The sequence below is a fragment of the Pristiophorus japonicus genome, unplaced genomic scaffold (assembly GCF_044704955.1).
Source record: "Pristiophorus japonicus isolate sPriJap1 unplaced genomic scaffold, sPriJap1.hap1 HAP1_SCAFFOLD_973, whole genome shotgun sequence".
Lineage (NCBI taxonomy): Eukaryota > Metazoa > Chordata > Chondrichthyes > Pristiophoridae > Pristiophorus > Pristiophorus japonicus.
In genome coordinates, this window is record NW_027254902.1 from 1 (window position 1) to 140129 (window position 140129).

The window sequence follows — 140129 nt, forward strand, 5'->3', positions numbered from 1 at the left end:
GGGCTTGACAGAGCCAGGTATTGGTCCAGTGGCAAGGATTACCCAAGACGACTGGTGACCAGCTCTGCTGCACGGACCTAGCGCACACATATCGCAGTGTGGGCTGGCCCGTGCTGCCCCTGGGCCCTCGCCTCTCCTGGGCCCCGAACTCGCGCCTCTCCTGGGCCCCGATCACGTCGCTCCACGATCTCTCACCACTCCTTCGCCCCAACCTCGCCGCTCCTGCTGTACCTGCCCATGCTCCAATCACCGACCTGGGTTATGGTGACGTCCAATCCAGTCGTCCTCTTCACTGCCGTCGCCCTCCTGTACCAGCTTGCACTGCTCCCTGGATTCATTTATTGAGCTTCTGTCAGGGTTGAAATGCAATAACATGGGCCTTGATGGTCTCCTGCCACCTAATAACTCGGCCTTCTGTCTATTGTGATGGAGTGTCACTGGGCTAAAGTATTGTGAAAAGGCAGATTCCTCAAGATCGGTGGTCCCATGCAGACCTTTGTCACCAGACTCAGCTTAATCATGAAGACCTCAGTTTGATGGGGACTCTCCGGGTTTAAAAAATGACCGTTCTACTTACTTACTTGCTCTTTTTGGAATGCTCTTGATCTCGGTATCTAGAAACACCTGAACATGGCGCAGTGACCTATCGTCCTCAAACTGAGTTCAGCTGCCAGCAACTTTCTGGCGGGGTCTTACTTGTAATTTCTTTTGTACTGGGCCCCGCCCTGATTCACCAGAATGATACCGGGGTAAAAGGGCTAAATTATGAGGATAAGTTGCATAAACTGGGCTTGTAGTACCTTGAGTTCAGAAGATTAAGGGGTGATCTGATCTGATCGAGAATATTAAAAGGATTTGATGGGGTAGATAGAGGGACATTAATTCCTCTGGTGCGGAATAAAGACTGAGGGGACATAATCTTAAAATTAGAGCCAGGCCAATCAGGACTGAAATCAGCAAGCATTTTTTCACATAAAGGGGAGAGGAAACCTGGGATTCTCTGCCCCAAAAGGCTGTCGATGCTGGAGGATAATTGGCTCTTTAAAGGCCGAGATGGATAGGTTGTTGTTTGGGAAGTGTATCAAGGGACATGGAGCTAAGGCAGGTGAATGGAGTGGAGGTACAGATCAGCCCTGATCTAATCGAATGACGGAGCAGGCTTGTGGGGTTGAATGTCTTATTCCTGTTCCTATGTTTCAATGGTTCTATTTCAATGGCCTCAAACATGACTCATCCTTCATTAGATCTATGCTATGGATCGCCATTGATGAAGTACAAGTGGGATGAAGCGTACAGACATGCACGTGTCTAGCATGAGTTGGGCATGGCTGCCATCTGTAAACGGGTTGGAACTACTGCCAGATTTCTGTGTGCTTAAGAACTCTTCAAGCTTATATTGATTAGATTAAATATTGAATTTTGTGATAATTGAAGAATGAATGCTGCTAACCAATATCACTAATCTTCTTTATATCAGGTGCCCTATGCCTTGCACAGAATTCAGGTCTGGTCCCAATGTCTGGGCAAGGATTGCACAACTGGAGAGACGTGCATTCCATGTTACAACCACAGGCCCCTCTGCCACTTCTCTCATTTTAACCCAGACATTCCTCCCTCCGAGGAAACAAGAGAACTCCAACCTTGGTTTCTCAAAGGCTTCAAATACTATCCCACACTCTGTATGAAGGACAGGTCTTTCTGATTGTCTTCCTAAAGCCCTTGAGATGCCACCAGGTTTGCAGTTGCCTTTACGAGCCTTACATTCATTTATTGGCGTGCTGGTAGTCCTACAGACCTTCTGTACTTTATCTCACAGTAGGAAATGTAATGACAGGTCTATAGTCCCTTGTACACAACCTTTATACCTTCTAATTGGTTTCATATCTGAGTGGAAAATTACCGTGCTCAATGTTAAGGGTCTAAAGCACCAACTATAAGGAAGAAAGTATTAAGAAGGTTCAATGCTTCCTCAGCACTATTCAGGACTCTTGTACTTTGAATTTGTTATGTTCTCTTAATGCCAAGAAGACTTTTCACTGGGTTGAATGGCATAATCTACAAAGAGTGTTGGAGCAATGGGATTGTGTGCGAGCTTTATCCAACTGGTGACCTATTTCATCCAAATCCCTGACCCTGTGCCCTCACCAACTCAATCATATCTGACAGCTTTATCCAATGGGAAGCATTGTGAAGTTTTGTTATGTGGCTCACAGTACCAGGGTGGGGTAAAAGAGATGTTCGATAACTTAGATATATTTATCGCTTCAGGGAAACTCAAATGTGACCCTTGATGGCCTCTAATTTTGCTCTTCCCCACTAGTGGAAACATTCTCTCTGTGACTATCTATCAAAATCATTTATAATATTATCCACTGAGAAAATTGTGATCCATCATTGACTTCGATCCACTGAGAGAGTTGTGATCCATCACTGACTTGGACCAACTGAGAGTTGTGATCCATCACTGACTTGGATCCACTGAGAGTTGTGATCCATCATTGACTTGGATCCACTGAGAGAGTTCTGATCCACCAACTCGAATCCACTGAGAGTTTGACTTTGATCCACTGAGGGAATTGTGATCCATCACTGACTTGGATCCACTGAGAGAATTGTGACCCATCATTGACTTTGATCCACTGAGAGAGATGCGATTCCTCAATGACTTGGATCCACTGAGAGAGATGTGATCCCTCAATGACTTGGATCCACTGAGAGAGTTGTGATCCATCACTGACTTGGATCCACTGAGAGCATTGTGATCCATCACTGCGTTGGAGCCACAGAGAGTTGTGATCCATCACTGACTTTGATCCACTGAGAGAGTTGTGATCCATCACTGACTTGGATCCACTGAGAGAGTTGTGATCCATCACTGACTTGGATCCACTGCGAGAGCTGTGATCCATCACTGACTTGGGCCGACAGAGAGTTGTGATCGATCATTGACTTGGATCCACTGAGAGTTGTGATCCATCACTGACTTGGATCCACTGAGAGTTGTGATCCATCACTGATTTGGATCCACTGAGAGAGCTGTGATCCATCACTGACTTGGGCCCACAGAGAGTTGTGATCCATCACTGACTTGGATCCACTCAGAGAGAGTTGTGATACATCACTGACTTGGATCCACTGCGAGAGAGAGAGAGACTTGTGATCCATCATTGACTTTGATCCACTGAGCGAGTTGTGATCCATCACTGACTTGGATCCACTGAGAGAGCTGTGATCCATCACTGACTTGGGCCCACAGAGAGTTGTGATCGATCATTGACTTGGATCCACTGAGAGAGTTGTGATCCATCACTGACTTGGATCCACTGAGAGAGTTGTGATCCATCATTGACTTGGATCAACTGAGAGTTATGATCCATCACTGACTTGGATCCACCGAGAGAGTTGTGATCCATCACTGACTTGGATCCACTGCGAGAGAGAGACTTGTGATCCATCACTGACCCGGATCCACTGCAAGAAAGTTGTGATCCATCACTGACTTGGATCCATTGAGAGAGTTGTGATCCATCATTGACTTGGACCAACTGAGAGAGTTGTGATCCATCACTGAGTTGGATCCACTGAGAGAGAGTTGTGATCCATCACTGACTTGGATCCACTGAGAGAGAGTTGTGATCCATCACTGACTTGGATCCACTGAGAGAGTTGTGATCCACCACTGACTTGGACCAACTGAGAGTTCTGATCCATCACTGACTTGGATCCACTGAGAGAGTTGTGATCCATCACTGACTTGGATCCACTGAGAGAGTTGTGATCCATCACTGACTTGGATCAACTGAGAGTTATGATCCATCACTGACTTGGATCCACCGAGAGAGTTGTGATCCATCACTGACTTGGATCCACTGCGAGAGAGAGACTTGTGATCCATCACTGACCCGGATCCACTGCAAGAAAGTTGTGATCCATCACTGACTTGGATCCATTGAGAGAGTTGTGATCCATCATTGACTTGGACCAACTGAGAGAGTTGTGATCCATCACTGAGTTGGATCCACTGAGAGAGAGTTGTGATCCATCACTGACTTGAATCCACTGAGAGAGAGTTGTGATCCATCACTGACTTGGATCCACTGAGAGAGTTGTGATCCATCACTGACTTGGACCAACTGAGAGTTCTGATCCATCACTGACTTGGATCCACTGAGAGAGTTGTGATCCATCACTGACTTGGATCCACTGAGAGAGTTGTGATCCATCACTGACTTGGACCAACTGAGAGAGTTGTGATCCATCACTAACTTGGATCCACTGAGAGTTGTGATCCATCACTGACTTGGATCCACTGAGAGAGTTGTGATCCATCACCGACTTGGATCCACTGAGAGAGTTGTGATTCATCATTGACTTTGATCCACAGAGAGAGAGTTGTGATCCATCACTGACTTGGATCCACTGAGAGAGTTGTGATCCATCACTGACTTGGACCAACTGAGAGTTGTGATCCATCACTGACTTGGATCCACTGAGAGTTGTGATCCATCACTGACTTGGACCAACTGAGAGTTGTGATCCATCATTGACTTGGATGCACTGAGAGAGTTGTGACCCATCACTGACTTGGATCCACTGAGAGAGTTGTGATCCATCACTGACTTGGATCCACTGAGAGAGTTGTGATCCATCACTGACTTGGATCCACTGAGAGAGTTGTGATCCATCACTGACTTGGATCCACTGAGAGAGTTGTGATCCATCACTGACTTGGACCAACTGAGAGTTGTGATCCATCATTGACTTGGATGCACTGAGAGAGTTGTGACCCATCACTGACTTGGATCCACTGAGAGAGTTGTGATCCATCACTGACTTGGATCCACTGAGAGAGTTGTGATCCATCACTGACTTGGATCCACTGAGAGAGTTGTGATCCATCACTGACTTGGATCCACTGAGAGTTGTGATCCATCACTGACTTGGATCCACTGAGAGGGTTGTGGCACCAAGGAGCTCTGGTAAACCTGAAGTCAATGGGATTAGGTGGAAAAAACTGCACTGGCTGGAGTCATACCTAGCACAAAGGAAGATGGTTGTCGTGGTTGGAGGCAAATCAAATCAGACCCAGTACATCGCTGCAGGAGTTCCTTCGGCAGTGCCCTAGGTCCAACCATCTTCAATCTGCTTCTTCACTGACCAGGTGTGCGTCTGTTCACTGATTATTGCACAGTATCCAGCTCAATTTGCAATTCTTCAGATCATGAATCAGCCCATGCCCCCAAACAACAGGACCTGGTCAACATCCAGGCTTGGGCTGATAATTGTCAACTAACATTTGTGCCACACAAGTGGCAGGCAATGACCATCTACAAAAAGAGAGAGGCATGCCACTTCCCCGGACATTCAATGACATTACCATCGTCGAATCTCCAACTATGAACATCCTGGGGATCACCATTGACCAGAAACTCAACTGGACCAGCCACATAAATACTGTGGCAACAAGAGCGGGTCAGAGACTGGGTATTCTGTGGTGAGTGACTCACCTCCTGACTCCCCAAAGCCGTTCCACCATCTACAAGGTACAAGTGAGATGGAATACCCACCACTTAAGTGCAGCTACAACACTCAAGAAGCTCAACACCATCCAGAACAAAGCAATCCACTTGATCGGCACCCCAACATTCAGCTTAAACATCCACTCCCTCCACCACCTGTCTGCAGGATAAATTGCAGCAAGTCACCAAGGCTTCTATGACCTTACCTTCAAAACCAGCAACCTCCACCACCTTGAAGGACGAGGGTAGCAAGAGCATGGCAGGAGTTCGTGGTGTTGGTGAGGCCTATATAAGGCACAACAGCAGCGAGGGGCGTACTTGTGCAGTTGCAGCGGGGAGAGAAGGCAAAAAAGTAGAAAGAAATCAAAAGGTGACGTCACAGCCACAGGGGTAAGTGATTGGTGAGTAGCTTTTCTTTTTCTTTTTTATATCAGTAAGTAACCTGTTAACATTGTTGTTGTAAATTTAAGGGTATCTAAGGGTTAAGTCATGGCAGGAGAGCTCGGACACGTGTGCGGTAAGTGTATCCACCTCAAGCTCCTGACGGACCGCGTTGCGGAATTGGAGCTGAGGGTGGATTCACTCTGGAGCATCCACGATGCTGAGAATGACGTGAGTAGCACATGCAGCGAGTTGGTCTTATCGCAGGTGAAGGGTCCACAGCCAGCTAGGGAATGGAAGACCAGCAGGAAGAGCAGTGCAAGGAAGGTAATGTAGGGGTCCCCTGCGGTCATCTCCCTGCAAAACAGATACACTGCTTTGGGTACTGTTGAGGGGGATGATTCATCAGGGGAGGGCAGCAGCAGCCAAGTTCATGGCACCATGGCTGGCTCTGTTGCAGGAAAAAGAATGGGAGAGCGATAGTGATAGGGGATTCAACTGTAAGGGGAATAGATAGGCGATTCTGCGGCCGCAACCGAGACTCCAGGATGGTATGTTGCCTCCCTGGTGCAAGGGTCAAGGATGTCTCGGAGCGGGTGCAGGACATTCTAAAAAGGGAGGGAGAACAGCCAGTTGTCGTGGTGCACATTGGTACCAACGACATAGGTAAAAAATGAGGTCCTACGAGACGAATTTAAGGAGCTAGGAGCTAAATTAAAAAGTAGGACTTCAAAAGTAGTAATCTCGGGATTGCTACCAGTGCCACGTGATAGTCAGAGTAGGAATCGCAGGATAGCGCAGATGAATACGTGGCTTGAGCAGTGGTGCAGCAGGGAGGGATTCAAATTCCTGGGGCATTGGAACCGGTTCTGGGGGAGGTGGGACCAGTACAAACCGGACGGTCTGCACCTGGGCAGGACCGGAACCAATGTCCTAGGGGGAGTGTTTGCTAGTGCTGTTGGGGAGGAGTTAAACTAATATGGCAGGGGGATGGGAACCAATGCAGGGAGACAGAGGGAAACAAAAAGGAGACAAAAGCAAAAGACAGAAAGGAGATGAGTAAAAGTGGAGGGCAGAGAAACCCAAGGCAAAAACAAAAAGGGCCACTGAATATAAAGGGGCTGCAGGAGGGGTCAAAACTAAAAATCATGGTTTAAAAACTAGGATTAAAACACTACCTAAATGCACGCAGCATTCGAAATAAAGTAAATGAGTTGACGGCACAAATCATTACAAATGGGTATGATTTGGTGGCCATTACAGAAACGTGGTTGCAGGGTGGCCAAGACTGGGAATTAAACATACAGGGGTATCTGACGATTCGGAAAGATAAACAAGAAGGGAAAGGAGGTGGGGTAGCTCTGTTAATAAAGGATGATATCAGGGCAGTTGTGAGAGACGATATTGGCTCTAATGAACAAAATGTTGAATCATTGTGGGTGGAGATTAGAGATAGTAAGGGGAAAAAGTCACTGGTGGGCGTAGTTTATAGGCCCCCAAATAATAACTTCACGGTGGGGCGGGCAATAATGAAGGGAATAATGGAGGCATGTGAAAAAGGAACGGCAGTCGTCATGGGGGATTTTAACCTTCATGTCGATTGGTCAACTCAAATCGCACGGGGTAGCCTGGAGGAGGAATTCATAGAATGCATACGGGATTGTTTCTTAGAACAGTATGTTACAGAACCTAAAAGGGACCAAGCCATTTTAGATCTGGTCCTGTGTAATGAGACAGGAAAAATAAACGATCTCCAAGTAAAAGATCCTCTCGGAATGAGTGATCACAGTATGGTTGAATTTGTAATACAGATTGAGGGTGAGGAAGTTGTGTCAGAAATGAGCGTACTATGCTGAAACAAAGGGGACTACAGAGGGATGAGGGCAGAGTTGGATAAAGTAGACTGGAAACACAGACTAAACGGTGGCACAATTGAGGAACAGTGGAGGACTTTTAAGGAGCTCTTTCATAGTGCGCAACAAAAATATATTTCAGTGAAAAAGAAGGGCGGTAAGAGAAGGGATAACCAGCCGTGGATAACCAAGGAAATAAATGAGAGTATCAAATCAAAGACCAATGGGTATAAGGTGGCCAAGGTTAGTGGGAAACTAGAGGATTGGGAAAATTTTAAACAACAGCAAAGAATGACTAAAAAAGCAATAAAGAAAGGAAAGATAGATTTCGAAGGTAAACTTGCGCGAAACATAAAAACAGATAGTAAAAGCTTTTACAGATATATAAAACGGAAAAGAGTGACTAAAGTAAATGTTGGTCCCTTAGAAGATGAGAAGGGGGATTTAATAATGGGAAATGTGGAAATGGCTGAGACCTTAAACAATTATTTTGTTTCAGTCTTCACAGTGGAAGACACAAAAACCATGCCAAAAATTGCTGGTCACAGGAATGTGGGAAGGGAGGACCTTGAGACAATCACTATCACTCGGGGGGTAGTGCTGGACAGGCTAATGGGACTCAAGGTAGACAAGTCCCCTGGTCCTGATGAAATGCATCCCAGGGTATTAAAAGAGATGGTGGAAGTTATAGCAGATGCATTCGTTATAATCTACCAAAATTTTCTGGCTTCTGGGGAGATACCAGCGGATTGGAAAGCAGCTAATGTAACGCCTCTGTTTAAAAAAGGGGACAGACAAAAGGCAGGTAACTATAGGCCGGTTAGTTTAACATCTGTAGTGGGGAAAATGCTTGAAACTATCATTAAGGAAGAAATAGCGGGACATTTAGATAGGCATAGTGCAATCAAGCAGACGCAGCATGGATTCATGAAGGGGAAATCATGTTTAACTAATTTACTGGAATTCTTTGAGGATATAACGAGCATGGTGGATAGAGGTGTACCGATGGATGTGGTGTATTTAGATTTCCAAAAGGCATTTGATAAGGTGCCACACAAAAGGTTACTGCAGAAGATAGAGGTACGCGGAGTCAGAGGAAATGTATAAGCATGGATAGAGAATTGGCTGGCGAACAGAAAGCAGAGAGTCGGGATAAATGGGTCCTTTTCGGGTTGGAAATCGGTGGTTAATGGTGTGCCACAGGGATCGGTGCTGGGACCACAACTGTTTACAATATACATAGATGACCTGGAAGAGGGGACAGAGTGTAGTGTAACAAAATTTGCAGATGACACAAAGATTAGTGGGAAAGCGGGTTGTGTAGAGGACACAGAGAGGCTGCAAAGAGATTTGGATAGGTTAAGCGAATGGGCTAAGGTTTTGCAGATGGAAGACAATATCGGAAAGTGTGAGGTCATCCACCTTGGGAAAAAAAACAGTAAAAGGGAATATTATTTGAATGGGGAGAAATTACAACATGCTGAGATGCAGAGGGACCTGGGGGTCCTTGTGCATGAATCCCAAAAAGTTAGTTTGCAGGTGCAGCAGGTAATCAGGAAGGCGAATGGAATGTTGGCCTTCATTGCGAGAGGGATGGAGTACAAAAGCAGGGAGGTCCTGCTGCAACTGTATAGGGTATTGGTAAGGCCGCACCTGGAGTACTGCGTGCAGTTTTGGTCACCTTACTTAAGGAAGGATATACTGGCTTTGGAGGGGGTACAGAGACGATTCACTAGGCTGATTCTGGAGATGAGGGGGTTACCTTATGATGATAGATTGAGTAGACTGGGTCTTTACTCGTTGGAGTTCAGAAAGATGAGGGGTGATCTTATAGAAACATTTAAAATCATGAAAGGGATAGACAAGATAGAGGCGGAGAGGTTGTTTCCACTGGTCGGAGAGACTAGAACTAAGGGGCACAGCCTCAAAATAGGGGGAGCCAATTTAAAACCGAGTTGAGAAGGAATTTCTTCTCCCAGAGGGTTGTGAATCTGTGGAATTCTCTGCCCAAGGAAGCAGTTGAGGCTAGCTCATTGAATGTATTCAAGTCACAGATAGATAGATTTTTAACCAATAAGGGAATTAAGGGTTATGGGGAGCGGGCGGGTAAGTGGAGCTGAGTCCACGGCCAGATCAGCCATGATCTTGTTGAATGGCGGAGCAGGCTCGAGGGGCTAGATGGCCTACTCCTGTTCCTAATTCTTATGTTCTTATGTTCTTATGTAAACCATCACCTACAAGGTCCCCTCTAAGTTACACACCGTCCAGACTTGGAAATATATAATTGTTACCTCATCGTCGCTGGGTGAAAATCCTGGATGTCCTTACCTAACAGCACTGTGCCAGCACCTTCACCACAGGGACTGCAGTGGTTAAAAAAGGCCCACCACAAACTTCTCAGGGGCATCTAGGGATGAGCCATAAATGCTGGCCTTGCCAGAGATGTCTACCTCCTGAGAATTAATTTAAAACAATGAAAGTGTCACATTTGTGCTGTCAGGGATGCTCTTCTGAGGGGAAAGCAGAGATCATTATGGGAGAGTACGAGAGAAACCTTTACTTTAACTCCAGCCAGTGCCATCCCGAACATGGAAGTGCTTGACACTAACGCTGAGCCGCCTGCAGTGGGAAAGTGTTCCATTTCTCAATGTTAACATCCTTCACAGCCCAGCACAAAGATTCATTTCTTCTTCTTTGGCGGTCCCTCGAATCGAGGATGACATGCTTCCATGCCAAAAAGGGATGAGTTCAATGAGTTCACAGGTGTTTCAATGAAGGACCTGATATTCCAGTCCCGAACTATATCCTGAAGGGTGGAAGATGCCTGTGGGTGGATTTTTTTAACGTAGGGTGGCCGTTGCACACCAGCCACCACACGGGCTTGACAGAGCCAGGTATTGGTCCAGTGGCAAGGATTACCCAAGACGACTGGTGACCAGCTCTGCTGCACGGACCTAGCGCACACATATCGCAGTGTGGGCTGGCCCGTGCTGCCCCTGGGCCCTCGCCTCTCCTGGGCCCCGAACTCGCGCCTCTCCTGGGCCCCGATCACGTCGCTCCACGATCTCTCACCACTCCTTCGCCCCAACCTCGCCGCTCCTGCTGTACCTGCCCATGCTCCAATCACCGACCTGGGTTATGGTGACGTCCAATCCAGTCGTCCTCTTCACTGCCGTCGCCCTCCTGTACCAGCTTGCACTGCTCCCTGGATTCATTTATTGAGCTTCTGTCAGGGTTGAAATGCAATAACATGGGCCTTGATGGTCTCCTGCCACCTAATAACTCGGCCTTCTGTCTATTGTGATGGAGTGTCACTGGGCTAAAGTATTGTGAAAAGGCAGATTCCTCAAGATCGGTGGTCCCATGCAGACCTTTGTCACCAGACTCAGCTTAATCATGAAGACCTCAGTTTGATGGGGACTCTCCGGGTTTAAAAAATGACCGTTCTACTTACTTACTTGCTCTTTTTGGAATGCTCTTGATCTCGGTATCTAGAAACACCTGAACATGGCGCAGTGACCTATCGTCCTCAAACTGAGTTCAGCTGCCAGCAACTTTCTGGCGGGGTCTTACTTGTAATTTCTTTTGTACTGGGCCCCGCCCTGATTCACCAGAATGATACCGGGGTAAAAGGGCTAAATTATGAGGATAAGTTGCATAAACTGGGCTTGTAGTACCTTGAGTTCAGAAGATTAAGGGGTGATCTGATCTGATCGAGAATATTAAAAGGATTTGATGGGGTAGATAGAGGGACATTAATTCCTCTGGTGCGGAATAAAGACTGAGGGGACATAATCTTAAAATTAGAGCCAGGCCAATCAGGACTGAAATCAGCAAGCATTTTTTCACATAAAGGGGAGAGGAAACCTGGGATTCTCTGCCCCAAAAGGCTGTCGATGCTGGAGGATAATTGGCTCTTTAAAGGCCGAGATGGATAGGTTGTTGTTTGGGAAGTGTATCAAGGGACATGGAGCTAAGGCAGGTGAATGGAGTGGAGGTACAGATCAGCCCTGATCTAATCGAATGACGGAGCAGGCTTGTGGGGTTGAATGTCTTATTCCTGTTCCTATGTTTCAATGGTTCTATTTCAATGGCCTCAAACATGACTCATCCTTCATTAGATCTATGCTATGGATCGCCATTGATGAAGTACAAGTGGGATGAAGCGTACAGACATGCACGTGTCTAGCATGAGTTGGGCATGGCTGCCATCTGTAAACGGGTTGGAACTACTGCCAGATTTCTGTGTGCTTAAGAACTCTTCAAGCTTATATTGATTAGATTAAATATTGAATTTTGTGATAATTGAAGAATGAATGCTGCTAACCAATATCACTAATCTTCTTTATATCAGGTGCCCTATGCCTTGCACAGAATTCAGGTCTGGTCCCAATGTCTGGGCAAGGATTGCACAACTGGAGAGACGTGCATTCCATGTTACAACCACAGGCCCCTCTGCCACTTCTCTCATTTTAACCCAGACATTCCTCCCTCCGAGGAAACAAGAGAACTCCAACCTTGGTTTCTCAAAGGCTTCAAATACTATCCCACACTCTGTATGAAGGACAGGTCTTTCTGATTGTCTTCCTAAAGCCCTTGAGATGCCACCAGGTTTGCAGTTGCCTTTACGAGCCTTACATTCATTTATTGGCGTGCTGGTAGTCCTACAGACCTTCTGTACTTTATCTCACAGTAGGAAATGTAATGACAGGTCTATAGTCCCTTGTACACAACCTTTATACCTTCTAATTGGTTTCATATCTGAGTGGAAAATTACCGTGCTCAATGTTAAGGGTCTAAAGCACCAACTATAAGGAAGAAAGTATTAAGAAGGTTCAATGCTTCCTCAGCACTATTCAGGACTCTTGTACTTTGAATTTGTTATGTTCTCTTAATGCCAAGAAGACTTTTCACTGGGTTGAATGGCATAATCTACAAAGAGTGTTGGAGCAATGGGATTGTGTGCGAGCTTTATCCAACTGGTGACCTATTTCATCCAAATCCCTGACCCTGTGCCCTCACCAACTCAATCATATCTGACAGCTTTATCCAATGGGAAGCATTGTGAAGTTTTGTTATGTGGCTCACAGTACCAGGGTGGGGTAAAAGAGATGTTCGATAACTTAGATATATTTATCGCTTCAGGGAAACTCAAATGTGACCCTTGATGGCCTCTAATTTTGCTCTTCCCCACTAGTGGAAACATTCTCTCTGTGACTATCTATCAAAATCATTTATAATATTATCCACTGAGAAAATTGTGATCCATCATTGACTTCGATCCACTGAGAGAGTTGTGATCCATCACTGACTTGGACCAACTGAGAGCTGTGATCCATCACTGACTTGGATCCACTGAGAGTTGTGATCCATCATTGACTTGGATCCACTGAGAGAGTTCTGATCCACCAACTCGAATCCACTGAGAGTTTGACTTTGATCCACTGAGGGAATTGTGATCCATCACTGACTTGGATCCACTGAGAGAATTGTGACCCATCATTGACTTTGATCCACTGAGAGAGATGCGATCCCTCAATGACTTGGATCCACTGAGAGAGATGTGATCCCTCAATGACTTGGATCCACTGAGAGAGTTGTGATCCATCACTGACTTGGATCCACTGAGAGCATTGTGATCCATCACTGCGTTGGAGCCACAGAGAGTTGTGATCCATCACTGACTTTGATCCACTGAGAGAGTTGTGATCCATCACTGACTTGGATCCACTGAGAGAGTTGTGATCCATCACTGACTTGGATCCACTGAGAGAGCTGTGATCCATCACTGACTTGGGCCGACAGAGAGTTGTGATCGATCATTGACTTGGATCCACTGAGAGTTGTGATCCATCACTGACTTGGATCCACTGAGAGTTGTGATCCATCACTGATTTGGATCCACTGAGAGAGCTGTGATCCATCACTGACTTGGGCCCACAGAGAGTTGTGATCCATCACTGACTTGGATCCACTCAGAGAGAGTTGTGATCCATCACTGACTTGGATCCACTGCGAGAGAGAGAGAGACTTGTGATCCATCATTGACTTTGATCCACTGAGCGAGTTGTGATCCATCACTGACTTGGATCCACTGAGAGAGCTGTGATCCATCACTGACTTGGGCCCACAGAGAGTTGTGATCGATCATTGACTTGGATCCACTGAGAGAGTTGTGATCCATCACTGACTTGGATCCACTGAGAGAGTTGTGATCCATCACTGACTTGGATCAACTGAGAGTTATGATCCATCACTGACTTGGATCCACCGAGAGAGTTGTGATCCATCACTGACTTGGATCCACTGCGAGAGAGAGACTTGTGATCCATCACTGACCCGGATCCACTGCAAGAAAGTTGTGATCCATCACTGACTTGGATCCGTTGAGAGAGTTGTGATCCATCATTGACTTGGACCAACTGAGAGAGTTGTGATCCATCACTGAGTTGGATCCACTGAGAGAGAGTTGTGATCCATCACTGACTTGGATCCACTGAGAGAGAGTTGTGATCCATCACTGACTTGGATCCACTGAGAGAGTTGTGATCCACCACTGACTTGGACCAACTGAGAGTTCTGATCCATCACTGACTTGGATCCACTGAGAGAGTTGTGATCCATCACTGACTTGGATCCACTGAGAGAGTTGTGATCCATCACTGACTTGGATCAACTGAGAGTTATGATCCATCACTGACTTGGATCCACCGAGAGAGTTGTGATCCATCACTGACTTGGATCCACTGCGAGAGAGAGACTTGTGATCCATCACTGACCCGGATCCACTGCAAGAAAGTTGTGATCCATCACTGACTTGGATCCATTGAGAGAGTTGTGATCCATCATTGACTTGGACCAACTGAGAGAGTTGTGATCCATCACTGAGTTGGATCCACTGAGAGAGAGTTGTGATCCATCACTGACTTGGATCCACTGAGAGAGAGTTGTGATCCATCACTGACTTGGATCCACTGAGAGAGTTGTGATCCATCACTGACTTGGACCAACTGAGAGTTCTGATCCATCACTGACTTGGATCCACTGAGAGAGTTGTGATCCATCACTGACTTGGATCCACTGAGAGAGTTGTGATCCATCACTGACTTGGACCAACTGAGAGAGTTGTGATCCATCACTAACTTGGATCCACTGAGAGTTGTGATCCATCACTGACTTGGATCCACTGAGAGAGTTGTGATCCATCACCGACTTGGATCCACTGAGAGAGTTGTGATTCATCATTGACTTTGATCCACAGAGAGAGAGTTGTGATCCATCACTGACTTGGATCCACTGAGAGAGTTGTGATCCATCACTGACTTGGACCAACTGAGAGTTGTGATCCATCACTGACTTGGATCCACTGAGAGTTGTGATCCATCACTGACTTGGACCAACTGAGAGTTGTGATCCATCATTGACTTGGATGCACTGAGAGAGTTGTGATCCATCACTGACTTGGATCCACTGAGGGAGTTGTGATCCATCACTGACTTGGATCCACTGAGAGAGTTGTGATCCATCACTGACTTGGATCCACTGAGAGAGTTGTGATCCATCACTGACTTGGATCCACTGAGAGAGTTGTGATCCATCACTGACTTGGACCAACTGAGAGTTGTGATCCATCATTGACTTGGATGCACTGAGAGAGTTGTGACCCATCACTGACTTGGATCCACTGAGAGAGTTGTGATCCATCACTGACTTGGATCCACTGAGAGAGTTGTGATCCATCACTGACTTGGATCCACTGAGAGAGTTGTGATCCATCACTGACTTGGATCCACTGAGAGTTGTGATCCATCACTGACTTGGATCCACTGAGAGGGTTGTGGCACCAAGGAGCTCTGGTAAACCTGAAGTCAATGGGATTAGGTGGAAAAAACTGCACTGGCTGGAGTCATACCTAGCACAAAGGAAGATGGTTGTCGTGGTTGGAGGCAAATCAAATCAGACCCAGTACATCGCTGCAGGAGTTCCTTCGGCAGTGCCCTAGGTCCAACCATCTTCAATCTGCTTCTTCACTGACCAGGTGTGCGTCTGTTCACTGATTATTGCACAGTATCCAGCTCAATTTGCAATTCTTCAGATCATGAATCAGCCCATGCCCCCAAACAACAGGACCTGGTCAACATCCAGGCTTGGGCTGATAATTGTCAACTAACATTTGTGCCACACAAGTGGCAGGCAATGACCATCTACAAAAAGAGAGAGGCATGCCACTTCCCCGGACATTCAATGACATTACCATCGTCGAATCTCCAACTATGAACATCCTGGGGATCACCATTGACCAGAAACTCAACTGGACCAGCCACATAAATACTGTGGCAACAAGAGCGGGTCAGAGACTGGGTATTCTGTGGTGAGTGACTCACCTCCTGACTCCCCAAAGCCGTTCCACCATCTACAAGGTACAAGTGAGATGGAATACCCACCACTTAAGTGCAGCTACAACACTCAAGAAGCTCAACACCATCCAGAACAAAGCAATCCACTTGATCGGCACCCCAACATTCAGCTTAAACATCCACTCCCTCCACCACCTGTCTGCAGGATAAATTGCAGCAAGTCACCAAGGCTTCTATGACCTTACCTTCAAAACCAGCAACCTCCACCACCTTGAAGGACGAGGGTAGCAAGAGCATGGCAGGAGTTCGTGGTGTTGGTGAGGCCTATATAAGGCACAACAGCAGCGAGGGGCGTACTTGTGCAGTTGCAGCGGGGAGAGAAGGCAAAAAAGTAGAAAGAAATCAAAAGGTGACGTCACAGCCACAGGGGTAAGTGATTGGTGAGTAGCTTTTCTTTTTCTTTTTTATATCAGTAAGTAACCTGTTAACATTGTTGTTGTAAATTTAAGGGTATCTAAGGGTTAAGTCATGGCAGGAGAGCTCGGACACGTGTGCGGTAAGTGTATCCACCTCAAGCTCCTGACGGACCGCGTTGCGGAATTGGAGCTGAGGGTGGATTCACTCTGGAGCATCCACGATGCTGAGAATGACGTGAGTAGCACATGCAGCGAGTTGGTCTTATCGCAGGTGAAGGGTCCACAGCCAGCTAGGGAATGGAAGACCAGCAGGAAGAGCAGTGCAAGGAAGGTAATGTAGGGGTCCCCTGCGGTCATCTCCCTGCAAAACAGATACACTGCTTTGGGTACTGTTGAGGGGGATGATTCATCAGGGGAGGGCAGCAGCAGCCAAGTTCATGGCACCATGGCTGGCTCTGTTGCAGGAAAAAGAATGGGAGAGCGATAGTGATAGGGGATTCAACTGTAAGGGGAATAGATAGGCGTTTCTGCGGCCGCAACCGAGACTCCAGGATGGTATGTTGCCTCCCTGGTGCAAGGGTCAAGGATGTCTCGGAGCGGGTGCAGGACATTCTAAAAAGGGAGGGAGAACAGCCAGTTGTCGTGGTGCACATTGGTACCAACGACATAGGTAAAAAATGAGGTCCTACGAGACGAATTTAAGGAGCTAGGAGCTAAATTAAAAAGTAGGACTTCAAAAGTAGTAATCTCGGGATTGCTACCAGTGCCACGTGCTAGTCAGAGTAGGAATCGCAGGATAGCGCAGATGAATACGTGGCTTGAGCAGTGGTGCAGCAGGGAGGGATTCAAATTCCTGGGGCATTGGAACCGGTTCTGGGGGAGGTGGGACCAGTACAAACCGGACGGTCTGCACCTGGGCAGGACCGGAACCAATGTCCTAGGGGGAGTGTTTGCTAGTGCTGTTGGGGAGGAGTTAAACTAATATGGCAGGGGGATGGGAACCAATGCAGGGAGACAGAGGGAAACAAAAAGGAGACAAAAGCAAAAGACAGAAAGGAGATGAGTAAAAGTGGAGGGCAGAGAAACCCAAGGCAAAAACAAAAAGGGCCACTGAATATAAAGGGGCTGCAGGAGGGGTCAAAACTAAAAATCATGGTTTAAAAACTAGGATTAAAACACTACCTAAATGCACGCAGCATTCGAAATAAAGTAAATGAGTTGACGGCACAAATCATTACAAATGGGTATGATTTGGTGGCCATTACAGAAACGTGGTTGCAGGGTGGCCAAGACTGGGAATTAAACATACAGGGGTATCTGACGATTCGGAAAGATAGACAAGAAGGGAAAGGAGGTGGGGTAGCTCTGTTAATAAAGGATGATATCAGGGCAGTTGTGAGAGACGATATTGGCTCTAATGAACAAAATGTTGAATCATTGTGGGTGGAGATTAGAGATAGTAAGGGGAAAAAGTCACTGGTGGGCATGGTTTATAGGCCCCCAAATAATAACTTCACGGTGGGGCGGGCAATAATCAAGGGAATAATGGAGGCATGTGAAAAAGGAACGGCAGTCGTCATGGGGGATTTTAACCTTCATGTCGATTGGTCAACTCAAATCGCACGGGGTAGCCTGGAGGAGGAATTCATAGAATGCATACGGGATTGTTTCTTAGAACAGTATGTTACAGAACCTACAAGGGAGCAAGCTATCTTAGATCTGGTCCTGTGTAATGAGACAGGAAAAATAAACGATCTCCAAGTAAAAGATCCTCTCGGAATAAGTGATCACAGTATGGTTGAATTTGTAATACAGATTGAGGGTGAGGAAGTTGTGTCAGAAATGAGCGTACTATGCTGAAACAAAGGGGACTACAGAGGGATGAGAGCAGAGTTGGATAAAGTAGACTGGAAACACAGACTAAACGGTGGCACAATTGAGGAACAGTGGAGGACTTTTAAGGAGCTCTTTCATAGTGCGCAACAAAAATATATTTCAGTGAAAAAGAAGGGCGGTAAGAGAAGGGATAACCAGCCGTGGATAACCAAGGAAATAAATGAGAGTATCAAATCAAAGACCAATGGGTATAAGGTGGCCAAGGTTAGTGGGAAACTAGAGGATTGGGAAAATTTTAAACAACAGCAAAGAATGACTAAAAAAAGCAATAAAGAAAGGAAAGATAGATTTCGAAGGTAAACTTGCGCGAAACATAAAAACAGATAGTAAAAGCTTTTACAGATATATAAAACGGAAAAGAGTGACTAAAGTAAATGTTGGTCCCTTAGAAGATGAGAAGGGGGATTTAATAATGGGAAATGTGGAAATGGCTGAGACCTTAAACAATTATTTTGTTTCAGTCTTCACAGTGGAAGACACAAAAACCATGCCAAAAATTGCTGGTCACAGGAATGTGGGAAGGGAGGACCTTGAGACAATCACTATCACTCGGGGGGTAGTGCTGGACAGGCTAATGGGACTCAAGGTAGACAAGTCCCCTGGTCCTGATGAAATGCATCCCAGGGTATTAAAAGAGATGGTGGAAGTTATAGCAGATGCATTCGTTATAATCTACCAAAATTTTCTGGCTTCTGGGGAGATACCAGCGGATTGGAAAGCAGCTAATGTAACGCCTCTGTTTAAAAAAAGGGGACAGACAAAAGGCAGGTAACTATAGGCCGGTTAGTTTAACATCTGTAGTGGGGAAAATGCTTGAAACTATCATTAAGGAAGAAATAGCGGGACATTTAGATAGGCATAGTGCAATCAAGCAGACGCAGCATGGATTCATGAAGGGGAAATCATGTTTAACTAATTTACTGGAATTCTTTGAGGATATAATGAGCATGGTGGATAGAGGTGTACCGATGGATGTGGTGTATTTAGATTTCCAAAAGGCATTTGATAAGGTGCCACACAAAAGGTTACTGCAGAAGATAGAGGTACGCGGAGTCAGAGGAAATGTATAAGCATGGATAGAGAATTGGCTGGCGAACAGAAAGCAGAGAGTCGGGATAAATGGGTCCTTTTCGGGTAGGAAATCGGTGGTTAATGGTGTGCCACAGGGATCGGTGCTGGGACCACAACTGTTTACAATATACATCGATGACCTGGAAGAGGGGACAGAGTGTAGTGTAACAAAATTTGCAGATGACACAAAGATTAGTGGGAAAGCGGGTTGTGTAGAGGACACAGAGAGGCTGCAAAGAGATTTGGATAGGTTAAGCGAATGGGCTAAGGTTTTGCAGATGGAAGACAATGTCGGAAAGTGTGAGGTCATCCACCTTGGGAAAAAAAACAGTAAAAGGGAATATTATTTGAATGGGGAGAAATTACAACATGCTGAGATGCAGAGGGACCTGGGGGTCCTTGTGCATGAATCCCAAAAAGTTAGTTTGCAGGTGCAGCAGGTAATCAGGAAGGCGAATGGAATGTTGGCCTTCATTGCGAGAGGGATGGAGTACAAAAGCAGGGAGATCCTGCTGCAACTGTATAGGGTATTGGTAAGGCCGCACCTGGAGTACTGCGTGCAGTTTTGGTCACCTTACTTAAGGAAGGATATACTGGCTTTGGAGGGGGTACAGAGACGATTCACTAGGCTGATTCCGGAGATGAGGGGGTTACCTTATGATGATAGATTGAGTAGACTGGGTCTTTACTCGTTGGAGTTCAGAAAGATGAGGGATGATCTTATAGAAACATTTAAAATCATGAAAGGGACAGACAAGATAGAGGCGGAGAGGTTGTTTCCACTGGTCGGGGAGACTAGAACTAGGGGGCACAGCCTCAAAATAGGGGGAGCCAATTTAAAACCGAGTTGAGAAGGAATTTCTTCTCCCAGAGGGTTGTGAATCTGTGGAATTCTCTGCCCAAGGAAGCAGTTGAGGCTAGCTCATTGAATGTATTCAAGTCACTGATAGATAGATTTTTAACCAATAAGGGAATTAAGGGTTATGGGGAGCGGGCGGGTAAGTGGAGCTGAGTCCACGGCCAGATCAGCCATGATCTTGTTGAATGGCGGAGCAGGCTCGAGGGGCTAGATGGCCTACTCCTGTTCCTAATTCTTATGTTCTTATGTTCTTATGTAAACCATCACCTACAAGGTCCCCTCTAAGTTACACACCATCCAGACTTGGAAATATATAATTGTTACCTCATCGTCGCTGGGTGAAAATCCTGGATGTCCTTACCTAACAGCACTGTGCCAGCACCTTCACCACAGGGACTGCAGTGGTTAAAAAAGGCCCACCACAAACTTCTCAGGGGCATCTAGGGATGAGCCATAAATGCTGGCCTTGCCAGAGATGTCTACCTCCTGAGAATTAATTTAAAACAATGAAAGTGTCACATTTGTGCTGTCAGGGATGCTCTTCTGAGGGGAAAGCAGAGATCATTATGGGAGAGTACGAGAGAAACCTTTACTTTAACTCCAGCCAGTGCCATCCCGAACATGGAAGTGCTTGACACTAACGCTGAGCCGCCTGCAGTGGGAAAGTGTTCCATTTCTCAATGTTAACATCCTTCACAGCCCAGCACAAAGATTCATTTCTTCTTCTTTGGCGGTCCCTCGAATCGAGGATGACATGCTTCCATGCCAAAAAGGGATGAGTTCAATGAGTTCACAGGTGTTTCAATGAAGGACCTGATATTCCAGTCCCGAACTATATCCTGAAGGGTGGAAGATGCCTGTGGGTGGATTTTTTTAACGTGGGGTGACCGTTGCACACCAGCCACCACACGGGCTTGACAGAGCCAGGTATTGGTCCAGTGGCAAGGATTACCCAAGACGACTGGAGACCAGCTCTGCTGCACGGACCTAGCGCACACATATCGCAGTGTGGGCTGGCCCGTGCTGCCCCTGGGCCCTCGCCTCTCCTGGGCCCCGAACTCGCGCCTCTCCTGGGCCCCGATCACGTCGCTCCACGATCTCTCACCACTCCTTCGCCCCAACCTCGCCGCTCCTGCTGTACCTGCCCATGCTCCAATCACCGACCTGGGTTATGGTGACGTCCAATCCAGTCGTCCTCTTCACTGCCGTCGCCCTCCTGTACCAGCTTGCACTGCTCCCTGGATTCATTTATTGAGCTTCTGTCAGGGTTGAAATGCAATAACATGGGCCTTGATGGTCTCCTGCCACCTAATAACTCGGCCTTCTGTCTATTGTGATGGAGTGTCACTGGGCTAAAGTATTGTGAAAAGGCAGATTCCTCAAGATCGGTGGTCCCATGCAGACCTTTGTCACCAGACTCAGCTTAATCATGAAGACCTCAGTTTGATGGGGACTCTCCGGGTTTAAAAAATGACCGTTCTACTTACTTACTTGCTCTTTTTGGAATGCTCTTGATCTCGGTATCTAGAAACACCTGAACATGGCGCAGTGACCTATCGTCCTCAAACTGAGTTCAGCTGCCAGCAACTTTCTGGCGGGGTCTTACTTGTAATTTCTTTTGTACTGGGCCCCACATATCAGGAAGGATATGTGGGCCTTGGAGGGGTGCAGCCCAGATTCACCAGAATGATACCGGGGTAAAAGGGCTAAATTATGAGGATAAGTTGCATAAACTGGGCTTGTAGTACCTTGAGTTCAGAAGATTAAGGGGTGATCTGATCTGATCGAGAATATTAAAAGGATTTGATGGGGTAGATAGAGGGACATTATTTCCTCTGGTGCGGAATAAAGACTGAGGGGACATAATCTTAAAATTAGAGCCAGGCCAATCAGGACTGAAATCAGCAAGCATTTTTTCACATAAAGGGGAGAGGAAACCTGGGATTCTCTGCCCCAAAAGGCTGTCGATGCTGGAGGATAATTGGCTCTTTAAAGGCCGAGATGGATAGGTTGTTGTTTGGGAAGTGTATCAAGGGACATGGAGCTAAGGCAGGTGAGTGGAGTGGAGGTACAGATCAGCCCTGATCTAATCGAATGACGGAGCAGGCTTGTGGGGTTGAATGTCTTATTCCTGTTCCTATGTTTCAATGGTTCTATTTCAATGGCCTCAAACATGACTCATCCTTCATTAGATCTATGCTGTGGATCGCCATGAAGAATGAATGCTGCTAACCAATATCACTAATCTTCTTTATATCAGGTGCCCTATGCCTTGCACAGAATTCAGGTCTGGTCCCAATGTCTGGGCAAGGATTGCACAACTGGAGAGACGTGCATTCCATGTTACAACCACAGGCCCCTCTGCCACTTCTCTCAGTTTAACCCAGACATTCCTCCCTCCGAGGAAACAAGAGAACTCCAACCTTGGTTTCTCAAAGGCTTCAAATACTATCCCACACTCTGTATGAAGGACAGGTCTTTCTGATTGTCTTCCGAAAGCTCTTGAGATGCCACCAGGTTTGCAGTTGCCTTTACGAGCCTTACATTCATTTATTGGCGTGTTGGTAGTCCTACAGACCTTCTGTGCTTTATCTCACAGTTGGAAATGTAATGACAGGTCTATAGTCCCTTGTACACAACCTTTATACCTTCTAATTGATTTCATATCTGAGTGGAAAATTACCTTGCTCAATGTTAAGGATCTAAAGCACCAACTATAAGGAAGAAAGTATTAAGAAGGTTCAATGCTTCCTCAGCACTATTCAGGACTCTTGTACTTTGAATTTGTTATGTTCTCTTGATGCCAAGAAGACTTTTCACTGGGTTGAATGGCATAATCTACAAAGAGTGTTGGAGCAATGGGATTGTGTGCTAGCTTTATCCAACTGGTGACCTATTTCATCCGAATCCCTGACCCTGTGCCCTCACCAACTCAATCATATCTGACAGCTTTATCCAATGGGAAGCATTGTGAAGTTTTGTTATGTGGCCCACAGTCCCAGGTGTGGTAAAGGAGATGTTCGATAACCTAAATATTCAGGGCAACTCAGATGTGACCCTTATTGAATGCATTCTTCAAGAAAATCAAAAATTAATACCCATAAACTGCCAATGATTCTAACAAATACCAACTTCAAATGTCCTTTACACATCCAATGGTAAGGTTTCACCAGCAATTAGGACTGATTTGATTGCCCTGGCAGAACTGATTACTTGGACAGACATGCATTATCATATCTACATACCTCTAGCTTAAACCAGATGTTCCACCATGTATTATGTTCCAGTCTTGGTTTTCCAAATGCTTAACCAAGGTCCTCTACTATAGAACAATCCAATCATCTGAATCTCTCTGGAAAGTACGACACCTTTAGGGTGCTAATCCTTATTGTTATCCAGCTCTACCTCACCACCACGTCTCTCGACCCCTCCACGGTCTCTAAATTGTCAGACATCCAGTTGTGGATGAGCCAAAATGATCCCCAATTAAATATTGGGAAGACCGAAGCCATTGTTTTCGGTCCCCGCCACAAACTCCGTTCCCTAGCCACTAACTCCATCCCTCTCCCCAACTCCTGTCTGAGGCTGAATCAGACTATTCGCAACCTTGGTATCATATTTGACCCTGAAATGAGCTTTTGACCACATATCTGCAGCATAACTAAGACCGCCTACTTCCACCTCCGGAACATCGCCCATCTCCGCTCCTGCCTCAGCTCATCTGCTACTGAAGCTCTCATCCATGACTTTGTTACCTCAAGACTTGACTACTCCAATGCACTCCTGGCCGGCCTCCCACATGCTACCCTACGTAAACTGGAGGTGATCCAAAACTCGACTGCCCGTGTCCTAACTTGCACCGAGTTCCACTCACCCATCGCCCCTGTGCTCGCTGCCCCGTGTCCTAACTCGCACCCAGTCCCGCTCACCCATCACCCCTGTGCTCGCTGCCCCGTGTCCTAACTCGCACCAAGTCCCGCTCACCCGTCACCCCCTGTGCCCCGTGTCCTAACTCGCGCCAAGTCCCACTCACCCATCACCCCCTGTGCTCACTGCCCCGTGTCCTAACTCGCACCGAGTCCTGCTCACCCATCACCCCCTGTGCTCACTGCCCCGTGTCCTAACTCACACCAAGTCCCACTCACCCATCACCCCCTGTGCTCACTGCCCCGTGTCCTAACTCGCACCGAGTCCTGCTCACCCATCACCCCCTGTGCTCACTGACCAACATTGGCTCCCGGTTAAGCGATGCCTCGATTTCAAAATTCTCATCCTTGTTTACAAATCCCTCCATGGCCCTCGCCCCTCCCTATCTCTGTAACCTCCTCCAGCCCCACAACCCTCCCCGAGATGTCTGCACTCCTCTAATTCTGCCCTCCTGAGCATCCCTGATTATAATCACTCAACCATCGGTGGCTGTGCCGTCTGTTGCCTGGGCCCCAAGCTCTGGAACTCCCTCCCTAAACCTCTCTACCTCTTTTCTTCTTCAAGACGCTCCTTAAAACCAACTCATTGACCAAGCTTTTGGTCACCTGCCCTAATTTCCGCTTATAGGGCTCACTGTCAAATTTTTAATCTCAGTAACACCCCTGTGAAGTGTCTTGGGAGGTTTCACTATGTTAAAGGCCCGATACAAGTGGAGGTTGATGTTGTTGTTACTGCGAGGTTTGTCATGAGCTGCCATTCCTCCTTAGAACGGCATGAATCTTGGGATATTTCATGAAATTGGAGTTTCTATTTAGATCTCACGATAAGGGCAGTGATCACTCTTTTTTACATTAACAAGGTATCCATCAACACAAAGAGCTACAAGCCAATGAGAGAGAGCTGTGCCTCTACACTGTTACGAGATCTAACCCGTGCTGTACCTGCCCTGGGAGTGTTTGATGGGACAGTGTAGAGGGAGCTTTACTCTGTATCTAACCCGTGCTGTACCTGCCCTGGGAGTGTTTGATGGGACAGTGCAGAGGGAGCTTTACTCTGTATCTAACCCCGTGCTGTACCTGCCCTGAGAGTGTTTGATGAGACAGTGTAGAGGGAGCTTTACTCTGTATCTAACCCCATTCTATACCTTCCCTGGGAGTGTTGGATGGGGCAGTGTAGAGGGAGCTTTACTCTCTGTTGTGTATTGCTCTGGTACATTAAATGTATGATAAATACAATGGTGCACCACAGAGGGTGCTGTGGTGGGAGACCTGAAAGTACCTGCACGAGGCAGTGTAAAAGGCTGACCACCACACCTGTGGAGCACTCTAGAGCTGTCCAATAAAGGACTAAGGTCACAGCAGTTAGATCAACAACAGACCGTGTGGAGTCAGTGATTTGTGTGCTACATGCACTAAACTCTGTATCTAACCCCGTGCTGTACCTGCCCTGGGAGTGTTTGATGGGACAATGTAGAGGGAGCTTTACTCTGTATCTAACCCCGTGCTGTACCTGCCCTGGGAGTGTTTGATGGGACAATGTAGAGGGAGCTTTACTCTGTATCTAACCCCGTGCTGTACCTGCCCTGGGACTGTTTGATGCGACAGTGTAGAGGGAGCTTTACTCTGTATCTAACCCGTGCTGTACCTGCCCTGGGAGTGTTAGATGGGACAGTGTAGAGGGAGCTTTACTCTGTATCTAACCCCATGCTGTACCTGCCCTGGGAGTCTTTGATGGGACGGTGTAGAGGGAGCTTTACTCTGTATCTAACCCATGCTGTACCTGCCCTGGGAGTGTTTGATGGAGCAGTGTGGAGGGAGCTTTACTCTGTATCTAACCCCATGCTGTACCTGCCCTGGGAGTGTTTGTTGAAGCAGTGTGGAGGGAGCTTTACTCTGTATCTAACCCCATGCTGTACCTGCCCTGGGAGTGTTTGATGGGATAGTGTAGAGGGAGCTTTACTCTGTATCTAACACCGTGCTGTACCTGCCCTGGGAGTGTTTGATGAGACAGTGTAGAGGGAGCTTTACTCTGTATCTAACCCGTGCTGTACCTGCCCTGGGAGTGTTTAATGGGACAGTGTAGAGAGAGCTTTACTCTGTATCTAACACCGTGCTGTACCTGCCCTGGGAGTGTTTGATGGGATAGTGTAGAGGGAGCTTTACTCTGTATCTAACCCCGTGCTGTACCTGCCCTGGGAGTGTTTGATGAGACAGTGTCGAGGGAGCTTTACTCTGTATCTAGCCCGTGCTCTACCTGCCCTGGGAGTGTTTGATGGGACAGTGTCGAGGGAGCTTTACTCTGTATGTTGAAGACCAAAGAGAAACATTACTTTTTATGTGAAGTGTGGAATGTTGCTGAACTGGTGCTGATGATCACAGCCCTCAGAAATCACTTCCCTCCATGGCCTGTTCCGAGAAGAAGGGAACCCATTGGCTTCCTTCCTCAATCTTCTCGTTTTGTTTGCGTGTTTTCTCCGAGCAATGAGATTCCAGGGTCAGTAAGGAACTGCAGACCAGTCCTGAACAGGGCCTGCCTGCTCGCTCGCTGAGAGTCAGACAGCCAGATTCTAATCTGGCAGTTCTCTTTATATAACAGAAACCCATTTTCTTCCTCCTGTGACTTGCGATTGGGGTTCCCAGCCCTCCCGGATTGCCCTGGACTTTTCCCGCAATTAAAGATGAATCTCTCGGTCCCGGCTGTGCGCAACTCCCTGGGAAAATAGATCGGTGGATCATTATCGGCTTCTCCTCGAGTCTCTGTAGTCCGCTTGCTGCTTGGAATGCCATTTCCCCTCCTCCCTCCCATTCTCCCCCCTCTCCACACTCCCATTCTCCCCCCTCTCCCCATTCTCCCCCTCCTCCCTCTCCACACTCCCATTCTCCCCCCTCTCCACACTCCCATTCTCCCGCCTCTCCCCATTCTCCCCCTCCTCCCTCTCCACACTCCCATTCTCCCCTCTCCACACTCCCATTCTCCCCCCTCTCCCCATTCTCCCCCTCCTCCCTCTCCTCCCTCCCATTCTCCCCCCTCTCCACACTCCCATTCTCCCCCCTCTCCCCATTCTCCCCCTCCTCCCTCTCCACACTCCCATTCTCCTCCCTCTCCACACTCCCATTCTCCCCCCTCTCCCCATTCTCCCCCTCCTCCCTCTCCACACTCCCATTCTCCCCCCTCTCCACACTCCCATTCTCCCCCCACTCCTCTCTCCACACTCCCATTCTCCCCCCTCTCCACACTCCCATTCTCCCCCCTCTCCACACTCCCATTCTCCCCCCACTCCACACTCCCATTCTCCCCCCACTCCATTCTCCACCCCCCCTCCTCCCTCCCCATTCTCCACCCCCCCATTCCCCCCCCCATTGCCCCCACTCCCATTCCTCCCCATTCCCACTCCCTCCCCACCCTCCCCACTCCCATTCCCCCCACTCCCATTTCCCCGCCTCCCCACTCCCATTCCCCCCCCTCCCCACTCCCCACTCCCATTCCCCCCTCTCCCCACTGTCCCATTCCCCCCTCTCCCATTCCCCCCTCTCCCCACTCCCACCCCCCTCCCCACTCCCACTCACCCCCCCTCCCCACTCCCACTCACCCCCCCCTCCCCACTCCCACTCACCCCCCCTCCCCACTCCCACCCCCTCCCCACTCCCACTCACCCCCCCGTCCCCACTCCCACTCACCCCCCCTCCCCACTCCCACTCACCCCCCCTCCCCACTCCCACTCACCCCCCCTCCCCACTCCCACTCACCCCCCCTCCCCACTCCCACTCACCCCCCCTCCCCACTCCCACTCACCCCCCCTCCCCACTCCCACTCACCCCCCCCTCCCCATTTACCCTCCCACTCCCCCACCCCCACTCCCACTCACCCCCCCTCCCCACTCCCACTCACCCCCCCTCCCCACTCCCACTCACCCCCCCTCCCCACTCCCACTCACCCCCCCTCCCCACTCCCACTCACCCCCCCTCCCCACTCCCACTCACCTCCTCTCCCCCCACTTCCCCCCTCCCCCCTCTCCCCACTCCCACTTCACCCCTCTCCCCACTCCCCCCCCTCCCACTTCCCCCCTCCCACTTCCCCCCCCTCTCCCCCTCCCACTTCCCCCCCTCCCACTTCCCCCCCTCTCCCCACTCCCATTTCCCCCCTCTCCCACTTCCCCCCTCCCACCCTCCTCCCCACTCCCACTTCCCCCCTCTCCCACTTCCCCCCTCCCACCCTCCTCCCCACTCCCACTTCCCCCCTCTCCCCACTCACACTTCCCCCCCTCCCACTTCCCCCCTCTCTCACTTCCCCCCCTCTCCCCGTTCGAATCCTTGTTTACAAATCCCTCCAGCCCCTACACCCCTCCCTATCTCTGTAATCTCCACCCCCCTCCCACAATCCCACAAGATGTCTGCACTCTTCCAATTCTGCCCTCCTGATCATCCCTGATTATAATCGCTCCACCATCGGCGGCCGTGCCTTCTGTTGCCTGGACCCAAGCTCTGGAACTCCCTGCCTAAACCTCTCCGCCTCTCTACCTCTCTTTCCTCCTTTAAAACACTCCTTAAAACCTACCTCTTTGACCAAGCTTTTGCCCATCTACCCTAATATCTCCTTGTGCGGCTGGCTCAGTGTCGAATTTTGTTTGATAACACTCCTGTGAAGATCCTTGGGACGTTTTACTACGTTAAAGGTGCTATTTAAATACAGGCTCTTGTTGTCCACATGCCACACAGTTTCACTCTGCAAAGAGCCCTCACCACGGAGCAATCGAATCCTGAACCTGTGACGGAGCAGGAAAGAAAGAAAAACTTGCATTTCTATAGCGCCTTTCACAACCTCAGGACGTCCAAAGTGCTTTATAGCCATTGTTTGAAGTGTAGTCACTGTTGCAATGTGGGAAATGCAGCACCAATTTGCGCACAGCAAGCTCCCACAAACAGCAACATGATAATGACCAGATAATCTGTTTATTTAATGTTGATTGAGGGATAAATATTGGCCCCAGGACACTGGGGAGAACTCCCCTGCTCTTCTTCAGAATAGTGTCATGGTTTTTTTTACGTCCACCTGAGAGAGCAGCCATCTCAACCGAAAGGTGGCACCTCTGACAGTGCAGCACTCCCTCAGCACTGCACTGGGAGCCTCAGCCTAGATTTATGTGCTCAAGTCCCTGGAGTGGGACTTGAACCCACGACCTTCTGATTCAGAGGCAAGTGTACGACCCACTGAGCCACGGCTGACATCTTAATGTTGGTAAACCAGACATGGCCTCTGGTCAATGGGTTGCCATTTTGTAGCCAATACCATTTGTTTCTCATCACTTGTCCTCCAGGGCTAGAAATTGTGTAGCGCCCCATTTGGGGCGATAACTTTTCAGGTAGTGCCAAAGTATCACCGGGCAAAAAAGATTTACAGCTGCCGGGAACTTCCACTTTAGCGCTCCAAGAGGGAAGTGGAGCGCTAAATCAAGCACTACCAGTTCTCTTCGAACGCTAAAGTGTGAGAGGGGTGGTATCATCAGAGCGCTGCACAATGTTCCGTGCAGTGCTGCCATCAGGACTGTTGTGAAGGATGTGGTATATCAGGATTGTGATGACGGATGTGGTATATCAGGGCTGTAACGAAGGATATGCATATGAGATCTGTACTGAAGGATGTGGTATATCAGGATTGTGATGACGGATGTGGTATATCAGGGCTGTAATGAAGAATGTGTTATATCAGGGCTGTAATAAAGGATGTGGTATATCAGGGCTGTAATGAGGATGTGGTATATCAGGGCTGTAATGAAGAATGTGGTATATCAGGGCTGTAAGGAGGATTTGGAATATCAGGACTGTAATGAAGAATGTGCTATATCAGGGGTGTAATGAAGGATGTGGTATATCAGGGCTATAATGAGGTTTGTGGTACATCAGGGCTGTAATGAAGGGTGGGGTATATCAGGCCTGTAATGAGGATGTGGTATATCAGGGCTGTAATGAGGATGTGGTACATCAGGATTGTAATGACAGATGTGGTATATCAGGGCTGTAATGAGGATGTGTTATATCAGGGCTGTAATGAGGATTTGGTATATCAGGGCTGAAATGAGAATGTGGTATATCAGGGCTGTAATGAGGATGTGTTATATCAGGGCTGTAATGAGGATTTGGTATATCAGGGCTGAAATGAGGATGTGCTATATCAGGGCTGTAATGAGGATTTGGTATATCAGGGCTGAAATGAGGATGTGTTATATCAGGGCTGAAATGAGAATGTGGTATATCAGGGCTGTAATGAGGATGTGTTATATCAGGGCTGTAATGAGGATTTGGTATATCAGGGCTGAAATGAGGATGTGCTATATCAGGGCTGTAAAGAGAGCTCGGTGTATTGAGATACCTCTTACTGTAAGTTTGCTCACAGCCAACCAAAGCAGGTCGACACAAGCTAAATCACATCGGCTTTGAATTGTAAGGGCTAGAAATTGGTCTTCTGGTGATAGTGGATTTTTTCCAGCATTTTTCACCAAAAATACCGCTAAAAATATGCCTATTTTTTTAAAGCGATAAAATTGGCAACAAAATGCACCCGATGGTAAAAATCGGCGTTGCACGAAGATTCGTGGTGGAAACATCGCCAAATTTAGCCCGAGGCCGATTATCGCTAAAAATACAGGCCCTGGGAGGGGGAAAAACACACAGAAACAAATTGCAAAAAACAAAAAACAAAAAATTATAAAACATTCACAAGACACTTTTCTAGCGAATCGCTGAAAAAGAATTAAAAAATAAAAACTTGAAATTTCTTGTTTTGCAGGGTTTCATACTTACCGCTGTTTCTGGGGCTACAATGCTGGCTTTTCTCCTGGTGGTTTTTTTCTTCTATGGGTGTGCCGAACGGCCAATTTTACGCAGTCATATTTTTTTGGGTGTTGTGTGCCGACGGTCCGCTTTTCAGCGGTTTTTCAACACCGCCGGCGCACAACTTTGCTCAATTTCCGCGAGTACATTTTACTGTCAAAAAAGGCGAAATATCGCCGAAAAAACAATGCAAGGCTGGCCAATTTCTAGCCCAAAGAACCATGAACATTTACTGGTATTTTAAGAAATCGAAGTACCGATTTTATTGTCCCATGCTCCTGGGGAATGCCCAGTCCCCTAAGGGCAAAGGTCAGGAAAAAGGGTCGGAGACATGCTTCACTTGGCTATATGGGGCTTTCCTGGGTGGATGGCGACATTTAACTGGAGTGGAATGAGCCATTCCAGGCTTTGCGCCTCATTCTCTTCTGCGACCGCTAGCTTCCAGGGAAATCTGCCACAGGAAATATTAAAATAATTCTGAGAGTCGGTTGTGTTAAAGAGAGAGTTGCTCGAGGCCCAGCTGAGTCTCAACACTGTCTAAACTGTCGTGGTGCTGAACCAAACGTTGCTTTTCTCCTGCAGGTTCTCCAGAAAATTGGCAAAACTATAGAAACAAAAGATGAACAGTTTGAGCAGTGCGCGAACAGCTTCAACAAGCAACAGGTACTGTGCCACCCTCCTTAGCAACAGATACTGTGCCATCCTCCTTAGCAACAGATACTGTGCCATCCTCCTTAGCAACAGGTACTGTGCCATCCTCCTTAGCAACAGATACTGTGCCACCCTCCTTAGCAACAGATACTGTGCCATCCTCCTTAGCAACAGGTACTGTGCCATCCTCCTTAGCAACAGATACTGTGCCATCCTCCTTAGCAACAGGTACTGTGCCATCCTCCTTAGCAACAGATACTGTGCCACCCTCCTTAGCAACAGGTACTGTGCCATCCTCCTTAGCAACAGATACTGTACCACCCTCCTTAGCAACAGGTACTGTGCCATCCTCCTTAGCAACAGATACTGTGCCATCCTCCTTAGCAACAGATACTGTGCCATCCTCCTTAGCAACAGATACTGTACCACCCTCCTGAGCAACAGATACTGTACCACCCTCCTCAGCAACAGATACTGTACCACCCTCCTTAGCAACAGGTACTGTGCCATCCTCCTTAGCAACAGATACTGTACCACCCTCATTAGCAACAGGTACTGTGCCATCCTCCTTGTGCCACCATCTTTAGCAACAGATACTGCGCTCCTTAACAACAGGTACTGTGCCATCCTCCTTAGCAACAGGTACTGTGCTCCTTAGCAACAGGTACTGCGCCACCCTCCTTAGCAACATGTATCGTGTCGTTAGCAACAGACACTGTACCACCCTCCTGAGCAACAGGTACTGTACCACCCTTCTTAGCAACAGGTACTGTACGACACTCCTTAGCAACAGACACTGTACCACCCTCCTTATCAACAGGTACTGTATCACCCTCCTTAGCAATAGGTACAGTGCCACCCTCCTTAGCAACAGGTACTGTGCTCCTTAGCAGCAGATACTGTGCCTCCCTCCTAAGCCACGGGTACTCTGCCACCCTCCTTAGCAACAGATACTGTGCCACCCTGCTTAGCAACAGGTACTGTGCTCCTTAGCAACAGGTACTATGCAACTCTCTATCAACAGGTACTGTACCACCCTTCTTAGCAACAGGTACTGTGGCACCCTTCTTAGCAACAGGTACTGTGGCACCCTTCTTAGCAACAGGTACTGTGCCACCCTTCTTAGCAACAGGTACTGTGTCACCCGCCTTAGCAACAGATACTGTGCCACTTTCTAAGCAACAGTTTCTGTGCCACCCTCCTTAGCAACAGGTACTGTGCCACCCTCCTTCGCAACAGAAACTGTGCCACTTTCTAAGCAACAGGTACTGTATCACCCTCCTTAGCAACATATACTATGCTACCCTCCCTAGCAACAGATACTGTGCCACTTTCTCAGCAACAGCTACTGTGCCACCCTCCTTAGCAACAGATACTGTGCCACCCTCCTTAGCAACAGATACCGTGCCACCCTCCTTAGCAACAGATACTGTGCCACTTTTAGCAACAAATACTGTGCCACCCTCCTTCGCAACATATACTGTGCCACCCGCCCTAGCAACAGATGATGTGCCACCCGCCCTAGCAACATATACTGTGCCACCCGCCTTAGCAACAGATACTGTGCCACCCGCCTTAGCAACAGATACGTTGCCACTTTCTTAGCAACAGATACGTTGCCACTTTCTTAGCAACAGACACTGTGCCACCCTCCATCGCAACAGATACTGTGCCACTTTCTTAGCAACAGGTACTGTGCCACCCTCCTTCGCAACAGATACCGTGCCACTTTTAGCAACAAATACTGTGCCACCCTCCTTAGCAACAGATACTGTGCCACCCTCCTTCGCAACAGGTACTGTGCCACCCACCTTCGCAACATATACTGTGTCACTTTCTTAGCAACAGATACTGTGCCACTTTCTTAGCAACAGGTACTGTGCCACCCACCTTCGCAACAAATACTGTGCCACCCTCCTTAGCAACAGATACTGTGCCACTTTCTTAGCAACAGATACTGTGCCACTCTCTAAGCAACAGATACTGCGCCACTTTCTTAGCAACAGATACTGTGCCAGCCTCCTTCGCAACAGATACTGTGCCACTTTCTTAGCAACAGATACTGTGCCACTTTCTTAGCAACAGATACTGTGCCAGCCTCCTTCGCAACAGATACTGTGCCACTCTCTAAGCAACAGATACTGCGCCACCTTCCTTAGCAACAGGTACTGTGCCACCTTCCTGAGCAACAGGTACTGTGCCACCTTCCTTAGCAACAGGTACTGTGCCACCTTCCTTAGCAACAGATACTGTGCCACCTTCCTTAGCAACAGGTACTGTGTCACCCTCCTTAGCAACAGGTACTGTATCGCCCTCCTTAGCAACAGATACTGTGCCACTTTCTTAGCAACAGGTACCGTGCCACCCTCCTTAGCAACAGATACTGTGCCATCCTCCTTCGCAACAGATACTGTGCCACTTTCTTAGCAACAGATACTGTGCCACCCTCCTTCGCAACAGATTCTATGCCACCCTCCTTAGCAACAGATACTGTGCCACTTTCTAAGCAACAGATACTGTGCCACCCTCCTTCGCAACAGATACTGTGCCACTTTCTTAGCAACAGATACTGTGCCACCCTCCTTCGCAACAGATTCTATGCCACCTTCCTTAGCAACAGGTACTGTGCCACCTTCCTTAGCAACAGGTACTGTGCCACCTTCCTTAGCAACAGGTACTGTGTCACCCTCCTTAGCAACAGATACTGTATCACCCTCCTTAGCAACAGTTACCGAGCCACTTTCTAAGCAACAGATACTGCGCCACCTTCCTTAGCAACAGGTACTGTGCCACCTTCCTTAGCAACAGGTACTGCGCCACCTTCCTTAGCAACCGGTACTGTGTTACCCTCCTTAGCAACAGATACTGTGCCACCCTCCTTAGCAACAGGTACTGTGCCACCCTCCTTACCAACATATACTGTGCCACCCTCCTTAGCAACAGATACTGTATCACCCTCCTTAGCAACAGATACTGTGCCGCCCTCCTTAGCAACAGGTACTGTGCCACCCTCCTTACCAACAGGTACTGTGCCACCCTCCTTACTAACAGGTACTGTGCCACCCTCCTTAGCAACAGATACTGTGCCACTCTCCTTAGCAACAGGTACTGTATCACCCTCCTTAGCAACAGATACTGTGCCGCCCTCCTTAGCAACAGGTACTGTGCCACCCTCCTTAGCAACAGATACTGTGCCACTTTCTTAGCAACAGGTACTGTGCCACCCTCCTTAGCAACAAATACTGTGCCACCCACCTTTGCAACATACACTGTGCCACCTTCCTTAGCAACAGATACTATGCCACCCTCCTTAGCAACAGCTACTGTGCCACTTTCTTAGCAACAGGTACTATGCCACCCTCCTTAGCAACATATACTGTGCCACCCTCCTTAGCAACAGGTACTGTGCCACTTTCGTAGCAACATGTATTATGCCACCCTCCTTAGCAACATATACTGTGCCACCCTCCTTAGCAACAGGTACTGTGCCGCCCTCCTTAGCAACAGGTACGGTGCCACTTTCTTAGCAACAGGTACTGTGCCACCCTCCTTAGCAACAGATACTGTGCCACCCTCCTTAGCAACACATACTGTGCCAGCCTCCTTAGCAAGATGCTGTGCCACCTTCCTTACCAACAGATACTATGCTACCCTCCTTATCAACAGATACTGTGTGACCCTCCTGAGCAACAGGTACTGTACCACCCTCCTTAGCAACAGGTACTGTACCACCCTCCTTAGCAACATATACTGTGCCACCCGCCTTAGCAACAGATACTGTGCCACCTTCCTTAGCAACAGATACTGTGCCACCTTCCTTAGCAACAGGTACTGTGTCACCCTCCTTAGCAACAGATACTGTGCCACCTTCCTTAGCAACAGGTACTGTGCCACCCTCCTTAGCAACAGGTACTGTGCCACCCTCCTTAGCAACAGATACTGTGCCACCTTCCTTAGCAACAGGTGCTGTGCCACCCTCCTTAGCAACAGGTACTGTGCCACCCTCCTTAGCAACAGGTACTGCACCACCCTCCTTAGCAACAGGTACTGTACCACCCTCCTTAGCAGCAGGTACTGTACCACCCTCCTTAGCAACAGGTACTGTGCCACCCTACTCAGCAACAGATACTGTGCCACCCGCCTTAGAAACAGATACTGTGCCACCCACCTGAGCAACAGATACTGTGCCACCCGCCCTAGCAACAGATACTGTGCCACCCTCCTTAGCAACAGATACTATGCCACCCTCCTTAGCAACAGATACTGTGCCACTTTCTTAGCAACAGGTACTATGCCACCATCCTTAGCAACAGATACTGTGCCACCATCCTTAGCAACAGATACTGTGCCACTCTCCTTCGCAACAGATACTGTGCCGCTTTCTTAGCAACAGGTACTGTGCCACTTTCTAAGCAACAGATACTGCGCCACCTTCCTTAGCAACAGGTACTGTGCCACCTTCCTTAGCAACAGGTACTGTGTCACCCTCCTTAGCAACAGATACTGTGCCGCCCTCCTTAGCAACAGGTACTGTGCCACCCTCCTTAGCAACAGATACTGTGCCACTTTCTTAGCAACAGGTACTGTGCCACCCTCCTTAGCAACAAATACTGTGCCACCCTCCTTAGCAACAGGTACTGTACCACCCTCCTTAGCAACAGATACTATGCCACCCGCCTTAGCAACAGATACTGTGCCACCTACCTTAGCAACAGATACTGTGCCACCCACCTTTGCAACATACACTGTGCCACCTTCCTTAGCAACAGATACTATGCCACCCTCCTTAGCAACAGCTACTGTGCCACTTTCTTAGCAACAGGTACTATGCCACCCTCCTTAGCAACAGATACTGTGCCACCCTCCTTTGCAACATATACTGTGCCACTTTCTAAGCAACAGATACTGTGCCACCCTCCTTAGCAACATATACTGTGCCACCCTCCTTAGCAACAGATACTGTGCCACCCTCCTTAGCAACAGATACTGTGCCACCCTCCTTAGCAACATGTACTGTGCCACCCTCCTTAGCAACAGATACTGTGCCACTTTCTTAGCAACAGGTACTGTGCCACTTTCTAAGCAACACATACTGTGCCACCCTCCTTCGCAACAGATACTGTGCCACCCTCCTTAGCAACTGATCCTGTGCCGCCCTCCTGAGCAACAGGTGCTAAGCCACCTTCCTTTGCAACATGGACTGTGCCACCCTCCTTAGCAACAGGGACTGTGCCACCCTCCTTAGCAACAGGTACTGTGCCACTTTCTAAGCAACAGATACTGTGCCACCATCCTTAGCAACATATACTGTGCCACCCTCCTTAGCAACAGACGCTGTGCCACCCTCCTTAGCAACAAACACTGTGCCACCCTCCTTAGCAACAGATACTGTGCCACCCTCCTTAGCAACAGGTACTGTGCCACCCTCCTTAGCAACAGGTACTGTGCCACCCTCCTTAGCAACAAATACTGTGCCACCCTCCTTAACAACAGATACTGTGCCACCCTCCTTAGCAACAGGGACTGTGCCACCCTCCTTAGCAATAGGCACTGTGCCACTTTCTTAGCAACATATACTGTGCCACTCTGCTTAGCAACATATACTGTGCTACTTAACATGTACTGTGCCACCCTCCTTAGCAACAGGTACTGTACAACCCTCCTTAGCAACAGGTACTGTGCCACTTTCTTAGCAACAGATACTGTGCCACCCTCCTTAGCAACAGATACTGTGCTACTTAACAACAGATACTGTACCACCCTCCTTAGCAACAGGTACTGTACCACAATCCTTCGCAACATGTACTGTACCACCCTTCTTAGCAACAGATATTGTTCTCCTTAGCAACAGGTACTGTGCCACCCTCGGCAACCTGTACTATGCTCCTTAGCAACAGGTACTGTGCCTCCCTCCTTAGCAACAGGTACTGTACCACCCTCCTTAGCAACAGGTACTGTGCCTCCCTCCTTAGCAACAGGTACTGTACCACCCTCCTTAGCAACAGATACTGTACCACCCTCCTTAGCAATGGATACTGGACCACCCTCTTTAGCAATGGATACTGTGCCACCCTCCTTAGCAACATTTACTGTGCCACCCTCCTTAGCAACAGGCACTGTGCCATCCTCCTTAGCAATGGGCACTGTGCCACCCTCCTTAGCAACAGGTACTGTGCCACTTTCTTAGCAACAGATACTGTGCCACCCTCCTTAGCAACAGGTACTGTGCTACTTAACAACAGATACTGTACCACCCTCCTTAGCAACAGGTACTGTACCACAATCCTTCGCAACATGTACTGTACCACCCTTCTTAGCAACAGATATTGTTCTCCTTAGCAACAGGTACTGTGCCACCCTCAGCAACCTGTACTATGCTCCTTAGCAACAGGTACTGTGCCTCCCTCCTTAGCAACAGGTACTGTACCACCCTCCTTAGCAACAGGTACTGTGCCTCCCTCCTTAGCAACAGGTACTGTACCACCCTCCTTAGCAACAGATACTGTACCACCCTCCTTAGCAATGGATACTGGACCACCCTCTTTAGCAACGGATACTGTGCCAACCTCCTTAGCAACATTTACTGTGCCACCCTCCTTAGCAACATATACTTTGCCACCCTCCTTAGCAACAGGCACTGTGCCACCCTCCTTAGCAATGGGCACTGTGCCACCCTCCTTTGCAACGGGCACTGTGCCACCCTCCTTAGCAATAGATACTGTGCTCCTTAGCAACAGATATTATGCCACCCCCGTCAGCAACAGGTACTGTACCATCCTCTTTAGCAACAGACACTGTGCCACCCTCCTTAGCAACAGATACTATGCGACCCACCTTAGCAACAGGTATTGTGCTCCTTAGCAACAGGTGCTGTGCCACCCTCCTTAGCAAACTATACTGTGCTCCTTAGCAACAGATAATGCGCAACCCTCCTTAGCAACAGGTACCGTGCCACCCTCCTTAGCAACAAGTACCGTGCTCCCTTCCTTAGCACAGGAACTGTGCTCCTTAGGAACAGATACTTTGCCACGCTCCTTAACAACAGATACTGTGCCACCCTCCTTAGCAACAGGAACAGTGCCACCCTCCTTAGCAACAGGTACTGTGCCTCCGCCCTTAGCAACAGTTACTGTGCTCCTTCGCAACAGGTACTGTGCTCCTTAGCAACAGGTACTGTGCCACCCTCATTAGCAACACATACTGTGCTCCTTAGCAACAGACACTGTACCACCCTCCTTAGCAACACGTACTGTACCACGCTCCTTAACAATAGGTACTGTGCCACCCTCCTTAGCAATGGGCACTGTGCCTCCCTCCTTAACAACGGGCACTGTGCCTCCCTCCTTAACAACAGGTACTATGCCTCCCTCCTTAACAACAGGCACTGTGCCTCCCTCCTTAACAACAGGCACTGTGCCTCCCTCCTTAACAACAGGCACTGTGCCTCCCTCCTTAACAACAGGCACTGTGCTCCTTAGCAACGGGTACTGTACCACCTTTCTTAGCAACAGATACTGCCCCACCCTCCCTAGCAACATATACTATGCCACCCTCCTTAGCAACAGGCACTGTGCCACTCTCCTTAGCAACAGGTACTGTGCCTCCGCCCTTAGCAACAGGTACTGTGCTCCTTAACAACAGGTACTGCGCCACCCTCATTAGCAACACATACTGTGCTCCTTAGCAACAGACACTGTACCACCCTCCTTAGCAACAGGTACTGTACCACGCTCCTTAACAACGGGTACTGTGCCACCCTCCTTAGCAACGGGCACTGTGCCTCCCTCCTTAACAACAGGCACTGGGCACTGTGCCTCCCTCCTTAATAACAGGCACTGTGCCTCCCTCCTTAACAACAGGCACTGTGCCTCCCTCCTTAACAACAGGCACTGTGCCTCCCTCCTTAACAACAGGCACTGTGCCTCCCTCCTTAACAACAGGCACTGTGCTCCTTAGCAACGGGTACTGTACCACCTTTCTTAGCAACAGATACTGCCCCACCCTCCCTAGCAACATATACTATGCCACCTTCCTTAGCAACAGGCACTGTGCCACCCTCCTTAGCAACAGGTACTGTGCCTCCGCCCTTAGCAACAGGTACTGTGCTCCTTAGCAACAGGTACTGTGCCACCCTCATTAGCAACACATACTGTGCTCCTTAGCAACAGACACTGTACCACCCTCCTTAGCAACAGGTACTGTACCACGCTCCTTAACAACGGGTACTGTGCCACCCTCCTTAGCAACGGGCACTGTGCCTCCCTCCTTAACAACAGGCACTTTGCCTCCCTCCTTAACAACAGGTACTGTGCTTCCCTCCTTAATAACAGGCACTGTGCCTCCCTCCTTAACAACAGACACTGTGCCTCCCTCCTTAACAACAGGCACTGTGCCTCCCTCCTTAACAACAGGCACTGTGCCTCCCTCCTTAACAACAGGCACTGTGCCTCCCTCCTTAACAACAGGTACTGTGCTCCTTAGCAACGGGTACTGTACCACCCTCCTTAGCAACAGGTACTGTGCCACTTTCTTAGCAACAGATACTGCCCCACCCTCCCTAGCAACATATACCATGCCACCCTCATTAGCAACAGACACTGTGCCACTCACCTTAGCAACAGGCACTGTGCTCCTTAGCAACAGCTATTGTGCCACCCCCGTCAGCAACAGGTACTGTACCATCCTCTTTAGCAACAGACACTGTGCCACCCTCCTTAGCAACAGATACTATACCACCCACCTTAGCAACAGGTACTGTGCTCCTTAACAACAGGCAGTGTGCCTCCCTCCTTAACAACAGGCACTGTGCCTCCCTCCTTAACAGGCACTGTGCCTCCCTCCTTAACAACAGGTACTGTGCTCCTTAGCAACGGGTACTGTACCACCCTCCTTAGCAACAGGTACTGTGCCACTTTCTTAGCACAGATACTGCTCCACCCTCCCTAGCAACATATACTATGCCACCCTCCTTAGCAACAGGCACTGTGCCACCCTCCTTAGCAACAGGCACTGTGCTCCTTAGCAACAGCTATTGTGCCACCCCCGTCAGCAACAGGTACTGTACCATCTTCTTTAGCAACAGACACTGTGCCACCCTCCTTAGCAACAGGAACAGTGCTCCTTAGCAACAGGTACTGCGCCACCCTCCTTAGCAACACGTACTGTGCTTCTTAGCAACAGACACTGTACCACCCTCCTTAGCAACAGGTACTGTACCACCCTCCTTAACAGGTACTGTGCCACCCTCCTTAGCAACAGGCACTGTGCCTCCCTCCTTAGCAACAGGTACTCTACCACCCTCCTTAGCCACAGATACTGTACCACCCTCCTTATCAACTGGTACTGTGCCACCCTCCTTAGCAACAGGTACTGTGCCACCCTGCTTAGCAATTAGGTACTGTGCTCCTTAGCAACAGGTACTGCGCCACCCTCCTTAGCAACACGTACTGTGCTTCTTAGCAACAGACACTGTACCACCCTCCTTAGCAACAGGTACTGTGCCACCCTCCTTAGCAACAGGGACTGTGCCACCCTCCTTAGCAACAGGGAATGTGCCACCCTCCTTAGCAACAGGTACTGTGCCACCCTCCTTAGCAACATGTACTGTGCCACCCTCCTTTGCAACAGATACTGTGCCACCCTCCTTTGCAACAGATACTGTGCCACTTTCTAAGCAACAGATACTGTGCCACCCTCAGCAACAGATACTGTGCCGCCCTCCTTAGCAACAGATACTGTGCCACCCTCCTTAGCAACCGGTACTGTGCCACCCTCCTTAGCAACATATACTATGTCACCCTCCTTAGCAACAGATACTGTGCCACTTTCTTAGCAACATATACTGTGCTACCCTCCTTAGCAACATATACTGTGCCACCCTCCTTAGCAACAGATACTGTGCCACTTTCTTAGCAACAGGTACTGTGCCACCCTCCTTCGCAACAGAAACGGTGCCATTTTCTAAGCAACAGGTACTGTACCACCCTCCTTAGCAACATATACTAAGCCACCCTCCTTAGCAACAGATACTGTGCCACTTTCTTAGCAACATATACTGTGCCACCCTCCTTAGCAACATATACTGTGCCACCCTCCTTAGCAACAAATACTGTGCCACTTTCTAAGCAACAGATAGTGTACCACCCTCCTTAGCAACATGTACTGTGCCACCCTCCTTAGCAACAGGTACTGTGCCACCCTCCTTAGCAACAGGTACTGTGCCACCCTCCTTAGCAACAGATACTGCGCCACACTCATTAGCAACAGATACTGTGCCACTTTCTTAGCAACAGATGCTGTGCCACTTTTTTAGCAACAGGTACTGTGCCACTTTCTAAGCAACCGATACTGTGCCACCCTCCTTAGCAACAGATACTGTGCCACCCTCCTTAGCAACATATACTGTGCCACCCTCCTTAGCAACAGATACTGTGCCACTTTCTTAGCAACAGATGCTGTGCCGCCCTCCTGAGCAACAGGTACTGTGCCACCCTCCTTAGCAACATATACTGTGCCACCCTCCTTTGCAACAGATACTGTGCCACCCTCCTTAGCAACAGGTACTGTGCCACCCTCCTTAGCAGCAGATACTGTGCCACCCTCCTTAGCAACATATACTGTGCCACTCTCCTTTGCAACAGATACTGTGCCACCCTCCTTAGCAACAGGTACTGTGCCACCCTCCTTAGCAACATATACTGTGCCACTCTCCTTTGCAACAGATACTGTGCCACCCTCCTTAGCAACAGGTACTGTGCCACCCTCCTTAGCAACAGGTACTGTGCCACTTTCTAAGCAACCGATACTGTGCCACCCTCCTTAGCAACAGGTACTGTGCCACCCTCCTTAGCAGCATATACTGTGCCACCCTCCTTTGCAACAGATACTGTGCCACCCTCCTTAGCAACAGGTACTGTGCCACCCTCCTTAGCAACATATACTGTGCCACCCTCCTTTGCAACAGATACTGTGCCACCCTCCTTAGCAACAGATACTGTGCCACCCTCCTTAGCAACATATACTGTGCCACCCTCCTTAGCAACAGATACTGTGCCACTTTCTTAGCAACAGATACTGTGCCACCCTCCTTAGCAACAGGTATTGTGCCACCCTCCTTAGCAACATATACTGTGCCACCCTCCTTTGCAACATATACTGTGCCACCCTCCTTAGCAACATGTACTGTGCCACCCTCCTTAGCAGCAGATACTGTGCCACCCTCCTTAGCAACATATACTGTGCCACTTTCTTAGCAACATATACTGTGCCACCCTCCTTAGCAACAGGTATTGTGCCACCCTCCTTAGCAACATATACTGTGCCACCCTCCTTTGCAACAGATACTGTGCCACCCTCCTTAGCAACAGGTACTGTGCCACCCTCCTTAGCAGCAGATACTGTGCCACCCTCCTTAGCAACATATACTGTGCCACTCTCCTTTGCAACAGATACTGTGCCACCCTCCTTAGCAACAGGTACTGTGCCACCCTCCTTAGCAACATATACTGTGCCACTCTCCTTTGCAACAGATACTGTGCCACCCTCCTTAGCAACAGGTACTGTGCCACCCTCCTTAGCAACAGATACTGTGCCACTTTCTTAGCAACAGGTACTGTGCCACCCTCCTTAGCAACAGATACTGTGCCACTTTCTTAGCAACATATACTGTGCCACCCTCCTTAGCAACATGTACTGTGCCACCCTCCTTAGCAACATATACTGTGCCACCCTCCTTTGCAACATATACTGTGCCACCCTCCTTAGCAACAGGTGCTGTGCCACCCTCCTTAGCAACATATACTGTGCCACCCTCCTTAGCAACAGATACTGTGCCACCCTCCTTAGCAACAGGTACTGTGCCACCCTCCTTAGCAACAGATACTGTGCCACACTCATTAGCAACAGATACTGTGCCACTTTCTTAGCAACAGGTACTGTGCCACTTTCTAAGCAACAAATACTGTGCCACGCTCCTTCGCAACATATACTGTGCCACCCTCCTTAGCAACAGATCCTGTGCCGCCCTCCTTAGCAACAGGGACTGTGCCACCCTCCTTAGCAGCAGGTACTGTGCCACTTTCTAAGCAACAAATACTGTGCCACCCTCCTTAGCAACAGGGACTGTGCCACCCTCCTTAGCAACAGGTACTGTGCCACTTTCTAAGCAACAGATACTGTGCCACCCTCCTTAGCAACAGACACTGTGCCGCCCTCCTTAGCAACAGACACTGTGCCACCTTCCTTAGCAACAGATACTGTGTCACATTCCTTAGCAACAGATACGGTGCCACATTCCTTCGCAATAAATACTGTGCCATCCTCCTTAGCAACAAATACTGTGCCACCCTCCTTAGCAACAGGTACTGTGCCACCCTCCTTTGCAACAGATACTGTGCCACCCTCCTTTGCAACAGATACTGTGCCACCCTCCTTTGCAACAGGTACTGTGCCACTTTCTAAGCAACAGATACTGTGCCACCCTCCTTAGCAACAGATACTGTGCCACCCTCCTTAGCAACATGTACTGTGTCACCCTCCTTTGCAACAGATACTGTGCCACACGCATTAGCAACAGATACTGTGCCACTTTCTTAGCAACAGGTACTGTGCCACCCTCCTTAGCAACAGGTACTGTGCCACCCTCCTTAGCAACAGGTACTGTGCCACCCTCATTAGCAACAGATACTGTGCCACACACATTAGCAACAGATACTGTTCCACTTTCTTAGCAAGACGTACTGTGCCACTTTCTAAGCAACAAATACTGTGCCACCCTCCTTCGCAACAGATACTGTGCCACCCTCCTTAGCAACAGATCCTGTACCGCCCTCCTGAGCAACAGATGCTGTGCTACCTTCCTTTGCAACAGGGACTGTGCCACCCTCCTTAGCAACATCGACTGTGCCACCCTCCTTAGCAACAGGTACTGTGCCACTTTCTAAGCAACAGATACTGCGCCACCCTCCTTAGCAACAGATACTGTGCCACCCTCCTTAGCAACAGGTACTGTGCCACCCTCCTTAGCAACAGATACTGTGCCACACGCATTAGCAACAGACACTGTGCCACTTTCTTAGCAACAGGTACTATGCCACCCTCCTTAGCAACAGGTGCTGTGCCACCCTCCTTAGCAACAGGTACTGTGCCACACACATTAGCAACAGATACTGTTCCACTTTCTTAGCAAGAGGCACTGTGCCACTTTCTAAGCAACAAATACTGTGCCACCCTCCTTCGCAACAGATACTGTGCCACCCTCCTTAGCAACAGACACTGTGCCACCCTCCTTAGCAACAGACACTGTGCCACCCTCCTTAGCAACAGATACTGTGTCACATTCCTTAGCAACAGGGACTGTGCCACCCTCCTTTGCAACAGAAACGGTGCCATTTTCTAAGCAACAGGTACTGTACCACCCTCCTTAGCAACATATACTATGCCACCCTCCTTAGCAACAGATGCTGTGCCACTTTCTTAGCAACAGATACTGTGCCACCCTCCTTAGCAACATATACTGTGCCACCCTCCTTAGCAACAAATAATGTGCCATTTTCTAAGCAACAGGTACTGTACCACCCTCCTTAGCAACAGGTACTGTGCCACCCTCCTTAGCAACATATGCTGTGCCACCCTCCTTAGCAACAGATACTGTGCCACTTTCTTAGCAACAGATACTGTGCCACCCTCCTTAGCAACAGGTACTGTGCCACCCTCCTTAGCAACACATACTGTGCCACCCTCCTTAGCAACAGGTACTGTGCCACCCTCCTTAGCAACATATACTGTGCCACCCTCCTTTGCAACATATACTGTGCCACCATCCTTTGCAACAAATACTGTGCCACCCTCCTTTGCAACAGATACTGTGCCACTTCCTCAGCAACAGATATTGTGCCACCCTCCTTAGCAACAGGTACTGTGCCACCCTCCTTAGCAACAGGTACTGTGCCACCCTCCTGAGCAACAGATACTGTGCCACCCTCCTTAGCAACATATATTGTGCCATCCTCCTGAGCAACAGATACTGTGCCACTTTCTTAGCAACAGATACTGTGCCACCCTCCTTAGCAACATGTACTGTGCCACCCTCCTTAGCAACAAATACTGTGCCACTTTCTAAGCAACAGATAGTGTACCACCCTCCTTAGCAACAGGTAATGTGCCACCCTCCTTAGCAACATATACTGTGCCACCCTCCTTTGTATCAGATACTGTGCCACTTTCTAAGCAACAGATAATGTGCCACCCTCCTTAGCAACAGATGCTGTGCCACCCTCCTTAGCAACAGGTACTGTGCCACCCTAATTAGCAACAGGTACTGTGCCACCCTCCTTAGCAACAGATACTGCGCCACACTCATTAGCAACAGATACTGTGCCACTTTCTAAGCAACCGATACTGTGCCACCCTCGTTAGCAACAGATACTGTGCCACCCTCCTTAGCAACATATACTGTGCCACCCTCCTTAGCAACAGATACTGTGCCACTTTCTTAGCAACAGATACTGTGCCACCCTCCTTAGCAACAGGTACTGTGCCAACCTCCTTAGCAACATATACTGTGCCACCCTCCTTTGCAACAGATACTGTGCCACCCTCCTTAGCAACACGTACTGTGCCACCCTCCTTAGCAGCAGATACTGTGCCACCCTCCTTAGCAACATATACTGTGCCACTCTCCTTTGCAACAGATACTGTGCCACCCTCCTTAGCAACATGTACTGTGCCACCCTCCTTAGCAACATATACTGTGCCACTCTCCTTTGCAACAGATACTGTGCCACCCTCCTTAGCAACAGGTACTGTGCCACCCTCCTTAGCAGCAGATACTGTGCCACCCTCCTTAGCAACAGGTACTGTGCCACTCTTCTTTGCAACAGATACTGTGCCACCCTCCTTAGCAACAGGTACTGTGCCACCCTCCTTAGCAACATATACTGTGCCACTCTCCTTTGCAACAGATACTGTGCCACCCTCCTTAGCAACAGATACTTTGCCACCCTCCTTAGCAACATATACTGTGCCACCCTCCTTAGCAACAGATACTGTGCCACTTTCTTAGCAACATATACTGTGCCACCCTCCTTAGCAACATGTACTGTGCCACCCTCCTTAGCAACATATACTGTGCCACCCTCCTTTGCAACATATACTGTGCCACCCTCCTTAGCAACAGGTACTGTGCCACCCTCCTTAGCAACATATACTGTGCCACCCTCCTTAGCAACCGATACTGTGCCACCCTCCTTAGCAACAGGTACTGTGCCACCCTCCTTAGCAACAGATACTGTGCCACACTCATTAGCAACAGATACTGTGCCACTTTCTTAGCAACAGGTACTGTGCCACCCTCCTTAGCAACAGGCACTGTGCCACCCTCCTTAGCAACAGGTACTGTGCCACTTTCTAAGCAACAAATACTGTGCCACGCTCCTTCGCAACAGATACTGTGCCACCCTCCTTAGCAACCGATCCTGTGCCGCCCTCCTGAGCAACAGATGCTGTGCCACCTTGCTTTGCAACAGGGACTGTGCCACCCTCCTTAGCAGCAGGTACTGTGCCACTTTCTAAGCAACAGATACTGTGCCACCCTCCTTAGCAACAGGGACTGTGCCACCCTCCTTAGCAACAGATACCGTGCCACTTTCTAAGCAACAGATACTGTGCCACCCTCCTTAGCAACAGACACTGTGCCACCCTCCTTAACAACAGACACTGTGCCACCCTCCTTAGCAACAGATACTGTGTCACATTCCTTAGCAACAGATACGGTGCCACATTCCTTCGCAATAAATACTGTGCCATCCTCCTTAGCAACAAATACTGTGCCACCCTCCTTAACAACAGGTACTGTGCCACCCTCCTTAGCAACAGGTACTGTGCCACCCTCCTTAGCAACATGGACTGTGCCACCCTCCTTAGCAACAGCGACTGTGCCACCCTCCTTCGCAACAGAAACGGTGCCATTTTCTAAGCAACAGGTTCTGTACCACCCTCCTTAGCAACATATACTATGCCACCCTCCTGAGCAACAGATCCTGTGCCGCCCTCCTGAGCAACAGATACGGTGCCACCTTCCTTTGCAACATGGACTGTGCCACTCTCCTTAGCAACAGGGACTGTGCCACCCTCCTTAGCAACAGATACTGTGCCACTTTCTAAGCAACAGATACTGTGCCACCCTCCTTAGCAACAGATACTGTGCCACTTTCTCAGCAACAGATACTGTGCCACCCTCCTTAGCAACAGATACTGTGCCACCCTCCTTTGCAACAGATACTGTGCCACCCTCCTTTGCAACAGATACTGTGCCACCCTCCTTTGCAACAGATACTGTGCCACCCTCCTTTGCAACAGGTACTGTGCCACTTTCTAAGCAACAGATACTGTGCCACCCTCCTTAGCAACAGATACTGTGCCACCCTCCTTAGCAACATGTACTGTGTCACCCTCCTTTGCAACAGATACTGTGCCACACGCATTAGCAACAGATACTGTGCCACTTTCTTAGCAACAGGTACTGTGCCACCCTCCTTAGCAACAGGTACTGTGCCACCCTCCTTAGCAACAGGTACTGTGCCACCCTCATTAGCAACAGATACTGTGCCACACACATTAGCAACAGATACTGTTCCACTTTCTTAGCAAGACGTACTGTGCCACTTTCTAAGCAACAAATACTGTGCCACCCTCCTTCGCAACAGATACTGTGCCACCCTCCTTAGCAACAGATCCTGTACCGCCCTCCTGAGCAACAGATGCTGTGCTACCTTCCTTTGCAACAGGGACTGTGCCACCCTCCTTAGCAACATCGACTGTGCCACCCTCCTTAGCAACAGGTACTGTGCCACTTTCTAAGCAACAGATACTGCGCCACCCTCCTTAGCAACAGATACTGTGCCACCCTCCTTAGCAACAGGTACTGTGCCACCCTCCTTAGCAACAGATACTGTGCCACACGCATTAGCAACAGATACTGTGCCACTTTCTTAGCAACAGGTACTATGCCACCCTCCTTAGCAACAGGTGCTGTGCCACCCTCCTTAGCAACAGGTACTGTGCCACACACATTAGCAACAGATACTGTTCCACTTTCTTAGCAAGAGGCACTGTGCCACTTTCTAAGCAACAAATACTGTGCCACCCTCCTTCGCAACAGATACTGTGCCACCCTCCTTAGCAACAGGTACTGTGCCACCCTCCTTAGCAACAGATACTGTGCCACACTCATTAGCAACAGATACTGTGCCACTTACTTAGCAACAGGTACTGTGCCACTTTCTAAGCAACAGATACTGTGCCACCCTCCTTAGCAACAGATACTTTGCCACCCTCCTTAGCAACATATACTGTGCCACCCTCCTTAGCAACAGATACTGTGCCACTTTCTTAGCAACATATACTGTGCCACCCTCCTTAGCAACATGTACTGTGCCACCCTCCTTAGCAACATATACTGTGCCACCCTCCTTTGCAACATATACTGTGCCACCCTCCTTAGCAACAGGTACTGTGCCACCCTCCTTAGCAACATATACTGTGCCACCCTCCTTAGCAACAGATACTGTGCCACCCTCCTTAGCAACAGGTACTGTGCCACCCTCCTTAGCAACAGATACTGTGCCACACTCATTAGCAACAGATACTGTGCCACTTTCTTAGCAACAGGTACTGTGCCACCCTCCTTAGCAACAGGTACTGTGCCACCCTCCTTAGCAACAGGTACTGTGCCACTTTCTAAGCAACAAATACTGTGCCACGCTCCTTCGCAACAGATACTGTGCCACCCTCCAAAGCAACAGATCCTGTGCCGCCCTCCTGAGCAACAGATGCTGTGCCACCTTGCTTTGCAACAGGGACTGTGCCACCCTCCTTAGCAACAGGTACTGTGCCACTTTCTAAGCAACAGATACTGTGCCACCCTCCTTAGCAACAGGGACTGTGCCACCCTCCTTAGCAACAGGTACCGTGCCACTTTCTAAGCAACAGATACTGTGCCACCCTCCTTAGCAACAGACACTGTGCCACCCTCCTTAGCAACAGACACTGTGCCACCCTCCTTAGCAACAGATACTGTGTCACATTCCTTAGCAACAGATACGGTGCCACATTCCTTCGCAATAAATACTGTGCCATCCTCCTTAGCAACAAATACTGTGCCACCCTCCTTAACAACAGGTACTGTGCCACCCTCCTTAGCAACAGGTACTGTGCCACCCTCCTTAGCAACATGGACTGTGCCACCCTCCTTAGCAACAGCGACTGTGCCACCCTCCTTCGCAACAGAAACGGTGCCATTTTCTAAGCAACAGGTTCTGTACCACCCTCCTTAGCAACATCTACTATGCCACCGTCCTGAGCAACAGATCCTGTGCCGCCCTCCTGAGCAACAGATACGGTGCCACCTTCCTTTGCAACATGGACTGTGCCACTCTCCTTAGCAACAGGGACTGTGCCACCCTCCTTAGCAACAGATACTGTGCCACTTTCTAAGCAACAGATACTGTGCCACCCTCCTTAGCAACATATACTGTGCCACCCTCCTTAGCAACAGACACTGTGCCACCCTCCTTAGCAACAGATACTGTGTCACATTCCTTAGCAACAGATATGGTGCCACATTCCTTTGCAATAAATACTGTGCCATCCTCCTTAGCAACAGGGACTGTGCCACCCTCCTCAGCAACAGGGACTGTGCCACCCTCCTTTGCAACAGAAACGGTGCCATTTTCTAAGCAACAGGTACTGTACCACCCTCCTTAGCAACATATACTACGCCACCCTCCTTAGCAACAGATACTGTGCCACTTTCTTAGCAACAGCTACTGTGCCACCCTCCTTAGCAACATATACTGTGCCACTTTCTTAGCAACATATACTGTGCCACCCTCCTTAGCAACAGGTACTGTGACGCCCTCCTTAGCAACAGGTACTGTGCCACCCTCCTTAGCAACAGGTACTGTGCCACCCTCCTTAGCAACAGGTACTGTGCCACCCTCCTTAGCAACAGATACTGCGCCACACTCATTAGCAACAGATACTGTGCCACTTTTTTAGCAACAGGTACTGTGCCGCTTTCTAAGCAATCGATACTGTGCCACCCTCCTTAGCAACAGATACTGTGCCACCCTCCTTAGCAACATATACTGTGCCACCCTCCTTAGCAACAGATATTGTGCCACTTTCTTAGCAACAGATACTGTGCCACCCTCCTTAGCAACAGGTACTGTGCCACCCTCCTTAGCAACATATACTGTGCCACCCTCCTTTGCAACAGATACTGTGCCACCCTCCTTAGCAACAGGTACTGTGCCACCCTCCTTAGCAGCAGATACTGTGCCACCCTCCTTAGCAACATATACTGTGCCACTCTCCTTTGCAACAGATACTGTGCCACCCTCCTTAGCAACAGGTACTGTGCCACCCTCCTTTGCAACAGATACTGTGCCACCCTCCTTTGCAACAGATACTGCGCTACCCGCCTTAGCAACAGGTACTGTGCCACCCTCCTTAGCAACAGATACTGTGCCACTTTCTTAGCAACAGGTACTGTGCCACTTTCTAAGCAACAGATACTGTGCCACCCTCCTGAGCAACATATACTTTGCCACCCTCCTTAGCAACATATACTGTGCCACCCTCCTTAGCAACAGATACTGTGCCACTTTCTTAGCAACATATACTGTGCCACCCTCCTTAGCAACAGGTACTGTGCCACCCTCCTTAGCAACATATACTGTGCCACCCTCCTTTGCAACATATACTGTGCCACCCTCCTTAGCAACAGGTACTGTGCCACCCTCCTTAGCAACATATACTGTGCCACCCTCCTTAGCAACATATACTGTGCCACCCTCCTTAGCAACAGATACTGTGCCACACTCATTAGCAACAGATTCTGTGCCACTTTCTTAGCAACATGTACTGTGCCACTTTCTAAGCAACAAATACCGTGCACGCTCCTTCGCAACAGATACTGTGCCACCCTCCTTAGCAACAGATCCTGTGCCGCCCTCCTGAGCAACAGATGCTGTGCCACCTTGCTTTGCAACAGCGACTGTGCCACCCTCCTTAGCAACAGGTACTGTGCCACTTTCTAAGCAACAGATACTGTGCCACCCTCCTTAGCAACAGGGACTGTGCCACCCTCCTTAGCAACAGGTACTGTGCCACTTTCTAAGCAACAGATACTGTGCCACCCTCCTTAGCAACAGACGCTGTGCCACCCTCCTTAGCAACAGACACTGTGCCACCTTCCTTAGCAACAGATACTGTGTCACTTTCCTTAGCAACAGATACGGTGCCACATTCCTTCGCAATAAATACTGTGCCATCCTCATTAGCAACAAATACTGTGCCACCCTCCTTAACAACAGGTACTGTGCCACCCTCCTTAGCAACAGGTACTGTGCCACCCTCCTTAGCAACATGGACTGTGCCACCCTCCTTAGCAACAGCGACTGTGCCACCCTCCTTCGCAACAGAAACGGTGCCATTTTCTAAGCAACAGGTTCTGTACCACCCTCCTTAGCAACATATACTATGCCACCCTCCTTAGCAACAGATACTGTGCCACTTTCTTAGCAACAGATACTGTGCCACCCTCCTTAGCAACATATACTGTGCCACCCTCCTTAGCAACAGATATTGTGCCACCCTCCTTTGCAACAGATACTGTGCCACCCTCCTTTGCAACAGATACTGTGCCACCCTCCTTTGCAACAGGTACTGTGCCACTTTCTAAGCAACAGATACTGTGCCACCCTCCTTAGCAACAGATACTGTGCCACCCTCCTTAGCAACATGTACTGTGTCACCCTCCTTTGCAACAGATACTGTGCCACACGCATTAGCAACAGATACTGTGCCACTTTCTTAGCAACAGGTACTGTGCCACCCTCCTTAGCAACAGGTACTGTGCCACCCTCCTTAGCAACAGGTACTGTGCCACCCTCATTAGCAACAGATACTGTGCCACACACATTAGCAACAGATACTGTTCCACTTTCTTCGCAAGACATACTGTGCCACTTTCTAAGCAACAAATACTGTGCCACCCTCCTTCGCAACAGATACTGTGCCACCCTCCTTAGCAACAGATCGTGTACCGCCCTCCTGAGCAACAGATGCTGTGCTACCTTCCTTTGCAACAGGGACTGTGCCACCCTCCTTAGCAACATCGACTGTGCCACCCTCCTTAGCAACAGGTACTGTGCCACTTTCTAAGCAACAGATACTGCGCCACCCTCCTTAGCAACATATACTGTGCCACCCTCCTTAGCAACAGGTACTGTGCCACTTTCTTAGCAACAGGTACTATGCCACCCTCCTTAGCAACAGGTGCTGTGCCACCCTCCTTAGCAACAGGTACTGTGCCACCCTCCTTAGCAACAGATACTGTGCCACACACATTAGCAACAGATACTGTTCCACTTTCTTAGCAAGAGGTACTGTGCCACTTTCTAAGCAACAAATACTGTGCCACCCTCCTTCGCAACAGACACTGTGCCACCCTCCTTAGCAACAGACACTGTGCCACCCTCCTTAGCAACAGATACTGTGTCACATTCCTTAGCAACAGGGACTGTGCCACCCTCCTTAGCAACAGAAACGGTGCCATTTTCTAAGCAACAGGTACTGTACCACCCTCCTTAGCAACAGGGACTGTGCCACCCTCCTTAGCAACAGGTACTGTGCCACTTTCTAAGCAACAGATACTGTGCCACCCTCCTTAGCAACAGACGCTGTGCCACCCTCCTTAGCAACAGACACTGTGCCACCTTCCTTAGCAACAGATACTGTGTCACTTTCCTTAGCAACAGATACGGTGCCACATTCCTTCGCAATAAATACTGTGCCATCCTCCTTAGCAACAAATACTGTGCCACCCTCCTTAACAACAGGTACTGTGCCACCCTCCTTAGCAACAGGTACTGTGCCACCCTCCTTAGCAACATGGACTGTGCCACCCTCCTTAGCAACAGCGACTGTGCCACCCTCCTTAGCAACATATACTGTGCCACCCTCCTTTGCAACATATACTGTGCCACCATCCTTTGCAACAGATACTGTGCCACCCTCCTTTGCAACAGATACTGTGCCACTTTCTCAGCAACAGATATTGTGCCACCCTCCTTAGCAACAGATACTGTGCCACCCTCCTTAGCAACAGGTACTGTGCCACCCTCCTTAGCAACAGATACTGTGCAACCCTCCTTAGCAACAGGTACTGTGCCACCCTCCTTAGCAACATATACTGTGCCACACACATTAGCAACAGATACTGTGCCACTTTCTTAGCAAGAGGTACTGTGCCACTTTCTAAGCAACAAATACTGTGCCACCCTCCTTCGCAACAGATACTGTGCCACCCTCCTTAGCAACAGATCCTGTGCCGCCCTCCTGAGCAACAGATGCTGTGCCACCCTCCTTAGCAACAGACAAGGTGCCACCCTCCTTAGCAACATACACTGTGCCACCCTCCTTAGCAACAGGGACTGTGCCACCCTCCTTAGCAACAGGGACTGTGCCACCCTCCTTCACAACAGGCACTGTGCCACTTTCTAAGCAACATATACTGTGCCACCCTCCTTAGCAACAGACACTGTGCCACCCTCCTTAGCAACAGACACTGTGCCACCCTCCTTAGCAACAGATACTGTGTCACATTCCTTAGCAACAGATACGGTGCCACATTCCTTCGCAATAAATACTGTGCCACCCTCCTTAGCAACACATACTGTGCCACCCTCCTTAACAACAGGTACTGTGCCACCCTCCTTAGCAACAGGTACTGTGCCACCCTGCTTAGCAACAGGTACTGTGCCACCCTCCTTAGCAACAGGGACTGTGCCACCCTCCTTCACAACAGAAACGGTGCCATTTTCTAAGCAACAGGTACTGTACCACCCTCCTTAGCAACATATACTATGCCACCCTCCTTAGCAACATATACTGTGCCACTTTCTTAGCAACATATACTGTGCCACCCTCCTTAGCAACAAATACTGTGCCACTTTCTTAGCAACAGATACTGTGCCACCCTCCTTAGCAACAGGTACTGTTCCACCCTCCTTAGCAACATATATTGTGCCATCCTCCTTAGCAACATATACTGTGCCACTTTCTTAGCAACAGATACTGTGCCACCCTCCTTAGCAACAGGTACTGTGCCACCCTCCTTAGCAACATATACTGTGCCACCCTCCTTTGCATCAGATACTGTGCCACTTTCTTAGCAACAGATACTGTGCCACTTTCTTAGCAACAGGTACTGTGCCACCCTCCTTAGCAACAGGTACTGTGCCACCCTCCTTAGCAACATATACTGTGCCATCCTCCTTAGCAACAGGTGCTGTGCCACCCTCCTTAGCAACATATACTGTGCCACCTCCTTTGCAACATATACTGTGCCACCATCCTTTGCAACAGATACTGTGCCACCCTCCTTTGCAACAGATACTGTGCCACTTTCTCAGCAACAGATATTGTGCCACCCTCCTTAGCAACAGATACTGTGCCACTTTCTTAGCAAGAGGTACTGTGCCACTTTCTAAGCAACAAATACTGTGCCACCCTCCTTCGCAACAGATACTGTGCCACCCTCCTTAGCAACAGATCCTGTGTCGCCCTCCTGAGCAACAGATGCTGTGCCACCCTCCTTAGCAACAGACAAGGTGCCACCCTCCTTAGCAACATACACTGTGCCACCTCCTTAGCAACAGGGACTGTGCCACCCTCCTTAGCAACAGGGACTGTGCCACCCTCCTTAACAACAGGCACTGTGCCACTTTCTAAGCAACAGATACTGTGCCACCCTCCTTAGCAACAGACACTGTGCCACCCTCCTTAGCAACAGACACTGTGCCACCCTCCTTAGCAACAGATACTGTGTCACATTCCTTAGCAACAGATACGGTGCCACATTCCTTCGCAATAAATACTGTGCCACCCTCCTTAGCAACACATACTGTGCCACCCTCCTTAACAACAGGTACTGTGCCACCCTCCTTAGCAACAGGTACTGTGCCACCCTCCTTAGCAACAGGTGCTGTGCCACCCTCCTTAGCAACAGGGACTGTGCCACCCTCCTTCACAACAGAAACGGTGCCATTTTCTAAGCAACAGGTACTGTACCACCCTCCTTAGCAACATATACTATGCCACCCTCCTTAGCAACATATACTGTGCCACTTTCTTAGCAACAGATACTGTGCCACCCTCCTTAGCAACAAATACTGTGCCACTTTCTTAGCAACAGATACTGTGCCACCCTCCTTAGCAACAGGTACTGTGCCACCCTCCTTAGCAACATATATTGTGCCATCCTCCTTAGCAACATATACTGTGCCACTTTCTTAGCAACAGATACTGTGCCACCCTCCTTAGCAACAGGTACTGTGCCACCCTCCTTAGCAACATATACTGTGCCACCCTCCTTTGCATCAGATACTGTGCCACTTTCTTAGCAACAGATACTGTGCCACCCTCCTTAGCAACAGGTACTGTGCCACCCTCCTTAGCAACATATACTGTGCCACCCTCCTTTGCATCAGATACTGTGCCACTTTCTAAGCAACAGATACCGTGCCACCCTCCTTAGCAACATATACTGTGCCACCCTCCTTAGCAACAGGTGCTGTGCCACCCTCCTTAGCAACAAGTGCTGTGCCACCCTCCTTCGCAACAGAAACGGTGCCATTTTCTTAGCAACAGATACTGTGCCACCCTCCTTAGCAACAGGTACTGTGCCACCCTCCTTCGCAACATATACTGTGCCACCCTCCTTTGCATCAGATACTGTGCCACTTTCTAAGCAACAGATACTGTGCCACCCTCCTTAGCAACAGATACTGTGCCACCCTCATTAGCAACAGATACTATGCCACCCTCCTTAGCAACAGATACTGTGCCACCCTCATTAGCAACAGATACTATGCCACCCTCCTTAGCAACAGATACTGTGCCACCCTCATTAGCAACAGATACTATGCCACCCTCCTTAGCAACATGTATTGTGCCACCCTCCTTAGCAACAGGTACTGTGCCACCCTACTTAGCAACAGGGACTGTGCTAACCTCCTTAGCAACAGGAACTGTGCCACCCTCCTTAGCAACAGGAACTGTGCCACCCTCCTTAGCAACAGGGACTGTGCCACCCTCCTTCGCAACAGAAACGGTGCCATTTTCTAAGCAACAGGTATTGTACCAACCTCCTTAGCAACATATACTATGCCACCCTCCTTAGCAACAGATACTGTGCCACTTTCTTAGCAACAGATACTGTGCCACCCTCCTTAGCAACATATACTGTGCCACGCTCCTTAGCAACATATACTGTGCCACTTTCTTAGCTACAGGTACTGAGCAACCCTCCTTAGCAACAGGTACTGTGCCACCCTCCTTAGCAACATATACTGTGCCACCCTCCTTTGCAACAGATACTGTGCCACCCTCCTTTGCAACAGATACTGTGCCACTTTCTAAGCAACAGATACTGTGCCACCCTCCTTAGCAACAGATACTGTGCCACCCTCCTTAGCAACAGATACTGTGCCACCCTCCTTAGCAACAGGTACTGTGCCACACTCATTAGCAACAGGTACTGTGCCACTTTCTTAGCAACAGGTACTGTGCCACCCTCCTTAGCAACAGTTACTGTGCCACCCTCCTTAGCAACATATACTGTGCCACCCTCCTTAGCAACAGGTACTGTGCCACCCTCCTTAGCAACAGGTACTGTGCCACTTTCTTAGCAACAAGTACTGTGCCACCCTCCTTAGCAACAGGTACTGTGCCACCCTCCTTAGCAACATATGCTGTGCCACCCTCCTTTGCAACAGATACTGTGCCACCCTCCTTTGCAACAGGCACTGTGCCACCCACCTTAGCAACAGGCACTGTGCTCCTTAGCAACAGCTATTGTGCCACCCCCGTCAGCAACAGGTACTGTACCATCCTCTTTAGCAACAGACACTGTGCCACCCTCCTTAGCAACAGATACTATACCACCCACCTTAGCAACAGGTACTGTGCTCCTTAACAACAGACAGTGTGCCTCCCTCCTTAACAACAGGCACTGTGCCTCCCTCCTTAACAGGCACTGTGCCTCCCTCCTTAACAACAGGTACTGTGCTCCTTAGCAACGGGTACTGTACCACCCTCCCTAGCAACATATACTATGCCACCCTCCTTAGCAACAGGCACTGTGCCACCCTCCTTAGCAACAGGCACTGTGCTCCTTAGCAACAGCTATTGTGCCACCCCCGTCAGCAACAGGTACTGTACCATCTTCTTTAGCAACAGACACTGTGCCACCCTCCTTAGCAACAGGAACAGTGCTCCTTAGCAACAGGTACTGCGCCACCCTCCTTAGCAACACGTACTGTGCTTCTTAGCAACAGACACTGTACCACCCTCCTTAGCAACAGGTACTGTGCCACCCTCCTTTGCAACAGGTACTGTGCCACCCTCCTTAGCAACAGATACTGTGCCACACACATTAGCAACAGATACTGTGCCACTTTCTTAGCAACAGGTACTGTGCCACTTTCTAACCAACAAATACTGTGCCACCCTCCTTCGCAACAGATACTGTGCCGCCCTCCTTAGCAACAGATCCTGTGCCGCCCTCCTGAGCAACAGATGCTGTGCCACCTTCCTTTGCAACAGGGACTGTGTCACCCTCCTTAGCAACAGGTACTGTGCCACTTTCTAAGCAACAGATACTGTGCCACCCTCCTTAGCAACATGTACTGTGCCACCCTCCTTAGCAACATATACTGTGCCATCCTCCTTAGCAACAGATACTGTGCCACTTTCTTAGCAACAGATACTGTGCCACCCTCCTTAGCAACAGGTACTGTGCCACCCTCCTTAGCAACATATACTGTGCCACCCTCCTTTGCATCAGATACTGTGCCACTTTCTAAGCAACATATACTGTGCCACCCTCCTTAGCAACAGATACTGTGCCACCCTCCTTAGCAACATATACTGTGCCACCCTCCTTAGCAACAGGTACTGTGCCACCCTCCTTTGCAACAGATACTGTGCCACTTTCTTAGCAGCAGGTACTGTGCCATCCTCCTTAGCAACAGATACTGTGCCACCCTCCTTAGCAACAGATACTGTGTCACCCTCCTTGGCAACAGATACTGTGCCACCCTCCTTAGCAACATATACTGTGCCACCCTCCTTAGCAACAGATACTGTGCCAACCTCCTTAGCAACAGATACTGTGCTACCCTCCTTAGCAACAGGTACTGTGCCACCCTCCTTAGCAACAGGTACTGTGCCACTTTCTAAGCAACAGGTACTGTGCCACCCTCCTTAGCAACAGATACTGCGCCACTTTCTTAGCAACAGGTACTGTGCCACTCTCCTTAGCAACATATACTGTGCCACCCTCCTTAGCAACAGATACTGTGCCACTTTCTTAGCAACATATACTGTGCCACCCTCCTTAGCAACAGGTACTGTGCCACCCTCCTTAGTAACATATACTGTGTCACCCTCCTTTGCAACAGATACTGTGCCACCCTCCTTTGCAACATATACCGTGCCACCCTCCTTAGCAACATATACTATGCCACCCTCCTTAGCAACAGGTACTGTGCCACCCTCCTTAGCAACAGATACTGTGCCACCCTCCTTAGCAACATGACATGTGCCACCCTCCTTAGCAACATGTACTGTGCTACCCTCCTTAGCAACAGATACTGTGCCACCCTCCTGTGCAACATATACTGTGCCACTTTCTAAGCAACAGATACTGTGCCACCCTCCTTAGCAACATATACTGTGCCACCCTCCTTAGCAACAGATACTGTGCCACCCTCCTTAGCAACAGGTACTGTGCCACCCTCCTTAGCAACAGGTACTGTGCCACCCTCCTTAGCAACAGATACTGTGCCACTTTCTTAGCAACAGGTACTGTGCCACTTTCTAAGCAACACATACTGTGCCAGCCTCCTTCGCAACAGATACTGTGCCACCCTCCTTAGCAACTGATCCTGTGCCGCCCTCCTGAGCAACAGATGCTGTGCCACCTTCCTTTGCAACAGGGACTGTGCCACCCTCCTTAGCAACAGGGACTGTGCCACCCTCCTTAGCAACAGGGACTGTGCCACCCTCCTTAGCAACAGATACTGTGCCACCATCCTTAGCAACATATACTGTGCCACCCTCCTTAGCAACAGACGCTGTGCCACCCTCCTTAGCAACATACACTGTGCCACCCTCCTTAGCAACAGATACTGTGTCACATTCCTTAGCAACAGATACGGTGCCACATTCCTTCGCAATAAATACTGTGCCACCCTCCTTAGCAACAAATACTGTGCCACCCTCCTTAACAACAGGTACTGTGCCACCCTCCTTAGCAACAGGGACTGTGCCACCCTCCTTAGCAATAGGCACTGTGCCACTTTCTTAGCAACATATACTGTGCCACTCTGCTTAGCAACAGATACTGTGCTACTTAACATGTACTGTGCCACCCTCCTTAGCAACAGGTACTGTACAACCCTCCTTAGCAACAGGTACTGTGCCACTTTCTTAGCAACAGATACTGTGCCACCCTCCTTAGCAACAGATACTGTGCTACTTAACAACAGATACTGTACCACCCTACTTAGCAACAGGTACTGTACCACAATCCTTCGCAACATGTACTGTACCACCCTTCTTAGCAACAGATATTGTTCTCCTTAGCAACAGGTACTGTGCCACCCTCAGCAACCTGTACTATGCTCCTTAGCAACAGGTACTGTGCCTCCCTCCTTAGCAACAGGTACTGTACCACCCTCCTTAGCAACAGGTACTGTGCCTCCCTCCTTAGCAACAGGTACTGTACCACCCTCCTTAGCAACAGATACTGTACCACCCTCCTTAGCAATGGATACTGGACCACCCTCTTTAGCAATGGATACTGTGCCACCCTCCTTAGCAACATTTACTGTGCCACCCTCCTTAGCAACAGGCACTGTGCCACCCTCCTTAGCAATGGGCACTGTGCCACCCTCCTTAGCAACAGGTACTGTGCCACTTTCTTAGCAACAGATAATGTGCCACCCTCCTTAGCAACAGGTACTGTGCTACTTAACAACAGATACTGTACCACCCTCCTTAGCAACAGGTACTGTACCACAATCCTTCGCAACATGTACTGTACCCCTCTTCTTAGCAACAGATATTGTTCTCCTTAGCAACAGGTACTGTGCCACCCTCAGCAACCTGTACTATGCTCCTTAGCAACAGGTACTGTGCCTCCCTCCTTAGCAACAGGTACTGTACCACCCTCCTTAGCAACAGGTACTGTTCCTCCCTCCTTAGCAACAGGTACTGTACCACCCTCCTTAGCAACAGATACTGTACCACCCTCCTTAGCAATGGATACTGGACCACCCTCTTTAGCAACGGATACTGTGCCAACCTCCTTAGCAACATTTACTGTGCCACCCTCCTTAGCAACATATACTTTGCCACCCTCCTCAGCAACAGGCACTGTGCCACCCTCCTTAGCAATGGGCACTGTGCCACCCTCCTTAGCAACGGGCACTGTGCCACCCTCCTTAGCAATAGATACTGTGCTCCTTAGCAACAGATATTGTGCCACCCCCGTCAGCAACAGGTACTGTACCATCCTCTTTAGCAACAGACACTGTGCCACCCTCCTTAGCAACAGATACTATGCGACCCACCTTAGCAACAGGTATTGTGCTCCTTAGCAACAGGTGCTGTGCCACCCTCCTTAGCAAACTATACTGTGCTCCTTAGCAACAGATAATGCGCAACCCTCCTTAGCAACAGGTACCGTGCCACCCTCCTTAGCAACAAGTACCGTGCTCCCTTCCTTAGCACAGGAACTGTGCTCCTTAGGAACAGATACTTTGCCACGCTCCTTAACAACAGATACTGTGCCACCCTCCTTAGCAACAGGAACAGTGCCACCCTCCTTAGCAACAGATACTGTGCCTCCGCCCTTAGCAACAGGTACTGTGCTCCTTAACAACAGGCACTGTGCCTCCCTCCTTAACAACAGGCACTGTGCTTCCCTCCTTAATAACAGGCACTGTGCCTCCCTCCTTAACAACAGACACTGTGCCTCCCTCCTTAACAACAGGCACTGTGCCTCCCTCCTTAACAACAGGCACTGTGCCTCCCTCCTTAACAACAGGCACTGTGCCTCCCTCCTTAACAACAGGTACTGTGCTCCTTAGCAACGGGTACTGTACCACCCTCCTTAGCAACAGGTACTGTGCCACTTTCTTAGCAACAGATACTGCCCCACCCTCCCTAGCAACATATACCATGCCACCCTCATTAGCAACAGGCACTGTGCCACCCACCTTAGCAACAGGCACTGTGCTCCTTAGCAACAGCTATTGTGCCACCCCCGTCAGCAACAGGTACTGTACCATCCTCTTTAGCAACAGACACTGTGCCACCCTCCTTAGCAACAGATACTATACCACCCACCTTAGCAACAGGTACTGTGCTCCTTAACAACAGACAGTGTGCCTCCCTCCTTAACAACAGGCACTGTGCCTCCCTCCTTAACAGGCACTGTGCCTCCCTCCTTAACAACAGGTACTGTGCTCCTTAGCAACGGGTACTGTACCACCCTCCCTAGCAACATATACTATGCCACCCTCCTTAGCAACAGGCACTGTGCCACCCTCCTTAGCAACAGGCACTGTGCTCCTTAGCAACAGCTATTGTGCCACCCCCGTCAGCAACAGGTACTGTACCATCTTCTTTAGCAACAGACACTGTGCCACCCTCCTTAGCAACAGGAACAGTGCTCCTTAGCAACAGGTACTGCGCCACCCTCCTTAGCAACACGTACTGTGCTTCTTAGCAACAGACACTGTACCACCCTCCTTAGCAACAGGTACTGTACCACCCTCCTTAACAGGTACTGTGCCACCCTCCTTAGCAACAGGCACTGTGCCTCCCTCCTTAGCAACAGGTACTCTACCACCCTCCTTAGCCACAGATACTGTACCACCCTCCTTATCAACTGGTACTGTACTACCCTCCTTAGCAACAGGTACTGTACCACCCTCCTTAACAGGTACTGTGCCACCCTCCTTAGCAACAGGCACTGTGCCTCCCTCCTTAGCAACAGGTACTCTACCACCCTCCTTAGCCACAGATACTGTACCACCCTCCTTATCAACTGGTACTGTGCCACCCTCCTTAGCAATAGGTACTGTGCCACCCTGCTTAGCAATTAGGTACTGTGCTCCTTAGCAACAGGTACTGCGCCACCCTCCTTAGCAACACGTACTGTGCTTCTTAGCAACAGACACTGTACCACTCTCCTTAGCAACAGGTACTGTACCACCCTCCTTAACAGGTACTGTGCCACCCTCCTTAGCAACAGGCACTGTGCCTCCCTCCTTAGCAACAGGTACTCTACCACCCTCCTTAGCCACAGATACTGTACCACCCTCCTTATCAACTGGTACTGTGCCACCCTCCTTAGCAACAGGTACTGTGCCACCCTGCTTAGCAATTAGGTACTGTGCTCCTTAGCAACAGGTACTGCGCCACCCTCATTAGCAACACGTACTGTGCTTCTTAGCAACAGACACTGTACCACCCTCCTTAGCAACAGGTACTGTACCACCCTCCTTAACAGGTACTGTGCCACCCTCCTTAGCAACAGGCACTGTGCCTCCCTCCTTAGCAACAGGTACTCTACCACCCTCCTTAGCCAAAGATACTGTACCACCCTCCTTATCAACTGGTACTGTACTACCCTCCTTAGCAACAGGTACTGTGCCACCCTGCTTAGCAATTAGGTACTGTGCTCCTTAGCAACAGGTACTGTGCCACTCTCTATCAACAGGCACTGTGCCACCCTCCTTAGCAACAGGCACTGTGCCTCCCTCCTTAGCAACAGGCAGTTGCAGATGCAACTAATGGATGTTATCACCAATTAAATCATGTGATCACTAGTGTCATCATTTTCAAAAGAATTTTTGCCTTGTATAAAAAATATCTATTTAAGGATGAACTGAGCAGTGCTTCAGCTGGTTGAGCTTTATTGCGAATGGTCATTAGCCGGGGATGTGACTTCTCTCGGGTACTGCAATAAAGCACGCGCAACAGCGCCCAAACAGAGTGTGCAGCGCAGAATCAAGCAGCAATGCTAGCACCTACGAACAGCGCAAAGCGCCATTGAAAGGGCTGCGACAGCTCAGGGCGCCCAGCACAAGGCAAGCTTTCTCATTTGGCTGCACAATGGAGGCTGCAAAGCAGAGAACACGGAGCTTTGATGACCAGGCGTTGGAACGGTTTCTGCAAAGAGTGCGAGAGACGACAGAACATGTGGGATGGAAAGGTAACCCCCCCCACTCCCCCCGGAATCCCTGCAGCAGGAATGGGGGGGAAGTGGCAGAGAGCATCCGTGGCGTCCCCTAAACCCACAGGGCCTGGTGGGATTGAGAGAGATGATGTGGGATCAAGGTAAGACCACAACATGCCCGTGAGTGATCTGCACTCCAGCACAAGCAGGTTTGCAAGTAATTCTGGCGTGACACATGTGGGGAGCGGGAAGTGGGGGGAGAGGGGAGCGCTGGGATTGGAGAGTGTGGTGAGTGGGAAGTGAGGAGGAATGGGGAGTGTGGGTAGGGGGAGTGTGGGAGCGGGGATTGTCTCTCTCTCTCTCCCCCAGTCTCTCTCCATCCCTCCCTCCCCCAGTCTCTCTCCATCCCTCCCCCCCCCCAGTCTCTCTCCATCCCTCCCCCCCCCAGTCTCTCTCTCTCCCCCTCCGCCCCTCCCTCCCAGTCCCTCTCTCTCTCCCTCCGCCTCCCCCCCTCCCAGTCTCTCTCCATCCCTCCCTCCCCGTCTCTATCTCTTCCCCCCCCCGTGTCTCTATCCCCCCAGTCTCTCTCCCTCTCTTTCCCACCCAGTCTCTATCTCTCCCCCACCCCCAGTCTTTCTCGCTCTCTCCCCCCCAGTCTATCCCTTTCCCCCAGTCTCTTTCCCTTCTCCCAGTTACTCTCTCTCTCCCCACAGTCTCTCCCTCTCTCTCTCTCCCCCCGTCTCTCTATCTCTACCCCCAGCCTCTCTCTCTCTCTACCCCCACCCCAGTCTCTCTCTCTCTACCCCCACCCCAGTCTCTCTCTCTCTACCCCCACCCCCAGTCTCCCTCTCTCTACCCCCACCCTCTCTCTCTACCCCCACCCCCAGTCTCTCTCTACCCCCAGTCACTCTCTCTCCAGTCTTTCCCTCTCTCCGCAGTCAGTCCCTCTCTCTCTCCATCCCCCCACCTGCCCCCGCAGTCTCTCTCCCTCTCCCCCCCGCCCCAGTCTCTCTCCCTCTCCCCCAAGTCTCTCTCTCTCCCCCCAGTCTCTCTTTCCCTCTCCCCCCCTCCCAGTCTCTCTCTCCCCACAGTCTGTCCCTCTCTCTCTCTCTCCCCCCCCCAACTGCAGTCTCTCTCTCTTCCCCTCCCATCTCTCTCCCTCCCCCCCCCGTCTCTCTCCCTCCCCCCCCATCTCTATCTCTCCCCACCCCCCTGTCTCTCTCTCTTCCCCCCCCCCCAGTCTCTCTCTCTCTCTCTCTCCCCACCCCCCAGTCTCTCTCTCTCTCTCTCTCTCTCCCCGCACAGTCTCTCTTTCTCTCTCTCTCTCTCTCCCCGCAGTCTCTCTCTCTCTCCCTCCCCACACAATCTCTCTCTCTCCCCCCAGTCTGTCCCTCTCTCTCTCCCGTCTCGTCCTCCCCCCCCAATCTCTATCTCTCCGCCCGCCCCAGTCTCTTTCTCACTCTCTCTCTCTCTCTCTCTCCCCCCACAGTCTCTCTCTCTCTCTCTCTCTCTCTCCCCCCACAGTCTCTCTCTCTCTCTCTCTCTCTCTCTCTCTCCCCCCCACCCCTCAAGACTCTCTCTTCCCCCCAGTTTATGTTTACTGTTCACTCACCTGTCTAATGTCGAGACCAGCTGTTATTTCAGAGCCCGGGACTCTGTCTGAAAGTATACATTGACGCCACATTTTCAACAGAGGTGAATCGTGATCGCACAAGAACCATTGCGGTAGCCTGTATAGAGGGTAAGGCTGCTCTGTTTATCCTGTTTTTGGCTATCATTGAGAAGGAAAGTATGCACTTTGGATCATAGGGGACACAAAGGCCAACTATAAGAGTGGCCAGTGTCACTGAAGATGAGAAGATATCCAGCATAAAAAAAACATACAACCCAGTGAATCGCAGCAGATCCATTAGCACGACCAATTGCTTCGAAACCACTCTTGGCCACGCCTCTTCCTTGCTCAGATGAGCACTAACGACATCCTACGTAATGCGCTCAAGCATTCTGTCAACGACAGAAGTTAGAAGCTGCCTGGTTCAAGTCCCACTCCAGAGATTTAAGCCCATAATCCAGGCTGACACTCCAGTGCAGTATTGAGGAAGTGCTGCATTGTCAGAGGGGCAATACTGAGTGAGTGCCGCACTGTCGGAGGGGCAGTACTGAGTGAGTGCCGCACTGTCGGAGGGGCAGTACTGAGTGAGTGCCGCACTGTCGGAGGGGCAGTACTGAGTGAGTGCCGCACTGTCGGAGGGGCAGTACTGAGTGAGTGCCGCACTGTCGGAGGGGCAATACTGATGGAGTGCCGCACTGTCGGAGGGGCAGTACTGAGTGAGTGCCGCACTGTCGGAGGGGCAGTACTGAGGGAGTGCCGCACTGTCGGAGGGGCAGTACTGAGTGAGTGCCGCACTGTCGGAGGGGCAGTACTGAGGGAGTGCCGCACTGTCGGAGGGGCAGTACTGAGTGAGTGCCGCACTGTCGGAGGGGCAATACTGAGGGAGTGCCGCACTGTTGGAGGGGCAGTACTGAGTGAGTGCCGCACTGTCGGAGAGGCAGTACCGAGGGAGCGCCGCACTGTCGGAGGGACAGTACTGAGGGAGTGCCACACTGTCGGAGGGGCAGTACTGAGGGAGTGCCACACTGTCGGAGGGGCAGTACTGAGGGAGAGCCGCACTGTCGGAGGGACAGTACTGAGGGAGTGCTGCACTGTCGGAGAGGCAGTACTGAGTGAGTGCCGCACTGTCGGAGAGGCAGTACCGAGGGAGCGCCGCACTGTCGGAGGGGCAGTACTGAGTGAGTGCCACACTGTCGGAGGGGCAGTACTGAGGGAGTGCCGCACTGTCGGAGGGGCAGTACTGAGTGAGTGCCGCACTGTCGGAGGGTCAGTACTGAGGGAGTGCCGCACTGTCGGAGAGGCAGTACCGAGGGAGCGCCGCACTGTCGGAGGGACAGTACTGAGGGAGTGCTGCACTGTCGGAGGGGCAGTACTGAGGGAGTGCCGCATTGTCGGAGAGGCAGTACCGAGGGAGCGCTGCACTGTCGGAGGGACAGTACTGAGGGAGTGCTGCACTGTCGAAGGGGCAGTACTGAGGGAGAGCCGCAGTATCGGAGGTTCCGTCTTTCGGATGAGACGTTAAACCGAGGCCCCATCTGTCCTCCCAGGTGGATGTGAAAGATCCCATGGCACTATTTGGAAGAAGAGCAGGGGAGTTCTCCCCGGTGTCCTGGGCCAATATTTATCCCTCAGCCAGCATCGCTAAAACAGATTATCACATTGCTGTGTGTGGGAGCTTGCTGTGCGCAAATTGGCTGCTGCGTTTCCCACATTACAACAGTGACTACACTTCAAAAATACTTAATTGGCTGTAAAGCGCTTTGGGCTGTCCTGAGGTCATGAAAGGCGCTATATAAATGCAATTCATTCTTTTTTTCTTTTAAAATTGGTCAGGAATTTGACCATTTGTGTTGGATGTGAAGAAACTATTTAACACATTTGCCCTTTCCCAATCCTCCTGAACCTTTCCTCTCACTTTGGAGCTGAAATTGCCCGTCCTGATAAGGCCTCTGACCGCCTGCCACGAGGCGGCGCGGAATGGCACCGACGCTCTGCGGAGGGGCCGCCATTTTGGAAGTTGCCCTTGCTCGGTTTTGGAGTGGTGTCCGGGACCGCTCCGCCCGTTTTCCCACCGCATGTGCACGTGCCGACCTCTTACCGTCTGGCGAGGAGCCCCCTTGCGAAATTGCCCCTCGGGACGTTGTCCCGCCACCAGTCGCCGCACTCTGTGTGAAATGGTGGCACGGCGTCCCTTAAAGGGGAGGGCGCACTGCCGCGGCATGTTGTTTTTTTTGTCGGCCGATGGCCGGGTCGACCCAACAGTTATGCCTGCGGGTTTGGCCGGGCCGCCAACAGGCAGCCTGACACCCCATCTTGGGTGCCAGGCCCATGGCCTGGCCGAAACCCTCCCTGGTGGCCCAGTGGGCCGAATTAAAATATCTGCAGAGTTCACAGCGGCCCTCCCGCTGTCTCTACACGCCTCTGATTCAGAAGGTTGTGGGTTCGAGTCTCACTCCGGGAACTTAAGCACAAAAATCTCGGCTGACGCTCCCAGTGCAGTGCTGAGGGAGCCCCGCACTGTCGGAGATGCCGTCTTTCGGATGAGACATTAAACCGAGGCCCCGCCTACCCTCTCAGGTGGATGTAAAAGATCCCATGGCACTATTTCGAAGAAGAGCAGCGGGAGTTATCCCCAGTGTCCTGGACAATATTTATCCCGCAATCAACATAACAAAAACAGACTATCTGGTCATTATCACATTGCTGTGTGTGGGAGCTTGCTGTGCGCAAATTGGCTGCTGCGTTTCCCACATTACAACAGTGACTGCACTCCAAAAGCACTTAATTGGTTGTAAAGCGCTTTGAGACATCCGGTGGTCATGAGAGGCGCTACATAAATGCAAGTCTTTCTTTCTTTTTCCATGTAGCTTTTCTAACTCTGAAATCTTTCTGTTAACCCTGCCGATTATTGTTGAGCGCAAGCAACCTGGGTCTTGCTCAACTTCCCCTTCTCATGAGAGATAGCCATGTTCCTGAAAATAGAATTTAAGTAGTTTTGTTGCCTGCTGGTGTCAGGTTTAATAAGCCAACCTCCTTTCCAGCTGCAGCAATGCTATTTCTTGTATTTCTAGAGTCACAATTCGACATTTGCTAAACAAAGCTTTTTAAAATCTTTTCATATTCATTCCTGGGATGTGGGCGTCGCTGCCAAGGCCGGCATTTATTTTTTATTTATTTTTTTAATTCGTAGCCAATCATTCCAATTCTTTGTCAAATCACAAACGCCAGAGGTCACCTTGGGCCCATTCAAGGATCACTCTGCGCCAATGCTCTTAGCCAAAAGGCCTAGAGCCACTGCACCGTTCCTGGAAGTACTGCAATACCAGGTTCGTGCCATGGAGGTGGATGGGTCAGGCCCCCCACACACCTCCTATTTCCAAAAAGCAAGCATATACCTTCCTGATCCAGGGAGAACCACCTTGGGGTTATGGTGGTTACTCCCCTGTCAGGTCAGTTACGCATGATCTTAGCCAAAGGCCAAGGCCGGCATTTATTGCCCATCCCTAATTGCCCCTTGAGAAGGTGGTGGTGAGCCGCCGCCTTGAACCGCTGCAGTCCGTGTGGTGAAGGTGCTCCCACAGTGCTGTTCGGGAGGGAGTTCCAGGATTGTGACCCAGCGACGATGAAGGAACGGCCGATATATTTCCAAGTCGGGATGGTGTGTGACTCGGAGGGGAACGTGGAGGTGGTGGTGTTCCCATGCACCTGCTGCCCTTGTCCTTCTGGGCGGTAGAGGTCACGGGTTTGGGAGGTGCTGCCGAAGAAGCCTTGTCGAGTTGCTGCAGTGCATCTTGTAGATGGTGCACACAGACTGGCCTCTTGGGTTGGAACTGGGTGGAGTGCGAGAACGCGGTGAACATTCATTTCTGAGATGTGGCTTCCTCCCCACAGTCTCCAAGAAGCTGAGCGCTCCATCTCAGAGCTGCTGAGATGAGATATGTCAGAGTAGCTACCCCCTCCCAGACGAGTAATGTCCACAGCACCCAAATCCATGGCCAGGCACTGCTGGGCAGCAGTTTGCTGTCTCACCGGGGCCCTGTTCCACAGTGGCACCAGCAGCTGCCATCGGGGGCCGATGCCACTCGACTCGGTGTCAGAGCAGTGGCGATAAGGAGGTTGCAGGCACAGGAAGCGCTGCACTTTGCATGCACACTATTGCATACAGATTGGATTCAAACTCAAGGTTACACTGTGGCTACTATCTCAGCTTTTCCTCGCCCAAGTAATCTGATAGGGCTCCATCGTCTCGGGAGATGTGAAGGAGGGAGGTGGCGAGTGTTGGATATCGAGGATAAACGTTTTTTTACAAGTGGTTAGGATCTGGAAAGCAGTGCGTGATAGGGTGGAGGAGGCAGATTGAACAGTAATATTGAAAAGGGAGTTGGATAGATACTTGAGAGAAAATTGCAGGGATGTGGGGAAAGAGCAGGGACAGGGTGGGACTAACTGGATTGGTCTTCGAAAGAGCGGGCGCAGACTGGATGGGCCAAACGTTCTATGAAACCCTTTTCCATTTGTTTGCAAATGTGCAATGCGATGACATAACTGACACACCATGTGGGCATGAAACTGGCAACCGAATCACCTGCCCCTTCTCCCTACCAAACTGAGAGTGAGGGGTAACAAGCTGGTTTCTCAATCCGAGGCTCGGGCTGAAGGTTTGAGTCAAGGGGCCAAAACGTGGGGATGTTGAACCTGTCCCTCGGCAACACAGCTCTCCCAAGGGTGGAGGCCTGGCTTCTGACCGAGCTTGAATAATGCAATATCTGCTGAAAGATGACTTTACCGAGTCAATTCGCAAAAATGATTCAAAAGCATAGGATTTCCTTCCTGTGCCTAAATTAACATCGAGCAAATGTGAAAATCGTAACTCGCTGTCAGATCAGTGGAGATAAGCATGTTGCAGGCACAGTAAGTGCTGCATGCTTCAAACCGCACCCCTTCCTCTTTCAATCTGATCAACCACAGTGTCTCAAACCGTCCAGTCCACACTGCTACAGTGCGACTGTCCCAGTGACAGCAGGCAGTTCATGCACATCAGAATTCTGTGCTCATCGGTGCGATCACTGAAAACACAAGTATCATCATTAGGGTCGGCATTACGGCAGGTACAGGGGGTTAGATACAGAGTAAAGCTCCCTCCACACTGACCCATCAAACACTCCCAGGGCAGGTACAGCACGGGGTTAGATACAGAGTAAAGCTCCCTCCACACTGACCCATCAAACACTCCCAGGGCAGGTACAGCACGGGGTTAGATACAGAGTAAAGCTCCCTCCACACTGACCCATCAAACACTCTCAGGGCAGGTACAGGGGGTTAGATACAGAGTAAAGCTCCCTCCACACTGACCCATCAAACACTCCCAGGGCAGGTACAGCACGGGTTAGATACAGAGTAAAGCTCCCTCTACACTGTCCCATCAAACACTCTCAGGGCAGGTACAGGGGGTGAGATACAGAGTAAAGCTCCCTCTACACTGTCCCATCAAACACTCCCAGGGCAGGTACAACACGGGGTGAGATACAGAGTAAAGCTCCCTCTACACTGTCCCATCAAACACTCCCAGGGCAGGTACAGGGGGTTAGATACAGAGTAAAGCTCCCTCCACACTGACCCATCAAACACTCCCAGGGCAGGTACAGGGGGTTAGATACAGAGTAAAGCTCCCTCCACACTGACCCATCAAACACTCTCAGGGCAGGTACAGCACGGGTTAGATACAGAGTAAAGCTCCCTCTACACTGTCCCATCAAACATTCCCAGGGCAGGTACAGCACAGGTTAGATACAGAGAAAAGCTCCCTCTACACTGTCCCATCAAACACTCCCAGGGCAAGTACAACACGGGGTTAGATACAGAGTAAAGCTCCCTCTACATTGTCCCATCAAACATTCCCAGGGCAGGTGCAGCACGGGGTTAGATACAGAGTAAAGCTCTCTCTACATTGTCCCATCAAACATTCCCAGGTCAGGTACAACACGGGGTTAGATACAGAGTAAAGCTCTCTCTACACTGTCCCATCAAACATTCCCAGGGCAGTTACAGCACGGGGTTAGATACAGAGTAAAGCTCCCTCTACACTGTCCCATCAAACACTCCCAGGTTAGATTCAGAGGTTAAAGTGGCTGTGCTCGAACTTGAGGAAAGCATCACGAAATGCACCAGTGGGACGTTTTACTGTACTTACAGCACCATCCTGTGGCCTATCGGGGTTAGTGTAAGTTAGTCTCGACACTCCTGCAGCAGAGAGTTCAGTTCAGGCTGGCCAATCTCATTTCACATAGAATCCTTCGAGATGGCAGAGAGAGGAGACTCAGCCCATCAGTCTGGGCGGAGGGGAAAATTAAATACATTTTGCAAATGAATATTTCATCGACAGGGATTCTCTCAGTGATGCAGTCAGTAGTAATGAGAGGTCGCTGTGCCTGGGGAGGGGGTCGCTGTGCCTGGGGAGGGGGTCGCTGTGCCTGGGGAGGGGGTCGCTGTGCCTGGGGAGGGGGTCGCTGTGCCTGGGGAGGGGGCGCCAGCATTATGTCGAGCTGAATTTTTCCTTTCTTGCTGCAGGCTGATGGGAACAAGCTCCATAAGGACCTGAAAGCGTATCTGCACGCTGTGCGAGGTATGGAGCCGCAGTCTCTGTGACGACTCAGTCTATTTCTGTGCGCTGGTTAAATTTCCTTGTTCCCAGAGAGTGATACTTCCTCGCTTTCTTTCAAGTTGGTTTCTGCCCCATTCTCTTCTGGCAGCATGCACTGCCACCTGCTCACTGGCGATGCCAGGTAACCAATGGACATCATTGTCTGGAGCTGTGCAGATCTGTGAGTCTGTCTATGTGTGATTGGCCAGTATTGGGCTCTGCTTTGCTGCTCTCCATGGTCAGATATCTTGTTGGATCGCCTCCACGGTCTCTGTCTCGGCTTATACATTAAGACTGGCTCCTTGGGTACCAGAGGGCGCCGGGCATCATTGGAAATGCCCTTTTCTGGGGCATTGAGGGAAAACAGGTCCCCCCAAAAATTAAAATCTCCACAGAGAAAAAACAGATGCAGACAGCGGGGATTTGAAGACTTGGGTTTCAGATGTTTACGAGCCGGGATCTGGTGCCTGAGCCAAATGGTCAACCTCCACATGTGAGTCGGGCTATTGGACTCTGGGGGGCCTTACAGCCAAGTCCTATCCTCTCTTCCCTCCGAGCCCACACTCCCAGCAGGAGTCAGCCGAGCAACTGTCGGGAGCAGGGACCCTGGGCTGCTCTTTCCCGCTGCTGAGTAGATTGGTCGCCTCACACTGCCCAGCCTGCTCATTCAGGATCGGGCCTGGGCTCTCGCAGCTGCTTGCGGCTCCCCTGGGCCCTCGGGAGTGTTTGGAGGGGCTGAACCGAAGCCGTCCAGTGGGAGACTAATGGGATCGGGTGGGTTGGCTGTTCAACTTCACTCGCCACTGAAATCGAAGCGGGCATTCGGTTAGGTCCCGTCAGTCTCCTGGGCTGGGTTGAAACGTCCCCCTCCCGCACCCTCTTCCCCGCCCCGCAATCGTATTTCCTGGTCTGGATGGAACTGAACAGCCTTTTTTGTTTCTCCGCTTTTCCCCAGTGATGCACGAGACATCGAAGAGACTCTCCCTCACTCTGCAGGAGATTTACGAGGCTGATTGGGAGGGCAAGGATGAGCTGCACCCTCTTGTCGAGGTGAGTGACGTGTGTTCGAGCGGTCCCTGCGCCACTTTCTGTCTGTCGCCGAAGGGACCCTGCAGCAGGGCCGGGCTCGTTTGGATAGGACTTGAGCTGCTTCAGCTCACACGCAGCAAGTTTTTAGCCCTGCTTTGGAAGAATGCTGCCCCGGTGATTTAAAAAAAATATATAAATATAGGCCGAGAAGTGCATCACAGGCCTGATATTCAGTTTCGTTGACTGCAAAGGGACGGTTAGTTCTAGAGTTATAAGAACATAATAAGAATTAGGAACAGGAGTAGGCCATCTAGCCCCTCGAGCCTGCTCCGCCATTCAACAAGATCATGGCTGATCTGGCCGTGGACTCAGCTCCACTTACCCGCCCGCTCCTCGTAACCCTGAATTCCCTTATTGCTTAAAAATCTAACCAGGTGGCCAGGTTGAGGTGGCCACCCTGACATGCTCAGCGATCACTAGGCCTCAGGCTTTGCCGAAATGTGCCAAAAGTATATTTTGTAAAAAGGAGATATAAAGTCAGTCATTGGCCGCTGTTTTTTCCTGACCTCGTATTACCCGGCAGCCGCCAACGTACAGAGACCTCGCGGGGCAGTCGGCTCTGTGACCTCCGGGTGGACCTATTTTGACGCCCCCCCCCGGGGCGACCAGTGGAATGGCCCGAGGAGCAGCAGCAGCAGCCCACAGTGGTGTCAGTCTGAGACAGGAGCCCTTACCCTGATCACCGCCTCGGCCCAGTGCCTTCACAGTGCTGGCTTCACCCCTTCCCCTCGCTCATCCACAGTCCCGTCTCTATGCTCGTAACCTCACACGCATCCCTCTCACACCACCTCATCAAGGTCACGTTCAAACCTTGCCCGGAACAAGGCGGAAATCGGGCCTGGAGAGGGGAGTTAAAATTGCTGGAGCTACTGACCCCCTCCGATCCCACTGCCTTGCCACAGGTCCTGCTATTAACCTGCCTTGTTTGCAGGCAGGTGGGGCAGTCACCAAAAGGCAAATTTAAATATGCAGATCAGGCTTCAGTGACATCAACATAGCCCAATGATATCACGTGAGGCCTGCGTGCAGGGTCGCCAACACTGATTCGCCATATTCCTGGAGAGTTCCATCACAATATTTTTAGAAGTAATTTATAACTTTCTCCCTGGTGTTGCTCGCGGCCATGTCCTGGAGATTAAGCTTCAATTCCTGGGGACTCGGGGCGATCCAGGAGGGTTAGCGACTGGGAAGGTGTCATGGTTACCGCACCAGGCCAAACCTGTCAGGACGTGGAGGCGAGGACGGACTAGACTGGAACCATAGGTCCCTTGTAGTTTCCTTGTGGTCCAGGAGGAGGAGTGAATCTCCAAGCCCCACATGGATACCTTGGGCCTACCCTGCTCCTGGATTCTTTCCCCCTCCGGGCGTCCGATCCCCCTCCCAAATACTTACCTTAGAGCCCGGGACCGCTCGATTGAATTCCCAGCAGTGGCCTCCTGCCGCCCCCAATCCCACTCCCGCCCGCTGGCCAGCCAGCGCTTCCCTCTGGGTTCAGGGGGCAGGAGACGGACGGCAGCATACAGGCAAGGGCTGCCAGTTAAAATCTTCTGGGCCTCACAGTGTGGAGGCCTGGACAGGTGTCCGTCTGCCGAGCCAGGACCACTTACTGTCCCATCTCACTTTTCAGTCAAATCTGCCCCAACATCTGCCCACACGAGAACTTCTGGGCAGCCATTGTTGTATTTACAACCTGTGTCACGTGTACCTGCATCCCACCACCGTGCTGCCTCTTGGTGCCAATGTATGGTGTTTGAACTCCAAACCCTAATCCACTGCTTCTTCTCGACGTTAGCTGAGTGCGTGAGGGGGCTGGATGCTGGGTCTCAGGAGGAGCCTCCTGTACTGAGGTGGCGCTCGTCTCAAGGCAGCTCACCCGGAGATGGACGACTCTGGTGCTGCCATCCTGAGATACAGCACCATCCACGCCCATTCCTGCCAGACCAATGGTATTAGGCATGTGGGATACCTAATAATGGTCCCAGTGAGAGCAATGAAGCTCTTTTTGTTTATTCGTTCCTGGGATGTGGGCATCGCTGCCAAGGCCGGCATTTATTGCCCATCCCTAATTGCCCCTTGAGAAGGTGGTGGTGAGCCGCCTTCTTGAACCGCTGCAGTCCGTGTGGTGAAGGTGCTCCCACAGTGCTGTTAGGGAGGGAGTTCCAGGATTGTGACCCAGCGACGATGAAGGAACGGCGATATATTTCCAAGTCAGGATGGTGTGTGACTGGGAGGGGAACGTGGAGGAGGTGGTGTTCCCATGCGCCTGCTGCCCTTGTCCTTCTGGGCGGTCAAGGTCACGGGTTTGGGAGGTGCTGCCGAAGAAGCCTTGGCGAGTTGCTGCAGTGCATCTTGTCGATGGTACACACTGCAGCCAGGGGGCGCCGGTGGTGGAGGGAGTGAATGTTGAAGGTGGTGGGTAACGTGTCGATCAAGCGGGCTGCTTAGTCCTGGATGGTGTCGAGCTTCTTGAGTGTTGTTGGAGCTGCAACTCATCCAGGCAAGTGGAGAGTATTCCATCACACTCCTGACTTGTGTCTTGTAGATGGTGGAAAGGCTTTGGGGAGTCAGGAGGTGAGACACTTGCCACAGAATACCCAGCCTCTGACCTGCTCTTGTTGCCACAGTATTTATGTGGCTGGTCCAGTTAAATTTCTGGTCAATGGCGACCCCCAGCAAGTTGATGATGATGTTTTTCTCCAGCACAGTCCCAATGGAGGCACTGGGTAGGGGGCACTGGACGGCAGAGCAGTGGTTCTGGGACTAGACGAATATCCAGAGGACAGGAGTTCTAATCCCAACATGCAAGAATGTGAATTGAGTTTCAAACGCTACTACCAGTAGATGTGACCATGAAGCTGTTAGATTGTCATAAAAAACCTAACTGGTTCACTAATGCCCTTTAGGGAAGGAATCCTGCCGCCCTTACCCGGTCTGGGGCCTATATGTGACTCCAGACCCACACCAATGTGGTTGACTCGTAACTGCCCTCTGAAATGGCCTAGCGAGCCGCTCAGTTGTATCAAACCGCTAATAGCAGTTTAAGAAGGTCGAACACCACCTTTTCAGGGCAATTAGGGATACTGGCCTTGCCAGTGACGTTCACATCCCAATAATTAATAAATAAACACAGCCCTGTCCAACATGACAACCCAGGTCTCTATAGCAGCAGTCTGGGCTTCCACGGAAGAAGTGCAGACTGCCCTTTGGGCCACTGTCTTACGGGATCGACTGCCAATGAATATTACCCTCCTTTGTCTTACTCCCGAGCAGGATTCCCATTGCCCCATTGAAGAACTTGGGAGCTCACTGCTAACCGAGCAGCCATTTTGCAATCTCAGACTTTCCCTGAACAGTAACAGTAAGAATGAGGCCTGCCTCTTTGAGCTGCTGCAGTCCTTTAAATCCTGCAGCAGCATGCAATTCCCTGACCCTTCCTGAAAGTGGGAAGTTCCCAATGAGAGGGCTGGAACTCGGCCCGGGAGAGTTACTAAGAGGCTGACCCTGACACTTGCGGTGGTGTCAGTGTGCTCAGGGGTGCAATCTGATGCCCGATCGGAAAATGCGAGCAACGGTGAGTGTGTGCACAGAGCAGGAGAAACACAATGTCTTCGACCTTCGAGCAAGGATAGCACTCGAACCACAAACATACCTGAGAGCAACAAAGTAAGGGGCAATCAGGCGAAGGTTGTCGTGGTAACCGAAGCATTTAAGATTGTTTTTTATTTCAGAATAATGACCTGCTGTGGGCAGACTATGAGGAGAAGTTGTCCGACCAGGCCATGCGGACGCTGGAGACATACCTGAACCAGTTTCCGGCATTTAAGGTGGGTCGCGACTTGGAACAACAGCTTGTGCACTTTCCCATCATTTACCCTTTGAAAAAGGCCTCCAGGCAGATGTGCCAATCTGGGTCATGAGCTAAACTTAGTGTGACCTTAGTCTTCTTTATTACAACATGGCAGCCAACCTTTTATACTGGCCCTGCACATGTGTGCAGGTGACCATTAGGACTCCAACAGTCGCGCCCTCTGGTGGCAAGTATTACACAGTTACATACATAACATCAGGGAATTGGGAATGGGGAGGAAGGGAGAGAGAGAATTGGGAATGGGGAGGAAGGGAGAGAGAGAATTGGGAATGGGGAGGGAGGGAAAGAGAGAATTGGGAATGGGGAGGGAAGGAGAGAGAATTGGGAATGGGGAGGGAGGGAGAGAGAATTGGGAATGGGTAGGGAGAGAGAGAATTGGGAATTGGGAGGGAGGGAGGGAGAGAGAGAATTGGGAATGGGGAGGGAGGGAGGGAGAGAATTGGGAATGGGGAGGGGAAAAGGAAACAGCGAATCATAAATCAGGGTGAGAGAAAGATGCAGAGAATTGGGACTCGGGATAGTGAGGGGGAAAGGTGAGGAGGTGCCAGAGAGGGATCTCGCAGGGTGAGGAGGAGACACTCAATCTGCCAGTTCTCACCATGGGGCAGAGCAGCCAATGGTACGGATTGAAGCATTGGTCACTGTGGGAACAGCGCACTCCTGTATAAAATGGTCATTGTCAGATCAGGAGGCTGCAATCTCACGAATGAGGGAGAGATGGTTGGCAGTTAAAAAACACAATCAGACTTTACGTCAGATTAAACTCACTGAAAACACTCTGATATACATCGACAAATGACCACACGGCCTTGTCCTGTCCTACTCTTGCAAACTTCACCAGCTTTGTCTCTACCCCTCTTACAAACACTCTGGACCTCTGATTCCAGCCTTCCATTCACCTCCACCTTCAATTCCTCCCTCCCTTCTGTCCCTCAACCCTCCCCTCTCCACCTGTAAAGACCATCTTGTCCATCAAGCATATTCTCACCTCTCCTGATCTCCTCCATCTTGTTTTATTTGTGAAGCACCTTGGGATGCCTCTCGTTGTGCTCAGGGATCTGTATAAATGCAAGTTGTCGGGTTATAGGAAAAGAAAACGCTGCAACATCACAGCAGGTCAGTCAGCTTCTGACAGAGAGAAGGGAATGTAATGTCTGGAGATGGACCTTTCGTCAGAGCTCCCAGGGGATGGTAGTAACCCTGCCAACCTGGCAGAAACTGGGGCAGGTGTGCAGTTAAGATGTCCTTATGTGGCTTGGAGTCAAATTTTGATTGATACTCACTCCTGTGAAGCACCTTGGGATGTTTCACTACGCAAAAGGCACTATATAAATACAAGTTGTTGGTGGTAATGAGATCGTTCCCTGAGAAACAAACTCATCAGCAAGGGTTAACACAAAATAACCAACTGCTGTCGGTCGCAGCGAGCTCAATATTTAGACTTGCTGAACATTTAACCTTAATTCCCTTTTGGCCCCTCAGAAGCGCATTGCTAAACGAGGACGGAAACTGGTGGATTACGACAGCTGCCGACACCACCTGGAATCTCTGCAAAATGCCAAGAAGAAAGATGAAGCAAAGATCACCAAGGTAACTGGCTGCTCGTGCAATCTCAGGCTTAGGCCGGGTCCCTGGAGGGCAGTCAGACCCAGCTACCCCACTCCCAGAACTGGTGGGCTGCAAGATTTCGAGTCTCCGTGGAAACCATGGAGACAGAATGAGGAGCTGGCTTTTCCCCTCTGGCCTGAACACTGATGGAAGTGTGGCAGAGTGGTGCCTTATACAGGCCCCAACCAATGGGCGTGACCCCAGCGAATCCCCCGGGGTCAGAGGCATTTGCATAACTTCAGCGTGTATCTGGTATTATTACCACCTATGCTTAGGAAGTCCCACATGGGAGGGAGGGGCAGGAAATGGCCACTGTTCGAGGCCTGTCACAGCTTAAAGGGACATGCCACCTCAGAGAATTCCAACGTGTTGTGGCTCCAATATAATGGTAAAATCCAGCAATGTGGATTGACCATCCACATTCTCTCAATCGATTGACAATCCTGCACCTCGCCCAGCAACATGGGACATCTATTACCCTCTGCTGGAGCGAGTGCTCACTGTACGTGACTGGGTAACAGCAGAGAGTTGAACGTTAGAGACCGTTACGACCTCATCTTCTGGAAATAAGAGCGGGAAATGTGACAGTTGCACAATTGGGTACGGATCACGTGGAATTGATCCCTGAGAACTCTCCCCAACCGTCCAGCTCAGTAGCACTGGAAAACTGGATCAAATCCGGAGCACAAGAGCAACAGAGCTTTTTATCAGCCGTTCCATTCCAACAGAGGCAGCACACCTCAGGGTGTGGATAATGTGGAATCAGGGAGCTGGATTAACATCAGTACAGATACAGTCCGTAACAGTGTGCTGGGGGAGAGGGGTTACTGAGTGACAGTGTGAGGGAGCTGGATTAACATCAGTAGAGATACAGTTAGTAACATAGGGTGCTGGGGGAGAGGGGTTACTGAGTGACAGTGTGAGGGAGCTGGATTAACATCAGTACAGATACAGTCAGTAACACAGGGCACTGGGGGAGAGGGGTTACTGAGTGACAGTGTGAGGGAGCTGGATTAACATCAGTACAGATACAGTTAGTAACATAGGGTGCTGGGGGAGAGGGGTTACTGAGTGACAGTGTGAGGGAGCTGGATTAACATCAGTACAGATACAGTCAGTAACACAGGGCACTGGGGGAGAGGGGTTACTGAGTGACAGTGTGAGGGAGCTGGATTAACATCAGTACAGATACAGTCCGTAACAGTGTGCTGGGGGAGAGGGGTTACTGAGTGACAGTGTGAGGGAGCTGGATTAACATCAGTACAGATACAGTCCGTAACAGTGTGCTGGGGGAGAGGGGTTACTGAATGACAGTGTGAGGGAGCTGGATTAACATCAGTCGAGATACAGTTAGTAACATAGGGCGCTGGGGGAGAGGGGTTACTGAGTGACAGTGTGAGGGGGCTGGATTAACACCAGTACAGATACAGTCCGTAACAGTGTGCTGGGGGAGAGGGGTTACTGAATGACAGTGTGAGGGAGCTGGATTAACATCAGTACAGATACAGTTAGTAACATAGGGCGCTGGGGGAGAGGGGTTACTGAGTGACAGTGTGAGGGAGCTGGATTAACATCAGTACAGATACAGTTAGTAACATAGGGTGCTGGGGGAGAGGGGTTACTGAATGACAGTGTGAGGGAGCTGGATTAACATCAGTAGAGATACAGTTAGTAACACAGGGTGCTGGGGGAGAGGGGTTACTGAGTGACAGTGTGAGGGAGCTGGATTAACATCAGTAGAGATACAGTTAGTAACATAGGGTGCTGGGGGAGAGGGGTTACTGAGTGACAGTGTGAGGGAGCTGGATTAACATCAGTAGAGATACAGTCAGTAACATAGGTGCTGGGGGAGAGGGGTTACTGAGTGACAGTGTGAGGGAGCTGGATTAACATCAGTAGAGATACAGTCAGTAACATAGGGTGCTGGGGGAGAGGGGTTACTGAGTGACAGTGTGAGGGAGCTGGATTAACATCAGTACAGATACAGTCAGTAACATAGGGTGCTGGGGGGAGAGGGGTTACTGAGTGACAGTGTGGGGGAGCTGGATTAACATCAGTCGAGATACAGTTAGTAACATAGGGTGCTGGGGGAGAGGGGTTACTGAGTGACATGTGAGGGAGCGGGATTAACATCAGTACAGATACAGTCAGTAACACAGGGCGCTGGGGGGAGAGGGGTTACTGAATGACAGTGTGAGGGAGCTGGATTAACATCAGTCGAGATACAGTTAGTAACATAGGGTGCTGGGGGAGAGGGGTTACTGAGTGACAGTGTGAGGGAGCTGGATTAACATCAGTACAGATACAGTCAGTAACACAGGGTGCTGGGGGAGAGGGGTTACTGAGTGACAGTGTGAGGGAGCTGGATGTACATCAGTGCAGATACAGTCAGTAACACAGGGTGCTGGGGGAGTGGGGTTACTGAGTGACAGTGTGATGGAGCTGGATTAACATCAGTACAGATACAGTCCGTAACAGTGCACTGGGGGACAGGGGTTCCTGAGTGACAGTGTGATGGAGCTGGATTAACATCAGGACAGATACAGTCAGTAACAGTGCACTGGGGGAGAGGGGTTACTGAGCGACAGTGTGAGGGAGCTGGATTAACATCAGTGCAGATACAGTCAGTGACACAGGGTGCTGGGGGAGAGGGGTTACTGAGGGGGAGAGGGGTTACTGAGTGACAGTGTGAGGGAGCTGGATTAACATCAGTACAGATACAGTCAGTAACACAGGGCACTGGGGGGAGAGGGGTTACTGAGTGACAGTGTGAGGGAGCTGGATTAACATCAGTACAGATACAGTCAGTAACACAGGGCACTGGGGGGAGAGGGGTTACTGAGTGACAGTGTGAGGGAGCTGGATTAACATCAGTAGATACAGTCAGTAACACAGGGCACTGGGGGGAGAGGGGTTACTGAGTGACAGTGTGAGGGAGCTGGATTAACATCAGTAGATACAGTCAGTAACACAGGGCACTGGGTGGGGATGGTTTCGGAGTCTGACACTGTTTTGAAGGTCGTGTATTGTGCATTGAGTGAATGAGTGTTCCATTCTTGTCTTCTTGGGATTCAGGCTGAAGAGGAGTTCACTAATGCCCAGAATGAGTTTGAAGAACTGAACGCTCAGCTTCGTGAGGAACTCCCTGAGCTGTGGAGCAGGTACAGTCTGCTTGTGGGATCATGGCCCACCCTCATGACAGAGAATGTCTTCAGGGAGCCGCACACGGAGAGTAATGTCAAGTTGCAGTGGTGGAGGGGCTTGCTACAGCGGGATGACCCTGGTCTGTTGTGGGAACGGTTTGAGCTGGGTATGACCCTGGTCTGTTGTGGGAACGGTTTGAGCTGGGTATGACCCTGGTCTGTTGTGGGAACGGTTTGAGCTGGGTATGACCCTGGTCTGTTGTGGGAACGGTTTGAGCTGGGTATGACCCTGGTCTGTTGTGGGATCGGTTTGAGCTGGGTATGACCCTGGTCTGTTGTGGGAACGGTTTGAGCTGGGTATGACTCTGGTCTGTTGTGGGATCGGTTTGAGCTGGGTATGACCCTGGTCTGTTGTGGGAACGGTTTGAGCTGGGTATGACACTGGTCTGTTGTGGGAACGGTTTGAGCTGGGTATGACTCTGGTCTGTTGTGGGATCGGTTTGAGCTGGGTATGACTCTGGTCTGTTGTGGGAACGGTTTGAGCTGGGTATGACTCTGGTCTGTTGTGGGATCGGTTTGAGCTGGGTATGACCCTGGTCTGTTGTGGGAACGGTTTGAGCTGGGTATGACTCTGGTCTGTTGTGGGAACAGTTTGAGCTGGGTATGACCCTGGTCTGTTGTGGGAACGGTTTGAGCTGGGTATGACTCTGGTCTGTTGTGGGAACGGTTTGAGCTGGGTATGACTCTGGTCTGTTATGGGAACGGTTTGAGCTGGGTATGACTCTGGTCTGTTGTGGGAACGGTTTGAGCTGGGTATGACCCTGGTCTGTTGTGGGAACGGTTTGAGCTGGGTATGACTCTGGTCTGTTGTGGGAACGGTTTGAGCTGGGTATGACCCTGGTCTGTTGTGGGAACGGTTTGAGCTGGGTATGACTCTGGTCTGTTATGGGAACGGTTTGAGCTGGGTATGACCCTGGTCTGTTGTGGGAACGGTTTGAGCTGGGTATGACCCTGGTCTGTTGTGGGAACGGTTTGAGCTGGGTATGACTCTGGTCTGTTGTGGGAACGGTTTGAGCTGGGTATGACTCTGGTCTGTTGTGGGAACGGTTTGAGCTGGGTATGACGCTGGTCTGTTGTGGGAACAGTTTGAGCTGGGTATGACCCTGGTCTGTTATGGGAACGGTTTGAGCTGGGTATGACTCTGGTCTGTTGTGGGAACGGTTTGAGCTGGGTATGAACCTGGTCTGTTGTGGGAACGGTTTGAGCTGGGTATGACTCTGGTCTGTTGTGGGAACGGTTTGAGCTGGGTATGACTCTGGTCTGTTGTGGGAACGGTTTGAGCTGGGTATGACCCTGGTCTGTTGTGGGAACGGTTTGAGCTGGGTATGACTCTGGTCTGTTGTGGGAACGGTTTGAGCTGGGTATGACCCTGGTCTGTTGTGGGAACGGTTTGAGCTGGGTATGATTCTGGTTTGTTGTGGGAACGGTTTGAGCTGGGTATGACTCTGGTCTGTTGTGGGAACGGTTTGAGCTGGGTATGACCCTGGTCTGTTGTGGGAACGGTTTGAGCTGGGTATGACTCTGGTCTGTTGTGGGAACGGTTTGAGCTGGGTATGACTCTGGTCTGTTGTGGGAACGGTTTGAGCTGGGTATGACTCTGGTCTGTTGTGGGAACGGTTTGAGCTGGGTATGACCCTGGTCTGTTGTGGGAACGGTTTGAGCTGGGTATGACCCTGGTCTGTTGTGGGAAAGGTTTGAGCTGGGTATGATCCTGGTCTGTTGTGGGAACGGTTTGAGCTGGGTATGACCCTGGTCTGTTGTGGGAACGGTTTGAGCTGGGTATGATTCTGGTTTGTTGTGGGAACGGTTTGAGCTGGGTATGACTCTGGTCTGTTGTGGGAACGGTTTGAGCTGGGTATGACTCTGGTCTGTTATGGGAACGGTTTGAGCTGGGTATGACTCTGGTCTGTTGTGGGAACGGTTTGAGCTGGGTATGACCCTGGTCTGTTGTGGGAACGGTTTGAGCTGGGTATGACTCTGGTCTGTTGTGGGAACGGTTTGAGCTGGGTATGACCCTGGTCTGTTGTGGGAACGGTTTGAGCTGGGTATGACTCTGGTCTGTTATGGGAACGGTTTGAGCTGGGTATGACCCTGGTCTGTTGTGGGAACGGTTTGAGCTGGGTATGACCCTGGTCTGTTGTGGGAACGGTTTGAGCTGGGTATGACTCTGGTCTGTTGTGGGAACGGTTTGAGCTGGGTATGACTCTGGTCTGTTGTGGGAACGGTTTGAGCTGGGTATGACTCTGGTCTGTTGTGGGAACAGTTTGAGCTGGGTATGACCCTGGTCTGTTATGGGAACGGTTTGAGCTGGGTATGACTCTGGTCTGTTGTGGGAACGGTTTGAGCTGGGTATGACCCTGGTCTGTTGTGGGAACGGTTTGAGCTGGGTATGACTCTGGTCTGTTGTGGGAACGGTTTGAGCTGGGTATGACTCTGGTCTGTTGTGGGAACGGTTTGAGCTGGGTATGACCCTTGTCTGTTGTGGGAACGGTTTGAGCTGGGTATGACTCTGGTCTGTTGTGGGAACGGTTTGAGCTGGGTATGACCCTGGTCTGTTGTGGGAACGGTTTGAGCTGGGTATGATTCTGGTTTGTTGTGGGAACGGTTTGAGCTGGGTATGACTCTGGTCTGTTGTGGGAACGGTTTGAGCTGGATATGACTCTGGTCTGTTGTGGGAACGGTTTGAGCTGGATATGACTCTGGTCTGTTGTGGGAACGGTTTGAGCTGGGTATGACCCTGGTCTGTTGTGGGAACGGTTTGAGCTGGGTATGACTCTGGTCTGTTGTGGGAACGGTTTGAGCTGGGTATGACTCTGGTCTGTTGTGGGAACGGTTTGAGCTGGGTATGACTCTGGTCTGTTGTGGGAACGGTTTGAGCTGGGTATGACCCTGGTCTGTTGTGGGAACGGTTTGAGCTGGGTATGACCCTGGTCTGTTGTGGGAAAGGTTTGAGCTGGGTATGATCCTGGTCTGTTGTGGGAACGGTTTGAGCTCGGTATGATTCTGGTCTGTTGTGGGAACGGTTTGAGCTGGGTATGACCCTGGTCTGTTGTGGGAACGGTTTGAGCTGGGTATGATTCTGGTCTGTTGTGGGAACGGTTTGAGCTGGGTATGACCCTGGTCTGTTGTGGGAACGGTTTGAGCTGGGTATGACTCTGGTCTGTTGTGGGAACGGTTTGAGCTGGGTATGACTCTGGTCTGTTGCGGGAACGGTTTGAGCTGGGTATGACCCTGGTCTGTTGCGGGAACGGTTTGAGCTGGGTATGACCATGGTCTGTTGTGGGAACGGTTTGAGCTGGGTATGACCCTGGTCTGTTGTGGGAACGGTTTGAGCTGGGTATGACCCTGGTCTGTTGTGGGAACGGTTTGAGCTGGGTATGACTCTGGTCTGTTGTGGGAACGGTTTGAGCTGGGTATGACCCTGGTCTGTTGTGGGAACGGTTTGAGCTGGGTATGCCTCTGGTCTGTTGTGGGAACGGTTTGAGCTGGGTATGACTCTGGTCTGTTGTGGGAACGGTTTGAGCTGGGTATGATCCTGGTCTGTTGTGGGAACGGTTTGAGCTGGGTATGACCCTGGTCTGTTGTGGGAACGGTTTGAGCTGGGTATGACCCTGGTCTGTTGTGGGAACGGTTTGAGCTGGGTATGACTCTGGTCTGTTGTGGGATCGGTTTGAGCTGGGTATGACTCTGGTCTGTTGTGGGAACGGTTTGAGCTGGGTATGACTCTGGTCTGTTGTGGGATCGGTTTGAGCTGGGTATGACCCTGGTCTGTTGTGGGAACGGTTTGAGCTGGGTATGACTCTGGTCTGTTGTGGGAACGGTTTGAGCTGGGTATGACCCTGGTCTGTTGTGGGAACGGTTTGAGCTGGGTATGACTCTGGTCTGTTGTGGGAACGGTTTGAGCTGGGTATGACTCTGGTCTGTTGTGGGAACGGTTTGAGCTGGGTATGACTCTGGTCTGTTGTGGGAACGGTTTGAGCTGGGTATGACCCTGGTCTGTTGTGGGAACGGTTTGAGCTGGGTATGACTCTGGTCTGTTGTGGGAACGGTTTGAGCTGGGTATGACCCTGGTCTGTTGTGGGAACGGTTTGAGCTGGGTATGACTCTGGTCTGTTATGGGAACGGTTTGAGCTGGGTATGACCCTGGTCTGTTGTGGGAACGGTTTGAGCTGGGTATGACCCTGGTCTGTTGTGGGAACGGTTTGAGCTGGGTATGACTCTGGTCTGTGTGGGAACGGTTTGAGCTGGGTATGACCCTGGTCTGTTGTGGGAACGGTTTGAGCTGGGTATGACTCTGGTCTGTTGTGGGAACGGTTTGAGCTGGGTATGACTCTGGTCTGTTGTGGGAACGGTTTGAGCTGGGTATGACTCTGGTCTGTTGTGGGAACAGTTTGAGCTGGGTATGACCCTGGTCTGTTATGGGAACGGTTTGAGCTGGGTATGACTCTGGTCTGTTGTGGGAACGGTTTGAGCTGGGTATGACCCTGGTCTGTTGTGGGAACGGTTTGAGCTGGATATGACTCTGGTCTGTTGTGGGAACGGTTTGAGCTGGGTATGACCCTGGTCTGTTGTGGGAACGGTTTGAGCTGGGTATGACTCTGGTCTGTTGTGGGAACGGTTTGAGCTGGGTATTACTCTGGTCTGTTGTGGGAACGGTTTGAGCTGGGTATGACTCTTGTCTGTTGTGGGAACGGTTTGAGCTGGGTATGACCCTGGTCTGTTGTGGGAACGGTTTGAGCTGGGTATGACCCTGGTCTGTTGTGGGAAAGGTTTGAGCTGGGTATGATCCTGGTCTGTTGTGGGAACGGTTTGAGCTCGGTATGACTCTGGTCTGTTGTGGGAACGGTTTGAGCTGGGTATGACCCTGGTCTGTTGTGGGAACGGTTTGAGCTGGGTATGATTCTGGTCTGTTGTGGGAACGGTTTGAGCTGGGTATGACCCTGGTCTGTTGTGGGAACGGTTTGAGCTGGGTATGACTCTGGTCTGTTGTGGGAACGGTTTGAGCTGGGTATGACTCTGGTCTGTTGCGGGAACGGTTTGAGCTGGGTATGACCCTGGTCTGTTGCGGGAACGGTTTGAGCTGGGTATGACCCTGGTCTGTTGTGGGAACGGTTTGAGCTGGGTATGACTCTGGTCTGTTGTGGGAACGGTTTGAGCTGGGTATGACCCTGGTCTGTTGTGGGAACGGTTTGAGCTGGGTATGCCTCTGGTCTGTTGTGGGAACGGTTTGAGCTGGGTATGACTCTGGTCTGTTGTGGGAACGGTTTGAGCTGGGTATGATCCTGGTCTGTTGTGGGAACGGTTTGAGCTGGGTATGACCCTGGTCTGTTGTGGGAACGGTTTGAGCTGGGTATGACCCTGGTCTGTTGTGGGAACGGTTTGAGCTGGGTATGCCTCTGGTCTGTTGTGGGATCGGTTTGAGCTGGGTATGACTCTGGTCTGTTGTGGGAACGGTTTGAGCTGGGTATGACTCTGGTCTGTTGTGGGATCGGTTTGAGCTGGGTATGACCCTGGTCTGTTGTGGGAACGGTTTGAGCTGGGTATGACTCTGGTCTGTTGTGGGAACGGTTTGAGCTGGGTATGACCCTGGTCTGTTGTGGGAACGGTTTGAGCTGGGTATGACTCTGGTCTGTTGTGGGAACGGTTTGAGCTGGGTATGACTCTGGTCTGTTGTGGGAACGGTTTGAGCTGGGTATGACTCTGGTCTGTTGTGGGAACGGTTTGAGCTGGGTATGACCCTGGTCTGTTGTGGGAACGGTTTGAGCTGGGTATGACTCTGGTCTGTTGTGGGAACGGTTTGAGCTGGGTATGACCCTGGTCTGTTGTGGGAACGGTTTGAGCTGGGTATGACCCTGGTCTGTTATGGGAACGGTTTGAGCTGGGTATGACCCTGGTCTGTTGTGGGAACGGTTTGAGCTGGGTATGACTCTGGTCTGTTGTGGGAACGGTTTGAGCTGGGTATGACCCTGGTCTGTTGTGGGAACGGTTTGAGCTGGGTATGACCCTGGTCTGTTGTGGGAACGGTTTGAGCTGGGTATGACTCTGGTCTGTTGTGGGAACGGTTTGAGCTGGGTATGACCCTGGTCTGTTGTGGGAACGGTTTGAGCTGGGTATGACTCTGGTCTGTTGTGGGAACGGTTTGAGCTGGGTATGACTCTGGTCTGTTGTGGGAACGGTTTGAGCTGGGTATGACTCTGGTCTGTTGTGGGAACGGTTTGAGCTGGGTATGACCCTGGTCTGTTGTGGGAACGGTTTGAGCTGGGTATGACCCTGGTCTGTTGTGGGAAAGGTTTGAGCTGGGTATGATCCTGGTCTGTTGTGGGAACGGTTTGAGCTGGGTATGACTCTGGTCTGTTGTGGGAACGGTTTGAGCTGGGTATGACCCTGGTCTGTTGTGGGAACGGTTTGAGCTGGGTATGATTCTGGTCTGTTGTGGGAACGGTTTGAGCTGGGTATGACCCTGGTCTGTTGTGGGAACGGTTTGAGCTGGGTATGACTCTGGTCTGTTGTGGGAACGGTTTGAGCTGGGTATGACTCTGGTCTGTTGCGGGAACGGTTTGAGCTGGGTATGACCCTGGTCTGTTGCGGGAACGGTTTGAGCTGGGTATGACCCTGGTCTGTTGTGGGAACGGTTTGAGCTGGGTATGACTCTGGTCTGTTGTGGGAACGGTTTGAGCTGGGTATGACCCTGGTCTGTTGTGGGAACGGTTTGAGCTGGGTATGCCTCTGGTCTGTTGTGGGAACGGTTTGAGCTGGGTATGACTCTGGTCTGTTGTGGAAACGGTTTGAGCTGGGTATGACTCTGGTCTGTTGTGGGAACGGTTTGAGCTGGGTATGACTCTGGTCTGTTGTGGGAACGGTTTGAGCTGGGTATGACTCTGGTCTGTTGTGGGAACGGTTTGAGCTGGGTATGACCCTGGTCTGTTGTGGGAACGGTTTGAGCAGGGTATGACTCTGGTCTGTTGTGGGAACGGTTTGAGCTGGGTATGACCCTGGTCTGTTGTGGGAACGGTTTGAGCTGGGTATGACTCTGGTCTGTTATGGGAACGGTTTGAGCTGGGTATGACCCTGGTCTGTTGTGGGAACGGTTTGAGCTGGGTATGACCCTGGTCTGTTGTGGGAACGGTTTGAGCTGGGTATGACTCTGGTCTGTTGTGGGAACGGTTTGAGCTGGGTATGACTCTGGTCTGTTGTGGGAACGGTTTGAGCTGGGTATGACTCTGGTCTGTTGTGGGAACAGTTTGAGCTGGGTATGACCCTTGTCTGTTATGGGAACGGTTTGAGCTGGGTATGACTCTGGTCTGTTCTGGGAACGGTTTGAGCTGGGTATGACCCTGGTCTGTTGTGGGAACGGTTTGAGCTGGGTATGACTCTGGTCTGTTGTGGGAACGGTTTGAGCTGGGTATGACTCTGGTCTGTTGTGGGAACGGTTTGAGCTGGGTATGACCCTGGTCTGTTGTGGGAACGGTTTGAGCTGGGTATGACTCTGGTCTGTTGTGGGAACGGTTTGAGCTGGGTATGACCCTGGTCTGTTGTGGGAACGGCTTGAGCTGGGTATGATTCTGGTTTGTTGTGGGAACGGTTTGAGCTGGGTATGACCCTGGTCTGTTGTGGGAACGGTTTGAGCTGGGTATGACTCTGGTCTGTTGTGGGAACGGTTTGAGCTAGGTATGACCCTGGTCTGTTGTGGGAACGGTTTGAGCTGGGTATGACTCTGGTCTGTTGTGGGAACGGTTTGAGCTGGGTATGACCCTGGTCTGTTGTGGGAACGGTTTGAGCTGGGTATGACTCTGGTCTGTTGTGGGAACGGTTTGAGCTGGGTATGACTCTGGTCTGTTGTGGGAACAGTTTGAGCTGGGTATGACCCTGGTCTGTTATGGGAACGGTTTGAGCTGGGTATGACTCTGGTCTGTTGTGGGAACGGTTTGAGCTGGGTATGACCCTGGTCTGTTGTGGGAACGGTTTGAGCTGGGTATGACTCTGGTCTGTTGTGGGAACGGTTTGAGCTGGGTATGACTCTGGTCTGTTGTGGGAACGGTTTGAGCTGGGTATGACCCTGGTCTGTTGTGGGAACGGTTTGAGCTGGGTATGACTCTGGTCTGTTGTGGGAACGGTTTGAGCTGGGTATGACCCTGGTCTGTTGTGGGAACGGTTTGAGCTGGGTATGATTCTGGTTTGTTGTGGGAACGGTTTGAGCTGGGTATGACTCTGGTCTGTTGTGGGAACGGTTTGAGCTGGATATGACTCTGGTCTGTTGTGGGAACGGTTTGAGCTGGATATGACTCTGGTCTGTTGTGGGAACGGTTTGAGCTGGGTATGACCCTGGTCTGTTGTGGGAACGGTTTGAGCTGGGTATTACTCTGGTCTGTTGTGGGAACGGTTTGAGCTGGGTATGACTCTGGTCTGTTGTGGGAACGGTTTGAGCTGGGTATGACTCTGGTCTGTTGTGGGAACGGTTTGAGCTGGGTATGACCCTGGTCTGTTGTGGGAACGGTTTGAGCTGGGTATGACCCTGGTCTGTTGTGGGAAAGGTTTGAGCTGGGTATGATCCTGGTCTGTTGTGGGAACGGTTTGAGCTGGGTATGACTCTGGTCTGTTGTGGGAACGGTTTGAGCTGGGTATGACCCTGGTCTGTTGTGGGAACGGTTTGAGCTGGGTATGATTCTGGTCTGTTGTGGGAACGGTTTGAGCTGGGTATGACCCTGGTCTGTTGTGGGAACGGTTTGAGCTGGGTATGACTCTGGTCTGTTGTGGGAACGGTTTGAGCTGGGTATGACTCTGGTCTGTTGCGGGAACGGTTTGAGCTGGGTATGACCCTGGTCTGTTGTGGGAACGGTTTGAGCTGGGTATGACCCTGGTCTGTTGTGGGAACGGTTTGAGCTGGGTATGACTCTGGTCTGTTGTGGGAACGGTTTGAGCTGGGTATGACCCTGGTCTGTTGTGGGAACGGTTTGAGCTGGGTATGCCTCTGGTCTGTTGTGGGAACGGTTTGAGCTGGGTATGACTCTGGTCTGTTGCGGGAACGGTTTGAGCTGGGTATGATCCTGGTCTGTTGTGGGAACGGTTTGAGCTGGGTATGACCCTGGTCTGTTGTGGGAACGGTTTGAGCTGGGTATGACTCTGGTCTGTTGTGGGAACGGTTTGAGCTGGGTATGACTCTGGTCTGTTGTGGGAACGGTTTGAGCTGGGTATGACCCTGGTCTGTTGTGGGAACGGTTTGAGCTGGGTATGACCCTGGTCTGTTGTGGGAACGGTTTGAGCTGGGTATGACTCTGGTCTGTTGTGGGAACGGTTTGAGCTGGGTATGACTCTGGTCTGTTGTGGGAACGGTTTGAGCTGGGTATGACTCTGGTCTGTTGTGGGAACAGTTTGAGCTGGGTATGACTCTGGTCTGTTATGGGAACGGTTTGAGCTGGGTATGACTCTGGTCTGTTGTGGGAACGGTTTGAGCTGGGTATGACCCTGGTCTGTTGTGGGAACGGTTTGAGCTGGGTATGACTCTGGTCTGTTGTGGGAACGGTTTGAGCTGGGTATGACTCTGGTCTGTTGTGGGAACGGTTTGAGCTGGGTATGACCCTGGTCTGTTGTGGGAACGGTTTGAGCTGGGTATGACTCTGGTCTGTTGTGGGAACGGTTTGAGCTGGGTATGACCCTGGTCTGTAGTGGGAACGGTTTGAGCTGGGTATGACTCTGGTCTGTTGTGGGAACGGTTTGAGTTGGGTATGACTCTGGTCTGTTGTGGGAACGGTTTGAGCTGGGTATGACCCTGGTCTGTTGTGGGAAAGGTTTGAGCTGGGTATGATCCTGGTCTGTTGTGGGAACGGTTTGAGCTGGGTATGACTCTGGTCTGTTGTGGGAACGGTTTGAGCTGGGTATGACCCTGGTCTGTTGTGGGAACGGTTTGAGCTGGTTATGATTCTGGTCTGTTGTGGGAACGGTTAGAGCTGGGTATGACCCTGGTCTGTTGTGGGAACGGTTTGAGCTGGGTATGACTCTGGTCTGTTGTGGGAACGGTTTGAGCTGGGTATGACTCTGGTCTGTTGCGGGAACGGTTTGAGCTGGGCATGATCCTGGTCTGTTGTGGGAACGGTTTGAGCTGGGTATGACCCTGGTCTGTTGTGGGAACGGTTTGAGCTGGGTATGACCCTGGTCTGTTGTGGGATCGGTTTGAGCTGGGTATGACTCTGGTCTGTTGTGGGAACGGTTTGAGCTGGGTATGACTCTGGTCTGTTGTGGGATCGGTTTGAGCTGGGTATGACCCTGGTCTGTTGTGGGAACGGTTTGAGCTGGGTATGACTCTGGTCTGTTGTGGGAATGGTTTGAGCTGGGTATGACCCTGGTCTGTTGTGGGAACGGTTTGAGCTGGGTATGACTCTGGTCTGTTGTGGGAACGGTTTGAGCTGGGTATGACTCTGGTCTGTTATGGGAACGGTTTGAGCTGGGTATGACTCTGGTCTGTTGTGGGAACGGTTTGAGCTGGGTATGACCCTGGTCTGTTGTGGGAACGGTTTGAGCTGGGTATGACCCTGGTCTGTTGTGGGAACGGTCTGAGCTGGGTATGACTCTGGTCTGTTGTGGGAACGGTTTGAGCTGGGTATGACCCTGGTCTGTTGTGGGAACGGTTTGAGCTGGGTATGACTCTGGTCTGTTGTGGGAACAGTTTGAGCTGGGTATGACTCTGGTCTGTTATGGGAACGGTTTGAGCTGGGTATGACTCTGGTCTGTTGTGGGAACGGTTTGAGCTGGGTATGACCCTGGTCTGTTGTGGGAACGGTTTGAGCTGGGTGTGACTCTGGTCTGTTGTGGGAACGGTTTGAGCTGGATATGACTCTGGTCTGTTGTGGGAACGGTTTGAGCTGGGTATGACCCTGGTCTGTTGTGGGAACGGTTTGAGCTGGGTATGACTCTGGTCTGTTGTGGGAACGGTTTGAGCTGGGTATGACCCTGGTCTGTTGTGGGAACGGTTTGAGCTGGGTATGATTCTGGTTTGTTGTGGGAACGGTTTGAGCTGGGTATGACTCTGGTCTGTTGTGGGAACGGTTTGAGCTGGATATGACTCTGGTCTGTTGTGGGAACGGTTTGAGCTGGATATGACTCTGGTCTGTTGTGGGAACGGTTTGAGCTGGGTATGACCCTGGTCTGTTGTGGGAACGGTTTGAGCTGGGTATGACTCTGGTCTGTTGTGGGAACGGTTTGAGCTGGGTATGACTCTGGTCTGTTGTGGGAACGGTTTGAGCTGGGTATGACTCTGGTCTGTTGTGGGAACGGTTTGAGCTGGGTATGACCCTGGTCTGTTGTGGGAACGGTTTGAGCTGGGTATGACCCTGGTCTGTTGTGGGAAAGGTTTGAGCTGGGTATGATCCTGGTCTGTTGTGGGAACGGTTTGAGCTGGGTATGACTCTGGTCTGTTGTGGGAACGGTTTGAGCTGGGTATGACCCTGGTCTGTTGTGGGAACGGTTTGAGCTGGGTATGATTCTGGTCTGTTGTGGGAACGGTTTGAGCTGGGTATGACCCTGGTCTGTTGTGGGAACGGTTTGAGCTGGGTATGACTCTGGTCTGTTGTGGGAACGGTTTGAGCTGGGTGTGACTCTGGTCTGTTGCGGGAACGGTTTGAGCTGGGTATGACCCTGGTCTGTTGTGGGAACGGTTTGAGCTGGGTATGACCCTGGTCTGTTGTGGGAACGGTTTGAGCTGGGTATGACTCTGGTCTGTTGTGGGAACGGTTTGAGCTGGGTATGACCCTGGTCTGTTGTGGGAACGGTTTGAGCTGGGTATGCCTCTGGTCTGTTGTGGGAACGGTTTGAGCTGGGTATGACTCTGGTCTGTTGTGGGAACGGTTTGAGCTGGGTATGACTCTGGTCTGTTGTGGGAACAGTTTGAGCTGGGTATGACTCTGGTCTGTTATGGGAACGGTTTGAGCTGGGTATGACTCTGGTCTGTTGTGGGAACGGTTTGAGCTGGGTATGACCCTGGTCTGTTGTGGGAACGGTTTGAGCTGGGTATGACTCTGGTCTGTTGTGGGAACGGTTTGAGCTGGGTATGACTCTGGTCTGTTGTGGGAACGGTTTGAGCTGGGTATGACCCTGGTCTGTTGTGGGAACGGTTTGAGCTGGGTATGACTCTGGTCTGTTGTGGGAACGGTTTGAGCTGGGTATGACCCTGGTCTGTTGTGGGAACGGTTTGAGCTGGGTATGATTCTGGTTTGTTGTGGGAACGGTTTGAGCTGGGTATGACTCTGGTCTGTTGTGGGAACGGTTTGAGCTGGATATGACTCTGGTCTGTTGTGGGAACGGTTTGAGCTGGATATGACTCTGGACTGTTGTGGGAACGGTTTGAGCTGGGTATGACCCTGGTCTGTTGTGGGAACGGTTTGAGCTGGGTGTGACTCTGGTCTGTTGTGGGAACGGTTTGAGCTGGGTATGACTCTGGTCTGTTGTGGGAACGGTTTGAGCTGGGTATGACTCTGGTCTGTTGTGGGAACGGTTTGAGCTGGGTATGACCCTGGTCTGTCGTGGGAACGGTTTGAGCTGGGTATGACCCTGGTCTGTTGTGGGAAAGGTTTGAGCTGGGTATGATCCTGGTCTGTTGTGGGAACGGTTTGAGCTGGGTATGACTCTGGTCTGTTGTGGGAACGGTTTGAGCTGGGTATGACCCTGGTCTGTTGTGGGAACGGTTTGAGCTGGGTATGATTCTGGTCTGTTGTGGGAACGGTTTGAGCTGGGTATGACCCTGGTCTGTTGTGGGAACGGTTTGAGCTGGGTATGACTCTGGTCTGTTGTGGGAACGGTTTGAGCTGGGTATGACTCTGGTCTGTTGCGGGAACGGTTTGAGCTGGGTATGACCCTGGTCTGTTGTGGGAACGGTTTGAGCTGGGTATGACCCTGGTCTGTTGTGGGAACGGTTTGAGCTGGGTATGACTCTGGTCTGTTGTGGGAACGGTTTGAGCTGGGTATGACCCTGGTCTGTTGTGGGAACGGTTTGAGCTGGGTATGCCTCTGGTCTGTTGTGGGAACGGTTTGAGCTGGGTATGACTCTGGTCTGTTGCGGGAACGGTTTGAGCTGGGTATGATCCTGGTCTGTTGTGGGAACGGTTTGAGCTGGGTATGACCCTGGTCTGTTGTGGGAACGGTTTGAGCTGGGTATGACCCTGGTCTGTTGTGGGAACGGTTTGAGCTGGGTATGACCCTGGTCTGTTGCGGGAACGGTTTGAGCTGGGTATGACCCTGGTCTGTTGTGGGAACGGTTTGAGCTGGGTATGACCCTGGTCTGTTGTGGGAACGGTTTGAGCTGGGTATGACTCTGGTCTGTTGTGGGAACGGTTTGAGCTGGGTATGACTCTGGTCTGTTGTGGGAACGGTTTGAGCTGGGTATGACTCTGGTCTGTTGTGGGAACAGTTTGAGCTGGGTATGACTCTGGTCTGTTATGGGAACGGTTTGAGCTGGGTATGACTCTGGTCTGTTGTGGGAACGGTTTGAGCTGGGTATGACCCTGGTCTGTTGTGGGAACGGTTTGAGCTGGGTATGACTCTGGTCTGTTGTGGGAACGGTTTGAGCTGGGTATGACTCTGGTCTGTTGTGGGAACGGTTTGAGCTGGGTATGACCCTGGTCTGTTGTGGGAACGGTTTGAGCTGGGTATGACTCTGGTCTGTTGTGGGAACGGTTTGAGCTGGGTATGACCCTGGTCTGTTGTGGGAACGGTTTGAGCTGGGTATGATTCTGGTTTGTTGTGGGAATGGTTTGAGCTGGGTATGACTCTGGTCTGTTGTGGGAACGGTTTGAGCTGGATATGACTCTGGTCTGTTGTGGGAACGGTTTGAGCTGGATATGACTCTGGTCTGTTGTGGGAACGGTTTGAGCTGGGTATGACCCTGGTCTGTTGTGGGAACGGTTTGAGCTGGGTATGACTCTGGTCTGTTGTGGGAACGGTTTGAGCTGGGTATGACTCTGGTCTGTTGTGGGAACGGTTTGAGCTGGGTATGACTCTGGTCTGTTGTGGGAACGGTTTGAGCTGGGTATGACCCTGGTCTGTTGTGGGAACGGTTTGAGCTGGGTATGACCCTGGTCTGCTGTGGGAAAGGTTTGAGCTGGGTATGATCCTGGTCTGTTGTGGGAACGGTTTGAGCTGGGTATGACTCTGGTCTGTTGTGGGAACGGTTTGAGCTGGGTATGACCCTGGTCTGTTGTGGGAACGGTTTGAGCTGGGTATGATTCTGGTCTGTTGTGGGAACGGTTTGAGCTGGGTATGACCCTGGTCTGTTGTGGGAACAGTTTGAGCTGGGTATGACTCTGGTCTGTTGTGGGAACGGTTTGAGCTGGGTATGACTCTGGTCTGTTGCGGGAACGGTTTGAGCTGGGTATGATCCTGGTCTGTTGTGGGAACGGTTTGAGCTGGGTATGACCCTGGTCTGTTGTGGGAACGGTTTGAGCTGGGTATGACTCTGGTCTGTTGTGGGAACGGTTTAAGCTGGGTATGACCCTGGTCTGTTGTGGGAACGGTTTGAGCTGGGTATGACTCTGGTCTGTTGTGGGAACGGTTTGAGCTGGGTATGACTCTGGTCTGTTGTGGGAACAGTTTGAGCTGGGTATGATCCTGGTCTGTTGTGGGAACGGTTTGAGCTGGGTATGACCCTGGTCTGTTGTGGCAACGGTTTGAGCTGGGTATGACCCTGGTCTGTTGTGGGAACGGTTTGAGCTGGGTATGACTCTGGTCTGTTGTGGGAACGGTTTGAGCTGGGTATGACCCTGGTCTGTTGTTGGAACGGTTTGAGCTGGGTATGACTCTGGTCTGTTGTGGGAACGGTTTGAGCTGGGTATGACTCTGGTCTGTTGTGGGAACGGTTTGAGCTGGGTATGACTCTGGTCTGTTGTGGGAACGGTTTGAGCTGGGTATGACCCTGGTCTGTTGTGGGAACGGTTTGAGCTGGGTATGACCCTGGTCTGTTGTGGGAACGGTTTGAGCTGGGTATGACTCTGGTCTGTTGTGGGAACGGTTTGAGCTGGGTATGACTCTGGTCTGTTGTGGGAACGGTTTGAGCTGGGTATGACCCTGGTCTGTTGTGGGAACGGTTTGAGCTGGGTATGACTCTGGTCTGTTGTTGGAATGGTTTGAGCTGGGTATGACCCTGGTCTGTTGTGGGAACGGTTTGAGCTGGGTATGACCCTGGTCTGTTGTGGGAACGGTTTGAGCTGGGTATGACTCTGGTCTGTTGTGGGAACGGTTTGAGCTGGGTATGACTCTGGTCTGTTGTGGGAACGGTTTGAGCTGGGTATGACCCTGGTCTGTTGTGGGAACGGTTTGAGCTGGGTATGACCCTGGTCTGTTGTGGGAACGGTTTGAGCTGGGTATGAATCTGGTCTGTTGTGGGAACGGTTTGAGCTGGGTATGACCCTGGTCTGTTGTGGGAACGGTTTGAGCTGGGTATGACCCTGGTCTGTTGTGGGAACGGTTTGAGCTGGATATGACTCTGGTCTGTTGTGGGAACGGTTTGAGCTGGATATGACTCTGGTCTGTTGTGGGAACGTTTTGAGCTGGGTATGACCCTGGTCTGTTGTGGGAACGGTTTGAGCTGGGTATGACCCTGGTCTATTGTGGGAACGGTTTGAGCTGGGTATGACCCTGGTCTGTTGTGGGAACGGTTTGAGCTGGGTATGACCCTGGTCTGTTATGGGAACGGTTTGAGCTGGGTATGACTCTGGTCTGTTGTGGGAACGGTTTGAGCTGGGTATGACCCTGGTCTGTTATGGGAACGGTTTGAGCTGGGTATGACTCTGGTCTGTTGTGGGAACGGTTTGAGCTGGGTATGATTCTGGTCTGTTGTGGGAACGGTTTGAGCTGGGTATGACCCTGGTCTGTTGTGGGAACGGTTTGAGCTGGGTATGACTCTGGTCTGTTGTGGGAACGGTTTGAGCTGGTTATGACTCTGGTCTGTTGTGGGAACGGTTTGAGCTGGGTATGACTCTGGTCTGTTGTGGGAACGGTTTGAGCTGGGTATGACCCTGGTCTGTTGTGGGAACGGTTTGAGCTGGGTATGACCCTGGTCTGTTGTGGGAACGGTTTGAGCTGGGTATGACCCTGGTCTGTTGTGGGAACGGTTTGAGCTGGGTATGACCCTGGTCTGTTGTGGGAACGGTTTGAGCTGGGTATGACTCTGGTCTGTTGTGGGAATGGTTTGAGCTGGGTATGACTCTGGTCTGTTGTGGGAACGGTTTGAGCTGGGTAGGACTCTGGTCTGTTGTGGGAACGGTTTGAGCTGGGTATGACCCTGGTCTGTTGTGGGAACGGTTTGAGCTGGGTATGACCCTGGTCTGTTGTGGGAACGGTTTGAGCTGGGTATGACCCTGGTCTGTTGTGGGAACGGTTTGAGCTGGGTATGACCCTGGTCTGTTGTGGGAACGGTTTTGAGCTGGATATGACTCTGGTCTGTTGTGGGAACGGTTTGAGCTGGATATGACTCTGGTCTGTTGTGGGAACGTTTTGAGCTGGGTATGACCCTGGTCTGTTGTGGGAACGGTTTGAGCTGGGTATGACCCTGGTCTATTGTGGGAACGGTTTGAGCTGGGTATGACCCTGGTCTGTTGTGGGAACGGTTTGAGCTGGGTATGACCCTGGTCTGTTATGGGAACGGTTTGAGCTGGGTATGACTCTGGTCTGTTGTGGGAACGGTTTGAGCTGGGTATGACCCTGGTCTGTTATGGGAACGGTTTGAGCTGGGTATGACTCTGGTCTGTTGTGGGAACGGTTTGAGCTGGGTATGATTCTGGTCTGTTGTGGGAACGGTTTGAGCTGGGTATGACCCTGGTCTGTTGTGGGAACGGTTTGAGCTGGGTATGACCCTGGTCTGTTGTGGGAACGGTTTGAGCTGGGTATGACTCTGGTCTGTTGTGGGAACGGTTTGAGCTGGGTATGACTCTGGTCTGTTGTGGGAACGGTTTGAGCTGGGTATGACCCTGGTCTGTTGTGGGATCGGTTTGAGCTGGGTATGACCCTGGTCTGTTGTGGGAACGGTTTGAGCTGGGTATGACCCTGGTCTGTTGTGGGATCGGTTTGAGCTGGGTATGACCCTGGTCTGTTGTGGGAACGGTTTGAGCTGGGTATGACCCTGGTCTGTTGTGGGATCGGTTTGAGCTGGGTATGACCCTGGTCTGTTGTGGGAACGGTTTGAGCTGAGTATGACTCTGGTCTGTTGTGGGATCGGTTTGAGCTGGGTATGACCCTGGTCTGTTGTGGGAACGGTTTGAGCTGGGTATGATTCTGGTCTGCTGTGGGAACGGTTTGAGCTGGGTATGACCCTGGTCTGTTGTTGGAACGGATTGAGCTGGGTATGACTCTGGTCTGTTGTGGGAACGGTTTGAGCTGGGTATGACTCTGGTCTGTTGTGGGATCGGTTTGAGCTGGGTATGACTCTGGTCTGTTGTGGGAACGGTTTGAGCTGGGTATGACCCTGGTCTGTTGTGGGAACGGTTTGAGCTGGGTATGATTGTGGTCTGTTGTGGGAACGGTTTGAGCTGGGTATGATCCTGGTCTGTTGTTGGAACGGTTTGAGCTGGGTATGACCCTGGTCTGTTGTGGGAACGGTTTGAGCTGGGTATGATTCTGGTCTGTTGTGGGAACGGTTTGAGCTGGGTATGACCCTGGTCTGTTGTGGGAACGGTTTGAGCTGGGTATGACTCTGGTCTGTTGTGGGAACGGTTTGAGCTGGGTATGACCCTGGTCTGTTGTGGGAACGGTTTGAGCTGGGTATGACTCTGGTCTGTTGTGGGAACGGTTTGAGCTGGGTATGACTCTGGTCTGTTGTGGGAACGGTTTGAGCTGGGTATGACTCTGGTCTGTTGTGGGAACGGTTTGAGCTGGGTATGACCCTGGTCTGTTGTGGGAACGGTTTGAGCTGGGTATGACCCTGGTCTGTTGTTGGAACGGTTTGAGCTGGGTATGACCCTGGTCTGTTGTGGGAACGGTTTGAGCTGTGTATGACCCTGGTCTGTTGTGGGAACGGTTTGAGCTGGGTATGACCCTGGTCTGTTGTGGGAACGGTTTGAGCTGGGTATGACCCTGGTCTGTTGTGGGATCGGTTTGTGCTGGGTATGACCCTGGTCTGTTGTGGGAACGGTTTGAGCTGGGTATGACCCTGGTCTGTTGTGGGATCGGTTTGAGCTGGGTATGAAACTGGTCTGTTGTGGGAACGGTTTGAGCTGGGTATGACCCTGGTCTGTTGTGGGAACGGTTTGAGCTGGGTATAACCCTGGTCTGTTGTGGGAACGGTTTGAGCTGGGTATGACCCTGGTCTGTTGTGGGAACGGTTTGAGCTGGGTATGACTCTGGTCTGTTGTGGGAACGGTTTGAGCTGGGTATGACCCTGGTCTGTTGTGGGATCGGTTTGAGCTGGGTATGACCCTGGTCTGTTGTGGGAACGGTTTGAGCTGGGTATGACCCTGGTCTGTTGTGGGATCGGTTTGAGCTGGGTATGACCCTGGTCTGTTGTGGGAACGGTTTGAGCTGGGTATGACCCTGGTCTGTTGTGGGATCGGTTTGAGCTGGGTATGACCCTGGTCTGTTGTGGGAACGGTTTGAGCTGGGTATGACTCTGGTCTGTTGTGGGATCGGTTTGAGCTGGGTATGACCCTGGTCTGTTGTGGGAACGGTTTGAGCTGGGTATGATTCTGGTCTGTTGTGGGAACGGTTTGAGCTGGGTATGACCCTGGTCTGTTGTGGGAACGGTTTGAGCTGGGTATGACTCTGGTCTGTTGTGGGAACGGTTTGAGCTGGGTATGACTCTGGTCTGTTGCGGGAACGGTTTGAGCTGGGTATGACCCTGGTCTGTTGTGGGAACGGTTTGAGCTGGGTATGACCCTGGTCTGTTGTGGGAACGGTTTGAGCTGGGTATGACTCTGGTCTGTTGTGGGAACGGTTTGAGCTGGGTATGACCCTGGTCTGTTGTGGGAACGGTTTGAGCTGGGTATGCCTCTGGTCTGTTGTGGGAACGGTTTGAGCTGGGTATGACTCTGGTCTGTTGCGGGAACGGTTTGAGCTGGGTATGATCCTGGTCTGTTGTGGGAACGGTTTGAGCTGGGTATGACCCTGGTCTGTTGTGGGAACGGTTTGAGCTGGGTATGACCCTGGTCTGTTGTGGGAACGGTTTGAGCTGGGTATGACCCTGGTCTGTTGCGGGAACGGTTTGAGCTGGGTATGACCCTGGTCTGTTGTGGGAACGGTTTGAGCTGGGTATGACCCTGGTCTGTTGTGGGAACGGTTTGAGCTGGGTATGACTCTGGTCTGTTGTGGGAACGGTTTGAGCTGGGTATGACTCTGGTCTGTTGTGGGAACGGTTTGAGCTGGGTATGACTCTGGTCTGTTGTGGGAACAGTTTGAGCTGGGTATGACTCTGGTCTGTTATGGGAACGGTTTGAGCTGGGTATGACTCTGGTCTGTTGTGGGAACGGTTTGAGCTGGGTATGACCCTGGTCTGTTGTGGGAACGGTTTGAGCTGGGTATGACTCTGGTCTGTTGTGGGAACGGTTTGAGCTGGGTATGACTCTGGTCTGTTGTGGGAACGGTTTGAGCTGGGTATGACCCTGGTCTGTTGTGGGAACGGTTTGAGCTGGGTATGACTCTGGTCTGTTGTGGGAACGGTTTGAGCTGGGTATGACCCTGGTCTGTTGTGGGAACGGTTTGAGCTGGGTATGATTCTGGTTTGTTGTGGGAATGGTTTGAGCTGGGTATGACTCTGGTCTGTTGTGGGAACGGTTTGAGCTGGATATGACTCTGGTCTGTTGTGGGAACGGTTTGAGCTGGATATGACTCTGGTCTGTTGTGGGAACGGTTTGAGCTGGGTATGACCCTGGTCTGTTGTGGGAACGGTTTGAGCTGGGTATGACTCTGGTCTGTTGTGGGAACGGTTTGAGCTGGGTATGACTCTGGTCTGTTGTGGGAACGGTTTGAGCTGGGTATGACTCTGGTCTGTTGTGGGAACGGTTTGAGCTGGGTATGACCCTGGTCTGTTGTGGGAACGGTTTGAGCTGGGTATGACCCTGGTCTGCTGTGGGAAAGGTTTGAGCTGGGTATGATCCTGGTCTGTTGTGGGAACGGTTTGAGCTGGGTATGACTCTGGTCTGTTGTGGGAACGGTTTGAGCTGGGTATGACCCTGGTCTGTTGTGGGAACGGTTTGAGCTGGGTATGATTCTGGTCTGTTGTGGGAACGGTTTGAGCTGGGTATGACCCTGGTCTGTTGTGGGAACAGTTTGAGCTGGGTATGACTCTGGTCTGTTGTGGGAACGGTTTGAGCTGGGTATGACTCTGGTCTGTTGCGGGAACGGTTTGAGCTGGGTATGATCCTGGTCTGTTGTGGGAACGGTTTGAGCTGGGTATGACCCTGGTCTGTTGTGGGAACGGTTTGAGCTGGGTATGACTCTGGTCTGTTGTGGGAACGGTTTAAGCTGGGTATGACCCTGGTCTGTTGTGGGAACGGTTTGAGCTGGGTATGACTCTGGTCTGTTGTGGGAACGGTTTGAGCTGGGTATGACTCTGGTCTGTTGTGGGAACGGTTTGAGCTGGGTATGATCCTGGTCTGTTGTGGGAACGGTTTGAGCTGGGTATGACCCTGGTCTGTTGTGGCAACGGTTTGAGCTGGGTATGACCCTGGTCTGTTGTGGGAACGGTTTGAGCTGGGTATGACTCTGGTCTGTTGTGGGAACGGTTTGAGCTGGGTATGACTCTGGTCTGTTGTGGGAACGGTTTGAGCTGGGTATGACTCTGGTCTGTTGCGGGAACGGTTTGAGCTGGGTATGACCCTGGTCTGTTGTGGGAACGGTTTGAGCTGGGTATGACCCTGGTCTGTTGTGGGAACGGTTTGAGCTGGGTATGACTCTGGTCTGTTGTGGGAACGGTTTGAGCTGGGTATGACCCTGGTCTGTTGTGGGAACGGTTTGAGCTGGGTATGCCTCTGGTCTGTTGTGGGAACGGTTTGAGCTGGGTATGACTCTGGTCTGTTGCGGGAACGGTTTGAGCTGGGTATGATCCTGGTCTGTTGTGGGAACGGTTTGAGCTGGGTATGACCCTGGTCTGTTGTGGGAACGGTTTGAGCTGGGTATGACCCTGGTCTGTTGTGGGAACGGTTTGAGCTGGGTATGACCCTGGTCTGTTGCGGGAACGGTTTGAGCTGGGTATGACCCTGGTCTGTTGTGGGAACGGTTTGAGCTGGGTATGACCCTGGTCTGTTGTGGGAACGGTTTGAGCTGGGTATGACTCTGGTCTGTTGTGGGAACGGTTTGAGCTGGGTATGACTCTGGTCTGTTGTGGGAACGGTTTGAGCTGGGTATGACTCTGGTCTGTTGTGGGAACAGTTTGAGCTGGGTATGACTCTGGTCTGTTATGGGAACGGTTTGAGCTGGGTATGACTCTGGTCTGTTGTGGGAACGGTTTGAGCTGGGTATGACCCTGGTCTGTTGTGGGAACGGTTTGAGCTGGGTATGACTCTGGTCTGTTGTGGGAACGGTTTGAGCTGGGTATGACTCTGGTCTGTTGTGGGAACGGTTTGAGCTGGGTATGACCCTGGTCTGTTGTGGGAACGGTTTGAGCTGGGTATGACTCTGGTCTGTTGTGGGAACGGTTTGAGCTGGGTATGACCCTGGTCTGTTGTGGGAACGGTTTGAGCTGGGTATGATTCTGGTTTGTTGTGGGAATGGTTTGAGCTGGGTATGACTCTGGTCTGTTGTGGGAACGGTTTGAGCTGGATATGACTCTGGTCTGTTGTGGGAACGGTTTGAGCTGGATATGACTCTGGTCTGTTGTGGGAACGGTTTGAGCTGGGTATGACCCTGGTCTGTTGTGGGAACGGTTTGAGCTGGGTATGACTCTGGTCTGTTGTGGGAACGGTTTGAGCTGGGTATGACTCTGGTCTGTTGTGGGAACGGTTTGAGCTGGGTATGACTCTGGTCTGTTGTGGGAACGGTTTGAGCTGGGTATGACCCTGGTCTGTTGTGGGAACGGTTTGAGCTGGGTATGACCCTGGTCTGCTGTGGGAAAGGTTTGAGCTGGGTATGATCCTGGTCTGTTGTGGGAACGGTTTGAGCTGGGTATGACTCTGGTCTGTTGTGGGAACGGTTTGAGCTGGGTATGACCCTGGTCTGTTGTGGGAACGGTTTGAGCTGGGTATGATTCTGGTCTGTTGTGGGAACGGTTTGAGCTGGGTATGACCCTGGTCTGTTGTGGGAACAGTTTGAGCTGGGTATGACTCTGGTCTGTTGTGGGAACGGTTTGAGCTGGGTATGACTCTGGTCTGTTGCGGGAACGGTTTGAGCTGGGTATGATCCTGGTCTGTTGTGGGAACGGTTTGAGCTGGGTATGACCCTGGTCTGTTGTGGGAACGGTTTGAGCTGGGTATGACTCTGGTCTGTTGTGGGAACGGTTTAAGCTGGGTATGACCCTGGTCTGTTGTGGGAACGGTTTGAGCTGGGTATGACTCTGGTCTGTTGTGGGAACGGTTTGAGCTGGGTATGACTCTGGTCTGTTGTGGGAACGGTTTGAGCTGGGTATGATCCTGGTCTGTTGTGGGAACGGTTTGAGCTGGGTATGACCCTGGTCTGTTGTGGCAACGGTTTGAGCTGGGTATGACCCTGGTCTGTTGTGGGAACGGTTTGAGCTGGGTATGACTCTGGTCTGTTGTGGGAACGGTTTGAGCTGGGTATGACCCTGGTCTGTTGTTGGAACGGTTTGAGCTGGGTATGACTCTGGTCTGTTGTGGGAACGGTTTGAGCTGGGTATGACTCTGGTCTGTTGTGGGAACGGTTTGAGCTGGGTATGACTCTGGTCTGTTGTGGGAACGGTTTGAGCTGGGTATGACCCTGGTCTGTTGTGGGAACGGTTTGAGCTGGGTATGACCCTGGTCTGTTGTGGGAACGGTTTGAGCTGGGTATGACTCTGGTCTGTTGTGGGAACGGTTTGAGCTGGGTATGACTCTGGTCTGTTGTGGGAACGGTTTGAGCTGGGTATGACCCTGGTCTGTTGTGGGAACGGTTTGAGCTGGGTATGACTCTGGTCTGTTGTTGGAATGGTTTGAGCTGGGTATGACCCTGGTCTGTTGTGGGAACGGTTTGAGCTGGGTATGAACCTGGTCTGTTGTGGGAACGGTTTGAGCTGGGTATGACTCTGGTCTGTTGTGGGAACGGTTTGAGCTGGGTATGACTCTGGTCTGTTGTGGGAACGGTTTGAGCTGGGTATGACCCTGGTCTGTTGTGGGAACGGTTTGAGCTGGGTATGACCCTGGTCTGTTGTGGGAACGGTTTGAGCTGGGTATGAATCTGGTCTGTTGTGGGAACGGTTTGAGCTGGGTATGACCCTGGTCTGTTGTGGGAACGGTTTGAGCTGGGTATGACCCTGGTCTGTTGTGGGAACGGTTTGAGCTGGATATGACTCTGGTCTGTTGTGGGAACGGTTTGAGCTGGATATGACTCTGGTCTGTTGTGGGAACGTTTTGAGCTGGGTATGACCCTGGTCTGTTGTGGGAACGGTTTGAGCTGGGTATGACCCTGGTCTATTGTGGGAACGGTTTGAGCTGGGTATGACCCTGGTCTGTTGTGGGAACGGTTTGAGCTGGGTATGACCCTGGTCTGTTATGGGAACGGTTTGAGCTGGGTATGACTCTGGTCTGTTGTGGGAACGGTTTGAGCTGGGTATGACCCTGGTCTGTTATGGGAACGGTTTGAGCTGGGTATGACTCTGGTCTGTTGTGGGAACGGTTTGAGCTGGGTATGATTCTGGTCTGTTGTGGGAACGGTTTGAGCTGGGTATGACCCTGGTCTGTTGTGGGAACGGTTTGAGCTGGGTATGACTCTGGTCTGTTGTGGGAACGGTTTGAGCTGGTTATGACTCTGGTCTGTTGTGGGAACGGTTTGAGCTGGGTATGACTCTGGTCTGTTGTGGGAACGGTTTGAGCTGGGTATGACCCTGGTCTGTTGTGGGAACGGTTTGAGCTGGGTATGACCCTGGTCTGTTGTGGGAACGGTTTGAGCTGGGTATGACCCTGGTCTGTTGTGGGAACGGTTTGAGCTGGGTATGACCCTGGTCTGTTGTGGGAACGGTTTGAGCTGGGTATGACTCTGGTCTGTTGTGGGAATGGTTTGAGCTGGGTATGACTCTGGTCTGTTGTGGGAACGGTTTGAGCTGGGTAGGACTCTGGTCTGTTGTGGGAACGGTTTGAGCTGGGTATGACCCTGGTCTGTTGTGGGAACGGTTTGAGCTGGGTATGACCCTGGTCTGTTGTGGGAACGGTTTGAGCTGGGTATGACCCTGGTCTGTTGTGGGAACGGTTTGAGCTGGGTATGACCCTGGTCTGTTGTGGGAACGGTTTTGAGCTGGATATGACTCTGGTCTGTTGTGGGAACGGTTTGAGCTGGATATGACTCTGGTCTGTTGTGGGAACGTTTTGAGCTGGGTATGACCCTGGTCTGTTGTGGGAACGGTTTGAGCTGGGTATGACCCTGGTCTATTGTGGGAACGGTTTGAGCTGGGTATGACCCTGGTCTGTTGTGGGAACGGTTTGAGCTGGGTATGACCCTGGTCTGTTATGGGAACGGTTTGAGCTGGGTATGACTCTGGTCTGTTGTGGGAACGGTTTGAGCTGGGTATGACCCTGGTCTGTTTTGGGAACGGTTTGAGCTGGGTATGACTCTGGTCTGTTGTGGGAACGGTTTGAGCTGGGTATGATTCTGGTCTGTTGTGGGAACGGTTTGAGCTGGGTATGACCCTGGTCTGTTGTGGGAACGGTTTGAGCTGGGTATGACCCTGGTCTGTTGTGGGAACGGTTTGAGCTGGGTATGACTCTGGTCTGTTGTGGGAACGGTTTGAGCTGGGTATGACTCTGGTCTGTTGTGGGAACGGTTTGAGCTGGGTATGACCCTGGTCTGTTGTGGGATCGGTTTGAGCTGGGTATGACCCTGGTCTGTTGTGGGAACGGTTTGAGCTGGGTATGACCCTGGTCTGTTGTGGGATCGGTTTGAGCTGGGTATGACCCTGGTCTGTTGTGGGAACGGTTTGAGCTGGGTATGACCCTGGTCTGTTGTGGGATCGGTTTGAGCTGGGTATGACCCTGGTCTGTTGTGGGAACGGTTTGAGCTGAGTATGACTCTGGTCTGTTGTGGGATCGGTTTGAGCTGGGTATGACCCTGGTCTGTTGTGGGAACGGTTTGAGCTGGGTATGATTCTGGTCTGCTGTGGGAACGGTTTGAGCTGGGTATGACCCTGGTCTGTTGTTGGAACGGATTGAGCTGGGTATGACTCTGGTCTGTTGTGGGAACGGTTTGAGCTGGGTATGACTCTGGTCTGTTGTGGGATCGGTTTGAGCTGGGTATGACTCTGGTCTGTTGTGGGAACGGTTTGAGCTGGGTATGACCCTGGTCTGTTGTGGGAACGGTTTGAGCTGGGTATGATTGTGGTCTGTTGTGGGAACGGTTTGAGCTGGGTATGATCCTGGTCTGTTGTTGGAACGGTTTGAGCTGGGTATGACCCTGGTCTGTTGTGGGAACGGTTTGAGCTGGGTATGATTCTGGTCTGTTGTGGGAACGGTTTGAGCTGGGTATGACCCTGGTCTGTTGTGGGAACGGTTTGAGCTGGGTATGACTCTGGTCTGTTGTGGGAACGGTTTGAGCTGGGTATGACCCTGGTCTGTTGTGGGAACGGTTTGAGCTGGGTATGACTCTGGTCTGTTGTGGGAACGGTTTGAGCTGGGTATGACTCTGGTCTGTTGTGGGAACGGTTTGAGCTGGGTATGACTCTGGTCTGTTGTGGGAACGGTTTGAGCTGGGTATGACCCTGGTCTGTTCTGGGAACGGTTTGAGCTGGGTATGACCCTGGTCTGTTGTTGGAACGGTTTGAGCTGGGTATGACCCTGGTCTGTTGTGGGAACGGTTTGAGCTGTGTATGACCCTGGTCTGTTGTGGGAACGGTTTGAGCTGGGTATGACCCTGGTCTGTTGTGGGAACGGTTTGAGCTGGGTATGACCCTGGTCTGTTGTGGGATCGGTTTGTGCTGGGTATGACCCTGGTCTGTTGTGGGAACGGTTTGAGCTGGGTATGACCCTGGTCTGTTGTGGGATCGGTTTGAGCTGGGTATGAAACTGGTCTGTTGTGGGAACGGTTTGAGCTGGGTATGACCCTGGTCTGTTGTGGGAACGGTTTGAGCTGGGTATAACCCTGGTCTGTTGTGGGAACGGTTTGAGCTGGGTATGACCCTGGTCTGTTGTGGGAACGGTTTGAGCTGGGTATGACTCTGGTCTGTTGTGGGAACGGTTTGAGCTGGGTATGACCCTGGTCTGTTGTGGGATCGGTTTGAGCTGGGTATGACCCTGGTCTGTTGTGGGAACGGTTTGAGCTGGGTATGACCCTGGTCTGTTGTGGGATCGGTTTGAGCTGGGTATGACCCTGGTCTGTTGTGGGAACGGTTTGAGCTGGGTATGACCCTGGTCTGTTGTGGGATCGGTTTGAGCTGGGTATGACCCTGGTCTGTTGTGGGAACGGTTTGAGCTGGGTATGACTCTGGTCTGTTGTGGGATCGGTTTGAGCTGGGTATGACCCTGGTCTGTTGTGGGAACGGTTTGAGCTGGGTATGATTCTGGTCTGTTGTGGGAACGGTTTGAGCTGGGTATGACCCTGGTCTGTTGTTGGAACGGTTTGAGCTGGGTATGACTCTGGTCTGTTGTGGGAACGGTTTGAGCTGGGTATGACTCTGGTCTGTTGTGGGATCGGTTTGAGCTGGGTATGACCCTGGTCTGTTGTGGGAACGGTTTGAGCTGGGTATGACCCTGGTCTGTTGTGGGAACGGTTTGAGCTGGGTATGACCCTGGTCTGTTGTAGGAACGGTTTGAGCTGGGTATGACCCTGGTCTGTTGTGGGAACGGTTTGAGCTGGGTATGACTCTGGTCTGTTGTGGGAACGGTTTGAGCTGGGTATGACCCTGGTCTGTTGTGGGAACGGTTTGAGCTGGGTATGACTCTGGTCTGTTGTGGGAACGGTTTGAGCTGGGTATGACCCTGGTCTGTTGTGGGAACGGTTTGAGCTGGGTATGACTCTGGTCTGTTGTGGGAACGGTTTGAGCTGGGTATGACCCTGGTCTGTAGTGGGAACGGTTTGAGCTGGGTATGACCCTGGTCTATTGTGGGAACGGTTTGAGCTGGGTATGACCCTGGTCTGTCGTGGGAACGGTTTGAGCTGGGTATGACCCTGGTCTGTTGTGCGAACGGTTTGAGCTGGGTATGACCCTGGTCTGTTGTGGGAACGGTTTGAGCTGGGTATGACCCTGGTCTGTTGTGGGATCGGTTTGAGCTGGGTATGACCCTGGTCTGTTGTGGGAACGGTTTGAGCTGGGTATGACACTGGTCTGTTGTGGGATCGGTTTGAGCTGGGTATGACCCTGGTCTGTTGTGGGAACGGTTTGAGCTGGGTATGACTCTGGTCTGTTGTGGCAACGGTTTGAGCTGGGTATGACCCTGGTCTGTTGTGGGAACGGTTTGAGCTGGGTATGACTCTGGTCTGTTGTGGGAACGGTTTGAGCTGGGTATGACTCTGGTCTGTTGTGGGAAAGGTTTGAGCTGGATATGACTCTGGTCTGTTGTGGGAACGGTTTGAGCTGGGTATGACTCTGGTCTGTTGTGGGAACGGTTTGAGCTGGGTATGACTCTGGTCTGTTGTGGGAACGGTTTGAGCTGGGTATGACCCTGGTCTGTTGTGGGAACGGTTTGAGCTGGGTATGACTCTGGTCTGTTGTGGGAACGGTTTGAGCTGGGTATGACCCTGGTCTGTTGTGGGAACGGTTTGAGCTGGGTATGACTCTGGTCTGTTGTGGGAACGGTTTGAGCTGGGTATGACCCTGGTCTGTTGTGGGAACGGTTTGAGCTGGGTATGACCCTGGTCTGTTGTGGGAACGGTTTGAGCTGGGTATGACCCTGGTCTGTTGTGGGAACGGTTTGAGCTGGGTATGACCCTGTTCTGTTGTGGGAACGGTTTGAGCTGGGTATGACTCTGGTCTGTTGTGGGAACGGTTTGAGCTGGGTATGACTCTGGTCTGTTGTGTGAACGGTTTGAGCTGGGTATGACCCTGGTCTGTTGTGGGAACGGTTTGAGCTGGGTATGACTCTGGTCTGTTGTGGGAATGGTTTGAGCTGGGTATGACCCTGGTCTGTTGTGGGAACGGTTTGAGCTGGGTATGACCCTGGTCTGCTGTGGGAACGGTTTGAGCTGGGTATGACTCTGGTCTGTTGTGGGAACGGTTTGAGCTGGGTATGACCCTGGTCTGTTGTGGGAACGGTTTGAGCTGGGTATGACCCTGGTCTGTTGTGGGAACGGTTTGAGCTGGGTATGACCCTGGTCTGTTGTAGGAACGGTTTGAGCTGGGTATGACTCTGGTCTGTTGTGGGAACGGTTTGAGCTGGGTATGACTCTGGTCTGTTGTGGGAACGGTTTGAGCTGGGTATGACTCTGGTCTGTTGTGGGATCGGTTTGAGCTGGGTATGACCCTGGTCTGTTGTGGGAACGGTTTGAGCTGGGTATGATTCTGGTCTGTTGTGGGAACGGTTTGAGCTGGGTATGACCCTGGTCTGTTGTTGGAACGGTTTGAGCTGGGTATGACTCTGGTCTGTTGTGGGAACGGTTTGAGCTGGGTATGACTCTGGTCTGTTGTGGGATCGGTTTGAGCTGGGTATGACACTGGTCTGTTGTGGGATCAGTTTGAGCTGGGTATGACCCTGGTCTGTTGTGGGAACGGTTTGAGCTGGGTATGACCCTGGTCTGTTGTGGGAACGGTTTGAGCTGGGTATGACCCTGGTCTGTTGTGGGAACGGTTTGAGCTGGGTATGACCCTGGTCTGTTGTGGGAACGGTTTCAGCTGGGTATGACCCTGGTCTGTTGTGGGAACGGTTTGAGCTGGGTATGACTCTGGTCTGTTGTGGGAACGGTTTGAGCTGGGTATGACTCTGGTCTGTTGTGGGAACGGTTTGAGCTGGGTATGACTCTGGTCTGTTGTGGGAACGGTTTGAGCTGGGTATGACTCTGGTCTGTTGTGGGAACGGTTTGAGCTGGGTATGACCCTGGTCTGTTGTGGGAACGGTTTGAGCTGGGTATGACTCTGGTCTGTTGTGGGAACGGTTTGAGCTGGGTATGACCCTGGTCTGTTGTGGGAACGGTTTGAGCTGGGTATGACTCTGGTCTGTTGTGGGAACGGTTTGAGCTGGGTATGACCCTGGTCTGTTGTGGGATCGGTTTGTGCTGGGTATGACCCTGGTCTGTTGTGGGAACGGTTTGAGCTGGGTATGACCCTGGTCTGTTGTGGGATCGGTTTGAGCTGGGTATGACCCTGGTCTGTTGTGGGATCGGTTTGTGCTGGGTATGACCCTGGTCTGTTGTGGGAACGGTTTGAGCTGGGTATGACCCTGGTCTGTTGTGGGATCGGTTTGAGCTGGGTATGAAACTGGTCTGTTGTGGGAACGGTTTGAGCTGGGTATGACCCTGGTCTGTTGTGGGAACGGTTTGAGCTGGGTATAACCCTGGTCTGTTGTGGGAACGGTTTGAGCTGGGTATGACCCTGGTCTGTTGTGGGAACGGTTTGAGCTGGGTATGACTCTGGTCTGTTGTGGGAACGGTTTGAGCTGGGTATGACCCTGGTCTGTTGTGGGATCGGTTTGAGCTGGGTATGACCCTGGTCTGTTGTGGGAACGGTTTGAGCTGGGTATGACCCTGGTCTGTTGTGGGATCGGTTTGAGCTGGGTATGACCCTGGTCTGTTGTGGGAACGGTTTGAGCTGGGTATGACCCTGGTCTGTTGTGGGATCGGTTTGAGCTGGGTATGACCCTGGAATGTTGTGGGAACGGTTTGAGCTGGGTATGACTCTGGTCTGTTGTGGGATCGGTTTGAGCTGGGTATGACCCTGGTCTGTTGTGGGAACGGTTTGAGCTGGGTATGATTCTGGTCTGTTGTGGGAACGGTTTGAGCTGGGTATGACCCTGGTCTGTTGTTGGAACGGTTTGAGCTGGGTATGACTCTGGTCTGTTGTGGGAACGGTTTGAGCTGGGTATGACTCTGGTCTGTTGTGGGATCGGTTTGAGCTGGGTATGACCCTGGTCTGTTGTGGGAACGGTTTGAGCTGGGTATGACCCTGGTCTGTTGTGGGAACGGTTTGAGCTGGGTATGACCCTGGTCTGTTGTAGGAACGGTTTGAGCTGGGTATGACCCTGGTCTGTTGTGGGAACGGTTTGAGCTGGGTATGACTCTGGTCTGTTGTGGGAACGGTTTGAGCTGGGTATGACCCTGGTCTGTTGTGGGAACGGTTTGAGCTGGGTATGACTCTGGTCTGTTGTGGGAACGGTTTGAGCTGGGTATGACCCTGGTCTGTTGTGGGAACGGTTTGAGCTGGGTATGACTCTGGTCTGTTGTGGGAACGGTTTGAGCTGGGTATGACCCTGGTCTGTAGTGGGAACGGTTTGAGCTGGGTATGACCCTGGTCTATTGTGGGAACGGTTTGAGCTGGGTATGACCCTGGTCTGTCGTGGGAACGGTTTGAGCTGGGTATGACCCTGGTCTGTTGTGCGAACGGTTTGAGCTGGGTATGACCCTGGTCTGTTGTGGGAACGGTTTGAGCTGGGTATGACCCTGGTCTGTTGTGGGATCGGTTTGAGCTGGGTATGACCCTGGTCTGTTGTGGGAACGGTTTGAGCTGGGTATGACACTGGTCTGTTGTGGGATCGGTTTGAGCTGGGTATGACCCTGGTCTGTTGTGGGAACGGTTTGAGCTGGGTATGACTCTGGTCTGTTGTGGCAACGGTTTGAGCTGGGTATGACCCTGGTCTGTTGTGGGAACGGTTTGAGCTGGGTATGACTCTGGTCTGTTGTGGGAACGGTTTGAGCTGGGTATGACTCTGGTCTGTTGTGGGAAAGGTTTGAGCTGGATATGACTCTGGTCTGTTGTGGGAACGGTTTGAGCTGGGTATGACTCTGGTCTGTTGTGGGAACGGTTTGAGCTGGGTATGACTCTGGTCTGTTGTGGGAACGGTTTGAGCTGGGTATGACCCTGGTCTGTTGTGGGAACGGTTTGAGCTGGGTATGACTCTGGTCTGTTGTGGGAACGGTTTGAGCTGGGTATGACCCTGGTCTGTTGTGGGAACGGTTTGAGCTGGGTATGACTCTGGTCTGTTGTGGGAACGGTTTGAGCTGGGTATGACCCTGGTCTGTTGTGGGAACGGTTTGAGCTGGGTATGACCCTGGTCTGTTGTGGGAACGGTTTGAGCTGGGTATGACCCTGGTCTGTTGTGGGAACGGTTTGAGCTGGGTATGACCCTGTTCTGTTGTGGGAACGGTTTGAGCTGGGTATGACTCTGGTCTGTTGTGGGAACGGTTTGAGCTGGGTATGACTCTGGTCTGTTGTGTGAACGGTTTGAGCTGGGTATGACCCTGGTCTGTTGTGGGAACGGTTTGAGCTGGGTATGACTCTGGTCTGTTGTGGGAATGGTTTGAGCTGGGTATGACCCTGGTCTGTTGTGGGAACGGTTTGAGCTGGGTATGACCCTGGTCTGCTGTGGGAACGGTTTGAGCTGGGTATGACTCTGGTCTGTTGTGGGAACGGTTTGAGCTGGGTATGACCCTGGTCTGTTGTGGGAACGGTTTGAGCTGGGTATGACCCTGGTCTGTTGTGGGAACGGTTTGAGCTGGGTATGACCCTGGTCTGTTGTAGGAACGGTTTGAGCTGGGTATGACTCTGGTCTGTTGTGGGAACGGTTTGAGCTGGGTATGACTCTGGTCTGTTGTGGGAACGGTTTGAGCTGGGTATGACTCTGGTCTGTTGTGGGATCGGTTTGAGCTGGGTATGACCCTGGTCTGTTGTGGGAACGGTTTGAGCTGGGTATGATTCTGGTCTGTTGTGGGAACGGTTTGAGCTGGGTATGACCCTGGTCTGTTGTTGGAACGGTTTGAGCTGGGTATGACTCTGGTCTGTTGTGGGAACGGTTTGAGCTGGGTATGACTCTGGTCTGTTGTGGGATCGGTTTGAGCTGGGTATGACAGTGGTCTGTTGTGGGATCAGTTTGAGCTGGGTATGACCCTGGTCTGTTGTGGGAACGGTTTGAGCTGGGTATGACCCTGGTCTGTTGTGGGAACGGTTTGAGCTGGGTATGACCCTGGTCTGTTGTGGGAACGGTTTGAGCTGGGTATGACCCTGGTCTGTTGTGGGAACGGTTTCAGCTGGGTATGACCCTGGTCTGTTGTGGGAACGGTTTGAGCTGGGTATGACTCTGGTCTGTTGTGGGAACGGTTTGAGCTGGGTATGACCCTGGTCTGTTGTGCGAACGGTTTGAGCTGGGTATGACCCTGGTCTGTTGTGGGAACGGTTTGAGCTGGGTATGACCCTGGTCTGTTGTGGGATCGGTTTGAGCTGGGTATGACCCTGGTCTGTTGTGGGAACGGTTTGAGCTGGGTATGACACTGGTCTGTTGTGGGATCGGTTTGAGCTGGGTATGACCCTGGTCTGTTGTGGGAACGGTTTGAGCTGGGTATGACTCTGGTCTGTTGTGGCAACGGTTTGAGCTGGGTATGACCCTGGTCTGTTGTGGGAACGGTTTGAGCTGGGTATGACTCTGGTCTGTTGTGGGAACGGTTTGAGCTGGGTATGACTCTGGTCTGTTGTGGGAAAGGTTTGAGCTGGATATGACTCTGGTCTGTTGTGGGAACGGTTTGAGCTGGGTATGACTCTGGTCTGTTGTGGGAACGGTTTGAGCTGGGTATGACTCTGGTCTGTTGTGGGAACGGTTTGAGCTGGGTATGACCCTGGTCTGTTGTGGGAACGGTTTGAGCTGGGTATGACTCTGGTCTGTTGTGGGAACGGTTTGAGCTGGGTATGACCCTGGTCTGTTGTGGGAACGGTTTGAGCTGGGTATGACTCTGGTCTGTTGTGGGAACGGTTTGAGCTGGGTATGACCCTGGTCTGTTGTGGGAACGGTTTGAGCTGGGTATGACCCTGGTCTGTTGTGGGAACGGTTTGAGCTGGGTATGACCCTGGTCTGTTGTGGGAACGGTTTGAGCTGGGTATGACCCTGTTCTGTTGTGGGAACGGTTTGAGCTGGGTATGACTCTGGTCTGTTGTGGGAACGGTTTGAGCTGGGTATGACTCTGGTCTGTTGTGTGAACGGTTTGAGCTGGGTATGACCCTGGTCTGTTGTGGGAACGGTTTGAGCTGGGTATGACTCTGGTCTGTTGTGGGAATGGTTTGAGCTGGGTATGACCCTGGTCTGTTGTGGGAACGGTTTGAGCTGGGTATGACCCTGGTCTGCTGTGGGAACGGTTTGAGCTGGGTATGACTCTGGTCTGTTGTGGGAACGGTTTGAGCTGGGTATGACCCTGGTCCGTTGTGGGAACGGTTTGAGCTGGGTATGACCCTGGTCTGTTGTGGGAACGGTTTGAGCTGGGTATGACCCTGGTCTGTTGTAGGAACGGTTTGAGCTGGGTATGACTCTGGTCTGTTGTGGGAACGGTTTGAGCTGGGTATGACTCTGGTCTGTTGTGGGAACGGTTTGAGCTGGGTATGACTCTGGTCTGTTGTGGGATCGGTTTGAGCTGGGTATGACCCTGGTCTGTTGTGGGAACGGTATGAGCTGGGTATGATTCTGGTCTGTTGTGGGAACGGTTTGAGCTGGGTATGACCCTGGTCTGTTGTTGGAACGGTTTGAGCTGGGTATGACTCTGGTCTGTTGTGGGAACGGTTTGAGCTGGGTATGACTCTGGTCTGTTGTGGGATCGGTTTGAGCTGGGTATGACACTGGTCTGTTGTGGGATCAGTTTGAGCTGGGTATGACCCTGGTCTGTTGTGGGAACGGTTTGAGCTGGGTATGACCCTGGTCTGTTGTGGGAACGGTTTGAGCTGGGTATGACCCTGGTCTGTTGTGGGAACGGTTTGAGCTGGGTATGACCCTGGTCTGTTGTGGGAACGGTTTCAGCTGGGTATGACCCTGGTCTGTTGTGGGAACGGTTTGAGCTGGGTATGACTCTGGTCTGTTGTGGGAACGGTTTGAGCTGGGTATGACTCTGGTCTGTTGTGGGAACGGTTTGAGCTGGGTATGACTCTGGTCTGTTGTGGGAACGGTTTGAGCTGGGTATGACTCTGGTCTGTTGTGGGAACGGTTTGAGCTGGGTATGACCCTGGTCTGTTGTGGGAACGGTTTGAGCTGGGTATGACTCTGGTCTGTTGTGGGAACGGTTTGAGCTGGGTATGACCCTGGTCTGTTGTGGGAACGGTTTGAGCTGGGTATGACTCTGGTCTGTTGTGGGAACGGTTTGAGCTGGGTATGACCCTGGTCTGTTGTGGGATCGGTTTGTGCTGGGTATGACCCTGGTCTGTTGTGGGAACGGTTTGAGCTGGGTATGACCCTGGTCTGTTGTGGGATCGGTTTGAGCTGGGTATGAAACTGGTCTGTTGTGGGAACGGTTTGAGCTGGGTATGACCCTGGTCTGTTGTGGGAACGGTTTGAGCTGGGTATGACCCTGGTCTGTTGTGGGAACGGTTTGAGCTGGGTATGACTCTGGTCTGTTGTGGGAACGGTTTGAGCTGGGTATGACCCTGGTCTGTTGTGGGATCGGTTTGAGCTGGGTATGACCCTAGTCTGTTGTGGGAACGGTTTGAGCTGGGTATGACCCTGGTCTGTTGTGGGATCGGTTTGAGCTGGGTATGACCCTGGTCTGTTGTGGGAACGGTTTGAGCTGGGTATGACCCTGGTCTGTTGTGGGATCGGTTTGAGCTGGGTATGACCCTGGTCTGTTGTGGGAACGGTTTGAGCTGGGTATGACTCTGGTCTGTTGTGGGATCGGTTTGAGCTGGGTATGACCCTGGTCTGTTGTGGGAACGGTTTGAGCTGGGTATGATTCTGGTCTGTTGTGGGAACGGTTTGAGCTGGGTATGACCCTGGTCTGTTGTTGGAACGGTTTGAGCTGGGTATGACTCTGGTCTGTTGTGGGAACGGTTTGAGCTGGGTATGACTCTGGTCTGTTGTGGGATCGGTTTGAGCTGGGTATGACCCTGGTCTGTTATGGGAACGGTTTGAGCTGGGTATGACCCTGGTCTGTTGTGGGAACGGTTTGAGCTGGGTATGACCCTGGTCTGTTGTAGGAACGGTTTGAGCTGGGTATGACCCTGGTCTGTTGTGGGAACGGTTTGAGCTGGGTATGACTCTGGTCTGTTGTGGGAACGGTTTGAGCTGGGTATGACTCTGGTCTGTTGTGGGAACGGTTTGAGCTGGGTATGACCCTGGTCTGTTGTGGGAACGGTTTGAGCTGGGTATGATCCTGGTCTGTTGTGGGAACGGTTTGAGCTGGGTATGACCCTGGTCTGTTGTGGGAACGGTTTGAGCTGGGTATGACTCTGGTCTGTTGTGGGAACGGTTTGAGCTGGGTATGACCCTGGTCTGTTGTGGGAACGGTTTGAGCTGGGTATGACTCTGGTCTGTTGTGGGAACGGTTTGAGCTGGGTATGACCCTGGTCTGTTGTGGGAACGGTTTGAGCTGGGTATGACTCTGGTCTGTTGTGGGAACGGTTTGAGCTGGGTATGACCCTGGTCTGTAGTGGGAACGGTTTGAGCTGGGTATGACCCTGGTCTATTGTGGGAACGGTTTGAGCTGGGTATGACCCTGGTCTGTCGTGGGAACGGTTTGAGCTGGGTATGACCCTGGTCTGTTGTGGGAACGGTTTGAGCTGGGTATGACCCTGGTCTGTTGTGGGAACGGTTTGAGCTGGGTATGACCCTGGTCTGTTGTGGGATCGGTTTGAGCTGGGTATGACTCTGGTCTGTTGTGGGAACGGTTTGAGCTGGGTATGACCCTGGTCTGTTGTGGGAACGGTTTGAGCTGGGTATGACCCTGGTCTGTTGTGGGAACGGTTTGAGCTGGGTATGACCCTGGTCTGTTGTTGGAACGGTTTCAGCTGGGTATGACCCTGGTCTGTTGTGGGAACGGTTTGAGCTGGGTATGACTCTGGTCTGTTGTGGGAACGGTTTGAGCTGGGTATGACCCTGGTCTGTTGTGGGAACGGTTTGAGCTGGGTATGACTCTGGTCTGTTGTGGGAACGGTTTGAGCTGGGTATGACTCTGGTCTGTTGTGGGAACGGTTTGAGCTGGATATGACTCTGGTCTGTTGTGGGAACGGTTTGAGCTGGGTATGACTCTGGTCTGTTGTGGGAACGGTTTGAGCTGGGTATGACTCTGGTCTGTTGTGGGAACGGTTTGAGCTGGGTATGACTCTGGTCTGTTGTGGGAACGGTTTGAGCTGGGTATGACTCTGGTCTGTTGTGGGAACGGTTTGAGCTGGGTATGACCCTGGTCTGTTGTGGGAACGGTTTGAGCTGGGTATGATCCTGGTCTGTTGTGGGAACGGTTTGAGCTGGGTATGACCCTGGTCTGTTGTGGGAACGGTTTGAGCTGGGTATGACTCTGGTCTGTTGTGGGAACGGTTTGAGCTGGGTATGACCCTGGTCTGTTGTGGGAACGGTTTGAGCTGGGTATGACTCTGGTCTGTTGTGGGAACGGTTTGAGCTGGGTATGACCCTGGTCTGTTGTGGGAACGGTTTGAGCTGGGTATGACTCTGGTCTGTTGTGGGAACGGTTTGAGCTGGGTATGACCCTGGTCTGTAGTGGGAACGGTTTGAGCTGGGTATGACCCTGGTCTATTGTGGGAACGGTTTGAGCTGGGTATGACCCTGGTCTGTCGTGGGAACGGTTTGAGCTGGGTATGACCCTGGTCTGTTGTGGGAACGGTTTGAGCTGGGTATGACCCTGGTCTGTTGTGGGAACGGTTTGAGCTGGGTATGACCCTGGTCTGTTGTGGGATCGGTTTGAGCTGGGTATGACTCTGGTCTGTTGTGGGAACGGTTTGAGCTGGGTATGACCCTGGTCTGTTGTGGGAACGGTTTGAGCTGGGTATGACCCTGGTCTGTTGTGGGAACGGTTTGAGCTGGGTATGACCCTGGTCTGTTGTTGGAACGGTTTCAGCTGGGTATGACCCTGGTCTGTTGTGGGAACGGTTTGAGCTGGGTATGACTCTGGTCTGTTGTGGGAACGGTTTGAGCTGGGTATGACCCTGGTCTGTTGTGGGAACGGTTTGAGCTGGGTATGACTCTGGTCTGTTGTGGGAACGGTTTGAGCTGGGTATGACTCTGGTCTGTTGTGGGAACGGTTTGAGCTGGATATGACTCTGGTCTGTTGTGGGAACGGTTTGAGCTGGGTATGACTCTGGTCTGTTGTGGGAACGGTTTGAGCTGGGTATGACTCTGGTCTGTTGTGGGAACGGTTTGAGCTGGGTATGACCCTGGTCTGTTGTGGGAACGGTTTGAGCTGGGTATGACTCTGGTCTGTTGTGGGAACGGTTTGAGCTGGGTATGACCCTGGTCTGTTGTGGGAACGGTTTGAGCTGGGTATGACTCTGGTCTGTTGTGGGAACGGTTTGAGCTGGGTATGACCCTGGTCTGTTGTGGGAACGGTTTGAGCTGGGTATGACTCTGGTCTGTTGTGGGAACGGTTTGAGCTGGGTATGACTCTGGTCTGTTGTGGGAACGGTTTGAGCTGGGTATGACTCTGGTCTGTTGTGGGATCGGTTTGAGCTGGGTATGACCCTGGTCTGTTATGGGAACGGTTTGAGCTGGGTATGACCCTGGTCTGTTGTGGGAACGGTTTGAGCTGGGTATGACCCTGGTCTGTTGTAGGAACGGTTTGAGCTGGGTATGACCCTGGTCTGTTGTGGGAACGGTTTGAGCTGGGTATGACTCTGGTCTGTTGTGGGAACGGTTTGAGCTGGGTATGACTCTGGTCTGTTGTGGGAAAGGTTTGAGCTGGATATGACTCTGGTCTGTTGTGGGAACGGTTTGAGCTGGGTATGACTCTGGTCTGTTGTGGGAACGGTTTGAGCTGGGTATGACTCTGGTCTGTTGTGGGAACGGTTTGAGCTGGGTATGACCCTGGTCTGTTGTGGGAACGGTTTGAGCTGGGTATGACTCTGGTCTGTTGTGGGAACGGTTTGAGCTGGGTATGACCCTGGTCTGTTGTGGGAACGGTTTGAGCTGGGTATGACTCTGGTCTGTTGTGGGAACGGTTTGAGCTGGGTATGACCCTGGTCTGTTGTGGGAACGGTTTGAGCTGGGTATGACCCTGGTCTGTTGTGGGAACGGTTTGAGCTGGGTATGACCCTGGTCTGTTGTGGGAACGGTTTGAGCTGGGTATGACCCTGTTCTGTTGTGGGAACGGTTTGAGCTGGGTATGACTCTGGTCTGTTGTGGGAACGGTTTGAGCTGGGTATGACTCTGGTCTGTTGTGTGAACGGTTTGAGCTGGGTATGACCCTGGTCTGTTGTGGGAACGGTTTGAGCTGGGTATGACTCTGGTCTGTTGTGGGAATGGTTTGAGCTGGGTATGACCCTGGTCTGTTGTGGGAACGGTTTGAGCTGGGTATGACCCTGGTCTGCTGTGGGAACGGTTTGAGCTGGGTATGACTCTGGTCTGTTGTGGGAACGGTTTGAGCTGGGTATGACCCTGGTCTGTTGTGGGAACGGTTTGAGCTGGGTATGACCCTGGTCTGTTGTGGGAACGGTTTGAGCTGGGTATGACCCTGGTCTGTTGTAGGAACGGTTTGAGCTGGGTATGACTCTGGTCTGTTGTGGGAACGGTTTGAGCTGGGTATGACTCTGGTCTGTTGTGGGAACGGTTTGAGCTGGGTATGACTCTGGTCTGTTGTGGGATCGGTTTGAGCTGGGTATGACCCTGGTCTGTTGTGGGAACGGTTTGAGCTGGGTATGATTCTGGTCTGTTGTGGGAACGGTTTGAGCTGGGTATGACCCTGGTCTGTTGTTGGAACGGTTTGAGCTGGGTATGACTCTGGTCTGTTGTGGGAACGGTTTGAGCTGGGTATGACTCTGGTCTGTTGTGGGATCGGTTTGAGCTGGGTATGACACTGGTCTGTTGTGGGATCAGTTTGAGCTGGGTATGACCCTGGTCTGTTGTGGGAACGGTTTGAGCTGGGTATGACCCTGGTCTGTTGTGGGAACGGTTTGAGCTGGGTATGACCCTGGTCTGTTGTGGGAACGGTTTGAGCTGGGTATGACCCTGGTCTGTTGTGGGAACGGTTTCAGCTGGGTATGACCCTGGTCTGTTGTGGGAACGGTTTGAGCTGGGTATGACTCTGGTCTGTTGTGGGAACGGTTTGAGCTGGGTATGACTCTGGTCTGTTGTGGGAACGGTTTGAGCTGGGTATGACTCTGGTCTGTTGTGGGAACGGTTTGAGCTGGGTATGACTCTGGTCTGTTGTGGGAACGGTTTGAGCTGGGTATGACCCTGGTCTGTTGTGGGAACGGTTTGAGCTGGGTATGACTCTGGTCTGTTGTGGGAACGGTTTGAGCTGGGTATGACCCTGGTCTGTTGTGGGAACGGTTTGAGCTGGGTATGACTCTGGTCTGTTGTGGGAACGGTTTGAGCTGGGTATGACCCTGGTCTGTTGTGGGATCGGTTTGTGCTGGGTATGACCCTGGTCTGTTGTGGGAACGGTTTGAGCTGGGTATGACCCTGGTCTGTTGTGGGATCGGTTTGAGCTGGGTATGAAACTGGTCTGTTGTGGGAACGGTTTGAGCTGGGTATGACCCTGGTCTGTTGTGGGAACGGTTTGAGCTGGGTATGACCCTGGTCTGTTGTGGGAACGGTTTGAGCTGGGTATGACCCTGGTCTGTTGTGCGAACGGTTTGAGCTGGGTATGACCCTGGTCTGTTGTGGGAACGGTTTGAGCTGGGTATGACCCTGGTCTGTTGTGGGATCGGTTTGAGCTGGGTATGACCCTGGTCTGTTGTGGGAACGGTTTGAGCTGGGTATGACACTGGTCTGTTGTGGGATCGGTTTGAGCTGGGTATGACCCTGGTCTGTTGTGGGAACGGTTTGAGCTGGGTATGACTCTGGTCTGTTGTGGCAACGGTTTGAGCTGGGTATGACCCTGGTCTGTTGTGGGAACGGTTTGAGCTGGGTATGACTCTGGTCTGTTGTGGGAACGGTTTGAGCTGGGTATGACTCTGGTCTGTTGTGGGAAAGGTTTGAGCTGGATATGACTCTGGTCTGTTGTGGGAACGGTTTGAGCTGGGTATGACTCTGGTCTGTTGTGGGAACGGTTTGAGCTGGGTATGACTCTGGTCTGTTGTGGGAACGGTTTGAGCTGGGTATGACCCTGGTCTGTTGTGGGAACGGTTTGAGCTGGGTATGACTCTGGTCTGTTGTGGGAACGGTTTGAGCTGGGTATGACCCTGGTCTGTTGTGGGAACGGTTTGAGCTGGGTATGACTCTGGTCTGTTGTGGGAACGGTTTGAGCTGGGTATGACCCTGGTCTGTTGTGGGAACGGTTTGAGCTGGGTATGACCCTGGTCTGTTGTGGGAACGGTTTGAGCTGGGTATGACCCTGGTCTGTTGTGGGAACGGTTTGAGCTGGGTATGACCCTGTTCTGTTGTGGGAACGGTTTGAGCTGGGTATGACTCTGGTCTGTTGTGGGAACGGTTTGAGCTGGGTATGACTCTGGTCTGTTGTGTGAACGGTTTGAGCTGGGTATGACCCTGGTCTGTTGTGGGAACGGTTTGAGCTGGGTATGACTCTGGTCTGTTGTGGGAATGGTTTGAGCTGGGTATGACCCTGGTCTGTTGTGGGAACGGTTTGAGCTGGGTATGACCCTGGTCTGCTGTGGGAACGGTTTGAGCTGGGTATGACTCTGGTCTGTTGTGGGAACGGTTTGAGCTGGGTATGACCCTGGTCCGTTGTGGGAACGGTTTGAGCTGGGTATGACCCTGGTCTGTTGTGGGAACGGTTTGAGCTGGGTATGACCCTGGTCTGTTGTAGGAACGGTTTGAGCTGGGTATGACTCTGGTCTGTTGTGGGAACGGTTTGAGCTGGGTATGACTCTGGTCTGTTGTGGGAACGGTTTGAGCTGGGTATGACTCTGGTCTGTTGTGGGATCGGTTTGAGCTGGGTATGACCCTGGTCTGTTGTGGGAACGGTATGAGCTGGGTATGATTCTGGTCTGTTGTGGGAACGGTTTGAGCTGGGTATGACCCTGGTCTGTTGTTGGAACGGTTTGAGCTGGGTATGACTCTGGTCTGTTGTGGGAACGGTTTGAGCTGGGTATGACTCTGGTCTGTTGTGGGATCGGTTTGAGCTGGGTATGACACTGGTCTGTTGTGGGATCAGTTTGAGCTGGGTATGACCCTGGTCTGTTGTGGGAACGGTTTGAGCTGGGTATGACCCTGGTCTGTTGTGGGAACGGTTTGAGCTGGGTATGACCCTGGTCTGTTGTGGGAACGGTTTGAGCTGGGTATGACCCTGGTCTGTTGTGGGAACGGTTTCAGCTGGGTATGACCCTGGTCTGTTGTGGGAACGGTTTGAGCTGGGTATGACTCTGGTCTGTTGTGGGAACGGTTTGAGCTGGGTATGACTCTGGTCTGTTGTGGGAACGGTTTGAGCTGGGTATGACTCTGGTCTGTTGTGGGAACGGTTTGAGCTGGGTATGACTCTGGTCTGTTGTGGGAACGGTTTGAGCTGGGTATGACCCTGGTCTGTTGTGGGAACGGTTTGAGCTGGGTATGACTCTGGTCTGTTGTGGGAACGGTTTGAGCTGGGTATGACCCTGGTCTGTTGTGGGAACGGTTTGAGCTGGGTATGACTCTGGTCTGTTGTGGGAACGGTTTGAGCTGGGTATGACCCTGGTCTGTTGTGGGATCGGTTTGTGCTGGGTATGACCCTGGTCTGTTGTGGGAACGGTTTGAGCTGGGTATGACCCTGGTCTGTTGTGGGATCGGTTTGAGCTGGGTATGAAACTGGTCTGTTGTGGGAACGGTTTGAGCTGGGTATGACCCTGGTCTGTTGTGGGAACGGTTTGAGCTGGGTATGACCCTGGTCTGTTGTGGGAACGGTTTGAGCTGGGTATGACTCTGGTCTGTTGTGGGAACGGTTTGAGCTGGGTATGACCCTGGTCTGTTGTGGGATCGGTTTGAGCTGGGTATGACCCTAGTCTGTTGTGGGAACGGTTTGAGCTGGGTATGACCCTGGTCTGTTGTGGGATCGGTTTGAGCTGGGTATGACCCTGGTCTGTTGTGGGAACGGTTTGAGCTGGGTATGACCCTGGTCTGTTGTGGGATCGGTTTGAGCTGGGTATGACCCTGGTCTGTTGTGGGAACGGTTTGAGCTGGGTATGACTCTGGTCTGTTGTGGGATCGGTTTGAGCTGGGTATGACCCTGGTCTGTTGTGGGAACGGTTTGAGCTGGGTATGATTCTGGTCTGTTGTGGGAACGGTTTGAGCTGGGTATGACCCTGGTCTGTTGTTGGAACGGTTTGAGCTGGGTATGACTCTGGTCTGTTGTGGGAACGGTTTGAGCTGGGTATGACTCTGGTCTGTTGTGGGATCGGTTTGAGCTGGGTATGACCCTGGTCTGTTATGGGAACGGTTTGAGCTGGGTATGACCCTGGTCTGTTGTGGGAACGGTTTGAGCTGGGTATGACCCTGGTCTGTTGTAGGAACGGTTTGAGCTGGGTATGACCCTGGTCTGTTGTGGGAACGGTTTGAGCTGGGTATGACTCTGGTCTGTTGTGGGAACGGTTTGAGCTGGGTATGACTCTGGTCTGTTGTGGGAACGGTTTGAGCTGGGTATGACCCTGGTCTGTTGTGGGAACGGTTTGAGCTGGGTATGATCCTGGTCTGTTGTGGGAACGGTTTGAGCTGGGTATGACCCTGGTCTGTTGTGGGAACGGTTTGAGCTGGGTATGACTCTGGTCTGTTGTGGGAACGGTTTGAGCTGGGTATGACCCTGGTCTGTTGTGGGAACGGTTTGAGCTGGGTATGACTCTGGTCTGTTGTGGGAACGGTTTGAGCTGGGTATGACCCTGGTCTGTTGTGGGAACGGTTTGAGCTGGGTATGACTCTGGTCTGTTGTGGGAACGGTTTGAGCTGGGTATGACCCTGGTCTGTAGTGGGAACGGTTTGAGCTGGGTATGACCCTGGTCTATTGTGGGAACGGTTTGAGCTGGGTATGACCCTGGTCTGTCGTGGGAACGGTTTGAGCTGGGTATGACCCTGGTCTGTTGTGGGAACGGTTTGAGCTGGGTATGACCCTGGTCTGTTGTGGGAACGGTTTGAGCTGGGTATGACCCTGGTCTGTTGTGGGATCGGTTTGAGCTGGGTATGACTCTGGTCTGTTGTGGGAACGGTTTGAGCTGGGTATGACCCTGGTCTGTTGTGGGAACGGTTTGAGCTGGGTATGACCCTGGTCTGTTGTGGGAACGGTTTGAGCTGGGTATGACCCTGGTCTGTTGTTGGAACGGTTTCAGCTGGGTATGACCCTGGTCTGTTGTGGGAACGGTTTGAGCTGGGTATGACTCTGGTCTGTTGTGGGAACGGTTTGAGCTGGGTATGACCCTGGTCTGTTGTGGGAACGGTTTGAGCTGGGTATGACTCTGGTCTGTTGTGGGAACGGTTTGAGCTGGGTATGACTCTGGTCTGTTGTGGGAACGGTTTGAGCTGGATATGACTCTGGTCTGTTGTGGGAACGGTTTGAGCTGGGTATGACTCTGGTCTGTTGTGGGAACGGTTTGAGCTGGGTATGACTCTGGTCTGTTGTGGGAACGGTTTGAGCTGGGTATGACTCTGGTCTGTTGTGGGAACGGTTTGAGCTGGGTATGACTCTGGTCTGTTGTGGGAACGGTTTGAGCTGGGTATGACCCTGGTCTGTTGTGGGAACGGTTTGAGCTGGGTATGATCCTGGTCTGTTGTGGGAACGGTTTGAGCTGGGTATGACCCTGGTCTGTTGTGGGAACGGTTTGAGCTGGGTATGACTCTGGTCTGTTGTGGGAACGGTTTGAGCTGGGTATGACCCTGGTCTGTTGTGGGAACGGTTTGAGCTGGGTATGACTCTGGTCTGTTGTGGGAACGGTTTGAGCTGGGTATGACCCTGGTCTGTTGTGGGAACGGTTTGAGCTGGGTATGACTCTGGTCTGTTGTGGGAACGGTTTGAGCTGGGTATGACCCTGGTCTGTAGTGGGAACGGTTTGAGCTGGGTATGACCCTGGTCTATTGTGGGAACGGTTTGAGCTGGGTATGACCCTGGTCTGTCGTGGGAACGGTTTGAGCTGGGTATGACCCTGGTCTGTTGTGGGAACGGTTTGAGCTGGGTATGACCCTGGTCTGTTGTGGGAACGGTTTGAGCTGGGTATGACCCTGGTCTGTTGTGGGATCGGTTTGAGCTGGGTATGACTCTGGTCTGTTGTGGGAACGGTTTGAGCTGGGTATGACCCTGGTCTGTTGTGGGAACGGTTTGAGCTGGGTATGACCCTGGTCTGTTGTGGGAACGGTTTGAGCTGGGTATGACCCTGGTCTGTTGTTGGAACGGTTTCAGCTGGGTATGACCCTGGTCTGTTGTGGGAACGGTTTGAGCTGGGTATGACTCTGGTCTGTTGTGGGAACGGTTTGAGCTGGGTATGACCCTGGTCTGTTGTGGGAACGGTTTGAGCTGGGTATGACTCTGGTCTGTTGTGGGAACGGTTTGAGCTGGGTATGACTCTGGTCTGTTGTGGGAACGGTTTGAGCTGGATATGACTCTGGTCTGTTGTGGGAACGGTTTGAGCTGGGTATGACTCTGGTCTGTTGTGGGAACGGTTTGAGCTGGGTATGACTCTGGTCTGTTGTGGGAACGGTTTGAGCTGGGTATGACCCTGGTCTGTTGTGGGAACGGTTTGAGCTGGGTATGACTCTGGTCTGTTGTGGGAACGGTTTGAGCTGGGTATGACCCTGGTCTGTTGTGGGAACGGTTTGAGCTGGGTATGACTCTGGTCTGTTGTGGGAACGGTTTGAGCTGGGTATGACCCTGGTCTGTTGTGGGAACGGTTTGAGCTGGGTATGACTCTGGTCTGTTGTGGGAACGGTTTGAGCTGGGTATGACTCTGGTCTGTTGTGGGAACGGTTTGAGCTGGGTATGACTCTGGTCTGTTGTGGGATCGGTTTGAGCTGGGTATGACCCTGGTCTGTTATGGGAACGGTTTGAGCTGGGTATGACCCTGGTCTGTTGTGGGAACGGTTTGAGCTGGGTATGACCCTGGTCTGTTGTAGGAACGGTTTGAGCTGGGTATGACCCTGGTCTGTTGTGGGAACGGTTTGAGCTGGGTATGACTCTGGTCTGTTGTGGGAACGGTTTGAGCTGGGTATGACTCTGGTCTGTTGTGGGAACGGTTTGAGCTGGGTATGACCCTGGTCTGTTGTGGGAACGGTTTGAGCTGGGTATGATCCTGGTCTGTTGTGGGAACGGTTTGAGCTGGGTATGACCCTGGTCTGTTGTGGGAACGGTTTGAGCTGGGTATGACTCTGGTCTGTTGTGGGAACGGTTTGAGCTGGGTATGACCCTGGTCTGTTGTGGGAACGGTTTGAGCTGGGTATGACTCTGGTCTGTTGTGGGAACGGTTTGAGCTGGGTATGACCCTGGTCTGTTGTGGGAACGGTTTGAGCTGGGTATGACTCTGGTCTGTTGTGGGAACGGTTTGAGCTGGGTATGACCCTGGTCTGTAGTGGGAACGGTTTGAGCTGGGTATGACCCTGGTCTATCGTGGGAACGGTTTGAGCTGGGTATGACCCTGGTCTGTCGTGGGAACGGTTTGAGCTGGGTATGACCCTGGTCTGTTGTGGGAACGGTTTGAGCTGGGTATGACCCTGGTCTGTTGTGGGAACGGTTTGAGCTGGGTATGACCCTGGTCTGTTGTGGGATCGGTTTGAGCTGGGTATGACTCTGGTCTGTTGTGGGAACGGTTTGAGCTGGGTATGACCCTGGTCTGTTGTGGGAACGGTTTGAGCTGGGTATGACCCTGGTCTGTTGTGGGAACGGTTTGAGCTGGGTATGACCCTGGTCTGTTGTTGGAACGGTTTCAGCTGGGTATGACCCTGGTCTGTTGTGGGAACGGTTTGAGCTGGGTATGACTCTGGTCTGTTGTGGGAACGGTTTGAGCTGGGTATGACCCTGGTCTGTTGTGGGAACGGTTTGAGCTGGGTATGACTCTGGTCTGTTGTGGGAACGGTTTGAGCTGGGTATGACTCTGGTCTGTTGTGGGAACGGTTTGAGCTGGATATGACTCTGGTCTGTTGTGGGAACGGTTTGAGCTGGGTATGACTCTGGTCTGTTGTGGGAACGGTTTGAGCTGGGTATGACTCTGGTCTGTTGTGGGAACGGTTTGAGCTGGGTATGACCCTGGTCTGTTGTGGGAACGGTTTGAGCTGGGTATGACTCTGGTCTGTTGTGGGAACGGTTTGAGCTGGGTATGACCCTGGTCTGTTGTGGGAACGGTTTGAGCTGGGTATGACCCTGGTCTGTTGTAGGAACGGTTTGAGCTGGGTATGACCCTGGTCTGTTGTGGGAACGGTTTGAGCTGGGTATGACTCTGGTCTGTTGTGGGAACGGTTTGAGCTGGGTATGACTCTGGTCTGTTGTGGGAACGGTTTGAGCTGGGTATGACCCTGGTCTGTTGTGGGAACGGTTTGAGCTGGGTATGATCCTGGTCTGTTGTGGGAACGGTTTGAGCTGGGTATGACCCTGGTCTGTTGTGGGAACGGTTTGAGCTGGGTATGACTCTGGTCTGTTGTGGGAACGGTTTGAGCTGGGTATGACCCTGGTCTGTTGTGGGAACGGTTTGAGCTGGGTATGACTCTGGTCTGTTGTGGGAACGGTTTGAGCTGGGTATGACCCTGGTCTGTTGTGGGAACGGTTTGAGCTGGGTATGACTCTGGTCTGTTGTGGGAACGGTTTGAGCTGGGTATGACCCTGGTCTGTAGTGGGAACGGTTTGAGCTGGGTATGACCCTGGTCTATTGTGGGAACGGTTTGAGCTGGGTATGACCCTGGTCTGTCGTGGGAACGGTTTGAGCTGGGTATGACCCTGGTCTGTTGTGGGAACGGTTTGAGCTGGGTATGACCCTGGTCTGTTGTGGGAACGGTTTGAGCTGGGTATGACCCTGGTCTGTTGTGGGATCGGTTTGAGCTGGGTATGACTCTGGTCTGTTGTGGGAACGGTTTGAGCTGGGTATGACCCTGGTCTGTTGTGGGAACGGTTTGAGCTGGGTATGACCCTGGTCTGTTGTGGGAACGGTTTCAGCTGGGTATGACCCTGGTCTGTTGTTGGAACGGTTTCAGCTGGGTATGACCCTGGTCTGTTGTGGGAACGGTTTGAGCTGGGTATGACTCTGGTCTGTTGTGGGAACGGTTTGAGCTGGGTATGACCCTGGTCTGTTGTGGGAACGGTTTGAGCTGGGTATGACTCTGGTCTGTTGTGGGAACGGTTTGAGCTGGGTATGACTCTGGTCTGTTGTGGGAACGGTTTGAGCTGGATATGACTCTGGTCTGTTGTGGGAACGGTTTGAGCTGGGTATGACTCTGGTCTGTTGTGGGAACGGTTTGAGCTGGGTATGACTCTGGTCTGTTGTGGGAACGGTTTGAGCTGGGTATGACCCTGGTCTGTTGTGGGAACGGTTTGAGCTGGGTATGACTCTGGTCTGTTGTGGGAACGGTTTGAGCTGGGTATGACCCTGGTCTGTTGTGGGAACGGTTTGAGCTGGGTATGACTCTGGTCTGTTGTGGGAACGGTTTGAGCTGGGTATGACCCTGGTCTGTTGTGGGAACGGTTTGAGCTGGGTATGACCCTGGTCTGTTGTGGGAACGGTTTGAGCTGGGTATGACCCTGGTCTGTTGTGGGAACGGTTTGAGCTGGGTATGACCCTGTTCTGTTGTGGGAACGGTTTGAGCTGGGTATGACTCTGGTCTGTTGTGGGAACGGTTTGAGCTGGGTATGACTCTGGTCTGTTGTGTGAACGGTTTGAGCTGGGTATGACCCTGGTCTGTTGTGGAAACGGTTTGAGCTGGGTATGACTCTGGTCTGTTGTGGGAATGGTTTGAGCTGGGTATGACCCTGGTCTGTTGTGGGAACGGTTTGAGCTGGGTATGACCCTGGTCTGCTGTGGGAACTGTTTGAGCTGGGTATGACTCTGGTCTGTTGTGGGAACGGTTTGAGCTGGGTATGACCCTGGTCTGTTGTGGGAACGGTTTGAGCTGGGTATGTACCTGGTCTGTTGTGGGAACGGTTTGAGCTGGGTATGACCCTGGTCTGTTGTAGGAACGGTTTGAGCTGGGTATGACTCTGGTCTGTTGTGGGAACGGTTTGAGCTGGGTATGACTCTGGTCTGTTGTGGGAACGGTTTGAGCTGGGTATGACTCTGGTCTGTTGTGGGATCGGTTTGAGCTGGGTATGACCCTGGTCTGTTGTGGGAACGGTTTGAGCTGGGTATGATTCTGGTCTGTTGTGGGAACGGTTTGAGCTGGGTATGACCCTGGTCTGTTGTTGGAACGGTTTGAGCTGGGTATGACTCTGGTCTGTTGTGGGAACGGTTTGAGCTGGGTATGACTCTGGTCTGTTGTGGGATCGGTTTGAGCTGGGTATGACACTGGTCTGTTGTGGGATCGGTTTGAGCTGGGTATGACCCTGGTCTGTTGTGGGAACGGTTTGAGCTGGGTATGACCCTGGTCTGTTGTGGGAACGGTTTCAGCTGGGTATGACCCTGGTCTGTTGTGGGAACGGTTTGAGCTGGGTATGACTCTGGTCTGTTGTGGGAACGGTTTGAGCTGGGTATGACTCTGGTCTGTTGTGGGAACGGTTTGAGCTGGGTATGACTCTGGTCTGTTGTGGGAACGGTTTGAGCTGGGTGTGACTCTGGTCTGTTGTGGGAACGGTTTGAGCTGGGTATGACTCTGGTCTGTTGTGGGAACGGTTTGAGCTGGGTATGACCCTGGTCTGTTGTGGGAACGGTTTGAGCTGGGTATGACTCTGGTCTGTTGTGGGAATGGTTGAGCTGGGTATGACTCTGGTCTGTTGTGGGAACGGTTTGAGCTGGGTATGACCCTGGTCTGTTGTGGGAACGGTTTGAGCTGGGTATGACCCTGGTCTGTTGTGGGAACGGTTTGAGCTGGGTATGACTCTGGTCTGTTGTGGGAACGGTTTGAGCTGGGTATGACCCTGGTCTGTTGTGGGAACGGTTTGAGCTGGGTATGACTCTGGTCTGTTGTGGGAACGGTTTGAGCTGGGTATGACCCTGGTCTGTTGTGGGAACGGTTTGAGCTGGGTATGACCCTGGTCTGTTGTGGGAACGGTTTGAGCTGGGTATGACCCTGGTCTGTTGTGGGAACGGTTTGAGCTGGGTATGACTCTGGTCTGTTGTGGGAACGGTTTGAGCTGGGTATGACCCTGGTCTGTTGTGGGAACGGTTTGAGCTGGGTATGACTCTGGTCTGTTGTGGGAACGGTTTGAGCTGGGTATGACCCTGGTCTGTTGTGGGAACGGTTTGAGCTGGGTATGACCCTGGTCTGTTGTGGGAACGGTTTGAGCTGGGTATGACTCTGGTCTTTTGTGGGAACGGTTTGAGCTGGGTATGACCCTTGTCTGTTGTGGGAACGGTTTGAGCTGGGTATGACTCTGGTCTGTTGTGGGAACGGTTTGAGCTGGGTATGACTCTGGTCTGTTGTGGGAACGGTTTGAGCTGGGTATGACCCTGGTCTGTTGTGGGAACGGTTTGAGCTGGGTATGACCCTGGTCTGTTGTGGGAACGGTTTGAGCTGGGTATGATCCTGGTCTGTTGTGGGAACGGTTTGAGCTGGGTATGACCCTGGTCTGTTGTGGGAACGGTTTGAGCTGGGTATGACCCTGGTCTGTTGTGGGAACGGTTTGAGCTGGGTATGACTCTGGTCTGTTGTGGGAACGGTTTGAGCTGGGTATGACCCTGGTCTGTTGTGGGAACGGTTTGAGCTGGGTATGACTCTGGTCTGTTGTGGGAACGGTTTGAGCTGGGTATGACTCTGGTCTGTTGTGGGAACGGTTTGAGCTGGATATGACTCTGGTCTGTTGTGGGAACGGTTTGAGCTGGGTATGACTCTGGCCTGTTGTGGGAACGGTTTGAGCTGGGTATGACTCTGGTCTGTTGTGGGAACGGTTTGAGCTGGGTATGACCCTGGTCTGTTGTGGGAACGGTTTGAGCTGGGTATGACTCTGGTCTGTTGTGGGAACGGTTTGAGCTGGGTATGACCCTGGTCTGTTGTGGGAACGGTTTGAGCTGGGTATGACCCTGGTCTGTTGTGGGAACGGTTTGAGCTGGGTATGACCCTGGTCTGTTGTGGGAACGGTTTGAGCTGGGTATGACCCTGGTCTGTTGTGGGAACGGTTTGAGCTGGGTATGACCCTGGTCTGTTGTGGGAACGGTTTGAGCTGGGTATGACTCTGGTCTGTTGTGGGAACGGTTTGAGCTGGGTATGACCCTGGTCTGTTGTGGGAACGGTTTGAGCTGGGTATGACCCTGGTCTGTTGTGGGAACGGTTTGAGCTGGGTATGACCCTGGTCTGTTGTGGGAACGGTTTGAGCTGGGTATGACCCTGTTCTGTTGTGGGAACGGTTTGAGCTGGGTATGACTCTGGTCTGTTGTGGGAACGGTTTGAGCTGGGTATGACTCTGGTCTGTTGTGGGAACGGTTTGAGCTGGGTATGACTCTGGTCTGTTGTGGGAACGGTTTGAGCTGGGTATGACTCTGGTCTGTTGTGGGAACGGTTTGAGCTGGGTATGACTCTGGTCTGTTGTGGGAACGGTTTGAGCTGGGTATGACCCTGGTCTGTTGTGGGAACGGTTTGAGCTGGGTATGACCCTGGTCTGCTGTGGGAACGGTTTGAGCTGGGTATGACTCTGGTCTGTTGTGGGAACGGTTTGAGCTGGGTATGACCCTGGTCTGTTGTGGGAACGGTTTGAGCTGGGTATGACCCTGGTCTGTTGTGGGAACGGTTTGAGCTGGGTATGACCCTGGTCTGTTGTGGGAACGGTTTGAGCTGGGTATGACTCTGGTCTGTTGTGGTAACGGTTTGAGCTGGGTATGACCCTGGTCTGTTGTGGGAACGGTTTGAGCTGGGTATGACCCTGGTCTGTTGTGGGAACGGTTTGAGCTGGGTATGACTCTGGTCTGTTGTGGGAACGGTTTGAGCTGGGTATGACTCTGGTCTGTTGTGGGAACGGTTTGAGCTGGGTATGACTCTGGTCTGTTGTGGGAACGGTTTGAGCTGGGTATGACTCTGGTCTGTTGTAGGAACGGTTTGAGCTGGGTATGACCCTGGTCTGTTGTGGGAACGGTTTGAGCTGGGTATGACTCTGGTCTGTTGTGGGAATGGTTTGAGCTGGGTCTGACCCTGGTCTGTTGTGGGAACGGTTTGAGCTGGGTATGACTCTGGTCTGTTGTGGGAACGGTTTGAGCTGGGTATGACCCTGGTCTGTTGTGGGAACGGTTTGAGCTGGGTATGACTCTGGTCTGTTGTGGGAACGGTTTGAGCTGGGTATGACCCTGGTCTGTTGTGGGAACGGTTTGAGCTGGGTATGACCCTGGTCTGTTGTGGGAACGGTTTGAGCTGGGTATGACTCTGGTCTGTTGTGGGAACGGTTTGAGCTGGGTGTGACTCTGGTCTGTTGTGGGAACGGTTTGAGCTGGGTATGACTCTGGTCTGTTGTGGGAACGGTTTGAGCTGGGTATGACCCTGGTCTGTTGTGGGAACGGTTTGAGCTGGATATGACTCTGGTCTGTTGTGGGAACGGTTTGAGCTGGGTATGACTCTGGTCTGTTGTGGGAACGGTTTGAGCTGGGTATGACTCTGGTCTGTTGTGGGAACGGTTTGAGCTGGGTATGACCCTGGTCTGCTGTGGGAACGGTTTGAGCTGGGTATGACTCTGGTCTGTTGTGGGAACGGTTTGAGCTGGGTATGACCCTGGTCTGTTGTGGGAACGGTTTGAGCTGGGTATGAACCTGGTCTGTTGTGGGAACGGTTTGAGCTGGGTATGACCCTGGTCTGTTGTAGGAACGGTTTGAGCTGGGTATGACTCTGGTCTGTTGTGGGAACGGTTTGAGCTGGGTATGACTCTGGTCTGTTGTGGGAACGGTTTGAGCTGGGTATGACTCTGGTCTGTTGTGGGATCGGTTTGAGCTGGGTATGACCCTGGTCTGTTGTGGGAACGGTTTGAGCTGGGTATGATTCTGGTCTGTTGTGGGAACGGTTTGAGCTGGGTATGACCCTGGTCTGTTGTTGGAACGGTTTGAGCTGGGTATGACTCTGGTCTGTTGTGGGAACGGTTTGAGCTGGGTATGACTCTGGTCTGTTGTGGGATCGGTTTGAGCTGGGTATGACACTGGTCTGTTGTGGGATCGGTTTGAGCTGGGTATGACCCTGGTCTGTTGTGGGAACGGTTTGAGCTGGGTATGACCCTGGTCTGTTGTGGGAACGGTTTGAGCTGGGTATGACCCTGGTCTGTTGTGGGAACGGTTTGAGCTGGGTATGACCCTGGTCTGTTGTGGGAACGGTTTCAGCTGGGTATGACCCTGGTCTGTTGTGGGAACGGTTTGAGCTGGGTATGACTCTGGTCTGTTGTGGGAACGGTTTGAGCTGGGTATGACTCTGGTCTGTTGTGGGAACGGTTTGAGCTGGGTATGACTCTGGTCTGTTGTGGGAACGGTTTGAGCTGGGTATGACTCTGGTCTGTTGTGGGAACGGTTTGAGCTGGGTATGACCCTGGTCTGTTGTGGGAACGGTTTGAGCTGGGTATGACTCTGGTCTGTTGTGGGAACGGTTTGAGCTGGGTATGACCCTGGTCTGTTGTGGGAACGGTTTGAGCTGGGTATGACTCTGGTCTGTTGTGGGAACGGTTTGAGCTGGGTATGACCCTGGTCTGTTGTGGGAACGGTTTGAGCTGGGTATGACTCTGGTCTGTTGTGGGAACGGTTTGAGCTGGGTATGACCCTGGTCTGTTGTGGGAACGGTTTGAGCTGGGTATGACCCTGGTCTGTTGTGGGAACGGTTTGAGCTGGGTATGACCCTGGTCTGTTGTGGGAACGGTTTGAGCTGGGTATGACCCTGGTCTGTTGTGGGAACGGTTTGAGCTGGGTATGACCCTGGTCTGTTGTGGGAACGGTTTGAGCTGGGTATGACTCTGGTCTGTTGTGGGAACGGTTTGAGCTGGGTATGACCCTGGTCTGTTGTGGGAACGGTTTGAGCTGGGTATGACCTGGTCTGTTGTGGGAACGGTTTGAGCTGGGTATGACTCTGGTCTTTTGTGGGAACGGTTTGAGCTGGGTATGACCCTTGTCTGTTGTGGGAACGGTTTGAGCTGGGTATGGACCTCTGGTCTGTTGTGGGGAACGGGTTTGAGGTATGACTCTGGTCTGTTGTGGGAACGGTTTGAGCTGGGTATGACTCTGGTCTGTTGTGGGAACGGTTTGAGCTGGGCATGACCCTGGTCTGTTGTGGGAACGGTTTGAGCTGGGTATGATCCTGGTCTGTTGTGGGAACGGTTTGAGCTGGGTATGACTCTGGTCTGTTGTGGGAACGGTTTGAGCTGGGTATGACCCTGGTCTGTTGTGGGAACGGTTTGAGCTGGGTATGACCCTGGTCTGTTGTGGGAACGGTTGGAGCTGGGTATGACTCTGGTCTGTTGTGGGAACGGTTTGAGCTGGGTATGACCCTGGTCTGTTGTGGGAACGGTTTGAGCTGGGTATGACCCTGGTCTGTTGTGGGAACGGTTTGAGCTGGGTATGATCCTGGTCTGTTGTGGGAACGGTTTGAGCTGGGTATGACCCTGGTCTGTTGTGGGAACGGTTTGAGCTGGGTATGACCCTGGTCTGTTGTGGGAACGGTTTGAGCTGGGTATGACTCTGGTCTGTTGTGGGAACGGTTTGAGCTGGGTATGACCCTGGTCTGTTGTGGGAACGGTTTGAGCTGGGTATGACTCTGGTCTGTTGTGGGAACGGTTTGAGCTGGATATGACTCTGGTCTGTTGTGGGAACGGTTTGAGCTGGGTATGACTCTGGTCTGTTGTGGGAACGGTTTGAGCTGGGTATGACTCTGGTCTGTTGTGGGAACGGTTTGAGCTGGGTATGACCCTGGTCTGTTGTGGGAACGGTTTGAGCTGGGTATGACTCTGGTCTGTTGTGGGAACGGTTTGAGCTGGGTATGACCCTGGTCTGTTGTGGGAACGGTTTGAGCTGGGTATGACCCTGGTCTGTTGTGGGAACGGTTTGAGCTGGGTATGACCCTGGTCTGTTGTGGGAACGGTTTGAGCTGGGTATGACCCTGGTCTGTTGTGGGAACGGTTTGAGCTGGGTATGACCCTGGTCTGTTGTGGGAACGGTTTGAGCTGGGTATGACTCTGGTCTGTTGTGGGAACGGTTTGAGCTGGGTATGACCCTGGTCTGTTGTGGGAACGGTTTGAGCTGGGTATGACCCTGGTCTGTTGTGGGAACGGTTTGAGCTGGGTATGACCCTGGTCTGTTGTGGGAACGGTTTGAGCTGGGTATGACCCTGTTCTGTTGTGGGAACGGTTTGAGCTGGGTATGACTCTGGTCTGTTGTGGGAACGGTTTGAGCTGGGTATGACTCTGGTCTGTTGTGGGAACGGTTTGAGCTGGGTATGACCCTGGTCTGTTGTGGGAACGGTTTGAGCTGGGTGTGACTCTGGTCTGTTGTGGGAACGGTTTGAGCTGGGTATGACCCTGGTCTGTTGTGGGAACGGTTTGAGCTGGGTATGACCCTGGTCTGCTGTGGGAACGGTTTGAGCTGGGTATGACTCTGGTCTGTTGTGGGAACGGTTTGAGCTGGGTATGACCCTGGTCTGTTGTGGGAACGGTTTGAGCTGGGTATGACCCTGGTCTGTTGTGGGAACGGTTTGAGCTGGGTATGACCCTGGTCTGTTGTGGGAACGGTTTGAGCTGGGTATGACTCTGGTCTGTTGTGGTAACGGTTTGAGCTGGGTATGACCCTGGTCTGTTGTGGGAACGGTTTGAGCTGGGTATGACCCTGGTCTGTTGTGGGAACGGTTTGAGCTGGGTATGACTCTGGTCTGTTGTGGGAACGGTTTGAGCTGGGTATGACTCTGGTCTGTTGTGGGAACGGTTTGAGCTGGGTATGACTCTGGTCTGTTGTGGGAACGGTTTGAGCTGGGTATGACTCTGGTCTGTTGTGGGAACGGTTTGAGCTGGGTATGACCCTGGTCTGTTGTGGGAACGGTTTGAGCTGGGTATGACTCTGGTCTGTTGTGGGAATGGTTTGAGCTGGGTCTGACCCTGGTCTGTTGTGGGAACGGTTTGAGCTGGGTATGACTCTGGTCTGTTGTGGGAACGGTTTGAGCTGGGTATGACCCTGGTCTGTTGTGGGAACGGTTTGAGCTGGGTATGACTCTGGTCTGTTGTGGGAACGGTTTGAGCTGGGTATGACCCTGGTCTGTTGTGGGAACGGTTTGAGCTGGGTATGACCCTGGTCTGTTGTGGGAATGGTTTGAGCTGGGTATGACTCTGGTCTGTTGTGGGAACGGTTTGAGCTGGGTGTGACTCTGGTCTGTTGTGGGAATGGTTTGAGCTGGGTATGACTCTGGTCTGTTGTGGGAACGGTTTGAGCTGGGTATGACCCTGGTCTGTTGTGGGAACGGTTTGAGCTGGATATGACTCTGGTCTGTTGTGGGAACGGTTTGAGCTGGGTATGACTCTGGTCTGTTGTGGGAACGGTTTGAGCTGGGTATGACTCTGGTCTGTTGTGGGAACGGTTTGAGCTGGGTATGACCCTGGTCTGTTGTGGGAACGGTTTGAGCTGGGTATGACTCTGGTCTGTTGTGGGAACGGTTTGAGCTGGGTATGACTCTGGTCTGTTGTGGGAACGGTTTGAGCTGGGTATGACTCTGGTCTGTTGTGTGAACGGTTTGAGCTGGGTATGACTCTGGTCTGTTGTGGGAACGGTTTGAGCTGGGTATGACCCTGGTCTGTTGTGGGAACGGTTTGAGCTGGGTATGACTCTGGTCTGTTGTGGGAACGGTTTGAGCTGGGTATGACCCTGGTCTGTTGTGGGAACGGTTTGAGCTGGGTATGACTCTGGTCTGTTGTGGGAACGGTTTGAGCTGGGTATGACCCTGGTCTGTTGTGGGAACGGTTTGAGCTGGGTATGACTCTGGTCTGTTGTGGGAACGGTTTGAGCTGGGTATGACCCTGGTCTGTTGTGGGAACGGTTTGAGCTGGGTATGACCCTGGTCTGTTGTGGGAACGGTTTGAGCTGGGTATGACCCTGGTCTATTGTGGGAACGGTTTGAGCTGGGTGTGACTCTGGTCTGTTGTGGGAACGGTTTGAGCTGGGTATGACCCTGGTCTGTTGTGGGAACGGTTTGAGCTGGGTATGACTCTGGTCTGTTGTGGGAACGGTTTGAGCTGGGTATGACCCTGGTCTGTTGTGGGAACGGTTTGAGCTGGGTGTGACTCTGGTCTGTTGTGGGAACGGTTTGAGCTGGGTATGACCCTGGTCTGTTGTGGGAACGGTTTGAGCTGGGTATGACTCTGGTCTGTTGTGGGAACGGTTTGAGCTGGGTATGACTCTGGTCTGTTGTGGGAACGGTTTGAGCTGGGTATGACTCTGGTCTGTTGTGGGAACGGTTTGAGCTGGGTATGACTCTGGTCTGTTGTGGGAACGGTTTGAGCTGGGTATGACCCTGGTCTGTTGTGGGAACGGTTTGAGCTGGGTATGACTCTGGTCTGTTGTGGGAACGGTTTGAGCTGGGTATGACTCTGGTCTGTTGTGGGAACGGTTTGAGCTGGGTATGACCCTGGTCTGTTGTGGGAACGGTTTGAGCTGGGTATGACTCTGGTCTGTTGTGGGAACGGTTTGAGCTGGGTATGACCCTGGTCTGTTGTGGGAACGGTTTGAGCTGGGTATGACCCTGGTCTGTTGTGGGAACGGTTTGAGCTGGGTATGACTCTGGTCTGTTGTGGGAACGGTTTGAGCTGGGTATGACCCTGGTCTGTTGTGGGAACGGTTTGAGCTGGGTATGACCCTGGTCTGTTGTGGGAACGGTTTGAGCTGGGTATGACTCTGGTCTGTTGTGGGAACGGTTTGAGCTGGGTATGACTCTTGTCTGTTGTGGGAACGGTTTGAGCTGGGTATGACCCTGGTCTGTTGTGGGAACGGTTTGAGCTGGGTATGACCCTGGTCTGTTGTGGGAACGGTTTGAGCTGGGTATGACTCTGGTCTGTTGTGGGAACGGTTTGAGCTGGGTGTGACTCTGGTCTGTTGTGGGAACGGTTTGAGCTGGGTATGACTCTGGTCTGTTGTGGGAACGGTTTGAGCTGGGTATGACCCTGGTCTGTTGTGGGAACGGTTTGAGCTGGGTATGACTCTGGTCTGTTGTGGGAATGGTTGAGCTGGGTATGACTCTGGTCTGTTGTGGGAACGGTTTGAGCTGGGTATGACCCTGGCCTGTTGTGGGAACGGTTTGAGCTGGGTATGACTCTGGTCCGTTGTGGGAACGGTTTGAGCTGGGTATGACCCTGGTCTGTTGTGGGAACGGTTTGAGCTGGGTATGACCCTGGTCTGTTGTGGGAACAGTTTGAGCTGGGTATGACTCTGGTCTGTTGTGGGAACGGTTTGAGCTGGGTATGACTCTGGTCTGTTGCGGGAACGGTTTGAGCTGGGTATGATCCTGGTCTGTTGTGGGAACGGTTTGAGCTGGGTATGACCCTGGTCTGTTGTGGGAACGGTTTGAGCTGGGTATGACTCTGGTCTGTTGTGGGAACGGTTTAAGCTGGGTATGACCCTGGTCTGTTGTGGGAACGGTTTGAGCTGGGTATGACTCTGGTCTGTTGTGGGAACGGTTTGAGCTGGGTATGACTCTGGTCTGTTGTGGGAACGGTTTGAGCTGGGTATGATCCTGGTCTGTTGTGGGAACGGTTTGAGCTGGGTATGACCCTGGTCTGTTGTGGCAACGGTTTGAGCTGGGTATGACCCTGGTCTGTTGTGGGAACGGTTTGAGCTGGGTATGACTCTGGTCTGTTGTGGGAACGGTTTGAGCTGGGTATGACCCTGGTCTGTTGTTGGAACGGTTTGAGCTGGGTATGACTCTGGTCTGTTGTGGGAACGGTTTGAGCTGGGTATGACTCTGGTCTGTT

The 140129-nt window shown here is 51.5% G+C and overlaps 1 protein-coding gene and 1 pseudogene across 1 annotated transcript; one reads left to right on the plus strand and one right to left on the minus strand.

Moving 5' to 3' along the window:
• Nucleotides 1–31688: 31688 nt before the first annotated feature.
• LOC139258424 (bridging integrator 2-like) lies at nt 31689–82052 on the plus strand (the record flags this gene model as incomplete). Its single annotated transcript, XM_070874777.1, has 6 exons — nt 31689–31769; nt 72254–72308; nt 73282–73376; nt 77144–77239; nt 78766–78873; nt 81967–82052. Coding segments are annotated over 6 exons (521 nt in total), but the record flags the coding sequence as incomplete, so codon positions are not given.
• On the minus strand, nt 68976–69176 carry LOC139258425 (U2 spliceosomal RNA; annotated as a pseudogene).
• Nucleotides 82053–140129: the final 58077 nt, after the last annotated feature.